The sequence below is a fragment of the Puma concolor genome, chromosome C1 (genome assembly GCF_028749965.1).
Source record: "Puma concolor isolate L17-30 chromosome C1, mPumCon1.1.hap2, whole genome shotgun sequence".
NCBI classification, from domain to species: domain Eukaryota; kingdom Metazoa; phylum Chordata; class Mammalia; order Carnivora; family Felidae; genus Puma; species Puma concolor.
The window spans coordinates 76,484,287-76,628,465 of record NC_141674.1 but is presented as its reverse complement, the minus strand read 5'-3'; the positions used below and the strand labels follow the sequence as shown (position 1 = coordinate 76,628,465).

Sequence of the window (144,179 nt, the reverse complement as noted above, 5' to 3'; positions counted from 1 at the left end):
AGTCTGTCATTTAGAATAGAAGGAGAGATAAAGGTCTTCCCAAACAAACAAAAACTGAAGGAATTTGTCACCACTAAACCAGCCCTACAAGAGATCCTAAGGGGGACCCTGTGAGACAAAGTACCAGAGACATCACTACAAGCATAAAACATACAGACATCACAATGACTCTAAACCCATACCTTTCTATAATAACACTGAATGTAAATGGATTAAATGCGCCAACCAAAAGACATAGGGTATCAGAATGGATAAAAAAACAAGACCCATCTATTTGCTGTCTACAAGAGACTCATTTTAGACCTGAGGACACCTTTAGATTGAGAGTGAGGGGATGGAGATCTATTTATCATGCGACTGGAAGCCAAAAGAAAGCTGGAGTAGCCATCCTTATATCAGACAAACTAGACTTTAAATTAAAGGCTGTAACAAGAGATGAAGAAGGACATTATATAATAGTGACAGGGTCTATCCATCAGGAAGAGCTAACAATTATAAATGTCTATGCGCCGAATACCGGAGCGCCCAAATATATAAAACAATTACTCATAAACATAAGCAACCTTATTGAGAAGAATGTGGTAATTGCAGGGGACTTTAACACCCCACTTACAGAAATGGATAGATCAATTAGACACACGGTCAATAAAGAAACAATGGCCCTGAATGAGACATTGGATCAGATGGACTTGACAGATATATTTAGAACTCTGCATCCCAAAGCAACAGAATATACTTTCTTCTCGAGTGCACATGGAACATTCTCCAAGATAGATCATACACTGGGTCACAAAACAGCCCTTCATAAGTTTACAAGAATTGAAATCATACCATGCATACTTTCAGACCACAATGCTATGAAGCTTGAAATCAACCACAGAAAAAAGTCTGGAAAACCTCCAAAAGCATGGAGGTTAAAGAACACCCTACTAACGAATGAGTGGGTCAACCAGGCAATTAGAGAAGAAATTAAAAAATATATGGAAACAAATGAAAATGAAAATACAACAATCCAAACGCTTTGGGACGCAGCGAAGGCAGTCCTGAGAGGAAAATACATTGCAATCCAGGCCTATCTCAAGAAACAAGAAAAATCCCAAATACAAAATCTAACAGCACACCTAAAGGAAATAGAAGCAGAACAGCAAAGGCAGCCTAAACCCAGCAGAAGAAGAGAAATAATAAAGATCAGAGCAGAAATAAACAATATAGAATCTAAAAAAACTGTAGAGCAGATCAACGAAACCAAGAGTTGGTTTTTTGAAAAAATAAACAAAATTGACAAACCTCTAGCCAGGCTTCTCAAAAAGAAAAGGGAGATGACCCAAATAGATAAAATCATGAATGAAAATGGAATGATTACAACCAATCCCTCAGAGATACAAACAATTATCAGGGAATACTATGAAAAATTATATGCCAACAAATTGGACAACCTGGAAGAAATGGACAAATTCCTGAACACCCACACTCTTCCAAAACTCAATCAGGAGGAAATAGAAAGCTTGAACAGACCCATCACCAGCGAAGAAATTGAATCGGTTATCAAAAATCTCCCAACAAATAAGAGTCCAGGACCAGATGGCTTCCCAGGGGAGTTCTACCAGACGTTTAAAGCAGAGATAATACCTATCCTTCTCAAGCTATTCCAAGAAATAGAAAGGGAAGGAAAACTTCCAGACTCATTCTATGAAGCCAGTATTACTTTGATTCCTAAACCAGACAGAGACCCAGTAAAAAAAGAGAACTACAGGCCAATATCCCTGATGAATATGGATGCAAAAATTCTCAATAAGATACTAGCAAATCGAATTCAACGGCATATAAAAAGAATTATTCACCATGATCAAGTGGGATTCATTCCTGGGATGCAGGGCTGGTTCAACATTCGCAAATCAATCAACGTGATACATCACATTAACAAAAAAAAAGAGAAAAACCATATGATCCTGTCAATCGATGCAGAAAAGGCCTTCGACAAAATCCAGCACCCTTTCTTAATAAAAACTCTTGAGAAAGTCGGGATAGAAGGAACATACTTAAAGATCATAAAAGCCAGTTATGAAAAGCCCACAGCTAACATCATCCTCAACGGGGAAAAACTGAGAGCTTTTTCCCTGAGATCAGGAACACGACAGGGATGCCCACTCTCACCGCTGTTGTTTAACATAGTGCTGGAAGTTCTAGCATCAGCAATCAGACAACAAAAGGAAATCAAAGGCATCAAAATTGGCAAAGATGAAGTCAAGCTTTCGCTCTTTGCAGATGACATGATATTATACATGGAAAATCCGATAGACTCCACCAAAAGTCTGCTAGAACTGATACATGAATTCAGCAAAGTTGCAGGATACAAAATCAATGTACAGAAATCAGTTGCATTCTTATACACTAACAATGAAGCAACAGAAAGACAAATAAAGAAACTGATCCCATTCACAATTGCACCAAGAAGCATAAAATACCTAGGAATAAATCTAACCAAAGATGTAAAGGATCTGTATGCTGAAAACTATAGAAAGCTTATGAAGGTAATTGAAGAAGATTTAAAGAAATGGAAAGACATTCCCTGCTCATGGATTGGAAGAATAAATATTATCAAAATGTCAATACTACCCAAAGCTATCTACACATTCAATGCAATCCCAATCAAAATTGCACCAGCATTCTTCTCGAAACTAGAACAAGCAATCCTAAAATTCATATGGAACCACAAAAGGCCCCGAATAGCCAAAGTAATTTTGAAGAAGAAGACCAAAGCAGGAGGCATCACAATCCCAGACTTTAGCCTCTACTACAAAGCTGTCATCATCAAGACAGCATGGTATTGGCAGAAAAACAGACACATAGACCAATGGAATAGAATAGAAACCCCAGAACTAGACCCACAAACGTATGGCCAACTAATCTTTGACAAAGCAGGAAAGAACATCCAATGGAAAAAAGACAGTCTCTTTAACAAATGGTGCTGGGAGAACTGGACAGCAACATGCAGAAGGTTGAAACTAGACCACTTTCTCACACCATTCACAAAAATAAACTCAAAATGGATAAAGGACCTGAATGTGAGACAGGAAACCATCAAAACCTTAGAGGAGAAAGCAGGAAAAGACCTCTCTGACCTCAGCCGTAGCAATCTCTTACTCGACACATCCCCAAAGGCAAGGGAATTAAAAGCAAAAGTGAATTACTGGGACCTTATGAAGATAAAAAGCTTCTGCACAGCAAAGGAAACAACCAACAAAACTAAAAGGCAACCAACGGAATGGGAAAAGATATTTGCAAATGACATATCGGACAAAGGGCTAGTATCCAAAATCTATAAAGAGCTCACCAAACTCCACACCCGAAAAGCAAATAACCCAGTGAAGAAATGGGCAGAAAACATGAATAGACACTTCTCTAAAGAAGACATCCGGATGGCCAACAGGCACATGAAAAGATGTTCAGCGTCGCTCCTTATCAGGGAAATACAAATCAGAACCACACTCAGGTATCACCTCACGCCAGTCAGAGTGGCCAAAATGAACAAATCAGGAGACTATAGATGCTGGAGAGGATGTGGAGAAACGGGAACCCTCTTGCACTGTTGGTGGGAATGCAAATTGGTGCAGCCGCTCTGGAAAGCAGTGTGGAGGTTCCTCAGAAAATTAAAAATAGACCTACCCTATGACCCAGCAATAGCACTGCTAGGAATTTATCCAAGGGACACAGGAGTACTGATGCATAGGGGCACTTGTACCCCAATGTTCATAGCAGCACTCTCAACAATAGCCAAATTATGGAAAGAGCCTAAATGTCCATCAACTGATGAATGGATAAAGAAATTGTGGTTTATATACACAATGGAGTACTACGTGGCAATGAGAAAAAATGAAATATGGCCTTTTGTAGCAACGTGGATGGAACTGGAGAGTGTGATGCTAAGTGAAATAAGCCATACAGAGAAAGACAGATACCATATGGTTTCACTCTTATGTGGATCCTGAGAAACTTAAGAGAAACCCATGGGGGAGGGGAACAAAAAAAAAAAAAAGAGGTTAGAGTGGGAGAGAGCCAAAGCATAAGAGACTGTTGAGAACTGAGAACAAACTAAGGGTTGATGGGGGGTGGGAGGGAGGAGAGGGTGGGTGATGGGTACTGAGGAGGGCACCTTTTGGGATGAGCACTGGGTGTTGTATGGAAACCAATTTGACAATAAATTTCATATAAAAAAAAAAAAAAAAAAAAAATATAACAGCAAAAGAGTGGCCAAAGGTAATCTATGGCAGTCTACACTGGGAAAAGAGAGAACTTTATTATTTTTTTTTAAGTTTAATTATTTATTTTGAGGGGTGAGGGGCAGAGAGAGAGGAAGAGAGAATCCCAATCAGGCTCTGTGCTGCCAACATAGAGCCCGACATGGGACTCCAACCCACAAACAATGAGATCATGACTTGAGCCAAGATCAAGAGTCAGATGCTTAACCAACTGAGCCACCCAGGTCCCCCAGAAAAGAGATTGGATGATTGGAGAATGAAAATCTTGAGAAGTTTGAAGGAACAGTTGTAACTGATCATAAGTGAACAAGCAAACTGGAAAGAATGGTTGGTCTGGTCAGGGAGTAAGATTATGATTTTATGGTTTCAGAGATGGGACAGTTCTGGATGATGAAAAAGCCTAGAATATGGCCATGGGAGTGGCTGAAGATGAACACAGAGGATGGTCATTGGAGATGAAAGGTGAGTTTATACCAGTATAGGGACCCAATTAAAATGTTGCTTCTGTAAATTCATCATCTCCCAACTCCAAAATAATGTAGGCTCTTCTGTACTCTTTCCCAAGGCGTTTCAATTATTCCTCTTATTCCACTGTGTTCTACTTAGCATGGTCTCTTGTTTACCCTCTACTTGACTGTGAGCCCTTCAAGGAGAAGTGTCAGATTGTATTTTTCCCATCCACCACAGTATATAAGGTCAGTAAGCAAACAATGCTGAATGAATAATTAGTAAACTGTTTCAATATGACTTCTTATCATAGGCCTCTTTCTCTAATTCTTGGCATATTTCACTGTTTTATCTATAAATAAAGATAACTATGCATTGTATTTGTGTATTCATAGCTCTTTTTCAATGATAAAATAGATCTTTTTTCTAAATAAATTATTTGCTAAGGTTTTAGATAGGGAACAATGATCATTATTTTTCCCTTCAATAATATTCCTTTATCACTTTTCCTCACATCAGAGCCATGCCAAGGGCTTGGCTACCGTAGAAATGAAATCTTCAGATAGATCCTCCCTTGATATAGAATTATTATTTCATCCCATGAATGATTTGTTATTAGTTGCCTACCATATTTCAGGCAGGTTTGTAACAAGGCTCTAGAGATAGAATGGTGAACAAGATGATTACTCCCCTCAGTAAGACCTATAGACAGGGGAGGAAGCAGGTTGATGGCCCAGGAATGGCTCTATCAGTCAGGATATGTTGCAGGGCGCCTGGATGGCTCAGTCAGTTAAGCATTTGACTCGACTTTGTTTCAGGTCATGATCTCATGGTTCATGGGTTCAAGCCCTGCATCGGGCTCTGCACTGACAGCATAGAACCTGCTTGAGATTCTCTCCCTCTCTCTGCAACCGCCCCCAACAAAACCTCCCCCTCATCAAAATAAATACACACACTTAAAAAAAAAAAGATATGCTGCAGTAACCAACAATCCCAGAAATCTCAATGGCTAAAAGACAACAAAGGTATATATATCCCATAGCAATGTCTATTGTATGTTTTGGCAGCTCTCCATGCCAGATGTCCTCCACACAGTGATTCATCATTGCACCTCCATTAGCAACACATGCTTTCAGAATTTCCATGGCAGAGGAAAACAGGAGAACTTGAGCACAGGGTAACTACATAAATTCTGCTCACAAATCAACCAAATCAAACCATATGGCCACACCTCACTTCAAGAGGGTGAGAAGGTACAGTCCTCTCAGACATTCAGAAATAAAGAAACATACTACTGACCAGTGGAAATACAACCATCACAATAGCAATGCAGAAGGACAGATGCTATGGTATAGTATACTTGGTTATTATAAGAGTACATGGGAGGGGCCTCAAAGAATCAAGGAAGGTTTAATGGAGGACATAACATTTAAGCTAAGAGGCAGAAGATAAGTAAGAATCTAATAAGTTAAATAGACAGTACAGGAAGGCAGAAACAACTTTATATAAAGAAAGCATGGGGGGCACCTGGAGGGCTCAGTCAGTTGCGAGTCCGACTTAGGCTCAGGTCAAGATCTCATGGTTTGTGGGTTTGAGCCCGGGGCAGGCTCTGTGATGACAGCTCAGAGCCTGGAGCCTGATTTAGATTCTGTCTCTCTCTCTCTCTCTCTCTCTCTCTCTCTCTCTCTCTGCCCCTCCCCCCCTTGCTCACTCTCTCTCTCAAAAATAAAACATTAAAAAAATTTTTTTAATATAAAATTAAATAAAATAAAGAAAGCATGGGAAGTCTACCCCCTTGCCTGGTCCTGCTAGTCCCACAAAAATTGCAGCCAATGACATGAATGTAAATGGTGAGGTAAGAACAACCAGGGTTGGAGGAATCAGTAATGAGCCTAGGCACGCACACACAAACACATACACATAGACAATGGAATATTATTCAGCCATAAAAAAGATACCTTGCCATTTGCAATGACATGGATGGAGGGTGTAATGCTAAATGAAGTAAGTCAGAGGGAAAAAAATACCATATGATTTCACTCATATGTGGAATCGAAGAAACAAATAAAGGGGAAAAAAAAGAGAAACCAAAAAGCAGACTCAACTACAGAGGCCAAACAGATGGTCACCAGAGGGGAGGTGGGTTAGGGATGGGGGACCTTGGTGAAGGAGAGTAAGAGTACATGTATCCTGATGAGCACCGAGTACAGAATTGTTAAATCACTTCTTATACATCTGAAACTAATGTAACACTGTATGTTTATGGAATCAAAAAAAAGTTTTTGAAGTGGAGTGGTGGTAAGGATGCCACTGGACTTTTGATGGTAACGCCTTCCCCCACTACCCTCTAGAGACAATCACACCATGATGTGCAGAGGAATCCCAAAGTTACAGAACAAAACTCCATGGAGTCCACTGATAGGGAAGTAGCTTTGTCCCTAGCAACTGGGTCCACGACAGAGAAATAACAAGCTGATCATAGATCCCCAACATATTTCTCCTAGTATCCCTGCCCTCAAAGCACCTGCTCTACTGTACTACTCTGCCAGCATGAAATGGTTACTGTAAGGATCCAATGGCTTGAAGCTCATAGTTGCTTAGCACATAATAAGACCTCGATTAAGTCGGCTCTGCCTCTGTGGCCCACACCGAATTAGGTGCTCTTCTTAAGCTACATACTTTCAAACCTCCCCGGCTGGTAAGAATGATCATCTCCAGGGGCGCCTGGGTGGCGCAGTCGGTTAAGCGTCCAACTTCAGCCAGGTCGCGATCTCGCAGTCCGTGGGTTCGAGCCCCGCGTCAGGCTCTGGGCTGATGGCTCAGAGCCTGGAGCCTGTTTCCGATTCTGTGTCTCCCTCTGCCCCTCCCCCGTTCATGCTCTGTCTCTCTGTGTCCCAAAAATAAATAAACGTTGGAAAAAAAAATTTTTTAAAAAAGAATGATCATCTCCATTTTACAGATGGGAAAATTGTGAATGACGGTATGATCTCCAAGGATACAAGCCAATAGTGGCAGGAACAAAGAATTAATGCTAGGACTGTCTTAATTTAAATGCTGATTAAATGGTATTTTAATTACTATCAACAGAAGTAAAACTGCCAAGTTCATTTAGAATGAGGATACTACATTTGACCAAAATTTTCTTCATACAGGTATATACATATGAAGCATTAAGCAAGTATAAACCATTTGCCAATCCTAAAGCCTAATCAACACTGTCTGTACTGATGGTGACCCTCTGGCATAGACATCAAAGAGACATGGCTAAAGTCTTCCAGTTTAAAGTGCCCTTCTCATAATTCTATGACCCCTCCAAATTTTCATAGTTGGCTGGAAGCAACTCAACTCTCAGAATCACATCTCTCTCACTCATCTGAACACACTTGTTAGTGCAGATTAGAACTTCTTAAAGATTAATTCTTAAAGCATTCTCAAGCTTCTTTTCCAACAAAGGAAACATCAATTATAGGCTCACACATAAACTTTGCCCCTTTCTTGAATACTTGCTGCCCTTTATAAATCTTAGATTTCTTCCCCTTGAGTATTCGTTCAAAGGAGAGATTTTATTGCCTCCAGGGGTTGTTAAACTGATTGCAATACTGCCTATTTAGAGCAGTTCAGTGGGAATTACGCTGGTTCAATGCTGTCAGACCTAGAATATAGCTGTCAAATAGCATTACAAGTAAAACACCCTTGATAAGAAATAATGACCAAATGTCAATCTGTTTTTCACTACCCTTACTACAGACTTCTCCTGCCACACACACACACAAAGCAATGTTTTACACGTTATAGTAATAGCACATTTCTGATATATCAGTTAAAATTCTATCAGTGTTTTCAAGGACAAAAAGATAGTTCCAAATGCAGTCTGAGTTCAAAAATTGACTGAAGCATGCTTTTTCCTTGTAATGAAGTATCTGGCAATCTGTTTCAAAATGCACCAACTTTATTAATGCAAGTAAATATGATGTGTCTTAAGCTATTTTTATATGTCACCTGTACTTCAATTTAAAATTTTTAAGTTTCGGGGCGCCTGGGTGGCGCAGTCAGTTAAGCGTCCGACTTCAGCCAGGTCACGATCTCGCGGTCCGGGAGTTCGAGCCCCGCATCAGGCTCTGGGCTGATGGCTCAGAGCCTGGAGCCTGTTTCCAATTCTGTGTCTCCCTCTCTCTCTGCCCCTCCGCCGTTCATGCTCTGTCTCTCTCTGTCCCAAAAATAAATAAACGTTGAAAAAAAAATTTAAAAAAAATAAAATAAAATTTTTAAGTTTCATCATTCATTCATTCATTCATTCATTCATTCATTCCACTAACATTTGTTGAGCTTCTAGGAGTTTGGCATTGTGCTGGATGATTGTCAGGGTACAGACATAAAGTTCCTTGCAAGCCACTTTAACGGATCTAGATTTAATCCTGTGGGCAACAGCAGACTAAATGAAAAACTTTAAGCATGATGATGAGATTTGATCTTTAGAAAGACTCATTTGGCTATAGGGTCATTCTCTTTCCTCTCTGTTCTTTGTCTTCATAGCATGGGTTATAATTCATAATCACATAAAGGTTTTTACCCATCTTCTCACTAAATTATAAACCCATGAAATCCGGGATCATGTCTACTTTTGTTCATTGTTATATACACAGAGCCCAGTACAGTTACGGGTATAGAAACCATCTGGTAATTACTTGCAAGATAAAGTGAATAAACAAATTTATTGTGAGGGGTGGACACTGTATTTTAAGAGATCAGTAAGACTATCAGGTTTCTGTAGTGTAGTGGTTATCACATTCACCTAAAAGATTAGTAAGACTGTTGTAGTTTATAGACAGTTCATGAGAACCTAAAATAAGGCAGTGATATTATGGCAAAATAGGACGTGAATATATATTTAATTTAGTACATATTTAGATGACAGAGAAATGTACCTAGAGTAACTCAGAAATTTCTAATTTGGACCTAATGCATATTGCTATGTTTATATCAAAAAAAGAAATATATAGGAGTAAACATTTATGGACTATGCCCTGATGAAATATTTCTAAATTTTAGGTGTTATGGAAGATGGAGTAGATGCAAATAGACACAGTATGTAACCCTGTAAAAAGGGGTTGTTACATCATTTTAAAAGGATTTTTTTTAATATTTATTTTTGAGTGAGACAGACAGAACATGAGTTGAGGAGAAGCAGAGAGAGAGGGCCCCAATGCGGGGCTCTAACTCACGGACTGTGAGATCATGACCTGAGCAGAAGTCGGACGCTTAACCAACTGAGCCACCCAGGCGGCCCTAAAAGGATTTTTAAAGTATAAATAACTTAAGGATTTAATTAGTGATTTAATCCATTTAATCAATTAATGATCCAGAATCACAATGATCAGCAACAATTAATCTTCCCCCCTTTGATCCTCACCCCCACTTCCATCCTCTCTTGATAATTTTCCATCAAGGAAAATTACTTTGATTCTGAAAGAATGGAGTATCAGTTCACTAATAAATTGTGTCAAATAATTTCCTCAACTGAAAAGGGTTACTATGTCCTTTTAATTAAAGAATATCACAATGTCCTAGATCTCAGAAACATACTAGATTTGGTTTCCCAAACATTTTTCACCTTCCCCTTCATCCATTCTTTACTATACATGTCATTCAACAGCTCAGAAACCTTTAATGGATCCCCCACTGAAGCTAAAATTACATTCCAATTCAACAGCTTTGCAATCCCAGCTTTGAATCCTACCTGCCTTTCTAATTTATCTCACATACATGACCAATGTCACCCTAAGAGCCAGTTTGGGATTCCTTTTCCCCCTGATATGAGAAAATTGGTCTCGTTACACTATGATCCTGTCAAAGGATCATAGACAAAAGACAAAAGTCTTTGACCGAAGAACAGATTGGTTGCTGTTTCAACCAGCCCTGTTTCTGAAGGGTCTCTGCTATTTCTAAAAAACAAATGTATTCTTCTAAACAAGACGATATTTCCATTACTGAAAAATATTACCATGATTAACTTTACGTGTCAGTTTGAGGGATATAATTACCAACAACAGCAAAAAGCACAACAGGCTCCAGAGAAAATTCTAAAAAAAGTGTTCTGTAAATAACCTAAGGATGGAGTGCCTGGGTGGCCCAGTACCTGGAATGTCTAACTCTTCATCTCAGGTTTTAATCTCAGGGTCGTGAGTTCAAGCCCTGTGTGGGGCATAGAGCCTACTATTAAAAAAAATAAATAACATAAAGGTACCATTAGAACAGGTGTCTTCATTTCCAAGATGACCATTTTGAAGGGACTCCTACTTATAAGTACCAAAGGTTCTTTGACAGCTGCTGAAACATTGGTTTCTTTTCTTCAGAGTTCCCATTGGATTCTTAAAGTCTTTATTTCTTATGAAGATTTTATTAAATGTAGATGGTTGGCTCCAGTTTCACATTCTTCTTTTTCTCATTTCAATTAATATTTACATTATTTAAGGTACTTTAAATCGTTAAGACACAAATAACAAAATCAATATATTAAGCAAAAGATTTTGATGTGTTCAATCTTCTCTATTAACAAATCAGAATGAACAAAAATTACGAGTCTTAGATTTTTCACCAGAATGTTAACAAATAAATTTGTTGTCACAGCTAAATTGTCCCAAGTTAAAACTCTAAAATTAAATACTCCTAACTTTTTTGTTTTATTATTTTTTAATTTTTTTTTAATATTTATTTTTTTGAGAGAGAGAGAGAGAGAGACACAGAGCGTGAGTGGGGGAGAGGAAGAGAGAGAGGGAGACACAGAACCCGAAGCAGGCTCCAGGCTCTGAGCTGTCAGCACAGAGCCTGACATGGGGCTCAAACCAACAAACTGCGAGATCATGACCTGAGCCGAAGTCGGACCCTTAACCGACTGAGGCATCTAGGCACCCCTGTTTTATTACTTTTAATCCCAAGACCAGAATGCTTCCAAATAGGAAAAAATGTTTTAGTATTTATTTTTGACACAGACAGAGAGTGTAAGCAGGGAGAGGGACAGACAGAGAGGGAGACACAGAATCTGAAGCAGTCTCCAGGCTCTGAGCTGTCAGCACAGAGCCCAACGTGGGGCTAAAGCTCATGAACTACAAGATGATGGCCTGAACCAAAGTTGGAGGCTTAACTGACAGCCACCCAGGTGCCCCAAGAAAAATATTTTTAACTGCAAAATAAGGTATAAAATAGAAAAGATTTTGCTGTATGTTAATGGAAATGCTATTCTCTTGAAGAAAAAATGTATCTTAGGCTCAGTCATGTTTCCTAGGCTCTCTTGAACATTGTACAGAACAGAATAAAAAGAATACAGAGCTGAAATAAAGAGGGCATGAGACATAAAAATTGCAAAGGTTTTAAAAATAAAAGGTTTTAAGGATTCCTGGGTGGCTCAGTCGGTTGAGCAACAGACTCTTGGTTTCAGCTCAGGTCATGATCTCCCAGTTAATGGGATCGAGCCCCACCTCGGGCTCTACGCTGATAGCTTGGAGCCTGCTTGGGATTTTCCCTCTCCTTCTCCTTCTCCTTCTGTCCCGTCCCCGCTCACACACTCTCAAAACAAAGTGTGTCTTCTCTTTCCTGTGAAAACCCTGATACACTAATATAGAGATTTGTATATCAGTCCTCCATATTTCTTAACATCTATGTTAAACTTTAAAAAAGATAGAAAGTATATTTTATTTTTCAGGCAGAGAACGTGCAAGTGGGGGAAGGGCAAAGATAGAGAGGGAGACAGAGGGTCAGAAACAGGCTCTGGGCTGACAGAAGAGAGCATGATGTGGGGCTCAAACTCATGAACTACGATATCATGACCTGAGCCGAAGTCAGACGCTTGACCAACTGAGCCACCCAGGCACCCCCTCTTTCTTAATGCTTACCTCAAGACTTCTTTGTCCTAATCTTCTAATTCATTAATTCATTTTTTGGCTATCCATTATGCTAGTCAATCAATTTACTGAATTCTTCTTTTTGACAATTATAATTTCGCACCCAGTATTTGCACTTTGTTTTTCTCAACTTGTTACAGCTATGTAGCTTGGCTACACTCCATATCTATTTGAGAGTATTTGTTATGCTTATTTTAAACTCTTATCCTGTGGGTTTCATTAATTCCACTTTATGTGGCAGAGGTTTATTTTTTTTTCTGTCATCGTAGTTTCACTCCTTGAGTATTTTCTTCAAGCAGTTCATGTTCCCCTGGAGCCAACTCACTGGTTGACACTGTGCACCTTCAAGAGAGGAGCTAAATCCCAAGCCCCAACTCATTCCCCTTCTTGTGAGAACAAGGATGGGAAAAGTGTCTTCCACTGGACAGTGTCTGGCATTAAAATCTAGGTTTGGCCACTTCCCGTTGGTGTTTGTTGTAGCAGATAAGCATGCCTCACATGAACCCCCACCCTGGTCTTTTCATTATCTAGACCTGGTAGTTTGGGTGGGTGTGGAGCAACAGAGACTCCTGGTGTTTGTTATCTGCTCCCATCGCCTGCCTGCCTCAAATACAACTCTCATGTTACTTCCCTACTCTACCAGGAGCTGATCTGGTGATGCAATTTTTTTTTTTTTAATGTTTATTTTTGAGAGAGAGAGAGAGAGAACACGGGCACACACGCAAGCACAGGGAAGGGACAGAGACAGAGAGGGATAGAAGATCAGAAGTGTGCTGTGCTGACAGCAGAGAGCCCAGTGTGGGGCTTGAACACAGGAACTGTCAGCTGGAACTCACAAACCATGAGATCATGATCTAAGCTGAAGTCAGACACTTAACCAACTAAGCCACCCAAGTGCCCCAAGCAATGCCATTTTCTTTTGATGACAGGGAAGGTCATGACCTACTCAGGGCCATGGAGAGGAATTAAAAATGGCACAATTGAAAAGTTGTCCTCTGCCTATTCCCTGTCCTTGCCACAGAGCCTCCCTCTGCCCTGAGCCACCACTGCCTTCTTATAAAGGGGCTAAACCACATTCTCTCTCCCCAGTGATTTCTCACAGTTTTATGTTGTTCTCTCAGATCCAACAATTCTCTTCATACTCTATCATAGCTTCCGTGTTGAGTTCAGGAGACAAATAGCTCATGTTACCTCACCACTACTTTTTCTTAATTATAAAGTGTAATCTCTTAACGAGAGAGAGAGAGAGAGAGAGAGAGAGAGAGAGAGAGAGAGAGAGAGAGAAAGCATATAACCATTGGATTCATGTACCACATTATCCAGAGCCACTGGCCTTACAGGTCAGGTCATGAAATTACAGTTCAGGAGTTCAAGCCTTGCATTGGGCTCCATGCTGACAGTATGGAGCCTGCCTGGGACTCTCTTACCCTCTCTCTCTCTCTCTGCACCTCCCTCGCTCATGTGCACGCTCTCTAAATAAATAAATAAGCTTTAAAAAGAATTTAAAAAATGCAAATGAAGGGATTCCACTTCCATTTATATAGAAAGATGGAAAGAGCCTTACAACTACGTGAAAAGAAAAATCCATGGGAATTCAAGCTGGTGCAGCCACTCTGGAAAACAGTGTGGTGGTTCCTCAAAAAATTAAAAATAGAACGACCCTATGACCCAGCAACTAGATATTTATCCAAGGGATACAGGTGTGCTGTTTCGAAGGGATATATGCACCCCAATGTTTATAGCAGTGCTATCAACAATAGCCAAAGTATGGAAAGAGCCCAAATGTCCATCGATGGATGAATGGATAAAGAAGATGTGGTATATATATACAATGGAGTATTACTCGGCAATCAAAAAAAAATGAAATCTTGCCATTTACAACTATGTGGATGGAACTGGAGGGTATTATGCTAAGTGAAATTGGTCAGTCAGAGAAAGACAAATATCTTTATTTGTCTTTAAGAGACAATATCTTTATTTGACTTTAAGAGACAAAACCGATATACATAAGGGAAGGGAAGCAAAACTAATATAAAAACAGGGAGGCAAAACATAAGAGACTCTTAAATATGGAGAACAAACAGAGCGTTACTGGAGGGGTCGTGGGGGGGAATGGGCTAAATGGGAAGGGGCATTAAGGAATCTACTCCTGAAATCTTTGTTGTACTATATGCTAATTTGGATGTAAATTTAAAAAATAAAATTAAAACTAAATAAAAGAGAAAGAAAATAGATTCAATATTCTGAAAAAAAAAAAAGAAAAATCCAGATAAAGTCCAAAATCCTAACTTTTCTTGAACATACCAGAGCTAAAAATCACATGGCAACCAAGTAGCCCGAAATTTAAGGAAAGACAGGCCTTTCTAAGGAGATAAAAATACAAATGCTGACTCACTTGTGGCAAAGCATAGGAGAGAACCAAGGCACCATACAAGAATGTAATAAGTCAAGTAAAATTTTCAACAAATTGTTAGACTGAGCATAAATTAGTATCAGAGTGTAGAATTACTGATCTCTGCAGAAACAAAGGCAGTTCATACCACTCTTCTCCTCTGTCATCTATCGTGTGCATACATGTTAAGGTCAGGACAGAAGGCCAGAAAAAGCTTCCTTCAGTGATGCAGGCTATGACACAGGCATGTACACTTATACACACAAACACAGGTACACAATTCTAAGCACATTATGTTCAAATTGCTAAAAAAAAAAATTAGATGGCAAGGGAAAGCTGGAGAAAAAACACACAAAACATACTAAGGAAAAGAGACATGAATTACAGCAGACTGTTTGTCATAAACTATACAATCCAGAAGACAATAGAATGACATCCTTAAAATACTAAAAAGGGAAAAAAAAAAAAACAAGACAAAACACCCTCTACCCAGTGAAAACATCTTTCTAACAAAAGCTGAGAGAATTTGTTACCAGCAAACATACAATATAAAAAATGTTTTGGGGCGCCTGGGTGGCGCAGTCGGTTAGGCGTCCGACTTCAGCCAGGTCACGATCTCGCGGTACGTGAGTTCGAGCCCCGCGTCGGGCTCTGGGCTGGTGGCTCAGAGCCTGGAGCCTGTTTCCGATTCTGTGTCTCCCTCTCTCTCTGCCCCTCCCCCGTTCATGCTCTGTCTCTCTCTGTCCCAAAAATAAATAAACGTTGAAAAAAAAAAAAAATTAAAAAAAAAAAAAAAATGTTTTTAACAACTTCTTTAGTAATAAGGAATAAGAGATCAGACTTGAATCTATACAATGAAATTACATCTCCAGAAATGATTAAAGATAAATGTAAAATAGATTTCTCTCATTTTAATGGCTCTAAAAGATAATTGTCTAAAGTTAAAATAGTACCAATGAATTGAAGGTTAATCACAATATACGTAAAAGTAAAATATAGGATAAGACACACAAGACTGAAGGAAAGAGGGACAGATTAGGAGTATGTTTTTTAAGTTTCTCATGCAATAGGTGAAGCAGAATATTATTGAAGGTAGACTATAATTACTTAAATGTGTGCAGTGTAAACACCTGGACAGCTACGAAGTCTTTAAAAGAAGCAGAAGTAGTAAGTCTAATGATGGGGACAGAGTGGAATTTTTTTTATAAAACTCAATGCAAAGGCAGACAGCAAAGATAATAGGACAAAAAAAATCCACCAGCAGGGGCACCTGGGTGGCTCAGTCAGCTAAGTGTCTGACTTCAGCTCAGGTCATCATCCCACGGTTCGTGGGTTTGAGCCCTGCATCAGGCTCTGTGCTGACAGCTCAGAGCCTGGAGTCTGCTTCAGATCCTGTGTCTCCCTCTTTCTCTGCTCCTCCCCAGCTTGCACTCTTTCTCTCAAAAATAAACAAACATTAAAAAAAAATTCCACCAGCAAAATGGTATGTATAATTCTAACCAATTATTAGGTAAATACACCATTTAAAAAACAGAGATAATCAAATAGTATTAAAAAGCAAAACCTGGGGTACCTGGGTGGCTTAATAGGTTAAGCATCCAACTCTTGGTTTCAACTCAGGTCATGATCTCACTGTTTGTGAGACTAACCTCCCACATTGAGCTCCACACTGACACCACAGAGCCTGCTTGGGATTCCCTCTCTCCCTTTCTCTCTGCCCCACCCCCCAAATAAACAAACTTAAAAAACATAATAATGAACTTAAAAAAAAAGGCAAAACCTAACTGCATCAGTCTACAAGGACTCCCTTTAAACCTAAAAATGCAAACAGATTAAAAGTATCAGATGAAACCATATATGTCTTGTAAAACAATGATTAAAAGAAGGCTGCAGATGCAGGGACTATACAAAGACCAGATAGGCTAGAGTGCACATGATATATTACAAGAAATAAACAAGGACATTGCATGATAAAGGGTCAATTTACTAAGAAAAAAACAGTCCTAAATGTTTACATACCTAACATGTAAGCCTCAAAACATATAACCCAAAACTGATAAAGGTGAAAGGACAGATACAGCCACAATTATTGAGGGTGACTTCAGTACTACTGACTCAATAGTAATTTAAAGGACAAAAAAAGAAACCCAGTAAGGATACATGAGACATGAATAACACTATTAACCAACTTGACATAATTAATATCCAACAGCAGAATACACATTCTTTTAAGTACACATAGATCATTCACCAAGAAATAAATGAGGCTATAAATCACATCCCCCAAATTTAAAATAATTGGAATGACAAAGTATGTTCACTGACAGTGTCAGAATTAAATTAGAACTCAAAACCAGAAATATATCCAAAAACTTCCCCTACATATTGGAAATTAAATAATGCACTTCCAAATAACCCCCTGGTCAAAGAAAAAGTCAAATAAATAGTTAGAAAACATTTTTAATTAAATGAAAATAAAAACACAACATAAGCTAAATTTGTACAATGCAGTTACAACAATGCATTAAAAGGTATGGCATTAAATGCTTTTATTAAGGGGAAAAAATGGGTCTCAAATCAATGATCTAAGTTTCCATCTTAAGAAACAAAAAGTACAAGTTAAACCCAAAAGCACAAAAGAAGAGCAAAAAAAAAAATCAATAAATGTGAAAACAGAAAATAAGAAAAAGGAGTCAAAAAGCTAGTTTTTTGGAAAGATCAATAAAATTGTAACACTCCAGCCAGACTGATTCAGAAAAAATAAGAGAAGATCCCAATTACCAATGTCAGAAACAAGAGACATCACTACAGTTCATACAGTCATAGGATAATAAGTAAATATTACCAACATTCTTATGGCCACTTGACAAAAAAAGATGAAATAGAGTCCTTAAAAGACACAAACTACCAAAGCTTACTCAAAAAGAAATAATTTGAATTTTCCTACATCTACCAAAGAAAAATAAATTTGCAGTTAAAATTTCCTACAAAGAAAACCATAGGCCCAGATGGCTTTACTGGCAAAATTTCTCAGACTTTTAAGAAACAAACAGTGTCAAAAATATCTATTCTACAAACTCTTCCAAAAAATAGAAGAGAAATGAGCATTTCCAGTCTCATTTTTAAGCTACACATAACCCTGATAACCAAATCAAAGACATTACAACAAACCATTATCTTTCATGAACATAGACACAAAGATCTTCACTAAACATTAGCTAATTAAATGCAGCAGTTCATTTGTAAGAATTATATAGCATGACCAAGTTAAGTTTATCCCAGGAATTCAAGACTACCTAAACATTTGAAAACATCAATGTAATTCATATCAAAAGACTGAAGAAGAAATTGTTACGGTTATCTCAAGAGCAACAGAAAAAACTTCCAATCAAATTCAACATCCGTTCACCATAAAATCCCTCGGCAAACCAGAAACATAAGAGAAATGCCTCACTCCATAAAGGGCTTCTACAAAACACCTGTGGCTTACGTCATCCACAATGTTAAAGACTAAATGTTTTCAGCAGTGCACCTGGAGGTCCCGTGGATCTGTCTCTTGCTTCCACAGTGCTTGGGCACAGCAGTCCCGGGGACCCCGTCTTCCAGCGTCCCACCACCCCGCAACCCCCTCTCCAGTCCCAACCTTGGGAACCATCGTGGGCCCCCTGTGCCTCCCGGACCGGCCCACCCCGTGTTTTGCGCTCGGCTCCTCACAGCGGATCAAGCACGAGCCCCCCCGGCAGGTCGGAAAGCCTCCCCTCGAGGGGCCGCCACCCAGCCGCCCACCGCCTGGTCAACACGCAGCCGCGGGCTCGCGCACCCACCTCTCTCCCGCTTCTCTTTCCGCCGCCAGGAGGTGGCTCCGGAGCGCGGCCCGCTTCTCGAGAGCCGGTGGAGGTGAAGCCAGAAGGCCTCTCCTGAACAGGCAGAGCCACGGCGGCGGCCGGCCTCTTCCGGGACGAGCAGAGGCACAGGCCGTCCCAAGAAGAGCGGGGGGAAAGCCCTGGACGCCACGCAAACCACCAGGGACCTGGAGCGGACCCTGAACCCCGCCCTTTATCTGCGCGCCCCGTTCCAACCGCGCAGGCGCCCATCTCCGGGGCCTCCTGCAGAACCGCCGCGGGGTCAGCAGGTGAAGCTCATCCAGAAGATGGAGACCACCTGACTCACCTGGGAGGCCGGCGGCCCCGGGCCGGGCTGGGCGGGCACCGCTGCCAAGCGCCCGGCCTCCGGCACCACGAGGAGCCTCCGGAGCCCGGCAGGCTTTGAGGGGCCCCTCTGGCACCCCGGCCCTGGTGTCAGGGCCTCTGGCTGAGGCTCTCCCTGCGGCCCCTAGGCAGGTTTTTGACCACCGCGGAGCCCTCGCCCAGGCCTGGACCAGGTGGAAACAGTAAAGTTTTTTGGCAGTAAAAAAAAAATATATTTTTTTTAAAGAATGAAATAAACTACTATCATATACCATACACAAAAATTAACTCAAAATGGATTAAAGATTCGAACATAAAGCCCAAACCCATAAAACTTAGAAGAAAAATAGGTAACCTCTTTGACATCATTCTGGGCCATGATTTTTTGGATTTAAACCAAAAGCAAAATTAACAAAAGCAAAAATAAGAACGAGGGACTACATCAAACCAAAAAGCTTCTGCACAGCAAAGGAAACCATCAACAAAATAAAAAGGCAACCTACCAAGAGAAAAATATTTGCTAATCATATAAAATATGATTTATCAGCAAAAAAAAATTTTCTGATAAAAGGTTAATATCCAAAATATATTTCAAAATGCATAGAATTCAATAGCAAAAACCCCCGAACAATCCATTTTTTTTAAATGGTCAGAAGATTTGAATAGACATTTTTCCAAAGAAGATATACAGAGGGCTGACAGGTACACGAAAAAGTACTCAACATCATTAATCAGGGATATGCAAATCAAAATGATAATATCACTTCACACTTGTTAGAATGGCTATTATCAAAAAGACAAGAAATATCAAATGTTGGCAAGGATGTGGCGAAGGGGAACTTTGGGCACTGTTGGTGGGAATGTAAATTGGTGCAGCCACTATAAAAAACAACATGGAAGTTCCTCAAAAAATTAAAAGTAGAACTACCATGACCCAGCAATTCCACTTCTGAATATTTATCCAAAGGAAATGAAATCACTAACTTGAAAGATATCTGCACCCCCATGTTCATTGCAGCATTATTTACAATAGCCAAGACATGGAAACAACCTAAGGGTCCATCAATGGATAAGTGAAAAAATGTGAAATAAATATATACAATGGAGTATTATCCAGCCATAAAAAAGAAGGTAATTCTTCTATTTGGGACAAGATGGATGGACCTTGAGGGCATTATGCTAAGTGAAATAACCCAAAGACAAATACTGTATGATTTCACTTACTGTGGAATCTAAAACCAAAAAATAAATAAGTAAATAAATAAATAAAACAAGCTCACAAGTACAGACAGCAGATTCGTGGTTGTCAGAGATGGGGGGGTGGGTAGGCAAAATATATAAGGGGGTGAAAAATTACAAGCTTCTAGTTATAAAGTAAATAAATCATGAGAATGTGATTTAAGCATGGTAACTATAGTTGATAATACTATATTGCATATTTGAAAGTTACTAAAAAAGTTTTACTTTTTTACTGACTTTTACAAGTCCGTTCAGCTCTCTGTCTTAATTTCCTCATGGATAAAATGAGGTTTTTAAACTACAATTTCCCTAAATCCTTTACAAGTGTATGATTTCAGTTGTATCATGTTGTTTTTTTTTTTTTTTTTAATGTTTATCTACTTATTTTGAGAGAGAGAGAGAACGTCCAAGGGGCATAGAGAGAGAGGGAGGGAGAAAGAATCCCAAGCAGTCTCTGCTCTGTCAGCAGAAAGCCCGATGCAAGGCTCAATCTCAGGAACTGTGAACTGAAATCAAGAGTCGGACACTTAACTGAGCCAACCAGGTGCCCCTCCAATTGTATCAAATTCTTCATTCTGCATTAAAGGGAATAGACATATATTTTTTAATGTTTATTTATTTTTGAGAGAGAGAGAGAGAGAGCACACAAGCAGGGGAGGGACAGAGAGAGAGGGAGACATAGAATCTGAAGCAGGCTCCAGGCTCTGTGCTGACAGCTCAGAGCTCGAACTCACAAACCATGAGATCATGACCTGAGCTGAAGTTGACCACTTAACTGACTGAGCCACCCAGATGCCCCTAAAATAGACATATATTTAGTGAGAATCCAGTTGTTTGTTCCATGAGCATTTACCAAAGCAGTGCACAAAGACAAATAAAGACACATTTCACCATAGGGGGATTCACAAGACAGACCTAAGTGTTGTGAGTAGCACTGAACCTGGGGTTTACCTCAAAGGAATAAAATTTGGGAGCCTATTCTGTGAGCATAGGTTCTGTTCCCAAATTTAATTATAATACATAGTGTACCACTCTTAGTGAAATTAGACAAATACAAATTGGACAACTAGCCTATATTTACCTTGTCCAGAGGTATGAGAATGTAGATATAATGCACAATTATAACAGAAATAGCACCATTCTTCCAAGCATGGAGAGTAGGGATCAAGGAGGATTTATGACATGTTTTTGGACAGGATCAAATAGTCACCCTGTCCTTGGTACTCAACTCCCACATTTAGAGCTTTCTTCCTTTAGCTACAGCATTAAACACCTATTAAAATGCAATTGATCTTGAGACGGGCTGCAGTCACTTATGTCTTCATATGAATGAGTTTAGTCAGTTCTTTCTCCTAAAAGAAGGAAGAGAAGAAAGCATGAAGACAAAGGTCCCCCCTCCAACTAGAGGGGAAAGGCAAGGCAGGAAGATAATTGTAAAAGTGCTCTACTCTTTTCCCATTCGTAACTCATTTAAATAATGTTTAATTAAGTTAGGTGATTATAACTACAAATAAGCAGAGTTAGGAACAAGCATTGGGACCCACTGTAACCACACACCTTACAAGAGAAGCAGGTGCACATGGGAACACTGGAGAGCAGCCACATGACAGGAGGGTTCAGCCAGCCACAGTCACCAAATGGCATGCGGTTTGGTCAAGAGCTTCCATTGTACTTCACAGCTTGCTTAGGGTTGGGTCTGTCTACCATTATCAAAATGTACCTCTGCGGATTCAGAATTCAGTGGAGCACTAAACCCAAATAAGTAAAAGTCATCATCCTGTTGAGCCACATGCTATGGAAGTACGTTCACTGTGTGCTAAGTGGTAGGCACTGTCAGTTGCTTTATATATTTATAATCTTTGGTTTGCAGCACAGCACAATCCTATGATGGAGGGGTTGTTATTCCATTCTATTATGAGGAAACCGGGGCATAGACAGGTTAAGTAATTTTCCCAAAGACCAAACAGCTATGAAGAGACAGAACCAGGATTCAAAACCATGTCCGATGACTCCAAAGCCTAAGCTCCTAGTTATTATATTTTGCTGAATTTTGTATGCGTTACTGTGAAATATTGCCAACGACATTTATGGACCGCTCATCTGTTTAAACTGTTGTGGAGCACTAAAGGTCAGACCCTGTGCTGTGCGTGGGGAATACAGACATGAGCACAGTCCTATTCCTGAGGAAATATGAATCTAGTAAAGAATACAGTCAGATCACCTGGGTTCAAATGCTAACTCGACTTCTAAGTATGTAAACTTCAGGGAAGTTAGTGAATGTCTTTCAACTTCAGATGTCCTGCATGTGAAATAGGATAAGAGCTCCTACCACACAGGGTTGTTGGGCGGAACTATGAGACAAATACATTAATAGCATAGTGCCAAGAAAACACAGTGGACACACAGTAAACATTAGCTAATATGATGTTGCTGATGCTGTGAACAAGCAGGGCTCATAGGAGGTAATCACAAAGCATGCTAACACTGGTCCTTTAAAATTTATGCAGAAGGGACTCTCTAAAATTAATAATAATAATAATAATAATAATAATAATAAAGGGCGCCTGGTTGGCTCAGTCACTCGAGCATCAAGTCTCAATTTCAGTTCAGGTCACGATCCCAGGGTCACGGGTTCGAGCCCACCTTGGGCTTCACACTGAGCATGGAGCCTGCTTGAGATTCTCTCTCTCTCTCCCTCTCTGCCCCTCCCCTGCTTGCACACACTCTCTCTCTCTCAAAAATAAAAATAAAAAACATTTTTTAAAAAATTCTCTTTTTCTCTGGGCGCCTGGGTGGCTCAGTCGGTTAAGCGTCCGACTTCACTTCAGGGCACGATCTCACAGTCCGTGAGTTCGAGCCCCGCGTCGGGCTCTGGGCTGATGGCTCAGAGCCTGGAGCCTGCTTCCGATTCTGTGTCTCCCTCTCTCTCTGCCCCTCCCCTGTTCATGCTCTGTCTCTCTCTGTCTCAAAAATAAATAAAACGGTAAAAAAAAATTTTTTTTTTTTTTAAATTCTTTTTCTCTGTTCCTGCCCCCTGTTCACACACTTCTCTCTAAAATAAAAATAAATACAGGGACGCCTGGAAGGCTCAGTCGGTTTAACATCTGACTTCGGCTCAGGTCATGATCTCATGGTTCACAAGTTCGAGCCCCGCGACGGGCTCTGTGCTGACAGCTCAGAGCCTGCAGCCTGTTTCAGATTCTGTGTGTCCCTCTCTCTGCCCCTCCCCCACTCACACTCTGTCTCTGTCTCTCTCAAAAATAAACATTAAAAGAAAATTTTTTTTAAGATTCCTAGGTAATAAAAAGATTACTCAGATCACTTTATGGCATAAAAACAGTCTGAATTCAGAAATCAGAATGTCCAGTCCTTAAAAGTACGAAGCTGGTTTAATGGTAAGTCAGTAAATTGTCTCTGGGAGGGGGTTGCTGAAGACTGACAGTGTTTATAGAAAGACAGGCCTCATCCTCTGCCTCTTCCCAGACCATGTGCCTCCCAGTGCTCAGGATTCCTCCTCTCCCAGCTGTAATCACTAGGTTTCTCACCCTGCCAGAGGCGGTATGGAGGAGAGGTAAAGAGGGACCAGGAAGTTCTTGTTTTGACAGATTCTCTTTGGGGCCAGTTTCTTGCATTTGGAAAATTCTTTGCTTTGGGTGTTTAAAGATGATGCTTTCCAACAATTTCCTGAATTGTTCAAAGCCTCCTCTGCAAAAGACTTTTTTTAGTAATATTTGACTACATTTCTTCCTTTGTCAAAGGTAATGCATTTTACTCCGGCTGGCCACCTTCTTTGTCTCCAGCTGTCCTGGAGGGGAGCCTTCAGGTAGCAATCATGGGGAGGACTGAAAATGACCCGGCTGGTTCAGTCTCTCACATGATTCACCCAGACTCTGGGGGGGGGGGCCTCCTTGTTCCCACGGTCAGAGCAGCCGGCTGACCTGTCTTTGCCTTCTGCCATTTCCAGGCAAGACTCAAAAAGGACTCGTGTTTCCCTCACTGCCAGAGACACACTATCTCCATGTAGTCCCTGTGAGCCCCTTCCTTGGCTCAAGTTGAAGGTAGAAGCACCCTCCCTGCCCCTCGTGGTAGGGGTGGGGGACTCCCAGCACAACTCTTTCAAAAGAAATTCTCCTCATCAAACCTTTACTGGTCTCTACTCTCTTGATCCTTCAATGTCCACAATGTAAGTGTTTTTGGTGGTGGTGGTTTTTGTTCGTTTTTTTCGGAATCAGGAAACTCATGGAAATGTCCATCTTTGGATGATATCTCAGATATTTTGTACTTATTGCATCTTGGCACCTCCATCAAAACTTCCAATTTAAAATTCTGTTACATTATTTTTTGTTATTGTCATCAAAATATAAAGCAACTATCACACAGTAGGGTAATTGCTATAATACAAATAGAAACAAAGTGCCACAGGAAAATAGAGGACAGATAAACAAATCTTATCCAGGATTGGGAGAAGTCAGACACAGAAGGCTTCACGGAGGCAATGACATAGAAGTCCAGCCTTCGGGGACCCACTTCTTCACTTAACGAATTGTTGAGTTCCTATTATATTCTAAACAGTCTTCTGGGTGCTGGGGATCTATAAGTGACCAACAAAGATCCCTGCTCTCACAGAGCTTATATGCTACCTAGCAGGATAGGAGAACAGACAACAAACATAATAGATAAACTACCTAACTTGATAAAAAGAAATGAATTCTATGAGGGGAAAAAGAAAAAGTAGGGCAGGAAAAAGAAGCTGATGAAACAGAAAAGAGGAAGGACACGCCAAGGGGGAAAACAGTATGAACAAGGGCCTGGAGGTGTCAGGGGCACGACACAGTCAAAGAACTGAAGACAGTGTGACGTGACCCAGGTATGGAACCACATTGAAAGCATGAATGCCCGCCAGTCCCTGCTGGAGGCTCATCCCCGAACAGCCACTTGGCACTGAGCTGCACGCTGTCCCTATCTTACCCCGGGACCCCATAAACCTTTTGTACTTATTCCCATGGACAATGTCCGACATCTGGAAAGAGAAGTACAAGTTTAAAAACTGGGGATAACAACCCTGTTTTTTAAGAGAAGTTTTATTAAAAATCCCATTATGACATTGAAGTGAAAAGGTTGTGGTGCCTATTCAACAAAATGATCAGGTACCTCTTCCGTAGCTCACCTGTGCCAGACACAGCAACATACAGGTAGATGTGGTCCTTGTGTGTGTAACAAAGCAGACCACAGAGAAGCAAGCCTGGGAGCACAGCCCCGGGGCCCAGAGTGACCTGCACGCTGTAGGTCAGCAGTAGGCCCCACTGTTCTGTGACCAGCGATGACATCACCTGCTGGAAGACAGCAGAGCAGAGCCCTAGGAACAAAAATGAGAAGCTTCTGTGCCCCTGCTTCACAGTCTAGACAGTAGGTGGAGGCTGGGAGGTAAAATGACAGAGAGTGGAAAGCACCAGGAGGGACGGCAGTGGTAAGATAGGTCAAAAGGCAAAGAAGTACGAGTTACCCTTGTAAATGTGGCTTCATTTCCCACCCTTATCCCAAGTCAACCTGACTTGAGGAAACCCAGACAATAGCAGCAACAAGGACTGTGGACTGTACTCACCATGACTATAACTGTAATAGTAAAGGTATCTCAAGAATGCGGCTCTGGCGGGCCTAATTTCTTTTCTTTAAATACCAACGGTAGTCTCCAGGATAGAGTCAGCCCTCACGCTAAAAATCCGCAATTCCAGTCCAACGCCAAGCCTTCTACTGAAATAGCATCAGGCCATCACCAGTAAATAAGTTCTTAACTCCTTTTCTTTAAAAGAAGTTGATACATTCAGCTTGGAGGCACGCTTGCCCAAAGTTAGCCTTCAGATCCGAATGCTGTACCCAAAGACAGAAATTTTGGAATCAAATTATGTTCTCCAACTTTTAAAAAGGGGATATGGTATCGTTAACAAAAAAGATACAAGTTGCGGGAAGGGGTGGGGAGCAACGTTTCTTCTGAAGTTGTGGCCGGAATCTCCTTTGAAAAGTGGGACTCTGCTGCCCCCTGCCTTCCACTATAAAAACTGCAGAAGATAAAACAGGAAATCACTAACTTATTGAAGGACAGTATCTTTTTGTCACACACACACACACACACACACACACGCACACACACACACGTGCATATACCCCCTAAAAACTTAAGAGCTCCAAAAGCATCCTCTGTGATCTCAACCCCATTATTATCTAAACACTGGTCCCCTAGACACAGTGACAAACACATTGAGACCCCGCATGAATCTGCCCGTCTGTGCTCTTCCTGGAATAATCCTCTGACTTCAGCCATCATGTCCATGCTAAAGGGGAATCGCCAACTCTTACCACCCAAGCTTTACTCATACCTGGATATCCAACAATGCCTTCCAACTCCAAATGACCAAAACCAAACGGCATTTTCCCTCACAAACAAGCCGCTACGAGGACTTCCTTCAGTGAGCTTCATTTCTTTTAACGGCACTATTCGCTAGTCACTCAAGTCAAAAACTAGTATTGCTTCTTTGACTCCCCTCTCACTGGCCCCCTACTGAATCAAATGAATTGCAGGTACTCCCCCCACCCCCCACCCACCCCTCCACCACATTAACAGCTTCCAAACCCACTGCCTCCACTCCATTGTCAGCCTGGGTTAGGTGCTCATTGGGTCCCGGCTATTCCTGTCTGGAGTGTTACACTACCCTTCCAACTGCAATCCCCAGCTCACGCCAGCCTTTCCTCACTCCAGTACATCTTAAAATTGCTGGCAGATTTATCTCCCCGAAGTCCTGCTCTGCTCGTGTCACTCTACCGTCTCCCTCTTGCCTCAGAATAAAACCCATAACCCTTTACCCTGGCAGTCAAGACTTTCCACGATCCGTACCGTCTGCCGCCAACCGCTGCTACCATGTCCACGTGCCTTACGCTGCAGCCCCATGGACGCAAACGCTGCTCCCCGGAGACAGCCGGTGGCTTTCTTCTGCCTTGCTCCTGATACTTCTTCCTTGCCTGCTTTTCCTCCACCACCTCCACTATCTGTAGTTCTTTCCGTCCAAATCATTTGCATCTTTCAAGCCCTAGGTCGAACGCCACTTTTTCCACAAAGCTTTCCCTAATTCCTTCAGCCGGAGCAAATCTTTGTCTAAAGTCCAATCATATTCCATCTGTTCCTTTCTTCCTTTCAAATGAGCAAATATGTATAGAGTTCCTCTCGTATAGGAATATACTAGGCCTTTGCACACTGGGGCAAACAAAAAGACACGACCACACCCCCTTGTGTCTTACAGTCTAGTATTTACCACTTGCCAACTTGTGTTCTCTTTCTGAGAACATGAACACATGAGTAAGGCATCAGTGTTTCAGTGTTCCATCTTTTATGCCTCTCTCACATAGTCTCTAGCAGAGTGCATTGTATGTGTTATTCAGTAAGTATTTGAATAAGTTAATAAAAGTATTAAATGGTCCTAGATGGCTGAATTTCAGAGTCATTAGTCACTTCCCAAGTTCAAGTAATTGATTAACCCTAAGTTTGAGAGTCTAACAACTTTTATGGATTCCCTGACTTAAAAATTATTCATTGTGTAGGGGTGCCTGGGTGGCTCGGTTGGTTAAGTGCTGACTTCAGCTCAGGTCATTATCTCACGGTTTGTGAGTTCGAGCCCCGCATCGGGCTCTGTGCTGACAGCTCAGAGCCTGGAGCCTGCTTTGGATTCTGTGTCTCCTTCTCTCTCTGCCCCTCCCCCACTTGTGCTCTGTCTCTATCAAAAATAAATAAATGTAAAAAAAAATTTTTTTAAATAAAATAAAAATTATTCATCATGTATACCCTACTCATAACAGATTGAAGTCACAAGCTTTGGAATCAGAGGGAACTAGACATGAACTACAGATCTGCTCTGTCCCTGTTTAGCTGAGTGAACTGGGGTGTGATGGGCCCAGGGGCATTACTTAACCGCTCTGAGCTTCAGCATCCTTATCTGTGGTTGGGTGAGGATTGAGTACTAGGATAAATGCAAGGCAAATAGCACAATCTCTGATGTGTCCATGGCTGGCAAATTGAGGTTATTATTACTGTTATTTACCACTACTGCTTTCCTCTAAATCAAAGCATAGCAAAACTGTTCCCCAGAGCTTGTTGGAAAACTGACTCAACCATCTTTGCCAACACTTTTCTTCCTTGCCATCTCCCACTACAGACAGCTAGGGATGGCCGTGACCCAGTTCTGGCCAAAGAGAGATAAGCAGAAGCCTGATGGAGAACTTCCAGGAAAATACTGGCTTTCCCAATAACACAGACAGATATGCTCGGGGACTGCCTGCCCCTCCACCCCTTCTTCCTGCCTTAAATGTAGATATATTACTTGGGGCTGTAGCAGCATCTTGAGATGATGAGGGAAGGCCAGAAGAAGCAAGATGCTGACTCAGATGACACTGAGCAGCTGTACCAACATCAGCAGTTAAATCTGACCCCAAAATCCATGGTAGGTAGTGGATTTCCCTGCCCTTTGACTTTGGTCTTGGCCACATGTCTTGCTTTAATCAATGACATGTTTGAGAACATAACAAAAGCAGAAGTTTGAAATATGCTAGCATGATTGGGCTTGCCTTTTTGCACATCTGCTTTTCATCATGAACATGATTCAGGCAGTCACTGATCTAAAGAAAGTGAGAATTTGGAACAGACCTGATCAAATCTGCAGTTTGATCTCAAACCTTGCCAAGCCCAACTAAGATCATCAGCCCAATCCCAGCAAAACTGCAGGTGCACGATTGAGAAAAAACAAACAAATATACATATATAGCTATATGCCACTGAGATTATGCAGCATTAATATAAAAATGGCCAAAACTGTATCTCCAAAACTCTGTAAGAAACAGGTGCACAAGTTTCCCTGCTTTGGATCTCTCTAAAAAGTGGTTTCCAACTGGAAGCGATTTTGCCCTTAGGCAAACATGTCTAGAGACATTTCTGGTTGTCTTAAATTGGGGAGGGGAATTACTGGCATCTAGTGGGCAGAGGCCAGGGATGCTGCTAAACATCCTGCAGTTCACAGAACCGACCCCAACAACGAGTTATCCTGTCCAAAATGACAATGATGTCAAAGTTGAGAAATTTTGTCCTAATACAATATGATATAAATAGGAGTATCTGGGTGGCTATCGGTTGAACGGCTGACTTCAGCTCAGGTTCTGATCTCATGGTTTGAGTTCAAGCCCCACATTGGGCTCACTGCTGTCAGTGCAAAGCCTGCTTCGGATGCTCTATCCCCCACCCCTCCCCCACTCATACTCTCTCTCAACAAATAAACATTAAAAATGAAAAATAATGTTTTTTTAAAATATAAGACAAATAAGGATGAGATATTTGTTTCCCATTTTGCCACATACCTCTGCTCAGCCATTTATCACATCGATTGATTGATTGATTAATTAGGTCAGTAAGTATTTACTGAGTGCCCACCACCATTCTATGCACCAAGGATCCAGTGCTGAATTAAAAGAAAATATTCCTGTTCTCACAGGGCTTCTATTCTAGTAAAGGAGACCAGTGATAAACAGATAAATACAATGATTTTAGATGGGGTGGGTAGTAAAAGAGTAATACAGCATAGAGAATGACTACGTGGGAAGTCATGTCTGAGAAAGTTGCACTTTAATGTAGCTGAATGATGGAAGAGACCCAGCCACACAGCAGTTTGGGAAAAGAACATTCTGGGCACACAGACAGAAGCAAGTATAATGTACGAGAGGAGCAGAAAGAAGGCCGCTCTACCTGTGGCATAACGAGGAAAGTAGGAGATAAGGTCAAAAGATATTTGCAGGATCACATATGGTAATCTTGGTATGGTACCAACTGTAGACTCAAGTGAAGTTTTTAGAGATGTCATGCAGAGAGGGACGTCAGCGTCTGGCAGAGACCACATGCAGTGCAAGCAAATATTCATGAACACATATGAGACACTCCTTAGTGCATGTGGAAAGCTGGAGTGGGGAGGGTGGGAAACTTTACAGGAAAACTAAGAATAAATTAGTGAGCAGATTTGAACTATTTTTGTTACTATGTCCCATCAGCACCTACAGAGACAGCTGACTGATCCTAATCAAATGTAGGGATACATTTGTAACTAGAGGAGAAAGAAAGCTATTCAACACTTTTTTTTCCCCCACTCAAAATCTTGTGCTTTCTTGGAATGTTGCCTCTCTAGGCTCCTGGCAGGAGACCAGGAAAAGGTTTGTTAGGAAGACACCCGTTGAAAACCAGCATTGCCTCATTACTTCCTAATGATAATCCCACCACAGTTGACCCCAAATTTCCCCCTCTGGTGTTCTAGAACATGGAAAAAGCTATAAAGCAGAATTTAGGCTCTCTGAATCAGAAGGGAGAGCCCGGCAGCCTACAGGCCATGATCCCACTGTGCCATGTATCTACAGGAGGTTTCCAGGCCCCACATAATTTTGACCTGAATGAGCAGGTCATTCCTGGATCGTAACTGTCCCTTAACCATCTGTAAGACTCCAAAGGACAAGGATCCTGTCTGTTTTGTTCATAACTGTATCCTCAGCTCCTAGTGTCTGGCACATAGTAAGCCCTCAATAAATATTAGGTGAATAAATAATGATTCATGAAAATAAAGTCTCACAGGCTTGGAACAATCAAAGAGATAACACAAAGCAAAATAAAATAATTAGACACATCTATTTTTTTCTTAAAGGTCTGTCATTTTATAGATATATACTTCCAAGAGAAAAATAACTATAACATCCATTCATCCACTCAGTTCATTTTTTGGGCATCTAACATGTGCCATCCACTGTGCTAGAAGCTGGAGGTAGGAAAAAAAGAGGAAGATACAGACCTTTCTGGAAGCAAAGGCCTATATGGCATAAAGTGGAGAAAGAAACACCTACAGCACATTTTACTGGTGAAGAGAGGGGAAAAAAGTCAAGAAAGCCCAGAAATACTTCCTAAAACAGTTCAATCGAAGGCAGCTTTTTTTTTTAATCCTAATATTATCAAGCAGATCATTTAGAGTTCAAATTCCACACCCAACTGCTTTTAATATATGTAGACTAGTGGTTTTCAACTGAGGGAGATTTTGCCTCTCAGGGACATTTGCCAATGTCTAGAAACATTCTAGAAGAATTAGGAAGAGCCATGCAAATAAATACACGAGTACAGCTGACCCTTGAACAACACAGGGATTAGGACTGCCAATCCCGGGGTACCTGGGTGGCTCAGTCAGTTGAGCGTCCGACTTCGGCTCAGGTCACGATCTCGCAGTCCGTGAGTTCGAGCCCCGCGTTGGGCTCTGGGCTGATGGCTCAGAGCCTGGAGCCTGCTTTAGATTCTGTGTCTCCCTCTCTCTCTGCCCCTCCCCTGTTCATGCTCTATCTCTCTCTGTCTCAAAAATAAATAAAAGTTAAAAAAAAAAAAAAAAAAAAAGGACTGCCAATCCCCCATGCAGTCAAAACTCTGCATAACTTTTGATGCCCCCCCAAATTAACTATGATAGCCTATGGCTGACCAGTCAATTAACACAAATTGACACAGTCAACTAACATGTATGTTGTATGTTATATTATATACTGTATTCTTATAGTAAAGTAAGCTACAGAAAAAAAAATGTTGACAAAGTAATAGGGAAAATACATTCACAATACTGTAAAAAGTCTGTAAGTGGACCCGCACAATTCAAACCCGTGTTGTTCAAGTTCAGCTGTGTACCATTTAGGCAAGTTTTTTCTAATGCAATTAAAATCATAAGAATCATTTAATTGCTGCCTCAACGGTAGGTCAACAAAGTACAAATAGTAATACAATCAATTTTTGTGATGGCTATGAATAAAAACCTTAACTCTGATGCACAAAGGTGTATATTAATCAGTCATATTCTTAGCATTGCAGATCAGATGCAGGGTCTCAGCAACACACTGCCTCATTAGAATTCCAAATTGAAGAATGGCGTACTTACATAGGAATTTGGTTTCTTTTATAGTTTTTAGCTCTAGGATAGAAAAGGCTTAGCCCATTCCCTTTCAGTTTAAAATTACAGTCATATGTTCAGCATCCTTTAGCTGGATACGTTTGTTCCCTATAGGAAGTTTATAACTTGTAAAAGGAGTTTTATGCAGAATACAAATTGGGAGTATTACATGACGACCTCTTGAGGACACTGAGTTGTGCAAACAACATCACTTTATCTGACGTAGCAGCTTGGGATTGGTCTATCTGCCCACCCTTGGGCTGTCTGGAATTATAGATCAGGGACATCACTGTCATACCCCAGCTGCTGCAGAAAGCTACTGGAAGAAAGGAGATTTATGAGTATTTTGGTTGTACTGAACCAAGGATACAGGAGCTATACAACAGGGAGCCTGGTGGCTCTAAATTGTAGGCATTATGCAAAAAGAAAATGCAGACTTTGGTGTCAAGGGAGTCCTCCAGGAGCAATAGGACATCTTTGTAAAATCTCTAAAGAATAAATTTAACAGTTATTAAAGAACACCACCCTGTTGTTGCAGACACTGAACTTTATATGACAAGAAGAGATATGAGGGATTTTCAGGAAAACATCTGTCATTTAACAGTGATAGTGACCTCGGCACTGACAAGCAATTCAAATCCCAGTTGAGGAGAGTTATTTACCTCTTTACAATGGCTGAGTTTGGAGCTCTTATATCAGCAGGTTATTTAATATCCTGGTCAGTTAAGCACCTCTGATGCTGAAGGAGAAAGTTGTTTGGGATAACCATGATTATTAGTTCTGTATATGAGACACTCATGAATTACTTCCCTTCAATTATATTAAATTATCAAGTGATTTTGTTAATTTTGACCAAAGGCCTGTGCAAACCTAAGGAGAAGCGTAGATGTAATCTTCAAAACACATCATGAAAGATCAAAACTATGTTAAAATGAATGTGGAAAAAAAAAAAAAACCCGAAATTTCTGTATTAATTTTGCCATGGACTTACCCAGCCAGTACTTCCACTTCTCTTTTATCTCTACCTAAAAATAACTAAGTGCGCAGTGATATTTAGGTAACAATAAGAACAATAAAACTTCAATGCTGAGAGCTAACTAAGCGCTCCAGACAACGGTAGGTGTTTTACTTATACTCATGCGATTTTTACAACAGTCATGAAGGTAACAAACATTGCCTTCATTTTATGGATGAGAAAACAGAAGCTTTTTTTCATTTAAATGTTTTTCCCTGAAATGGACAAATGGACTGAACTAGAAAATGATACAGTGGGGGTAAGGGGAGGGCAACAGCAGGAGAGGAAGATCTATTGAATTCCAGGGCTAATAAGCTGTGTTACACTACGCTGCCACAAGAAATGACATTTTTATTTGTGTCAGACACATGAATATTAAAACCCATCACTTGAAAGAGAAAGCATTAATACTCTAAGTTGATCATTGAGCTCCCCTGGCCCCCATACCCATATATCCAGTTGCTTGCTTGATATCACCGTATCAGTGCCCTACAGGCAATGCCAACTAAACATGCCCCCACATTGACTTACCTAAAACCTGACATTCCTGTTTCTCTTACCTCAAGGAACAGTGTCAACAACTACGGAGTTGCAACGAGAAATGGAATAGAAAGAAATACACAAAAACTGCTAATGGTACTATTACTTGGATGGTCGTATTCTAGGTGTTTTTTATTTTATTCTTTATACTTCCCTGGGTTTTCCAGATTCTTCTTAAACATTTACATTATAAATGTGACACACAATTACATCCTTGTTTAAAAATCAAAGGAAGAAAACAGAAATAAGCAGTTAAAAAAACACATCACATTCCCAGTGCAACTTCCCTCCTCACATGTAAACACTATGTATCATTTCCCACTTTTCTTCTATGTAAATATATTAGTTTTATTTTTATGCATTTCTCTACAAATATATAGTTTGGAACTTATATAGTTCCTCCAAGTAAAATTCTAATGCATATATTATAACTCTTTTTTTCTTTTGAGCAATATATCTTGATGTCAAAACATACAGATCTCTCTTACTGTTTCCAATGGCCAGAGTATTCGATTGTCGTAACAATCGACCTTTACCACGTTTTATCCATTCCCTTATTGCTGAATATTTAGGTTCCCAATCTCTCATCATTACAAATAAGGCTGCAAAGACCATTCTTTTAGATACACTGTTTCAGCATTTCTTAGACACACTCTCCCCACCCCCCACCCCCATTTTATCATCTCTCAGGCTAGAATGCATCTTACAGTCGATGGCATCTTACCATTGCTATCAGCCAGGTGGTATTTGTTGTGTTAAAAACCCTTCCTGACACCTTCTGGTAAAAGCAAAAAAGTTATTAGCCTCAATACATTTTAGATAAGGTGAAATGTTATCTTGGAACTCAAGCACATTTCAGACATTTGTGATTTCAGGCAAATGAAGAGCTATTTATAGGCTGGATGGCTGGATCAAATAGTACGTGCATTTTAAATTTTGCTAGTTACTTCCCAATTGCCCTCCAAATAAGATGAAACAGTTTATGCAGCCATCAATCATATGAAAAAGGGACTTTTTTTTTCACCAATAGTGGCTATTGTTAGGTCTCTGAATGTCTATTAACATAATGGTTGATAAATTGGATCTCTTTATTGATTGACCTAATCTTTGGTCTCTTGTACATATTGCAAACATTTTCTCCCTTTCAACCACTCTTCTTTCAACTTGAGTGTCTTTCACCCTATGGTAGTTGATGTACCATATTTGTCAATATTTTCCCCTATGTCTGCGGGAAGTTGTAACTTACTGAGAAAAAATTGTGTCCAAAATTACAAAGAAGTTTCTTAGATTTTAATACATGTGGAGGGGGTTTTACCTTTATCTCTTTAATCCACTTAAAATTTACTTTTGTGCATAGTGTGACTTAGGTAGGTCTTTTCCCAGTGTAACTATTCTGTCTCCAAATCATTCATAGGCTACTTTATCTTTTACCCATGATTCAAAATTATACCTTTATCTGTACTATATCTACATAATATTCACGGTTTCTTCAATGTTTTACTTATCTACTCATATTTGATACATTGTTTTGTTATGCATTTCTGGTAAGAAACATAAGCTAAATATTTTTCTTGCATATGAACTTCTCAATCAGTTTAAGATTGAGGTGTTACTGCTAGTAGCACCCTAATATCCATTATCCCCTTTCCCCAAATAGAACCTCTGCTTTTTAGCTGGAAAGATGGCCACGTAGAATAAATACAATTCCCTGCCTTCTTGGCAGGTACGTTCCCATGACTGTTGTAAGCAATGGAAATAACGTAGAAACTAAGTGCCATCTTCTGGTACCTCTTCCTAATGAGAAGTTGTGTCACTTTCTTCTCTTCTTCCTCTCCACTGACTGAAATACACACAGGAAGACTGGAGATTAGGTGTTTTGAAGATGGTGGACTATACAGGGAGCCTCAGTTTCTGATACCTGGAAGGGTACCACCAACCCTGCATTACTTACCTGAACTTTTATATGAAAGACTTCAATCCTAAGTGGCTGTTATTCTTTTTTATTTTTTTTTAAAAATTTTTATTTTTGAGAGGCAGAGAGAGACAGAGCATGAGCAGGGATGGGAGAGAGAGAGGGAGATACAGAATCCAAAGCAGGCTCCAGGCTCTGAGCTGTCAAGCCCAACGCGGGGCTGGAACCCATGAACGAACTGAAGTTGGCTGCTTAAGCGACTGAGCCACCCAGGCACCCCAATTGCTATTATTTTTAACTTTCTCTTACAGGCGACATTAATTCTAAGTAACAAAATCCTATTGGAATTTTAATTAATTTGATGAATTTGTTTGAGGATAATTAACATGTGGACAATGTTAACTTTTTACAAACAGGAATATAGAATGCTTACTATTTATTCAGGCATTTTATGCCCTTTATTAAAATGTGTAGTTTTCCTCATATAGATCTTATACTTTTCCCATTAAGGTTTATACCTAGATAATAGTTCAGATTTTTATTGCAAATAAGGGTTTTTTTTAACATCTTATTTTATTTTTTGAGAAACAGAAAGAGACAGATCGCAAGCAGGGGAGGGGCAGAGAGAGGAGATACAGAATTTGAAGCAGACTCCAGACTCTGAGCTGTCAGCACAGAGCCCAACACGGGGCTCAAACCCACAAACGCAAGATCATGAGCTGAGCCGCAGTTGGCAGCTCAACCCACTAAGCCACCGAGGCACCCCACAAATAAGGTTTTTCAAAATTACATTTCAAATTGGCCATACTAGTCTATAGAAAGCTACAGGTTTTTATATGTTGACTATTAAATGAAAGTACATGATTTGTAAGTTTTTCAATTAATCTTCTTCAATTAATCCACTATCTCCACATCACATTGCCTGAAATAATGACTGTGTTCTCTCTCCCTGGTATTTCTATTTCTTGTCAGTAAGTGATTATACAGCCAGTAGGCTTGATCCTGTCTCAAATGTGGATGTTTGATGAAGGCTTCTGTTGATGTCCTCAGCCAAGTTAAAAAGTTTTCTATTCCTAGCCTGACAAGATTTAAATCTGGATTGAGCGCTAAATTTCAGGAAATGTTTTTCCAGCATCTGTTGAGATTATGTGACTTTTTCTCATTTCATCTGCCTTTTTTTTTTTAAGTTACAATAATAGACTTCCTAATGTATTGAGTTACATTAATAGATGATGCTCTATGCTTTGGATAAACCCTACTTTGCCATGACACATTTTCTTGGATTTAATTTGCTAATGTTTTTTCAATGATTCTATTTTCTCCTAAGTGAGATTGGTCTATAGTTATCTTTGCTGGACATTATGGAGTAAGCGTTCTGCCAGTCTCAGAGACCAAATCGAGAGGTATTTCAGATTTCTGTATAATCTGGAAAGGCTTAAAGAAATTCTTCCTTAAAGTTTTGTATGGTTTTGTTTCATTTTAAATGCAAGCATTTGGAGGACCATGTGTTCTGACTAGATTTTATTAATTGATTGCTATCCATACTTTCTAGTTTATTGAACTGTGATAGCAGGACAGAGCCTGTACATAATTTCTTGTGGCCTGCTTCATGGTCATTTCTCACAGTATTTGAAAAGAAGTTCTCTGTAACTATTGAAGTTTCTGAATTATATAGTTCAAAACCTGTATCCTCAATTTTAAACTCTTCAGTCAGTAATTTCTAAAAGAGTTGTGTTCAAATACCTCGTTCTAATTGCAAATTTGTCAGTTTCTCAACAGTTTTTCATTATAATTTGAAATCATGTTGTTGTGCATAGTTTTATGAGTTAATTTCTGAATCCTTCCATGTTCTTGATTTTTTTTAATGTCTTTATTGTGCCCTCTCTCTTAAAATGACAGTTTAGCTCAAGATAGAATTCTAAATTCAAAGTAATTTTCCCACACAACTTTAATGTTTATTTTCGAGAGGGGGGAGGAGCAGAGAAAGAGGGAGACACAGAATCTGAAGCAGGCTCCAGGCTCCGTACTGTCAGCACAGAGCCCAATGCAGGGCCTGAACTCACAAACTGCAAAATCATGACCTGAGCCAAAGTCGGAGGCTTAACCAGTTGAGCCACCCAGGACCCCATTCCCACACAATTTTAAAAATTAACAGTTGTCTTCTAGCACGCCAACATACAGATGACAAATCTGAGACCAATGTGATCCTTTCCCTTTACAGGTATATTGTTTCTCTTTAGAAATTTTGAGATTGTTCTCATAATCCTAGGATTATACAAATTTAGTCGGAGTATGTTTTAAGTGTTCATCTCCTTTTTAATTATTTTTCCTCAGTACTTAGAACTTTTTATATGGCCAGTCTTTTATCAGAAAAACATTTTTTTCCTATTATTTCTTTTCTTTACTTTTTCTGTTATCGACTTCTGAACCTCCTATACATATACATATATTGAATCATTCAAAAGTATTTACTGAGCATTTCATGCACCTGGTACTGTGATAACATGCAGGATTTTCAATGCTAAACTTCCTACACATATGGCTCCAGACCTCATGAAGTTTCATTTTATCTTTTTTAAACATTTATTTATTTTGAGAGAGACAGCACACATGCAAGTGAAGGAGGGGCAGAGAGAGGGAGAGAGAATCCCAAGCAGGCTCCTTGCTGTCAGCACAAAGCCCAGTGTAGAACTTGACCCCAGGAACTGTGACATCATGGCCTGAGCCGAAATCAAGAGTCAGACACTCAACCGTGTGAGACCCACAGGCGCCCCCATGAAATTTCATTTTAAATGGATGGTGTTTATCTGAATCTTCTACATCTCAACTTTTCTCATTATTTCCACCTATTTGACCTATTCTTAATGAGTCTGGAAGTATCCCTCAGCTTAAAATTCTAGCTCAGTAATTTGATTTTCAGCCATGTTTATTCAACTACTTGGCCTAAAACAGATTTTTATTTCAGCAGTTATTTTTTATTTCCAAGATATTTCTTTCTCATAGCAGTTTGCATTTTTTTATTATTTTTTTTTATTTTTTTTTTTAGTTTGCATTTTTTTAAACTAGTGCAATAACCTCTGAAATTTCTTTGGAGAGTATAATGATATGTAACACTGTATCTAAGAATTATATAGAAAACTTACACTTATTGCTATTTTTACATATACTACTAAATTTGCTTTAGTATGTACTAAAATATTTTAAAGTTTTGTTTTCCCTGAATTGTATCCTCAGGATTATTTCTGCTTATTAAGTATACTACCTATTTTTCATGTTGCTTTCTTCCTTAAACGTCTGTTGCTTCTGTGTTGTCTATTATTGACAAATGAGAAACAAGGGGTCAGCAAACTTTTCTGTAAAGGGCCAGTTAATAGTATTTTAGGCTTTTAAGGCCGTATTAGATGTCTGTCACATACTATTGTTTCCACAGCCCTTTAAAAATGTAAAATCCACACAACAACAGGCAGTAGGAGGCTTACAGATGGTAGTCTGTGAAACTACTAGATTTTTCAGTTTTAATACCTGGAGTTTTGGGGCGCCTGGGTGGCGCAGTCGGTTAAGCGTCCGACTTCAGCCAGGTCATGATCTCGCGGTCCGTGAGTTCGAGCCCCGCGTCGGGCTCTGGGCTGGTGGCTCAGAGCCTGGAGCCTGTTTCCGATTCTGTGTCTCCCTCTCTCTCTGCTCCTCACCCGTTCATGCTCTGTCTCTCTCTGTCCCCAAAATAAATAAACGTTGAAAAAAAAAAAATTTAATACCTGGAGTTTATTCTCTCCACTTGAGTGAAATACCCTGGCAGATTTTGATTACAAGTAACCTGGCATTTTAATTGTATGAGAGAGGAGGGAGGGGCTTCAGTAAGAAAATGGGAAATGGACAGCCACCAGGTTTTTCTGTTTGCCTGTTTTCTAAGTATGAGGAATCAGAGCTCTTTGTGGGATCCACAAAACACCTAGGGCACTACCACACTTTGATGGCTGCTGTATATATGCTCTGGGAGTCTACTACGTCAGAAGTTACACTCTGATGGGCAAACAGCAAGCTGTGCTATGACTTTATCTTGGAAGAATATCATAGACTAAGACTTCTGAGCCAGGGACTAGCATAACTATTCAAGTCCTTTAATAACATGGCTTACCATGCTACAGCCAGCCACTCTCACAGCTACCTCTAAAACATGGAGGCACTTCCTTAATTTCATCTCGATGTGACTGTGCCTCTCTGTTTCACCAAGATCTGGTTCCTTCTTTTATATCTTGTAGAAATGCTTCGCAGCAACCTTGTTGTCTTTCCATTGTGGTTATGAATTTACTGTTATTACTTGCATTTTTTATCATTGTCTGTTCTGTAATTTTAATAGAACTTCAGAAGATAATGACTTGATTCCAGTATGCCATTTTAATCTGGACCTCTCCCCAAATTCATAAATTATATTCCTCTAATAACTAAGCAGCTTATAGTTGTTCCCTTACACACTCTTAGTCACCAAGAAAGCCATCTCTTATCACCATCAACTCTGCCTCACCCCTACCTCTAACACAGTCTTTTAAAAAAATTTTTTTCTAAGGCAATCCCTATCAAAATAATGCCAGCATTCTTCACAGAGCTAGAACAAACAATCCTAAATTTGTATGGAGTCAAAAAAAAAAGAAAAAGAAAAAAAACCCCGAATAGCCAAAGCAGTCTTCAAAAAGAAAACCAAAGCAGGAGGCATCACAATCCCAGACTTCAAGCTATACTACAAAGCTGTAATCATCAAGACAGTATGGTACTGGCACAAAAACAGACACTCAGATCAATGGAACAGAATAGAGAACCCAGAAAAGGACCCACAAACGTATGGCCAACTAATCTTTGACAAAGCAGGAAACAATATCCAATGGAATAAAGACCGTCTCTTCAGCAAATGGTGCTGGGAAAACTGGACAGCGACATGCAGAAAGATGAACCTGGACCATACACAGGTTCTTATACCATACACAAAAATAAACTCAAAATGGATGAAAGACCTAAATATAAGACAGGAAGCCATCAAAATCCTAGAGGAGAAAGCAGGCAAAAACCTCTTTCACTGCAGCTGCAACAACTTCTTACTCAACACATCTCCGGAGGCAAGGGAAACAAAAGCAAAACTGAACTATTGGGACCTCATCAAAATAAAAAGTCTGCACAGCAAATGAAACAATCGGAAAAACTAAAAGGCAGCCAACGGAATGGGAAAAGATATTTGCAAATGACAGATAAAGGATTAGTATCTAAAATGTATAAAGAACTTATCAAACTCAAGACCCAAAAAATCCAGTGAAGAAACAGGCAAAAGACATGAAGACACTTCTTCAAAGAAGACATCCAGATGGCCAACCAACACATGAAAAAATGTTCAACATCACTCATCATCAGGAAAATACAAATCAAAACCACAATGAGATACCACCTCACACCTGTCAGAATGGCTAACATTAACAACTCAGGAAACAACAGATGCCGAGGATGTGGAGAGAAAGAGGAACCCTCGTGCACTGCCAGTGGGAATGCAAACTGATGCAGCCACGCTGGAAAACAGCATGGAGGTTCCTCAAAAAATTAAAAATAGAGGGGCGACTGGGTGGCTCAGTCAGTTGAGCATCTGACTTCAGCTCAGGTCATGATCTCACGGTGTGTGAGTTCAAGCCCCGCGTTGAGCTCTGTGCTGACAGCTCAGAGCCTGGAGCCTGCTTCAGACTCTGTGTCCCCCTCTCTCTCCATCCCACCCCTACTTGTGCTCTGTCTCTTTCAAAAATGAATAAACATAAAAAAAAAAATTAAAAATAGAACTACCCTACAACCCAGCAACTGCACTACAAGGTGTTTATCCAAAGGATACAGGTGAGCTGTTTGGAAGGGGCACTTGCAGCCCAATGTTTATAGCAGAGCTATTGACAATAGTCAAAGTATGGAAAGAACCCAAATGTCCATCAATGGATGAATGGATAAAGATGTGGTATATATATGTATGTGGTATATGTATATATATACAATGGAGTATTTCTCGGCCAATCAAAAGGAATGAAATCGTGCCATGTGCAACAATGTGGATGGAACCAGAGTGTATTATGCTAAGCAAAATTAGTAAGAGAAAGACAAATATCATATGACTCACTCATATAAGGAATTTAAGATACAAAACAGATGAACATAAGGGAAGGAAAGCAAAAATAATATAAAAACAGGGAGGGGGCAAAACATAAGAGACTCTTAAATACGGAGAACAAACAGGATTGCTGGAGGGGTTGTGGGAGGGAGAATGAGCTAAATGGGTAGGGGGCATTAAGGAATCTATTCCTGAAATCATTGTTGCACTGTATGCTAATTTGGATGTAAATTAAAAAATAAATTTAAAAAATAAATAATAAACATTTGAAAATAATAATTAAAAAAATTTTTTTTAATTTAAGAAAAATTAGGAAAATCAGATGGGGAAAGGAAGGCAGAAAGAGACTACCATAACTGCTTCTGAGGAGGTCCAAATTGATGGCAGCAGGGACTGAATTAACCACACCCAAGGGTCTGCCCTCCAGCCTTGCAGTCCCCCTTATTTTATTTGCGTATCAAATAGAGAAGTTATCAGGGTAAGGACTATCTACCAAATAAAGTCACATTGTTAATTTATAATATGAACTATTAACTGTCACATGAGCTAAAATACTTCTGGCCGGCATGACTACTCCATTTTCTGTCCATCAGCAGAACTACAAGGGATTCCAAATGTCAATCAAAAGTTTGTTGGGGGGGCGCCTGGGTGGCGCAGTCGGTTAAGCGTCCGACTTCAACCAGGTCACGATCTCACGGTCCGTGAGTTCGAGCCCCGCGTCGGGCTCTGGGCTGATGGCTCAGAGCCTGGAGCCTGTTTCCGATTCTGTGTCTCCCTCTCTCTCTGCCCCTCGCCCGTTCATGCTCTGTCTCTCTCTGTCCCAAAAATAAATAAACGTTGAAAAAAAAAAAAAAGTTTGTTGGGGGACCTGGGTAGCTCAGTAGGTTAGGCATCTAGCTCTTGATTTCATGGGATCAAGCCCCGAGTTGGGCTCTGTGCTTACCGTGTGGAGACTGCTTAGGATTCTCTCCCACTCTTTCTGCCCCTTCCCCACTTGTGCGCTCACCCATGCTCTCTCAAAATAAATGTTTCTTTTGAAAAGTTTGTCAATGGGGTGCCTGGGTGGCTCAGTCGGTTAAGTGTCTGACTTCGACTCAGGTCATGATCTCCTGGTCTGTGAGTTCGAGTCCCGCCTGGAGCTCTGTGGTGACAGCTCAGAGCCTGGAGCCTGCTTCCAATTCTGTCTCCTTCTCTGCCTCTCCCCCACTAACAGTCTCTCTCTCAAAAATAATTAAACATTAACAAATATTTTTTTTAAAAATAGTTTGTCATTAAAGCCTCTGAAATGTACACTCAAAAATGGTTGAAAGTGGTAAGTTTTAAGTTTTGTGCATTTTAAACACATATAAAGTTTGTATTCACAGTAAGGACAATTTGGTAGGCAAAGTAAATGTCAAATAATATAAGCCTGATAATCAGATAACCTGATACTATGTTATCTCTAAATAAGAACAACCTTGCCAATAAAAAGTGAATTCTCAGATACTTTTTAACATGCATAACCAACATTTGCCTTTGTAGTTCTTTTTTCTGTATGTCCATGATTTTTGGTACACAAATTTCTGCAGATATTTTATTTTCACCTCATTCTTCGGATTAATGCTTTTTTTTAAGATATATTACATAATATACTATTATAAAATATAATACATATATTTGAAAATATAAGTATATTTTATAATAAGCTATAGTATTACAAAATATAAATATAACATCTAGATGTTATAACACAGATTGTAGTTAAATCTTGGCAATTCTAGGATCCACTGCCTCCTGATGCAGGATCATAAATTCAAAAGTTTACAGGCACAGACAGTTAATATAAATAAGTTAAGACTGACATACAAGGTTGGAGAAGCAGGCAAGGTACAAAACATACAGAACCACAGATGTCACACTAAAAGGATCTCTGGATGTTACACTGACATGTATAAAAAGCCACTGAAGGATTTCAAGTAGGGGAATGATGCAACAGAGAGCTGCTTGTTATATGGAAAAACTGTTAGTCCTACTATTAGAATTTTTTTTTTCCTACTATTAGAATTTCATGGGGGCACCTGGGTGGCTCAATTGGTTAAGCATCTGACTTTGGCTTCGTTGGTTCGTGAGTTTGAGCCCCGCATCGGGCTGTCTGCTGTCAGCACAAAGCCCGCTTAGGATCCTGTGTCTCCCTCTGCCTTTCCCTTGCTCACTCATTTTCTCTCTCTCTCTCAAAAATAAACATTAAAAAAAAAAAACAAAAAAACCTTCACATACTTGTAAGAATTACATAATCCAATGGGAGAAAAAAACAAAAACAAGAACAAGACCCAGTTTTCTCACTCCTAGAGATTTGAAACAGGCCATTCTAATGCTTTTGTAAAATATTATAGAGAGAGGTGCCTGCGTGGCTCAGTCCATTAAGTGCTGGACTCTTGGTTTTGGTTCAGGTCATGATCTCACACGGTTCGTGGGGTCAAGCCCCACATTCAGCTCCACCTGACAGCACTGAGCCTGCTTGGGATTCTCTCTCTCCCCCTCCCTGTGCCCCTCCCCCACTTATGCTCTCTCGTTCAAAATAAATTTTTAAAAATGAATTTTTTTAAACAGAAGACAACCGTGGCTGGAGAGAAGAATAGCATGATATAAAGCAGGAATGCTAGGCCAGGCCTGATTGCTGTAAGGAGTTTAAATTGTACAGATACAAAAAGAAGCAGGAGACTAGTATTACCTGAATTCTATTTTTAGAAAATTACACTTGTGTGTGGAAAACTGAATCTAGCAGGGCAAGAGTAGAAACGAGATTAGTTAATCAACTATTTTAATAATCCAGGTAAGAGATGATGGGGACTTGAACTGGGAATGGTAGTAGCAGATGTCGAAGCAGACAGATAAAATTTGGAAGTAGAAAACTCAGACTTTCCAGTAGCCCGGAGGTAGGAGGTGATAAAAAGGGAAGAATATAGGACGATCCCTAGGCATCTGGCTTAACCAACTGTGTAAATCATATATAAATTTCTTTGGCTATTGTAATTACATGCTTTCTTTTTCTTTAATGTTTATTTATTTTCAGAGAGAGCATGTGCATTCACATGAGTGGGGGAGGGCATCTCACATACTATGAGATCATGACCTGAGCTAAAATCAAGAGTCCAACACTTAAACAACTGAGCCACCCAGGCGCCCCACGTTTTGTTTTTTAATAAACACACAAGTAATACTTGGATAACAGAAGTTGAAAGTTAAAGATATCATACAAATCCTTATCAGAAAAGTATTGAAAATATAAACTTTAAGGATCACAAAAATTAATCTGCCAGCAAATTAAATTGCCTAACTACAGGGGTGCCTGAGTGGCTCAGTCGGTTAAGGTCCCACTTCAGCTCAGGTCATGATCTTGCGATCCAGGAGTTCAAGCCCCACATTGGGCTCTGTGCTAACAGCTCAGAGCCTGGAGCCTGCTTCAGATTCTGTGTCCCCCCCTCTCTCTGCCCTTCTCCCACTCACATTCTGTCTCTGTCTCAAAAATAAACATTAAAAACATTTAAAAAATGAAATAAATTGCCTAACTACAAATTATCTAACAGGATATACATAAATTTGAATTTCTAAATTAAGTACAATTAACAAAATATACTTTATTAATAATACTTTGCAAATAAGCTAGTCTGAATGAAGGTTTTTGTATGTTTCCCACAAGTATTGCTACCCACATGTTCTTTCTCTCTTACTCTACAACATTTATAGGTGACCTGGCTGGCTCAGTAGGTGGAGCAGGCTACTCTTGACCTCAGGGATCGAGCCCTACACTGGGTGTAGAGATTACTTTAAAATCTTTAAAAAACAAATAAAACTGGGGCACCTGGGTAGCTCAGTTGGTTAAGTGTCTAACTGTTGATTTTGGCACAGGTCCTGATGTCGTGGTTTGTGGGATTGAGCCCCGAGTCGGATTCTTCACTGACAGTATGGTATATGCTTGAGATTCTCTCTCCCTTTATGCCCTTCCTGCACACACATGCACACTCTCTAAATAAATAAACATTTTTAAAAATTAATAAAATTAAATTTAAATTAAAATAAAACAAAACATTTACTTAGAAGTTGTTATACAGATTCTTGTTATTCAGGATTCTTTCCAAATGTTTAAAACCTCAAATTGCTAGGGACATTCTTTTTTTAAAAAAACACCCACTTCGTGCCAAGAGAACCCACTAATTATACCTCAAAGGGATCTGTTCTCTTTTTACCTTACCCTTCCACAAGTATTTTTAAATAAAGTAGAAACTAAATAAATGAGAAACAGAAGGTCGATCAAGTCCTATTATCCTTAAAATTTTAACTCCTGAGCGCAAAAGCTTTCTTAAGCCTATTTAGGTAAATACAGACTCTTAGATAGGATCCCAATTTTCTCCAGTCGTATTTGGCTCTAAATCCCTGTAAATGGATACAAATGACTTAAAGCTTAAAGATAAGCAAATCTACCCCACAACACAGCCTCCAAAAATGTAATTTTAAAAGTTTTGTTGTATGCAAAAAAGTGAAATTCTACAAATGCCTATATATTCACACACTCAATGCCTTAAGATTACTTAATATTCCTATATATTCATCCATTCAATGCCTCAGTATTTTGAGAAGCTATTTTATTTCATTTGAGTTCCCCTCCAGAGTAAAGATTCAAAGAAATAAGAGCACTATTTTTCAGTGACATAGATGGTCATTTGAAAATAGGCCATCTGGGGGCAGCTGGGTGGCTCCAACCGGGGGCAGTCGGTTGAGCTTCCAACTTCGGCTCAGGTTATGAGTTCGAGCCCCACGTGGGCTCTGTGCTGACAGCTCAGAGCCTGGAACCTGATTCAGATTCTGTGTCTCCCTCTCTCTCTGCTCCTCCCCTGCCCTCACTCTGTCTCTTAAAATAAATAAACATTAAAAAAAAAAAAAGTTAAAGAAAATAGACCATCTGTCAGTCTCATCTCTTTTTCAGTATGTAAGCTGAAAGAAGTTTTTTTAAACTATAAAAAGTTTTTTTTAAAAAGGAGAGAAATATTCAGGAAAGAAATACTTGTTTTTTAGAAAAGTGATTATTTTGCTTCTTGGTTCTTCAGCTACAAACAGACATGACAAAAGAACTAACACAACTATAAAAAATTATTTGTATTCAAATGTATTTTCAAGATTTCAAGATCTGACATAGGCACAAAGAAAAGAAAGGAATTAAAACAAGTATAAACAAGTCAGTTATGGACTGACCTCAACTTGAAATATGTTAAAAAATATTTTAGTAGTACTTTTAAAATGATGGAAGTAAATTTCTTCAACTCTTCTCAATCATCTCGAAATATCCGTGAGCTAAACTCCCACATTAAGGCAAAATCTCATTTTAAATACTAATTTAATTGATGAATCATTTCATTTAAAATTGCTAATCCAGGGAAAGAGTTTTTGTAAAAAACGTTTTATTGCTACAAAGGGAAACATGGTCACAAAAAGCCTTTAAGCGTATCTTAACGCAAATTACTATTCAATGTCCAATGCAGTAAAAAAATACACAGTCAGAGCACAAAATACTTGCCCAATTTATCTCTTCTAGGGTAAGTATTGAAAACATTAATGCACACTTGAATATATACTCCCAACAGCAGCATTTAAGTTCAAATGATTAGAATAGATATACTAACAATACACATCTGTTATCCTTAACACCAATTAAAGTAATAAAAATTAAGCTTAAAAATTATACAAACAATTTATCTAATCTAAGTTGGTAACTATAAAAACTAAACTAAAATAGTCTTACCCTCATTTTATTAAACAAATGCCAAACATTTAGAAATTATATAAAACAAATCTGAATGTGTGGAATGCATGCAACATGGGTGTTAACTCTCATATTTTAAACTATTAAAATTCTTACCCTTTTCCACATTACGAGAGAAATTTAAAGCTTCTTTTAAATCTGACTAATACCCTCTATTTAATTTTCTTCAGGTTGGTCAACAGGGAAGTCAACAGGCTTTTCCTTTGCTGCTTCTTCCTCTACTTCCTCTCCTTCCCCCACTCCTCCCTCCCCCACTGCTTCTCCCTCCCCGGCTGCCTCTCCTTCCCCCACTGCCTCCTGGTCCCCTGCTTCCTCTGTGTCTCCCACTCCCTCCACTCCTCCTCCTTCTCCCACTTCCTCTGCTTCCTCCACTTCTTCTACTTCCTCTACTTCCCCCACTTCCTCCACTTCCTCCTCCTCCTCCTCCTCTTCTTCAATAGGTTCATCAATCTTTTCTTCCTCCTCCTCATCTCCTTCTATTTGTTGATCTTGAGAATGATCTTGAATTTCAAAAGGATTCTCACCCTAAAAACATGAGGAAAAACAGCTTTTAAAATCAGCATATTCATTTTTGTTACCAGTGCAATTTTTATTTGCTGTAACATCAAAAATAAATACAATCTGAAGCTTTTTAATTTACGACAAATCATGACATATTTGTTCAGTACCTATTTCATACCAAAGTGGATAAATAAATTACTGAAGTCATTTCTTTATATTCCATAAACTGGAACGCTTAAAGGCCCATTTTCGTAACCTAATTTCTAAAATCATATGCATATGACAAAAGCAAATATGTGGGTTCTGGTAGAAACAGATAAGAGATTTATGTCCTACTTAATTACACCAGGATTCAATGTACTTCTGTGGTAGGATCTCTGAAAACAGGTTAAGAGTGGAAAAGCTTTGGGGCATCTGGGTGGCTCAGTCGCTTAAGCGTCTGACTTCGGCTCAGGTCATGATCTCACAGTTCATGGGTTCAAGCCCCCACGTCAGGCTCTGTGCTGACAGCTCAGAGCCTGGAGCCTGCTTCGGATTCTGTGTCTCCCTCTCTCTCTGCCCCTCCCCTGCTCATGCTCTCTCTCTCTATCAAAAATAAGTAAACATTCAAAAAAATTTTTAAAGAAAAAAAGTGGAAAAGCTCTGAAACAGTCACTGTAGGAAGCACATTACATCGGTTGGTAATGCGCAAAATTACTGTGAACTGCAGCGAAAATCTGGCAAACACAGCAATGGTACAATTCCATGATACTTGCAGTGAGACAGTCTAACCACAGAGGGCATAGTGCTGGGAATTGGTAAGTGGTGGAAGAATGAGTGAGGACTTTTGGAATGGCAGCACTGCATTGTTGGAAGGACTGTCCATGAGTATCCAGGCAAGGGGGTGAAGGTAGAAACAGTTGAAGAAACGGGATAAATTGATGAACTGATTATATCTTCATAGGACAAAGATTTAAAAAGATATTCTGTCAGACTGAGAGCACTTAAAAGCAGTTTTTAAGACATGACCAGAGCTGACCATGGGCAGAGGATGTTCTGGGGAATAACATCAGGGAACACAGCAGACAGGAAAGCTGAACAAAGGGATACCATTGAGTAACGCGACACCAGTGCTTCTTGAATTTTAATATGTTTCTGAATCAATTGGGATCTTGCTCAAATGCAACTCTCCATTTCTAATGAACTCCCAGGAAATACCAATATTGCTGGTCCATGGATCACATTCATAGTAAAAAATTCTAGAAGAGTTCTCCTTAGTTTAGGTACTTTCTACATAATATGCACATGTGGTAAGCTAAGGAAGCCTACTGCTGTCTAGCTGAACCAGTTAACAGAAGCTGGGGAGATAAAAGTTTATCTAATTTGGAAGTGAAATACAGGGAGCACCTGGGTGACTGAGTCAGTTAAGCGACTGATTCTTGGTTTCGGCTCAGGTCATGATCTCAGTTAGTGGATTTGAGCCCCATTATCAGGCTCCACAGCTGGCAACTCGGAGCCTGCTTGGGATGCTCTCTCCCTCTCCGCCCCTCCCCCACTCACACCAGCTCTCTCTCTCTCTCAAAATAAAATAAACTTAAGGTCCACAGTAACTACACATGTTAAGACATATCCCTCAAGTCCTCCTTTGTTTAAAAATCAAGAATAAAGCTAACATTATGATCTACTATCAGACTCCTGAATTTCTCTCAAATGATCCACGGTGAGAAAGAAATGAGATAGGAATGACTTATTGTTGCCTCTCCCAACAAATCCCAACAATTAGGAAAAACAATGTTTTTACCTATATGCAAGATATTAAGTAAAAGTCTTCCTAATGTTGCACTATATTTAAATATCAGTTACTATGTCACCATTTGATTATAAAGATACAATGTAACCTAAAAAGGTTTTGCCCTAAAGTCTTACCTTAACGAAACGTTCATACCGCGCCTTCACTATTGGATTATTTAAAATGCTTGTAGCAGTCAAGACACTCTCTCTTTTTATTTGTTCTTTATAAGCCTATGAAAAATAGAACACAGTGAGGTACCCGAAAACCATGCCATGAAAATATTTCTATAATTAAAACAACATTGTATGCTCAAATTGCTACATTTAAATTATTTCTCTCCTGGCAAATTAAGCTATAAAGCAACAACTACTGTGACCACAATCTAAACCATCCATGATTAACATAATGAAGATTCAATAAGCCAATCAGACTCATTCACTCAGTTACTACATATGACACATCTAGGTCTACTAAACAGTTACTCTCCTTTCTACTATACATGCACTTTCCCCCACCCTAACTATTCTAACTACTAATTTTCATGCTATCAAAAGAGAAAGAACAATTTTTCATACTGCTAGAATAGTCTTCCTCTGGGCTGTAGTTAGTCTAAGACTGTATTATACAAAGGAGGACAGGTTAATATGAAATGTCTAGTTGCCAGGGCGCCTGGGTGGCTCAGTCAGTTAAGCATCCGACTTCAGCTCAGGTCATGATCTTGTGTTCCATGAGTTCAAGCCCCGCATCGGGCTCTGTGCTGACACTTCAGAGCCTGGAGCCTGCTTCAGATTCTGTGTCTTCCTCTCTCTCTGCCCCTCCCCCAATCACGCTCTGTCTCTGTCTCTCAAAAATGAATAAATGTTAAAAAAAAAAAAAATGTCTGGGGGCGCCTGGGTGGCTCAGTTGGTTAAGTGGCCGACTTCGGCTCAGGTCTTGATCTCGTGGTTCGTGAGTTCAAGCCCCACGTCAGGCTCTGTGCTGACAGCTCAGAGCCTGGAGCCTGTTTTAGATTCTGTGTCTCCCTCTCTCTGACCCTCCCCTGTTCATGCTCTGTCTCTCCCTGTCTCAAAAATAAATAAAACGTTAAAAAAAAAAAATGTCTAGTTGCCAAAAAAGTGTCAAAGGAATGCCAAAAGAGAAGAGAAAGGACGAAGATTTTTAAAAGATTATATGTGCTCAAAGTGACTAACCAAGTCTAAGTTAAATGAAAATCACATCAATACAAAATATGAATTTAAGACTCAGGTGTGCTCTATTTAAAACTTAAGCCTTTAATATTTGAATTTTTAAGTTTGCTTCTCAAACAAGCTAGTTTCTCACAATATAAACATTTATTTGAAATAAACTGGACTAAATAAAACCAACCAATTTAGAAGCAGAAATATGCCAATCAAAAAGAAAACAGTACATTTTTCCTAGAATATTTTAGTAAATTCTACTCAAAAATGTAACAATAGATAGTAACTGGTAATGCTAGTTTTTTTTTATTTTTCCCAGCCATCAGAAAAATGTAGGTTATGATTAAATCTTTCCGTTTTGTTCTAAAACACAAACTCTCTCATAAAACTGTTTTGAACCAACTTAAAAAAGTGTTAATGAAAAAAACAGTTCAATAGCTATGATTTCCTGAATGCTTACACTATGTGTCAGGCACTATTTTAAGTGTCTTTTCTATTGTAACTAACTTAATCTTTAAACAGTCATGCAAGAGCAGAATGATTATCTATCCCCATTTTACAAGTAAGGAAACTTGGACAAAGAAAAGCTAATTTACTTGCTTAACACATCATGTACTGGACCAGGATTCAACCCAGGACTTCTTGCTCCAGAGCCCAATCTTAACCACCATGCTTAACTACTAGGCTACACTGCCTCTCTAGTTATCTTTACAGTTTTTCACACATAAGATTAATAGGACTGTATGTAAGCAGGTAGGTGTGAAACAACAGCCTTAAAGGACAATAAAGGATTAATGAACACTTCAATGACTTCATCAAGACAGGTCAAAACTTACCTGCTTCCCTTTGATATGATCAGGAGATTTTAAGTGCTGCTGCACTGAACTATGCAAAGCAGGGATATACACACTGCATGCACTGCAGTGAACAGTCTCCACTTTCATCATGTGATCATCTGCAGTAACACCTACAAAAGAAAGCCAATTATTAATAAGTAATGATTCATATATTATTTTTGACAAAATGAGTTTTTATTATTTCGTTTCTATGGTTATTCATACCCCCTTCTTCCAAAAAGAAGATCAAGATATGTAGGTTATGTTGAGTTTTTCTACTAGGTTTCATAAATCTGCATATATAGATTAAAACTATGGATAACAGATTAAAATTATAAAGTAGAATTACATTATATTTCCTTGCGTATTCTACAATCCTGCTCTGAGTCCCAGGGGTCTGTCCCCCAAATATATAATATAAAAGAAGACAAATGTTGATTTTTGTACTAAAAAAAAGAATTTCCATAATAATGAATATGGGTAGGCAAGGATAGGGAAAAAGAGGTCAAAATTGGGATTCACAAAAAACAAAATATATGTTGGACCTTGAAAACTGTGATCAAGATTTATTACAAGTGAAGTTATAATGTATGCAAGGGAAAGGTGAGAGAAAATGGCACTTTGTGGGAGTTCCAAGTAATTCAATATAGCTGGGGCACTGAGAATAAAGAAGGGACAAAAGAGACAAAAAGAGCAGGGCCTATATCATGGAGAACTCTGCATGCCAGGCATAGGAATTTGAAGTTTATCCTATAGAGGATGGAGACCCAGTTAAACTTCTTGAAGTACTATAATCATGTAGTAGACTTAAGAGATAAGACTGAAAGTAAGGGTACTAGTTAGGAAAATAATATAACTGCCAAGAGAACGATAAAGACTTGAACAGATGCAATATTTAAAGAGGTAAAGAAGCAGACTTGGAAGATATTTAAAAGACAGAACCAGTAAGATACAATGTTATAGATATAATAAAGTAAAATTACTTAGGACTAACTTTATACTTATGGCTTAGATGGTGGGGCTACCTTCCAAGGAAAATGAAAGACCAGTCTTCTGAGTTTTTGTTTTCTTAATGGGGTGGAATAAGCCCAAAAAGCACACAAAATTTTTTTGATACATTCTTTTTGTAAGACTGCTGAAGAGAAAGGCCAATAAGCATCTCGATGTTCAAGAGAAGAGTTCAGAAGATAGATCTGTGTTAGAGACAGAAGTATGTAAGTAATCAACACAGAGGAGATAGTTTAAGCTCTGAGATTAGATGAATCATAAGGAAGGAATATAAAAAGAGAAGATCATGGAACTGAAAACAGAATACTGGGAAATATCAACTTCTAAAAGCTTCACAGAGAGGGGCACCTGGGTGCCTCAGTTGGTTGAGCATCTGATTTTTGATTTCAGCTCAGTTCATGATCTCAGTTCAAGCCAAGTCAGACTCGCTGTGGAAAGCACAGAGCCTGCTGGGGATTCCCTCTTCGCCCCTCCCCTGCTTGCTCTCTCTCTCTCTCAAAAATAAATAAATTCTTAAAAAAATAATAAAAATAAAATAAAATAAAATAAAATAAAATAAAATAATAAAATAAATAAAATAAAATAAATTTTTTTAAAAGATGTAGTTTTTTTTTCTTTTTTAAAGATGAAAGCATAGGCTTCAGGGACAGAATCAAGAGGAATAAAAAGACAGAAAAACAGAAGAGTTCACTATTTGAGCAAAAGTCCTTAAAGAGATGAGAAGTGAGAAGACAGAATGTAAGAATTCACTTCCACCTAGAGGAAAAGCTGATCTTTCTTGTAAAACTGAAGTGAGAAACATAATGGTAGGTAGTGATAAATTTGTAAACATGAGAAGAGGAAAAGGAGGTCACCTCTGATGACCTACTCACGGCTACCACATATGACTCGATCACACTAGTGGGCAGCATCTACACTGAAATAGATTATGGTAAGTAAAATATATGTGTTAATTTCTAATACACTTTGTTTAAATACTTACCTTCCATAACATCTTTTTCAATTATTTTAACTACTTCTGTTTGATTATTTGTCTGCTGTTTACGAATAGATGTTTTCTTGAATTTATTCACCATACATTCCTATAAAACAAAATAGGAAGAAACACAAAAAGTTTTCACTGAGCTTAGCATCAAACTCAGCCTATGGAAGATAACATCTGTTATATAAGAACTAATATCTGCCCTCAAGGAGTTTATAGTTCAGTTGAAAAAGACTATCATTAAATACAAATACAAATAAATTACTGGGATACTTACAAAAAATATTCACTTTCAAAGTGTATTTTAGGCATAAAGAACAAGAGAAATCAAACAGAGCTGGAAGAGTTAAGAGAGGTCTTCTCAGGGCAGGTACATTAAAGTCCTAAATGACAGGAACCAGTTAAGGAATGAAATGAACAGAAAGAAATTTCTGTAAAGGTACACAATTCTGCATGGATGGGGAAGAATGAATGATCACTGTATTTCTAACCTCCTAACAATTCCATGTCTTTTGCCCAAAGTAACTATATGGACAATCAGCAGTCCAGCTCTAGCCTCTTCCATAAACATCCCTGGCCCCAACTATCCTCACCTTTTCCAAACCCCCCTGCCTACACCCTCACTCCTGGCCCTCCGATTTAACTGTGTCATCTGTGTATAAATGAGTGTGTTCTTTCCAATTACTGTGAGTTCACTAAGGGTGGTATCTGTGTCTTCAGTCCTTGCATAACACCTTTTGTTAAATAGTCAAGAAAAACTGTTGAACTAGTGACCACACACTGATAATAGAAAGGACACTAAACAGACATCAGCTCTCTAGCTCTGAATTCAGACTGCCACTTAACTGGAAGAGTCACTACACTGCTCTGAGCATGATCTTTCATGATAAAAAAGAACTGTGATGACGCTCAAATGAAATAATGAATGAAAGTACCCAGCACAACACTAGGTACACAGCAGACTCTCAACTTAGGATAGCTGATTCTGCATCAATAATCAGGTGTTAGAGGAATTCTTTTTCCTGACACCTCTGCCATAAACTACTGTAAAAACATAACATATTCTCTCAAATTACAAATCTAAAATCTTTACAGAGGAATTCACATCTAGTTTAAAAAAAAAAAAAAACTCTCTAAGTGACTCTTAAAAACTGAGAACTGAGGGTTGATGGGGGTGGGAAGGAGGATAGGGTAGGTGATGGGCATTGAAGAGGGCATCTTTTGGGATGAGCACTGGGTGTTGTTTGGAAACCAATTTGACAATAAATTTCATATATTAAAAAAAACTCTCTAAGTAAGTAGTCAATTAAATTTTTAGAAACTTGGAAGAGAGATGGGAAACTGAAAAACTAAGAAATTAAAATACAAATAAAGTGCCTCTTGATTTAAAAACAGCTACTTACATGCAAAAACTCCATAACTACTTTATCAAATTTGGTTTGTTTCTGAATATGATCCAATGTTTCCTGGTGTGAAGAACTTTCCAGATGTAGCTCAATATCTTTTTCTTCAAACGTTCGGAATTTACAAAATGAACATGTGAATGCCATTCTATAAAGAAAAAAAAGTTTTCCTTAAATATTGCCTTATTTACTGAGAGTTCATAAGACCATGCCAATAAAACTAATTTTACCAAAATAAATGATTTCCTTTATACCATCTTATGGTTGATCTAAATTTAGCTGAAGTCAGAAAAAACAGTATTTCTTTAAATATTTGGCCAACACTGCTATTATATACCACTTTGCAAATAATGGAATCAGTGGATCTATTTAATCTAGTCCTAAGCTATCCACTTCAAGTTTAGAATTATAAAGCCAAAGCAAACTTCCAAAAATACCAAGTTCTGAAGTTCCACTACTTATTTTTATACTCTGTTCCACTCTCAAGCTTGCAGTCCACCAAGGCAATAACCAACAAAGCCAGGTGAACATCAGACAACCATAATTCACTCCTTTGGAGCTGTTGGGTGACCAAAAACCCTACCTTCTAAGGACCACTTCAGGATGACTGACAAGCCTAGATAAATTTAGAAGCTCAGAAGCCACTCCAATATGAATTTCCCTCTTTTCTCCTATAAAGTGTTCCTATCTTATGTATTCTTTTTATTTCCTTTTCATTGAATTATAACAATAGTTTCTTCATTGGTTTGTCTCTACTCTCCATTTTCCAATTAATTCTTTTTTTTCTTAATGTTTGGTTTTTTTTTTTTTTTAATTTTTTTTTTTCAACGTTTATTTATTTTTGGGACAGAGAGAGACAGAGCATGAACCGGGGAGGGGCAGAGAGAGAGGGAGACACAGAATCGGAAACAGGCTCCAGGTTCCGAGCCATCAGCCCAGAGCCCGACGCGGGGCTCGAACTCCCGGACCGCGAGATCGTGACCTGGCTGAAGTCGGACGCTTAACCGACTGCGCCACCCAGGCGCCCCAATGTTTGTTTATTTTTGAGAGAGAGAGAGCGAGTGCACACAAAAGCCAGGGAGGGGCAGACAGACGGAGACACAGAATCTGAAGCAAGCTCCAGGCTCTGAACTGTCAGCACAGAGCCCAATGCGGGGCTCAAACTCACCAACCGCGAGATCATGACCTGAGCTGAAGTCAGATGCTTAACCAACTGAGCCACCCAGGTGCCCCTCTAATTAATTCCTTATATCAATATTATATTAATTTTCCTAGTTAAAACTTCGGGATCTGGAGCCTACTGCTGGGTTTATATCAGAGCCCCCTTGTGAGACACTGGGCAAATTACTTGACTTCTCTGGATCACAGTTTTCTTATCTTAATGCAATGAGAACCCTTATAGAAGTATCATTGAGGATGGAAAAAAAAAAAGTATATAAAGCCCTTAGAACAGTTCCCACCACACAGTAATAATTCAATTAATTAGTTACTTCCTAAAAGAGACAACAGCACTTTACTGGCTTCACTGACTTAAGCATCATAAAACAAAGTCAAAACACTTTTAGCTGCCCTTAAAAAAAGTTTTTAATCTCTCGTATATCTTGTTGGCTTTACCCACTAAATACTTTTATTTTTTTTTTAGGTTATTTATTTTGAGAGAGAGAGAACACAAGTGAGCACAAGAAAGGAAGGGCAGAGAGAGAGGGAAGGAAAATCCCAAGCAGGCTCCACACTGTCAACACAGAGCCTAAAGTGGGACTTGATCTCACAAACCGTGAGATCATGACCTGAGCCAAAATCAGGAGTCAGACATTTAACCAACTGAGCCACCCAGGTGCCCCCCTACTAAATATTTATAAAGAAAAATTTTTTAAGGTTTATTTACCTTTGAGAGAGATGGAGAGACAGAGGGGCAGAGAAAGAGGGACACACAGAATCCGAAGCAGGCTCCAGGCTCTGAGCTGCCAGCACAGAGACCGATGCGGGGCTCCAACTCACAAACCAAGAGATCACAACCTAAGCCGAGGGTGGACACTCAACCAACTGGGCCACCCAGGCACCCCATCCCCCTACTGAATGCTTTTAACAGTATCTGGCACACAGTATGTCTTCATTAAATGTTCAAATTAAATCACACTTGCCAACCCCCACTAGAGCCCTGTTCAATCTACACAGCTTTCCATATCCAGAATATGAATGAAAGGTCCCTGTTTCCTTGCTGTAACCTCGAGCCATGCCCTCTACCAGGGCTGCCTAACAGCTCCTACCATTTATTTTATTTATCCTACCATTCCCAAGTCAGTTCAAATACTGCCTCCATCCATTTCCCTGATTTTCCTGCACTCCTACTGAGAAGTCACCTCCTGTAAGATCACTTTGTACTTCTCTTCTGGCACTCTTCCCTTTATACTATTGTTTGTTTATAGCTCTCACACCCCTGTCCCCTCCCCCCGGCTCCCTCTACTCTATTATACTGAAAGCATTCAAATATCCAAAAAGAATGTATCGCAAGAATAGTTATTTATTGTCAGTCTCTTATCTTCCTAACTCAAAGCAAAACTGCTCTGATAAATTATAATAATTTTAGACTATTGTAAAGGATTCTTATTCTAAAATGACAACTTAATTGAACTGACATACTTTAGCTATATGAGATTTATATTTATAGCTAAATGAAAGTTCAGTTCTTTCATTTTCTCCAATTCACACATGTATATTAACACAGATATATCATATCCAAAGCTTTAGTTTTTTTAAACTTTTTTTTAATGTTTATTTTTGACAGAGAGAGGGAGCACATGCGCGTGTGCACGTGTGCAGCGGAGGGTCAGAAAGAAGGGAAACAGAGGATCTGAGGCGGGCTGTGCACTGACAGCACAGAAGCCTAATTAATGTGGGGCTCAAACCCACAGCGAGATCAAGACCTGAGCCAAGGTCAGACATTTAACCGAGGCACCCAGGCGCCCCCAAAGCTATAATTTTTAAAGGGGAAAGTATTCAGGGGTAAATAGCAAAATTAATCTCATAATGTAAAATCAGCTTCAGATTCCTATACACCTGAAACAAAGAGTTCATTTCACTGTTTTCACTAATCCCGTCACCCATCAAAAGAAGGAATTCTATCCACAGTGGCAGGGATACCGTCAAGAAACAAAACTACCTGCCTCTTAACACTAGAACTTCTTTTCATGGGTTAATTCTTAAGAAGCTTAATCCTATTGTTTCTCAGGTGGCAACAAATTAGGAGTAACATATCAGAAAGAGCACAGGAAAAGGTTATTAAAGCTGGACAGAGATTACAGAAGTACAGCTTAAACAAAAGGGGTTTGAACTGCACAGGTGCCTTATACACAGATTTTTTATAGTATAGTTCTGTAAATGTATTTTCTCTTCGTTAGGAAAACCAAGTGGCTCGGTTGGTTAGGCGTCTTGACTCTTGATTCTGGCTCAGGTCATGATCTCACAGTTCTTGAGCTCCAGCCCCAGGTCTGGCTCTACAATGACAGCACAGAGACTGCTTGGGATTCTCTCTCTCTCTCTCTCTCTCTCTCTCTCTCTCTGCCCCTTCCCCTTCCCCGCTCACGTGTGCTCTCTCTCTCTCAAAATAAATAAACTTTAAAAAATATATATTTTTTCTTTTCCCTAGCTTACTTTATTATAAGAATACAGTATATAATACAAATAACATACAGAATATGTTTATCAACTGTTTAAGTTCTCAGTAAGGCTTCCAGTCATCAGGTGGCTATAAGAAGTGTTGGAGGAATCCAAAGTTACAGATTTGTAACTCTGGAGAATTAGCACCCAGAACCCCCATGTGGTTTATGGGCCAAATGCAATACCTATCTCACTAAAATCAAAGACAGTCTAAGCAAACAAAAAAATCTGGGAATTCAGATGCAACTGAATTTTCTTTTACCACATTTTACATAAATAAAATCAATGTATATGTTACAACCAAATAGTAACAAAGAATATCCTGTTTAATATGAAAGAAAACGGACAACGTAAACATATCTCCATGGAAAGGTCTGCAGATGCTGCTCTTAAAATATTATTTTCTGAACTAAGATAAAGTTTTAGACATATAGAAAATTCACTTACATGTAATATTTCATTCCCCTCATGCTACACAAATTAACTTTTCAAGATTTTATTTTCCTAGCATAAGCAGCAATTTCAGAGAAAGATGACGAAAGAAGGATCAAATACTGTCCTTTTGAGAAATTTTCTTAGACGTTTTCATGCACAACTTTACACGTTATATATATATTTTTTTTCTATTTTGCCTGCATTTTCTCCATGTTACTACAGGCTTTATAGCCTTCATTTTCAACAATGGCCTAAGACCCCATAGAGGGATGTGTCAAAATTTACACATACTTGACTACTCTCTGTCGCTGATATTTGTTTCATGTCTGGAGCTATTATAAATAATGCTGTAAAGGGCAGCTTTTTAGATTAAACTTTTCTACTTTTACATTATCTTCCTGGAGAGATCATGGACTATAAAAAAATTCAAGACATTTTTAAGGACTGTTAAACTGCTTCCCAGTAGTTAAAACCATATTATTTGGTTACCAGCAATTATAAGTATGTGCTTTGATTGTATCCATGTTAGTAAATCAATGTTTCTTTTCTCCTAATAAAATGCCATGCTATTATTTAAATTCCCAGTTTATCTTACAATGAGTTTCAGCGTTTCCCCTAAAACTATGAACTAGCTATTGTTCCTTCACCCAATCATATATTAGGCATCTTGTTTTTACTTTTTAAAAAATACTGGTTGGGTGATGTTTACCTTAGATATTAATCATTCTTGTGTTTATAATATTTTCCAAGTCTGTCTGTTTTCAAGGTGTAAAGTTTTATTGAAACTAATGTGGTCATTATTTCCTTTGTAATTTAATCTACCACTTTTAAGCCTAGAAAAAACACTTCTGCAGCAATTAAAATATTCTATTTTATTTTCCTGTTATTTTCCATTTTGTAGGTTCTTTAATCCAATGGATTCATCTTCACTGGTGTAAGAAGAGGATCTAAACTATTTTTCTTATTGTTCAGTTGTTCAAGCAACCCCCCCCTTTTAAGCAATTCTCCTTTTGTTTGCAACATTTGTATTATATATTACATTCTTACATATAACACATGTATTTAGAGGTTAATAATCCTATTATACTAATAGCCTTTTTTTAGTGCCACATATTTTTAACTATTACAGCTTTCAAATGTTTCGATTATCTAGAAAAGCTAGTACCTACTCATCTACTCTTCTTTTACAGAATCTTCTTTGGAATCAAGATTGACGACACTTGTTACATTTCTACTATTTAGTTTTTCTATCCAAGAATATCACTATGTCTCCATGTAGTCAAATCTCAAGACTCTGTGGTTTTCTTCATGTCATGACACATATTTCTTTTTTAAGAATACTGTATTTCTAGGTATTTTTTATTTTTAAATTACCATTAGGGATGGAACTCTTGTTTCTTATTTTTCTCAGTGTGACTGCACATAAATACCAAGAATCAAAAATATTCCTATATATCTTTGATCAAGCCTTTTCATTTGACCCCATGAATTTTCTCACATTCCAACTGATGTATTTGCATTTCCTAGGAAACTGTTTTTTAATAAGACCAATTTTCAGACTCTACTAAGCACAAACCTGTATCCATCTCCATATTTCTCACTGTTTTTTTCTCTTCTGCGCCTTTGTTTTTCTCGCCGAGCCTCAATACGTCGCTTTTCTTCTTCTTCATTTTTAGGATCAGTTTTTGCTAGGATATCAACAAGAGTCAAAATTAAATATCATTTTTCCATCCTCCCTTTTCAGTTCCCACTTCATAAAGCATTAAACATGCAAGGTATATTTGGTGATCACAATCTAAATTGAACTCACCAGAAAAATCAGTTTGAGATTAACCAGCATTTCTTAAACTTCATTCATTTGAATATCATTACCATGGCTTCAGTGTTTTGTTTTTTTTTTTTTTTAATTTTTTAAATGTTTGTTTATTTTTGAGAGAGAGAGAGAGAGAGAAACAGAGACAGAGCCCAAGATGGGGAAGGGCAGAGAGAGAAAGATGAAGACACAGAATCTGAAGCAGGTTCCAGGCTCCGAGCTGTCAGCACAGAGCCCGACATGGGGCTTGAACCCAAGAGCCATTAGACCATGACCTGAGCCGAAGTCGGACGCTTAACCGACTGAGCCACCCAGGCACCCCTATGGCTTCAGTGCTTTTAAGTAAGTTTCTCATGTTCATGACAAACTGCAGAGTAATTACAACTGTAGAAATTAGATCCTTTGAATCACCTAGTGTAGTCACTAATCACTCATAAACATCAAAATTACCCAGAGACACTTTTTAAAAATGCACATGCCCTGGTCTACCCCTCTTCCCTAAATCCTTATTTAGGATGGAGTCAAATCATCTGTATGTTTTAAAAGGCTTCTCACATGATTTTGATTCAAAGTTTTGCTTTGGATATTACATTTATTTTTAGAAGGTACTGTTGAGGATGTAGTATTATCATATTACACAGAATCCCCTTTATGAGGACAAAGGGAAGAAATTTTTCATGGTTTTTGGTACCAGGAAAAGGTGTATTTCTTCTGGAAATTTAATTTGCTTTTAATCTGGTGGACTGACAATTAGAGACAGTCACATTTTCCATCTGTACATTGTTAAAAAACTGAGAGGCAAACTGAAAATGAAATTAAGAAAACCATTTCATTCATATTAGCATCAACAAAACTAAATAGGAATAAATTTAACAAAGGAAATGTAAAACTTACACAGTACTTAAAAACTACAAAACAGGGGTCCCCGGCTGACTCAGTTGGAAGAACATGAGACTCTTGATCTCAGAGTTGTGAGTTTGAGCCCCATGTTGTGTGTAGAGATTATATAAATAAGAAGATAGGTAGGTAGACATATAGGATGAACTTACAAAAAAAAAAAAAAAAAAACCACCACAAAACATTGTTGAAAAGAGGTTAAAGAAGATGGAAATAAATGGTTCAGAGATTAGAAGACTTAACGTTGTTAAGATGGTTGTACTCCCCAAACTGATCTACAGATTTAATGCAATCCCTATCAGAATTCTAACTGATTTCATTACAAACATTGACAAGTTGATTCTAAAGCTCATAAGGAAGGGATCTAAAGTAGTGACAACAATCCTAAAAAGAAATACAAAATAGAAAGACTCACCCTTCATGATTTCCAAACTTACTACAAAGCTACGATAATCAAGATACTGTGTTACTGGCACAAGGACAGACCTATAGATTAGCAGAACAGAATTGGGAGTCCAGAAATAAACTCATAAAACTTTGGTCAACTGGTTTTTAGCAAGGATGCCGAAATTATTCTGTTGGGAGAGAACAGTCTTTGCAACAAATGGTGCTGGGCAACTGGACAGCCACATGCAAATGCTAAAATACAAGACCTAAATGCAAGAACTATAGCTAGAAAACTCTTCCAAGAAAACATAGGAGTATATCTTTATGACTTTGGAATTTGGCAAGGAATTCTTAGATATACACCCAAAAGAACTGGGCAGCCAAAGAAAAATAGATAAATTAGACTTTATCAAAATTAAAAGCTTTTGTGCTTCCACACCCCTCCTCCCCCAACCTTTCTTTTAATGGAGGAAAGACGAAGAATATGGCAGATCTTACTCTAGACTCTCAATGTCTTCTATAACTTACCTGGACCTAATATTCAGCAAAATAGTGACTGTTGAGAATGAATTTGGGAAAATACAAAGACACAATTAGATGGTCAGAGTTTAGATTGTCTAAGCAGAATTAGGGACTTAGAAACTATTTCTGGTCTTCCAGAGAACACACATTCCTAGTTATTCAGTATTTTTATCTTAAGGACATGTCTATGTCTAGTTCTTTTTCTCTTAAGTAAGTAATGCACTGCACCATCAGCGCAGAGCCTGACGCAGGGCTTGAACTCACAAACCATGAGATCATGACCTGAACCGAAATTAAGAGATGCTTAACCAACTGAGCCACACAGGTGCCCCACATAATATTTATTATTTGAATTTGCTTTTGTTGTCACATGTACAATAAAACAAGGTGTTATTTTGTCATTGAAACTTTTTGAAATTAAATTGTATACTATTTTACCTTGTAAATTTTTACTTTTGATGTGTCATGTCTGTGATTTATATTGTTTATATCTGTCACTGAAGTTGGCATTTCCTGATTTTAAACTTTTATAGAAATATTTTGAAGTAGCTTTGGCAGTTTGACCTCTTGTTTCTAAAGTGCTTTCAGGGGCGACTGGGTGGCTCAGTCGGTTAAGCGTCTGACTTCAGCTCAGGTCACGATCTCACGGTCTGTGAGTTCGAGCCCCACGTCGGGCTCTGGGCTGATGGCTCAGAGCCTGGAGCCTGTTTCCGTTTCTGTGTCTCCCTCTCTCTCTGCCCCTCCCCCATTCATGCTCTGTCTCTGTCTCAAAAATAAATAAACGTTAAAAAAAAAAATTAAAGGGGCGCCTGGGTGGCGCAGTCGGTTAAGCGTCCGACATTCAGCCAGGTCACGATCTCGCGGTCCGTGAGTTCGAGCCCCGCGTCAGGCTCTGGGCTGATGGCTCGGAGCCTAGAGCCTGTTTCCGATTCTGTGTCTCCCTCTCTCTCTGCCCCTCCCCGGTTCATGCTCTGTCTCTCTCTGTCCCAAAAATAAATAAACGTTGAAAAAAAAAATTAAAAAAAAAAATTAAAAAAAATAATAAAGTGCTTTCAAAGAGATCATTTTTAATAAATACTAGTTAAGGGGCATCTGGGTGGCTCAGTCAAATGAGCATCTGACCCTTGGTTTTGGCCCAGGGCATGGTCCCAGGGTCGTGGGATCAAGCCGCACATCAGGCTCTGAGCTGAGCATGGAGCCTGCTTGGGGTATTCATTCTTTCTTTCCTTTCTTTTTCCTTCCTTCTTCCTATCTATCGATATTTTTTCCCTCTCTCTCTCTGCCTCGCCCTCCCTCTCCCACTGCCCCTCTCCCCCACACACATGCTCTCTCTCACAAGAAAACAACAAAAACTAGGTGAGTAAATAAGCTAAATCCTTTTTTCAACATTGCATATATTATAATTTTCTTAAAGCAAAAGTTTATTAAAATTCATCATCAATGATCAAAACAAACAGAATTAAATCAGAGTACCTGACAATAGCCTGACAGTATTTAATTTTATCCTTTTTGTTCTTATTGTCTAAGTTTTAAATTTTTGTTTCATGTAAAGGTTGACTGGGTTTTTTTTGTTTTGTTTTATTTTTGAAATATGAAATTTATTGTCAAATTGGTTTGCAAACAACACCCAGTGATCATCCCAACAGGTGCCCTCCTCAATGCCCATCACCCACTTTCCCCTCCCTCCCACTCCCCCATCAATAAAGGTTGAATGTTTAAGTCTGTGTTTTTATCTCTATAAGTTAGAGATGGCTAGAATATATAAAGAATATTTTCAACTCAATAAAAAGACAAATAGCCCAACTAATAAGTGAGCAGAACATCTAAACGTGCATTTTTCCAAGAAAGGTATATGAAGAGCCAATAAGCACGAGAAAAAATGCCCACCCATTAGTTATTAGGGAAATGTAAATCAAGACCACAATGAGATACCATTGCATACTACCTGGATGGTTTGAATCAAATAGATAACAAGCCATAGCAAGGATATAGAAAAATCAGAACTCTCATCTACTGCTAGTGGGAATGTAAAATGGTGCAGATGCTTTGGAAAACAGGTGGTTCCTCAAATGATTACACTATATGATCCAGCACTTCTCCTAGATATATATCTAAGAGAAATGAAAACACATGCTCACACAAAAACTTATACACAGGTGTTTACAGCACTATTCATAGTCCCCAAAAGGTAGATACAACCCAAATACCCATCAGTGAATGAATAAAGAAAATTTGATTTGTTCATATAGTGGAATATTTCCAGCCATAAAATGGAATGAAGTACTAATACCTGCTGTAACTTGAATGAACCCTGAAAAGACTATGCTAAGTGAAAGAAGCCCATTACAGAAGTCCACATTTTATACAATTTTTTTTTTCATATGTAAGTTTAGAATACAGGTATCTATAAAGATAGAAAGTAAGTTAGTAGTTGCTCTGGTCTGTGGGGTTTGTTGGGGGTAATGCCTAAAGGGTACCAGGTCTCTGAGAGGAGATGAAAATGTTCTCAAATAGATTAGTGATATTTGCACATATCTGTGAATACACTAAAAACCAATGATTGGAACACTTTAAATGGATGAATTATAAGGTGTGTGAATTATATCTCAATAAAGCTTTTTTTATTAAAAAAAAGTTCAGAGCCAAATTACTGTTACTTATCTATGCTGTTTTATTTTATTTTTTAACTTTGTAACATATCTCTACACGAAATCAAGTATACTTGACTAAACTACATGACAGTCAAGGATGTACCTAAATAAAAGCTAACAAAAGGTCTTCTTCAGACTTCTTTGTGAAAACACATAACAGCAAAATAATATACACCAAATATTTTGTCTATTTTTACATGTACACTGAATTACTTTTTGTTTTTTTATATTTATTTTTGCCTTGATGACTGAGAAGTGTTGAGTCTTTCCAAGTAAGGTGAAGTATAAGTCTTTCTATTTTGTTTCACTTTTTTAGGACTGTTTTCACTATTTTAGATCCCTTGCAACTCCTTATGAGCTTTAGAATCAACTTGTCAATTTTTGCAAAGAAGTCAGGTGGAATTCTAACAGGGATTGTGCTAATAAATCTGTAGATCAGTTTGGGGAATATAACCATCTTAACATTAAATCTTATGATCTTTGAACCATTTATTTAGTTTTTCCATTTATTTAGATCTTCTTAAACTTCTTTCAACAATGTTTTGTAGGTTTTGAATACTGTTTTAAGTTTTATACTACTTTTGCTAAATTTACCTATTTAGTCTTCTTGATGCTAATATGAATGAAATGGTTTTCTTCATTTCATTTTCAGATTGGCTCTCAATTTTTTAACAATGTACAGATGGAAAATGTGACTGTCTCTAAGAGTCGTCAGTCCACAAAATTAAAAGCAAATTAAATTTCCAGAAGAAACACACCTTTTCCATGAACCAAGAACCATGAAAAATGTCTTCCCTTTGTCCTCATAAAGGGGATTCTGTATAATGTAAGAATACTACATCCTCAGCAGTACCTTCCAACAACAAATATAACACCCAAGACAAAACTTTGAATCAAAATCATGTGAGAAGCCTTTTAACACATATAGATGATCTGACTCCATCCTAAATAAGGACTCAGGGAAGAGGGGTGGACCAGGGCATGTGCATTTTTAAAAAGTGTCTCTGGGTAATTTTGATGTTTATGAGTGATTAGTGACTACACTATGTGATTCAATGGATCTAATTTCTACAGTTGAAACTACTATGCAGTTTGTCATATGAACATGAAAAAATTATCTAAAGCATTAAATTTTTTAAAAACTAGAAGTACCATAAGCCATAGCAATTATGTTTTCTCACTTACTGGGTGATTTGCTGAGGCTCATCTTCTCCACAGGCTTTGCTAGCTTGGGTTTCTTGATAAAGGTTCCACCAGGCTTATTAAATGGTTGCATCATTTTTCTCTTTATTCCTCTTGCAGCAGCAACTGTCACATTGGTGGGTTTGTTTTGATAGTCAACAACAATTCCAGGTCTATGAATGCTTCCAAAATCACTCATATGCTGCAAATTTGTGAAATCAAGAAATATTAGCATAATATCTAAAGATAAAGTATGAATTCACACAAATTTTACCTGTTATCTATCTAATAATTTTCACCTGAAAATTACCCAGAACTGAACTAAATTTTACATGTCCGCTCTGAATAAACACATGGAAAACCTTTGTAAATTATTACATGAACTCAAATCCAGTGAATTAGTATTTTTATTTCCAGTAAAACAAATATGGATATTTCCTACCTATTTTTTTAATGTTTACAATTCAAAATTGAGATCATAAACAGCAAATGTGCCTGTCAGATTATTACCACTTGTACAACTCTCTGACAACTCCTCTTCAGAGTTCCTAATTGATGTTTTCCCATGAAAAGACCTAAAAAGACATCTTTATTTCACTAAAACCTGGCTTAAAACTAAGATGCATAAAGAAGACCATATATGAAGTTTGAAGTAAAAAAGATCCAGAAATCATTTAGGATTTCTCCCTGTTGAAAAAGGGAATGAGAAGGCGAGATGGAACATTAGTATGAAATAGGAGAGTTAAAGCATAACCATGCATCAACTTCCAGGACACACTTCAGATAAAGAATTACATCTGACGTTCCATTCACATTCTTACCTAGAGAAACATATTCTGACCCAGAAGCCCAAGAAGCAAAAGTTTACAGACGAAGAGTCATGCAACCAAACGACTCTTGTGTCCCTTTCTCTTCTCTTATCGTTAACAAAATCCACTACACCAAGAGGCTACATGTCCATAGAAATTTATTCTGCTAACCTTACTTTTAGAAGATAAAGACTGAGGAGTAATCTGAAGAGAAGGATCCAATGGGAATTGTACAAGTGAAGATTAAAAAAGAAAAGTCCTGTTGGTTCATCTACTTCATTAACAGGAGGAAAGAAAGAAAAGTCCATTCAGACTAGAATGGTGAACACAAAGTACAGGAATACCTGTTTTTCTATTGTGAAAACAAAATTGATATTTGAAGTCTCATTAAGAAAAAAATCATTTGCCTAAAGTAATATACAGCATGAAAAATGTTAAGTGTTTTCCAAATTTTCAAACTGGAATCGATTTTCAATTTCAAAACCCAAAGCCTACTAACCCCAACAATTTTCAATTAACCTATAGTCATTAATTATGGTGGAAGAGCAACGTATCAGTTGCTTACATTTATATATATGCTTAGGAATCCCTATCTAACCTAGTAAACTTGAATAGTTTAGTGTTTCCAGGTAACTTATAGAGTCACATTAGAAATATCTTCATTAATTATCCATTAAAGGTGCAATGCATTTTACATCAGTAAAGGGTAACTGTTATCAATGCAAAATTTCTACACAAAAAGGACAAACTACACTGATGTACCAAAAGCCAATGAAGAGACAAAAACATGTGCCCTACTACATTTTTTATCAGAAGTACTTTCCTCTGCAAAGAGACTATTAAGAGTAACTGACTTAATTAAACCATTTCTTACATTAAGGCAAAAATACAATATCTTTCATATGACCAAACTATATAACTCCACAATCTACATACACTTACTAGTAAAATTTCATGTCAGTCAAGTTACCTAAGAACATAAGTCATTCTCTTTATACTATGTCCTGAAATAAAACACTTGAAGACTGGTATATTTATTCATGTAAGCAATAATTTACAAAAGATTACTTCCTAGGAAGGAGCCAGAGACATGTCTGTACAAGTAGGAGCTTATTTCTCAATAGTAAAAACTAGTGACACAAGGGAAAACGAAACACCCAGCAACAGGACATATTGCAAGAGAGTAAGTTAGTAATTATATTGACCACAAATCATTCTACAACCTATTAGACATATCAACTTCTTCACCATGTAAACATAGCTAAGCTACCCTCATCTATTATTACCGACTTTTAGTCCCTTGTGTTATATGTGAAATATGGAGCTCTGAAGAAATTCTATGTGCTAGAGTTAGCAGCAAAGTATAAACATTTTATCATACATTGCACCTTTAACCTACTCAAAAACTCCAAAGGGTTGGTTACCTTTTACAATAATCCAAGAACTGTCCCACCAGCAAAACTGCTAGTGTTTTACAAGGAAAAATGCAACTCCTTTTAACCCCTTTTAGACCAAAACCTAATATCCTCACCTTTTTAATAAAGGGAGATTTGGCAAAACTATGAACAATCATCTCACACTGCCACTTGTTTTCTGAAGTGCTGGAAAAACTTTTACAGGCAACCTAAAAATTATGCTTATGATTCAGCTTTGCTTCAAAATACACTGGGATGAACAGTGTTTATTCTAGTTGAAAACCGTGGTCTTGAAAGGGTTTAAAAGAGTGACTAGTGAAAAGAATCTGAAAAGATTCTGTTGTACTTACTCCTCGGCCTCGGCCTCTGCCTGTTGATGGTCCTCCAAAAGCATCATAGTTTCTGCTTCCAAACGTACTTTCAGGATAAGCAGGCGTTCCTCTCCCCCGAGAGCCTACAGGTGCAGGCTTCATATGGGGTGAAGAAAAACTGCTGTAGGAAGAGTAATTCTCTCTTCCTCTGTCCTCCATAAACCCAGGCCTCAATTTTGAACGGGAGTAAGGTGCTTCCCAGCTAGACCCGCCCTGGTTTCTACCTCCGAAAGAGTCAAGGCTATTCCGGTAGGAGCTCTCAAATCGACCACCATAACTACCTCCGAAGCGGCTTTGTTCGGGTTCATTAAAACCATAGCCAGATCTGTACAGATCTCGCCCACCCAGAGAAGACCTGGAGTCGTAAGACTCATAAGGTCCAAACCTGGAAAAGTTGCACAGTGAGGGAAAAAACAAAAGTAAGCTTACTAATGTTAGACAATTCAAAAGACAAATTATCAGATGACATTTATCAACTAAAATTCATTTATACCATACTGGTTTGCACAGTTCTACTTTTATTCACACCCTGATTAGGGCTGGGCAGTTCAACATGAGACCAGATAGAAAGCTATCTGAGTCAGTTTTTAAATATGAATTGAGTTAAGTAAACCTTAGCTTAAAAATCTGCTTTGTGGCAGCTTTTCTATTTTATTAAAAAGATTTGTCTGTCAGTATTTAAGCCCAGCCCTAGTCTTGGAAAAAGTCATTTGCTAAAGTTCACAAACTACTCAAACTTTCTTTGAATCCATCCCTAGTACTGGAAAATACCAAATATTTACAATATTTTGGCTTTCAATAGGGACATAAATTGAAGACTATACCAATATAGGCTATTTGTGACACAGAAGAGATCCTTTTTGCACCCCTAATAATCTATGTAACAAAACTGCTTGTGTCTGTAGCAGTCAAAATTTGGAGAATTATCTCTGCTTACAAAATTTGATATCCTGCCCAACTTTGGGTAAGGTCAATAATCAATCCTCAGTCACTTTCTACTTGTAGACTAGCAAATCTAACAAATCTAGAAGAATAAGCACATAAAATAGAACATAAAAGTAAAAGACCACGAACATATATCCTCTGCATATGAATTTTCAAGGCAGATGAGAAAGAGTACATTTTATATCTTCAATTATTTAAAAAATTATTTCCTGGTAGGAAATTATCACATAAAACTACTCTAAAAAAGGGAGCACACCGTCTCCTCAAGGTTTTAATAGAATCAACAGAAGAAACAAATCATCTTACTTCTCACAAATCCAAAGCATGGATTACAAAAGTTGCTTCATAGCTTACAACATAGTTTTATAAAGGCCCACAATTACACATGAGATAAACGATAACATCTACATAGTTTATCCACATCACATTTACAATGCAATAGGGCAGTAACGGATATATTAAAACAGTTAAATGTGTTACATTACTTCAATTATTTACAGATCACTAAATAGAATGTACTATTTATTTCTGAATCCTGGTAACCGTATAAAAATTATTCCTCTTTCCAGCTCTTTTTAAAACATCTATCACATAAGCAAAATTGTTGTATCTGTTCATTTTCTTGATTTTCCTCTACTATTAAACCATAGTGGCACACTTGAAGCAGAAAGAAGGAAAGTAAAGCATCATTCAGTCCATCCTTAAGGAATCCGGATCCTTCATTTTATGAAGAAGGAGGATAGTTTCAAATGTTACCTAACTAGTTATACTTAGTAGAAATATCTGTGCCTTAAAAGGTATACACTCTTTGCCTGAAATGTGGTCAACCCTACGGCCTGAGTAGTTCAACTAGTGTTAAGCTTTACACAGTATCAACAGTAAAATATAAAAACAATCTAAACTCTAGTGCATTAAAATAAGCAAAGGTATAGTATTCATGGCTTTAATACAATGCTCCTAGCTTAGAGCACAAGTGTTTTTGGTCTAAGTAGTATCTGCCAATAAATAACCTAGATATGGACTTAAAGAACATTTTATTATTACAATTTGCTCCTACAACTTACTCTAAAATTAAAATTAAAAGAATAACTACCTTAAATGTTTCTCAGAAAACTGAATGTTGCTAGACTGGTTCAGTTAAACCCATTCCAGTCAAAGACTGCTTTGCTGCTTTATAGAACACCCCACATCAGAAAAGACACTTTTAAAAATCATAAAGAAAAAGGTTCACAGATAATATTTCCAATAACATTTTTATATCATTTGTTCAGAACATTCTGACTGATGAGGAGTTAAAAGTAAAGGAAGTAAAAAAAAAAAAAAGAGTTCACTACTAAAAGACAGAAAAGCTTACTCTATTATAGTGAAATGAAAATAGCTACTTGAAGTTTTCCTAAAATAATGTCTGCCAGTAATCCTGAGGTAATTTTTATAAACATTAATTAACACCTCTAAACATTTAAAGTGATTATTCAATACCAAATAGTGAAATTCAAGCATCATAACATGCCTAAGGAATACTTAAATTAAAATATCCAGAATCTTATAGTCATCTAATCATTTGGCCAAGTGATTAAGCAATTTACCTGCTACCCCCACCACCACCACTGTGATTGTCCATGCCATATGACTGGTTTAGGTAGGAGTCCATGGATCTTTGACCCCCATAGGATCCATGGCCATAGTCACGGTCCATCCCTATAAAGAGTTTAAAAAGAAAAAAATTAAATGATGCTCACCTTTACTGGCACTCAAAAGAAGAATTTTTAGATAAATATCCTTGAATGTCAGACCTCCATAAGATCCGGGGCCATAATCACGATCCATTCCTAAAACAGAGTCAGTAACAAAAGGTCAGTAAGATATACCATCCTCTTCAGGAATCTTTGCATAAAACACAAGATATTCCTATCAATGATCTGAGATAATAATTCATCATTAACATTTAAGCTAAACTCACAGTAGACGTGGAAGGAAAAAACCTCACAAATGATAATCTACTGAATAATCAGATTTGCTAATAAAACCTATTTTTCAAAAAAACATTATCAACTAAGAAAGTTCTATATTAGAATTATTTTTAATTTAATCAACATCTATTTGACTAGGGTGCTACTTTAAGGTTCTGTATTAGCTTATTCCATAGTACATAATTAATAATAATTCCTACTCTCAAAAAAAAATCATTTATTAATGTCAAGAAGAAAAACTTTGTTCTAAGTATACTTTTTTGCATCTAGCTGCTCTCAAAAGATCTAAAAACTCAGAAGCAGCCACATTTTCAATTAGCCTAATTTAAATTTGTTCATATACTAACCGAAATAGACATTTTTAAAAAGTAAAAATCATGGAGTAGGGGACCAACCTGTGGTATTACACCTATAAATAACAACTCAACAAATATTTAAATCCTCAAATACTCTGAATAGGGAATGAATGTGAACTCTAGCAATACAAAACACACACAAAACAAATTCTAATACATTAAGGGTACTAAGTATGTCTTATTACACTGCCAATTCCATCTATATCCCAACCTAAGATGTAAAAAATACAACGAAAGAGGTAATAAAATAAATTTACTATGATTATAAAAATGGTATTTTTAAATCATTTAGAATGTGTCTTATAAAGTCCTTTAAAATCCTTTATTGTCACCCTCCTCAAATTTTATACACTAATAAATACAACAATATACAAAGAGCAAATACCTTAATTTACATTTTTTAAAACACTAAATTTTAATTACAACCACTTAAATATTTCTGGTCCTAATAATAATGACAACAGCAACAACTTCACAAAAATATCACTCAGAATCTTGAGACTTTAAAGCTGGAAGCAACCTAAATGATAAAATTCAATCTTCTTGCTTTATAGATTAGGGAACTACAGTCCAAAGAGATGACATTATTTTCTCAAAGTTCAATATGTATCCACCCTTCTAGCTTTATGCTGTTGCTTCTATGTGAAACACTCCCAGCTAACACCCCAAATATCTGCTTCTTAAAATATTCTCACTTTTAAGGGTGCCTGGGTGGCTCAGTCAGTTAAGTGACCGACTTCGGCTCAGGTTATGATCTCACGGTTTGTGGGTTCGAGCCCAGTGTCGAGCTCTGTGCTAAACACTTGCTCTGAGCCTGGGACCTGCTTCAGATTCTGTGTCTCCTTCGCTCTCTGCCCCTCCCCCGCTTGTGCTCTGTCTCACTCTGTCTCTCAAATATAAATAAATATAATAAAAAACAATTTTTTTAAAATCTTCTCATCTTTTAAAAGTCCATTTCAAATACTAACCCTTTTAAGATCAAATTTAATGATACCATCTCAGTTGATTATCATCTCTTTCTTCTAAATACCTAAAAGTCTATAGCTCTTATACGGTGCTTAGGATACTCTCTCTGCCTTATGTTCTGCTATTTGTGGCCTCATCCTAAATGTACACTCATCTTGTGGGCAGGGTCTGATTTCTACTAATTTTGTACATGCCCCAGAACCACTGTTCTCAAAGAATAGTCTCTTCACCACTGCGAGTTGCTAGGACCTTTTCAGGGATCCACAAGATCAAACTATTTTCATAAATAACACTACAACATTATTTGCCTTTTTCACAGTGCTGACATTTGCACTGAAGATGCAAAAGCACTGGTGGGTAAAACTGCAGGTCCCTCACCACAAATCAAGGTAATGGCACCAAAGGATATTAGCAGTCATTGTAGTCCTTAATACTGCACACTTGCAGTAAAAAAATAATAAAAAGAGCCATCTGTACTTAAAAATGTCCTTGATGAAACAGTTAAGAATTATCAATTTTATTAAACCATGACTTTTCAGTACAATTTCTTTCTGGTAGTGTCTGTAGCACAAAAAGCAATTTTGCTGCATACCAAAGTATCAAGGTTTTTGCCAGGAAAAGCCATTGTGCAAGTGCTTGGTTGTGAAATGAAATTAGCCACTTTTACAAAGAATACTATTTTTACTAGACAGACAGAGCATTTGGCATTTTCTCAAAAACGAACAAAGTAAAACTGTCACTTAAAGGAAAACAACTAACAGCATTTGCTGCCAATGATAAAACTTGAGCTTTTCAGTGAAATTTAGAATTATATAAAACTTGTAAGTACCAATAAGCATAACAGAACACAGTAAGTTTATTAATACATTTTTCATACTAAGACTTCAAATGGGGCGCATTATTTACATTTATAGCTCATCTAAATTCCAACTGTCCACATTCAAGTGTGCAGTCACATGCAGCTCATGGCTACCATATTAGACAACACAATTCTAGATTAATAAAATAGTCATTTATCTTTTTTTTTTTTTTTTGAGAGAGAGAGAGAGCACAAGTGGGGGAGAAGGGTATTGGGGTGGGGGGAGAATTTTAAGTGGGCTCCATGCTCAGCAGAGAGCCCAATGTCAATTATCTGTCTTTAGAGTTGGTAATTTATTCTTATATTATCTCAGATAGAGGGCAATTTTCAAATTAAAATAAAAATTTCAAAATAAAAAGCCTTCCTCTAAACCTCATATTAAAAAATACTCTTAGAGCTAAGTTCAGTTAGATAAACAAAGCAAAAAGTTTCATATTGTTATTTCTGTGAGTTTCAATTTTGAGCTCGCAGAGGCTGCCTTCAAATATTAAATCTTTTAGTTTTTTATTCTGTGTTTTTATTTCACTATGCAGTCATAAATTACTACTATTTATTGAACACCCACCTTATGCCAGGCACTGTAGAGTACACAAAAATTAAGAAAACTACATAGCAATGATTTTGGCTTATTATTCATAGTATGGTTACTATTCAGTTAATTAAAAAGGAAAAAAGGAAAAGTCTTTATACTGTATGTAATCAGTATGATTATAGGGATATAGATTCTATAAGATGACTGCTTCTGTATAAACAACATTCTTCCAGGTTACCAAATGAACTTTTCAGAAATCACTTTAAAAATAAAACTGGAACAGGGAGCCTGGGTGGTTCAGTCGGTTGAGCCTCCGACTTCAGCTAAGGTCATGATCTCGCGGTCCATGAATTCGAGCCCCATGTCAGGCTCTGTGCTGACAGCTCAAAGCCTGGAGTCTGCTTCAGATTCTACGTCTCCCTCTGTCTCTGCACCTCCCCCGCTCGCACTCTGTCTCTCTCTCTCTCTCAAAAATAAACATCAAAATATTTTTTAAATAAATAAATAAAACTAGAAGAATATAACATGTCTTTATTATTATTACCGACCTCATGTTTTAAATCAAATCTATTCTATTGCTTTGATCACTCTATAAGTTCAACAAATGTTAAAACTCAGTTACAATTAAATCATAAGGAAGGAGCTGAGGAGTAACAGGAAAAAACAACTGACTTATCAAAATAATTAACAAGCTGTGTCACACCAACTCTTGAAATAGGACCTCTGTTCACCACCTCCACACTACTAGCATTTTGATACAGGCCACCAGCATCTCAAATCTACGTTACTACAACAGCCTCCTAACTAGTTTTCCTGCTTTCACTTTTGCTTCCTTTCTGTTTATTCTGAAGAAAACAGCCAGAATAAATCTGTTAAAATGTGAATTTAAATCATGTTCAGGGTACTTGGCTGGCTCAGCTGGAAAAGCATGCCAACTTTTGATCTCGGGGTCGTGAGTTCAAGCCCCACACTGGCTGTGGAGATTACTTAAATAAATAAACTTAAATAAATAAAGTTCAATGCTCAGTAACTTCCAATGGCTTCCCATTTTGCCTGAAGTAAAAGCCAAACCCTTAAATAATCCGTAAGGCCCTATACCAGTGGCTTTGAACCAAGGACAATTTTGCCTTCCAGAGGACATCTGACAATCTCTGAAAGCACTTTTGGTTTTCACAACCAAAGGGCAGGTGCTGTTCACATCCAGTGCACAGAGGCCAAAGATGTCGCTGAACAGTCTACAATGCACAAGACATCCCCCCACAAAGAATTATCTAGTCCAAAATGTCAATACTTGTAGGGCACCTGGGTGGCTCACTTGGTTCAGTGTCCGACTCTTGATTTTGGCTCAGGTCATGATCTCACGGTTTGTGGGATTGAGCCCCACATCAGGCTCTGTGCTGACAGCGTGGAGCCTGCTTGGGATTCTCTCCCTCTTTCTCTGCCCCTTTCCCAGCTCATGCTCGCTCACTCGCTTGCTCTCAAAATAAATAAATAAACATTAAAAAAGAAGGCAACTGCTATATCTGACAAATTCTGCCCTGTATGATTTACCTATCACTTCTTAACTTCATCATCTACCATTCCTCCCATTATCGCTCCACTCTAGGTATACTAGACCCTCAGCTGTTCCTAGAACACAGTATGCACACACCCATTTTTGCACCTGCTGCTCCCTCTGCCGGGAACGCTCTTTCTCTGTATCTGCACTGCTCAATCCCTCCACTCTTTCAGGTCTTTATTTTCTATTGTCTCTTAGATATAAACAAGTTATCTTTGATTTTCAATGCCTCTGGCTACACCTCACCACTCTAACTCTGTCTTAAGACTGCTCAGCAAAAATCATCAGCTCTAGTCAAAACATTCTTAAGTCTCTCTGAAGCACAAGGTACTCAGCTGTACCTTTATTCCTGCTTTCCTCTATCTCGAATGCTCTCCTTTTTTTCTCTGCTGTTTATATAAAGTTATTGTGAGGCAGGAAGGAAACATGGAATCATTGAAAATACAACTTCCTTCCAAGAAATGGTGTGGAGGAAATTTGGTACTTGACATATTTTCCAGTACCTTCTACTTCATTTCAATCGCTGGAAAAGACAATGCTAACAATGAATTGTATTGTTGGCTTCATTTGGCTTCATATTTGCTAAAGCCTACAGCATTCTCCCTTTAGATAGCCATGGCTTGCATCCGCACCTTCTCAAATCTGTGCTCAAAGATCACCTTAGCAAGTCCTTCCCCAACAGAGACACAGAGACACACACACACACACACCACCACCACCACCACCGCCAACATCCTCTGTGGCCTTTTTCTTCTAAGCAATTGTTACCATCTAATATACAATATGTGTTACTTCTTTATCTTGCTTATTCTCCAATTCATCCCACTAGATTGTACTCCCTACAAGGGCAAGAATATTTTCCATTTTGCTCATTGCTATATTGCCAGTTCCGAGAATAGTATCTAATACACAGCAGTCACTCAAGAAATATTTGTTAAATGAATAAAGTCAAATTACATCTCTGAAATTAAGTTCCTCATTATGAAGTGTAGATAACCTAGACCTCAAAGTGTTGTCAAATAATGATCTTTAACCAGCAATGCATTCCAAAGTCATTCACAGCACTTTTTCATCACATGCACAACCAGGGATCCCTTATTTAAAACTAAGATTCAAGAGGACTAGAGTATGACCTAAACAGATAAACTTTGGAAAAGCTCCCCAGGGGGATCTAACAATCACCCTCAGATGAAAACCACTGTTGGAACTAAAATTAAGAGAAAAAATAAAGTTCACAACATTGGTAAAACATTAATCCAAAAGGATATATGCACCCCATGTTCGTTGCAGCTTTATTTATATAATAGGAGAGGTATGGAAACAACTTAAGTGTCCACTAAAGGATGAACGGATAAAAAAGATGGGGTACACATATACAAGGAACAGGACTCAGCCATAAAAAGGAATGAAATCTTGCCATTTGCAACAACATGGATAGACCCTGAGGGCATTATGCTAAGTGAAATAAGTTACAAAGCAAGACAAATACTGTTACGTGGAATCTAAACAAAACAAAACAAAACAAAAAAGCCAAGCTCATCGATACAGAGAACAGGTTAGTGGTTTCTAGAGGGGAGAGAGTGCAGGTGGGCAAAGGGAATCAAAAGGTACAAAAGTCCAGTTATAAAAAAATAAGTCATGAGGGGAAAAAATAAGTCACAGGATATAATGTATAACATGATGACTTAACTGTTAAGAGATTAAATCTTAAAAGTTCTCATTATAAGAAAAAAATTTAATTATATATGGTGATGGATGGTAACTAGAATTATTGCAGTAATCATTTTCCCAATGTCTACAGTGAATCATCATGCTGTACCCCTGAAATTAATGTAATGTTGTATGTCAATTATACTTCAATAAAAAATAAAGTGCATCTCTTAAACAAAAAGTCATCACTGTGATAGAAATTGCTAAAGTTCTTTTTGCATCACTGTACACTAAGAAAATAAACTTCTGGCCTGGTATGACTCTACATGTCAAAGTCCTACATTTAGACATTAAATCCAAATCTCTGGTAAACACTACTAGAAATTGAAGCCTTTTATCATTCCAAATGTCTCTCTTTGGTGAACATATTAGTCCTACTCACTCCAGTTTAAAATCTTGGACTCCTTTTTATTCATCCTTCTCAATTTTCTACTCATTACTAGTCAGTCAGCCTGCAAGTTCTGTTAATTTTCTCTAGAAACATCTTACTATTTTCAAAATTACTACTGTCTTCTCCCAAGTTCAGGATCTTTAAATCCTAACACCTAAATTTATTAAATGGCTTTTTAGCTTATTTTCCAGTTTTTTCTTTTCTTTTCCTTTTTTAAGATTTTATTTTTAAGAAATCTCTACATCCAGCATGGGGCTTGAACTTACAACCCCAAGAGCAAGAGTCACACACTCTTCCAACTGAGCCAGCCAGGCACTCCTAAGTTTCCAGTTTTCAATCTACCTAAATGTGGATACAAATTAAAGTTCCTCTGGTAGTTTTATTATGACATTCTCCTGTTCAAAACTGTGTTCTTCAAGGGCAACTAGCTGGATCAGTTAGTACAGCATGCAACTCTTGATCTTGGGGTTGTAAGTGTGAGCCCCAGGTTGGGTATAGTGATTACTCAAAAATACATTAAGAAAACAACAACAACAATCACAACAACAGCCAGAGGCACGTGGATAGCTCAGTCAGTGAAGCATCCAACTCTTGATTTCAGCTCAGGTCACAATCTCAGTTTGTGAGATCAAGCCCTGCATCCAGCTCTGGGCTGACAATTCAGAACCTGCTTGGGATTCTCTCTCTCCCTCTCTCTCTGCCCTTCTCCTGCTCATGCTCTCTCTCTCAAAATAAATAAACTTTAAAAAAAGGTATTCTTCAGCACTCAATATATACTACTTCCTACACATTGAGCTTTTTTAGCCCACATCAAATACAAAGTTTCTCTAAATTCTTAAAGATGATACACAGAAATTAATTGGACAGCAATTATTCTCATAAAATGGCACATAGTTTTATTTAGTACACCTGCTTCAGTTTTATTTTGTGAATATATTATATTCTGTACACAGCTGAATTTTCCTTTTCTCTGGCAATCAATATGTGTACTTCCACTCTATGGGGGTCCTTTTTTACCTCACTGAATTCTTCCACATTCTTTTTTGTGTTATCATCCTGTCTGGCAGAACTTTAATAACTATCAAAATAACATCCAACTGTACTCTGCCTACCTCTTATGATTTTATCTAGCTCTATAGTCACAACTCTAACGTCATGCTTAAGTCAATGAACAATCAGGCTTAGGGACTCCTGGGTGGCTCAGTCGGTTGGGTGTCCAACTTCAGCTCAGGTCAAGATATCACAGTTCATGGGTTTGAGTCCCACAATGGGCTCTGTGCTGACAGCTCGGAGCCTGGAGCCTGCTTCATATTCCGTGTCTCCCTCTCTCTCTGCCCCTCCCCTGCTCATACTCTATCTCCCTCTCTCAAAAAGTAAACATTAAAAAAAATATTTAAAAAAATAAAGTAAACAATCAGGCTTCTTCATGTGCTCCTCTAGACAGCTCTTTATATACAAACACATTTAGACACTAAAACAAATGACCTCAAAAACAAGGTCAAAATGTATTACAATAAAAGCGATATAAAACCAAGACAATAATCCACTTAATCTACATTATTCAATACCAAAGCTTCTCAGTCAGCAAAAAGAACTCGACTAGTTTCTTGTAACTCATCACTCAGAATGTAGTCAAGGCCTTTTGGAATAAATTAAAGGAATCATAATTCAAACACAACAAAAGAGTCAAACTATACTGAATAGCCCTGACTTTTTCTGATTCCCAAATTCCTTAATTAAAAAACTATACATAGTGTGACAACATTAACACTGAGCAGTGATACATGAAGAGACAAAACAATGACTGAAACAAGGTAGAACTGGCTTTTTACATTGTTACTTTATGTGCATGTAGAGAAAAACTGAAATGCATTCCTTTAACGTTATTTAAGAGAAAACAAAAGAGGATACTCACCATTAAAGCCCTGATAAGTATTTCTGCAAGCAGAGTGTGTATAATCTATGAAGACACATTTAACAGAAAGAAATTAGTGCAATATTAGCAAAAATCTGAAATTACATACTTATCTATTCAAATCAAACAGAATTTCTTAAAATGCCATTAACTCTATTATCTACAAAAATGGAGTGTAAATAATTACAAACATTTAATATGGGAAAACATGTATCTCTCTTCATTATCTCCCCAAGAGGCAAATCATCCAAATTACTAAAATGTAAAAATTCGCTTTAACACCTGATATACAATAATTGCCAAAAAAGGGAATCCACTACTGATTTATACAGGGAAACAAAAGGAAGGCAGATAGATTAAATTATGTATCAAAAATTGCAAAAAGGGCCATGTGAGAATTGACTGCATGTAATATGTAACTGTTTCAAAGTTAATATATTTATTTTACCTACTCGCTCTCTAAAGTTTTCAAGATCTTATTTGAGAATGCATATACACAAACATATATGTTTGCCTTCACTGTATCTATCCAGGATGTGACATCACCAAAAACCATATTGGCAATTTCCGTTAAAACGGATTTGGCAATTGTTAAGTCCTTTAATTAATTTTACTAATAAATACTAAAAGAAAGAAAGCTGATACAGTGATCCCTTGAATGCAACAGAATCCAGCTACACTGCATAGGATTAGATTCAGATGTATTGTTAGTCAAATTCCACTCCCAAATATAGCAGTAAAGGAGAAAAGGAAGCAAGAGAGAGGAGGAGTGTTTACTCACTGACACTGTTTATAATTTTATTACTAACGCTGGAATTGTAGGCACATGGTGACAATAAAAAGTAAGCAAACTAAGTTTTATTGTTTTTCAACTCTCTACAGAAAATGGATTCCCTTGGGGGGGGGGGTGGAACCACTCCCATTGTTCCCTCCCCCCACCTGGGTAGCTTCTGCTGTACCCTGAGTGTTGGTACTATCATCAAACTTTGGTATGAAAACATAGCAATATATTTTTAACTTTCATTCCCAGCTTCGCTACTTCAAATAAACACAGTTTTAAGGTATCTGTATCAAAATGAGTCAAAGTCCAACCAAAACAAACAAAAACACCAGAGTGTGCTACTCTTAACAGCTGGACTTCCTATTTCAAACTAATTGAAAAGGCTCCACCAAAGCGTTATCCCAGGGGCGCCTGGGTGGCTTAGCTGCTTAAGAGCCCTACTCTTGATTTCCGCTCAGGTCACGATGTCAGGCTTCGTGAGATCAAGCCCCACATCTGGCGCTGCACCGACAGCTTGGGATTTTCTCTCTCTCTCTCAAAATAAATAAATAAACTTTTTAAAACATGGGTTCTTTCAGCCCCCTTTCATATACTTAGATTTGGCAGCTTTAATTCTTTTTGGCATGAAATCAAATCAAAGATCAAAAGATCGTTTAGTCAGACTCACGCTGAGATCACAGTACGTTCAATGTTTAATATAATTGTTTCGGTTGGGTGAGGGGCTTACAACTGGTTAGCGAGCCGGTTTTAATTAGACACGTCTGGTTACTCAGGATTAAGACCACTTTAATCACTGAAACCCTTTTCCACGTCTCCCTAACCGACTCATTTTATCTTGACACCAATTCCTATAAAAGTTGGGCAAGATTTGAAGACAAGGTGAAAACCAAATTAATTTCACTCTGGGAGCCTGTGAAAATGGTTTCAAGAACTAGCGTGAGAGACAGCTGAAAGGTATTGCTGGAATACGGTTTACTTAAACGTTAAGTCCAACGCAGGCGGCTGGGCACGGAGCTGAATTTGAAGGGCATGTGATGCCGTGCCAGAATTCTAACTTAAGTCCCATCCATACACAATCCAGAGGAAAAAAATGCTTAGGTTCACGCAGCTATTTGAAATTAGGGATTAACGACCAGGTAATTTTGGTGGATAAACAGCCCAGTTTGCTAACCAGTAATAGCTTAGGTTTCCATTCGGCACAGAGATCTACCTATACTTGTCACTTACGGACGCCCTTTAAACTCGTCTTCAAACTAAGACGAGAAACATCACCGTGAACAAGCCTCTGGAAATTGTATCTGTTAAGAAGCAACCTGGTTGGGGATCTACTACACGGACGAGCTGGGTCGCCGCCCTGTGAGGCTAACGCGACGCGAGGCCGGGGAGGCCCCACCCGCCCCTCTGCCCGAGACCGGGGAGTTGGGAGGCGTCGGGGCAATTTCCATGCACCGGGGCCGGGGCGAGTCCGGAGCGCGAGTCCGGGGCCCGAGACCGGAGGCCGTGGCGCTCTGGGCGCGCCCTTCCCCTCACCGAGGCCGGCACGGAACTCCCAGGTCCCCGGCGGCAGCGGGCGCCGGGCGGGCGCGACAAGGCGCGCGGGTTCCCACATAGGCCGATTCCGGGCACTGGGCCCGCGGCGGGCGGGCGGCCTCCGGGCCCGCAGAACAAAGCCCACACGGCCATCTTGAGACCGTAAACAGACCCCCGGGGCGGCCACCCCGCCTCCCGCCCGCCGTGGCGACCAGCCAGAGGCGCCGCTTACCGTCTTCGAAGTCCATGGCGGAGGCTCGGGGCTCACAGCCTCGGCGACGCTGGGCTGAGCTGTGGCAGGCGGCGAGCGCCCGCGACCCGCGGTTCCACACCACCCGTCCTCGCTACCAACAGCGGCGCTACCGGCCCGGGAGCCGCAGGCCACAGCGAGGCTGAGGGGCGGGGCCGGCCGGCGCTGCCAGCCGCCGCAGCGCGGCCTGCGATTGGCTGGCGCGGGCTGGTGGGCGGGCCCTCGAGTGGGGGCGGGAAGGAGGCCCGCTGTCGCGCTGCCGAGTGCTGACCCTCTGGGAGCGGCTGAGGAGGAAGGAAGGTAGAAAGAGGAGCGTCGAAGACTGACTAGGGTCACGGGAAAGCGAACTGGGTGTTCGGGAAATTCTGGCTGCGGCCCGCCATGTTTGATCCTGGCAAGAGCGAAAGGATCTAGTTGGAATACCTCCCTCCTGCCCAAACTAATAAACCACGTGCCGACCTTTTGCTTTTTATTGGCTGGGGATGACTGTACCGAAAATGTTAACGTGTTTTTGGACTTTTTGCTGTGGAGACGCTGAAGTCCCAGACGATTTTTACTCTGTGAGTAGAGAACAGATTGCAAAATAGGAAATAATTGTGGAAATGATCCAAAACAAGCTATTACCAGTTTCTGAATTTTAAGGTCCAAAATGAAAGTGCTGTAAAAGTTCAAAACCAGGGATGATTTGTGGCAGAAGTCCTCCAGAACCTGACGAATGACCATGCACAAATATCCACACACCTTGGCGTTGTATTATCACTACTTTGTAAGTAGTGTTGGGGAAGTGGGCAAAATTATTCATCCCACAGGTCAATATGGAAAAAGACAACTATTCATTCTGACCCTGGAGGAGCTTGAACTCCAGGTTTGATTTTTTTTTTTTTTTTTTTTTTTTTTTCTGTTAGTAGAGGAAATAGTGTCAACAACGAGTTGATCGCAGGATAGGAAACCATGAATCAAAACCATTTGCTCTTCTTTGAGGTCCAACCAGTTTCTGGAACCAGTTCCAAGAAGGCAGCTTGTGGAAATAGGGCTGGGGGAAAAACTCACAGATATACTATGTGTATTACCATAGCCCCAAACCTGGACAGGGCATTGTTTCTTCTTCATCACTTTCCTTCTCCACCCTTATTGATTCACCCATTCTCCACCCTTGTTTTCTTTTTTTCCCCCATCCTATACATGTTTCCTAGTCACCTGAGCTGAACATGTTGAAAACTGAACTCATAATTTCCCTCCTCAAACCTGCTCATCCTCCTTTATTCTTTCATCTCTGTTAGTGGTGTCGTGAGCAACCACCCACTAATCCTAGCCGGAAGCCTGCCCGATTCATCTAGTCAAGGCACAGCCCTCTCCCACTCTCTCACGCCAGTTCATACTGGTCTTTCATCTGCTTATTACCTCTTAAAGTTTCTTAAACTTGTTCCCTTCTCTCCATTCCCACCGCACTACCTGCAGTACCTAACTACTCTCATTCTCTCTCTCCCAAACTGTTGCTGTATCTTCCTAAATAATTTCTCTGCCCTTTGGCCTTGATTTCTCAGGCTTCTCAGGGCTGCGGTGTTCTAAACACTAATCCAAACATCTCATCATGCGTCTCTATCATGGATTAGATCAAGGCAAAGCTACGTAACCTAGAGCACGTGCGTCCGGATCTGGCCACTGCCTGACCTGCCATCTTCCTACATTTCTCCCTCCTCCTCTCTCCTACACTCTCTCCCTTTTGTGGATCAATTTTAAGCCGCTTCCCAAATCATCCCTATGCTTCTTCATGCCACTAAACTTTTACTTATGCTTTTGTCTCTGCTTGTGATACCACCCAGTTAACCCTACCCATTCTCAAAACATAGCTCAGGATTTACTTCCTCTAAGAAACACACCCACATCCCATCCCGGTACCCTAGGCCAGTACTTCTCAAATATTAACGTGTATATGATTCGCCTAGCAATCTCATTAAAACTCACATGCACACTCAGTCAGACTGGGTTGGAGCCAGAGTCTGCATTCCTCACAGGTTTCCAGAAGATGCTGCTGCTGCTGCTGCTGCTGCTGCTGCTGCTGTTGCTGCTGCTGAAACCATACTTGGAGTAGCAAGGCCCTGAGCTAACCTGTTACCACACTATCTCCCCTGCAGTAAATACTCTGTTTGGCTTTATGTCTACCCACATTCGAAGCCCTTTGAGATTAGAATCAAGACTTCTTTGTATCCTAAGTGCTGAGCACATATATTTGCTAAGTAAAACTGAACTCTCTTGACTTTTTTTTTTTAAGGGTAGACTTAATATTTTATTGCCACTTATATAATCAGATGGCAATTGGGTATACAGTCTTCATACTTGATCTTTCCTTTTGGTAAATAAAAAAATTTACAAGTTTTCAACAGCCAATGGCTGGTTATGTTTTCAGAAAACATAATTAGATTAATTCATTAATGGTAGCTTCAAGTTTTTCCTTACTAGCTCCAGAAAGTTCACCCACCTTTTGTCCTTTTTTAAAAAACTGGAAGGTTGGCATGCATTTGACCTCACGCTCTGAAGCAACATCCCAACAGTCATCCACATCTGCTTCAAGGAACGCCATGTTGGAATACTTGTCAGAGAAGGAATGAAAGAAAGGCTTAATCGTTTTGCAAGGCCCACACCACATGGCTGAAAAGTCAACTACTACAAGTTTTTCCCCTGCACTGTTCAAGGCTTCCTGAAAAGCATACTTGCTCTCAATCTGCTTCACCATTTTGGCGGTTAGGGTCTGACAAGCGGCTGTGAGGACCATGTAAGTGGATCCTAAGTACTGGACAGAGCTCTCTCTTAACATTTTTAACTTTTTATTTTTCTTGGTATCATGGCAAAGGAATGGTTTGTAACCCGTGGTACTCAGGCATGAGTGTAAGGAAATACGTATTGGGTCACACACACACACACACACACACACACACACACGCCCTTCTTTCTCTCCTAAAAGAGAAAATTACCAATCATGGAACTCCTAACTCAAGAAGAAAACTGGCCTCAGCACAAATGCCTGGAGAGCCAGAATACATAGATATCTTCTCCCTTTCCTTCCTCTTTCCCAAGGCAGAAGCAGGTGGCCATACCTAGATACCCCACAATACCTGAGAGGCCTTGCAATACCTGAGAGTCCCTCAAGCCATCCCTTAATTCCTTTACCAAACAAATATTGATTGAGCACCAACTATGTGCCAAACATGGTTTTCTTCCTTCACTGTCATCTCTTTCCAGTCCCCCAGAAACTGGCCAGGCAACCGGGCCTGTTCCCACTCGTTTAGGCTTAGATTTTTACCCTGAGGGGCCAAGGTTTTGTACAAAGTCTTAGACTATTTCATTCTCCATTTATTTTGCAGTAGGTGGCAGGTTAGTAAATGCCAGAACAGCTAAGCCTGTTGGAAAACAGAAGAGAATATGTTTTATTAAGTGCAGAGGTTAAAAGGATGATGTGCTGATGCCAAGAGAAGTCTGCAGGGAGAAGGAGGAAATGGGGAGCTACATCTAAGACCTGATCCTGAGGGAGCCGTCAAAGAAGCCCTACCATTGCCCTCCCCAGAACCTGAGAAGAGCGAGGTGCATGGGCTCCCTGAGGACCCAGGGACCTCTGTTCCTCATCTCCTGACCCTCCGCATACATACCTTCTGCTCCAACAACACAGGACCATCTGCTGTTCCCCAAACAAGCTGTGTATTTTCACAAGCTTTTGCTCACCCTGTTCTCTCTGCTTCTATTGTGTTTCCTTTCCTCCTCTGCCATTCTTCAAGGTTCAATATTCATGTCGCCTCTTTTTAAACCTCTCCCTAAGCTCTTAGTCAGAATCCCCTTCCCTCTGTGTCACCTTAATAGTGGTTAGCACAGTTGGATTCTTGTTGTAGTAAATTATTTACTTGTATTCCTTGTCTAGCTCTTTGTTCATACTCTTTGGGAATGGAGACCCTTCTCTGTACCCCTTTTATATGGCCTATAGGTAGCACAGTGGCGCTGTATGTTAAGGGGGAAAAGCAAAATCACCACTGAAGAAAAGACTGCATCTGACTGAAAGTGAGTGCCCAGAGCTTCCTCTGCACAAAACCACAGCATCCGACAATTATTTTGGAGAATAAGTGACAGTAGGGTTACAAAGGGGAGTTCTGATTTCACAATGCCTTCCCAATTGGCTCCAAATAATTCTTCTTCTCCATGTTCTTTAGGGAATTCATAAATACTTAGAGAGGGAGGTCAAGTACTAAAAATGACTGTCTTAAGGCAGAGCAGCCAAACTTAACATAAGCAAAGTAATTCCTACTGAGGGTTCTGAGGACTTATCAAAGGAGAGCTGGTTACAGAACCACAGCAATAGAAATCGGCTGAAAACAGCTGGTGTTAACAGCACTGAATGGATGTATTTTATACATATGAGAAGATGTCTCTCCAATTTTAATTTACAACTTGAAAAAGACACAGGTGTCTCTAAAAGCTAAAAGAAATAGCAATTAAAATAATAATTAGCTTTTATTAAGCCCTATATATTAATAAATGTTCCAAAGAACTTTACATGTATTAACTCCTTTTATCTGCTTAAGAGTCCTATGATATAAGGGCACCTGGGTGGCTCAGTTGGTTAAGCATCTGACTTTGGCTCAGGTCATGATCTTGAGGCTCATGGATTTGAGCCCTACATCAGACTCTACGCTGACACCTTGGAGCCTGGAGCCTGCTTCAGATTCTGTGTCTCCCTCTCTCTCTGCTCCTTCCCACTTACGTGCACGCACATGTTCTCTCTCTCTCCCTGTCTCTCTCTCTCTCTCTCTCTCTCTCTCGAAAATAAATAAACATTTTTTAAATTAAAAAAAAAAAAAAAAAGAATCCTATGATGTAGGTAGTGCTATTGCCCCTACTTTACTGCTAAGGAAACTGAGACCCATAAAGGTAAAGTTACTTGCCCAAGGGCACACTGTTAAAAAAAAAAAAAAAAAAAAGAATAGAGCCAAGATTCAAACCCAAGCAGCCTGGCTCCAGAGCCCATATGTGCATCTCTTTCATTCTGAAGTGCCTACTGTGCTCTACCGAGCAGCTCTTGCCTGCCAAGGATTTTGATGGACTCTTTATATGCTTTACTTGTATCCTCACAATAAGATAGGTTATATCCTTTCTGCATGAGGTAAATTAAAGAGAAAGTTAGGTTACTTGTCCAAGACTGCACAATGAGAAATTACTGGTTCCATACACATGACAAATATTATATAATCATGGTCTATTGCTGTTTGGAGCCAACCTTGGAGACTCAATATCATCACCAAAGTTCTCAGGTTAAAAAAAAAAAAAAAAAAAAGAGAGGGGCGCCTGGGTAGCTCAGTCGGTTGAGCATCCAACTTCAGCTCAGGTCATGATCTCGAGGTCTGTGAGCTCAAGCCCCGTGTCAGGCTCTGTGCTGACAGCTCAAAGCCTCGAGCCTGCTTTGAATTCTGTGTCTCCCTGTCTCTCTGCCCCTCCCCCACTCATGCTCTGTCTGTCTCTCTCTCTCTGTCCAAAATAAACATTAAAAAAAAAGGAGAGAGATTTTGCCAATCTCCCAATCTTGCATAATTGTACTAATGCAGTCAAAGAGAGTTATGTAGGAAAAGAAGTGATCATGAATGCTTTGGAGATTCCCCACCTCATCCTGTGCTTTTAGGCCTTCCTCAGATTAGAAAAACTCAATTAGTTTCATGTGCATTCCCTTCCCCAAAAAGCAAGGTGAAATTCCAAACACAGAAGTGCTTTCCTTAGGTATAAATTATATAAAGTATACATTTCTAGAAAATGAGGTTTATTCTCTATTAGGGTCTCGGTTAAACCTCTGAATTATCGCCTCTCATTTCATCTTCTTAATGTGTTTAGTCCATCATAAATTTTAATCTTCTAAGTAAATTGAGAGCAAGCTGTCTGTGACATCTGTCAACCCCACTGATTGCCAGAATTGATTTGGTAGATCTGCCCTGCTGGAAAGGTGTACCCTTTCTTCCTGGCTCTGCCACATGTGTCTCTCCCAAAGCTGCACGCTTCATTGAAGAGGATGGTTTTCCTAGAGAGGGGAGGACAAGGATCCACAAGGAGTCAAGTTCTCCTGTGGGACTATCCAGGCCTTGGATAGTAGGGTCTCTGCCACTAGACAATGAGACACTTGAAGGTGGAGATCTCATCTTTGTGTCTCCAGCCTGCTAGAACCATGCCTGGCACATGGTAGACTCTAAAGTGTCTGTTGAATGAATAAGAAGGAAACAGACCCATAGTCAGCTTCTGTATCTAAATAGCTTCAATTCTACGTTAGGGAAACAAATGTAAATAAAAATACAAACATACAAAATTCAAACATGCACGCATACAATCTAACCCCCATCTTGAGAGTCAACCCAACACATAAGAGTTTACAAACAGAAAAAGGGCACAGTCCTAGGAGACCCAGTAGAGGGCACCACACACCAAATATAGTCAAGGTTTGGCTACAGAAATAGAGCACGTGTCTATCTAGTTCCTGCTGGTCTAAGGTGTTGTGAAAGGACACGGAGCAGAAAATATTCCTATGGGCCTGTGCTCTAAAAGTACCTGAATTTCTATTTTGGTTCAATTGTGGATATAAATTTCCCTGTTTGCCTCATTTCAGTAGATTTTGTTTTTAGAGATGATCTTTTAAAGCACGGAACAATGGAAAACACTGTAGTGGTAAATTTGAAAAACAAGATACAAAATTGTATGTAAAATCTGATAATAGCAATACCAATAATTTTTTTTTATTTTTTATTAAATTTTTTTTTCAACGTTTTTATTTATTTATGGGACAGACAGAGACAGAGCATGAACAGGGGAGGGGCAGAGAGAGAGGGAGACACAGAATCGGAAACAGGCTCCAGGCTCCGAGCCATCAGCCCAGAGCCCGACGCGGGGCTCGAACTCACGGACCGCGAGATCGTGACCTGGCTGAAGTCGGACGCTTAACCGACTGCGCCACCCAGGCGCCCCAACCAATAATTTTTTTAAAAGACAAAGCATAAAGATAAGATGGAAAGAAAAATTGTAAAACATGAACTGTGATTCTTTTTCGTGATGACTTTTTATGTACTCACAGGCATCCATACTTAGTCTTCTATATTCTCCAAATTTCTTTCGCACTTTTATAATGTAATACATATATAATATGTGTATATATATATATATATATATACACACACAATATATATATATGTAATATATATTATTTGATATGTAATATATATATATATATATATTTGATACAAAACAAAATGTAACATGTATTAACAATTAGTTCTCCTTAGCCAAATGTTGTATTTCATTCTCTTTGTAGATATTGTTGGGAACAGAGGAAGGAGCCTCTCTCTATTGGTCATTTAAGTCAGTGGTTCTCAAGTCTGGCTCTACTCTAGAATCATTCAGGCACTTTTAATAAATGCCAGTATTAGGCTTCACTTTGGAGATTCTTATTTAATGATAAACCTAAAACTGTTACCAGTGCTGATTTTCGAGACACTTGCAAGACAAGGTATTGGAATAAGTTCTCTTCTGTTTCAGTAACTTGTACTTATTGAGAAAATGTCAAGTCTAAAAAAGGAACTTTAGAGATTGAATAACCACACATTAACCAATTGATCCATGTGTGGGAAATGGTGTAACAACTACACTCTGAATTGGGGCTAGTATAGACACTTGTACATCTTACAGCTCTAAAAGCTGGCTTGGTTCCAGTATTCCCCGTAACTACCTTGCAGCCCTTGGGAGGTAATTAACTAATGACAGTAAAGGGCTTTTAAACTGAAACATGCTGTATAAATGCTAAACACAGGAAACACACAGAGGATTTCCACTGACTGCCAATACTTTTGAACCAGAGAGTTGATGCATCTTTCAGCCAATTTCCCCTTTGCAACTAAAATCTTCCTAATCCTAAATAAATAAATAAATAAATAAAAATAAAATCTCCCTAATCCTTATTTCAAGGGAAACAAAAGGAGTTTTTTCTTAAATGTCTTTCCCACCAATCAAAGACCCAAGATTACCCCTTTACTTTCTCAGAAGTAAGTTTCTGCCTCAACAAAACGTTGCATGGTAGTGTGGTTTGTGTGAATGGCTGGTTGGATTGGATCACTGAAGGTAGGCTCTACACAAAAGGAGTCATATTAAGTGGTCTAATATGAGTCCTGGCACCACCCTTCACATCATCTTTGTTTTTAAAGCAAAAGATTTGTGCAAATGGTAATAAATGAAATACTATAAAAGGACTTCCGGTGAAAAGCAACAGTATTTCCTCTTCTCCTTGTTTAACTCTGTTCCCCTGTAGAGATGAAAACTCTGGTTTCATCTTGTGGTAGGTTCCCCTCCCTAAGGAGAGAGAAAAAAAAGGGAGAGAAAACTTCAAGGTAACCTGGCTATGCACCTACATGATACCATCCCTCATGACCTTGTAAACTGAGACTGCTTAATCAAACTACATGTTTGTGTGTGTTACCATATATGGGAGACAAAGAAATAGAAAATAGATTTAAAAAACTATGCCATGTGACGTTCAGTGCTCAATTCTTCAAGTACAAACCCAACTGAGCAGTACCGGCAGGAATAAAGTTGCTTCCTGGAAATTAAAAAGCCTCAGTGTCATGACTGTGTAAGAATCCTGCTACAATCTGAGGTGAGATCATTTGGTGTTTCCTTTCACTGCACTCTGTATCTCTCTTCTTAGATTACCAACGTCAGTCAATATCAATTGATTGCACAGTATGAAAATGAGCATGTATCTCATAGTACCCTTCTCTTCCTAATATTTAATGGCAATGACGGTTTTTTATTTCCTCTATTAGAACTAATCACTTATGTTTCTAAATAAAGACTCAAATTGCTATTTCTTTTTAATAGAGTATCTGTGCATTTCTTCCTCTATAAAATGAAGGCATTGGCCCCTTCCCATTGCTCTACTTCTCCTCTCCCTTTCATTTTCATCAGCAGCCCTGTACCACCAACAGAATTCTTACTGTTTACATTCTTCGCTGCAACCATAAAAAAGTCTTTTCTACTTTGCCTATAGGTTGACTTTAGAAGTTAAAAAGACTATATACTTTTTTCCAAAGAGTACAGTGTGAGTGAGAGAGCAGGTAACTTTACATTAGAGAAAACCTGGCCAACACAACCTCAGCCAGGTTATCAAGTTCAACAAGAGTGTTAATTCGATATGTCATGTTGATAGCATGTGCCCTTGGTTTGATGTGACAAAATGGCACTTGACCTTTGTGGTCTTCCCTGAAAAACCCATAACCCCAATCTAATCATAAGAAAAACATTAGACAAATCTCAAATGATGGACATTCTAGACCTGTGCTCCTCAAACCTATCAAGGTCTTCAAAAACAAGGAAAGTATGAGAAACTATTACAGCCAAGAGGAGCCAAACGAGACAGGATGACTAAATGTAATGGAAATAGAAGACATTAGGGAAAAACTAAAGAAATCTGATAAAGTATGAACTTTAGTTAATGACAATGTATCAATATTCATTCATTCATTATAGCAAATGGCTAATACTTGCATAAGATGTTAATAATAGTTGATCTGTCTACTGTATTTACATTTTTCTATAAATCAAAAACTTGTTAAAAATAAATTTTATTAAAATACAAAATGATGGAAACAAGTCAATATGCCACATATACTTTATTATTTATATAGACATTATTCAATATCAATATGCTAGGATGACATTTTCCATGAACCCAGTGTTATAACCCCTGGGTCTCTCAAATGAGGCTATTTCTAGTATCAAGGTCAAATTGATTGCCTTTTCTCTGCACTCTTTTCACTGCTTATATTCATGCCCGAATGTAGTTTGCTTCATGTGTGGTCTGTGACTCTGTTGTTCAGAATTTGCTTTTTCTCAAATTTCTAATTGTCATTTTATCTTGTATATTCTAGCCTGTGGCACTTTCTCTTTAATTCAACCATTAATCCTTCCCTTTCACTTTTTATCTTTCAGACATTTTTTGAAATCTCCACTCCATTGGCTTCCACCCTTTCCCCTCACACACTTTTTTCCCCATGTTTGTTTACTCTTATTCCAGTGGAGTCTTAGCAAGGAGGTTAAGTGCACATAGGCTCATGCTCCTGTCTTGAAAAAGAAGCTTACTTTGCCTTTCATAAGGCAAAGTAGGGTTTCATACTCAGTCCTGACGCAGAGTGAGCCAGCTAAGATCTGGCTCAAAGAAAGGAAAGTAGTTTCTTCTCTGAGAAAACACCCAATGGCAGATGTTGCCCGTGCTGTGGAAGGGTCCAGGAGGGCCCTGGGGCCCTGGCTGCAGTGGCTTCCACAGAGGCTTGGGCAGCTGCAGCTGTCACCTTGGTCAAGGCCAGGCCGAAGACAGAGAGTAGAATCTGGTCACCAAGATGGGGTCACCTGAACAAGGACATGAAGATCAAATCCCTGGAAGAGTTCTGTCCCTCTCCTTGCCCATCAAGGAAACTGAGATCATTGACTTTTTCCTCGGGGCATCCCTCAAGGATAAGGTTTTGAAGATTATGCCTGTGCAAAAGCAGATCCATGCTGGCCAGGGGATCAGGTTCAAGGCATTTGTTGCCAACAGAGTTTACAATAGAGATGTTGGTCTGGGTGTTAAGTGCTCCAAGGAGGTAGCGTCTACCATCCATGGAGTCATCATCCTGGCCAAGCTTTCCATCATTTCCATGTAGCAAGGCTACTGGGGGAAACACTCAGCAAGCCCCCACAGTGTCCCATGCAAGCTGGCCGGACGCTGTGGCTCTGTGCCGATGTGCCTTATCCCTGCCCCCAGAGGCACTAGCATTGTCTCAGCCAAGAAACTACTGATGACGGCCAGTACTGACGACTGCTGCACTTTGGCTGCACTGGGCAACTTCGCCAAGGCCCCTTTTGATGCCATTTCCAAGACCTACAGCTAACTCACCACTGACCTCCAGAAAGAGACCGTGTTCACCAAGTCTCCCTATCAGGATTCACTGACTATCTATAAAGGCCCACACCAGAGTTTCATGGAGAGGACCCAGGCTCCAGCTCTGACCACCACATGGTTTTATACAAGAAAAATGAAGTGAATTAAAGGCTGCGAAAGAAAGAAAGAAAGAAAGAAAGAAAGAAAGAAAGAAAGAAAGAAAGAAAAAAAAATGAAAGAAAGGGAAAGAGAGGAAGGAAGGAAGGAAGGAAGGAAGGAAGGAAGGAAGGGAAAGAGAAAGAAAGAAAGAAAGAAAGAAAGAAAGAAAGAAAGAAAGAGAAAGAGAGGAAGGAAGGAAGGAAGGAAGGAAGGAAGGAAGGAAGGAAGGGAAAGAAAGAAAGAAAGAAAGAAAGAAAGAAAGAAAGAAAGAAAGAAAGAAAGAGAAAGAGAGGAAGGAAGGAAGGAAGAGAAAGAAAAAGAAGAAAAGAAAGAAAGAAAGAAAGAAAGAAAGAAAGAAAGAAAAAGAAAGAAAGAAAGAAAAAGTATATGGAGTAGTACTCTGACCAATATGTAGTCCTTAAGGGAAAACAAGCAGTGCATTTGATCAATCAGTGGCCTTCCTATTACCAGATACTTCTGGAAGCACATTCTAACCAATCAGTCCTCATACTTGTTTTCAAAGAAACACATGAGTATAGGAAAATGAGTTGTTTATTTTTTTATTTTTTTAATGTTTATTTATTTTTGAGAGAGAGAGAGAGAGAGAGTACAAGGAGGGAAGGGGCAGAGAGAGAGAGGGGGACAGAGGAAGCAGTGTCCGCGCAGACAGCACAGAGCCCAATATGGGGCTCGAATATGCAAACCGCATGATTGTGATCTGAGCCGAAGTCCATCATTTAACCAACTGACTTACCCAAGTGTCCCAGAAAATGAGACGTTTTAAAAAAGAAGGTGACTGGGCACACCTGGGAGGTACAGACAGCTGAATGTCCACCTCCAGCTCAGGTCATGATCTCACAGTTTGTGGGTTCAAGCCCCGCATTGGGCTCTCTGCTGTCAGCGTGGAGCCCACTTCAGATTCTCTGTCTCCCTCTCTCTCTGCCCCTCCCCTGTGAGCTCTCTCTCCCTCAAAAATAAACTTTTTTTTTTCTAAAGGCAGGTGCCTGGATCTTTTTACACAGACTCCTACAAAAAGCACATGCTGTTTTGCCTTGTCTTGGATGAAGCAAGTGTAAACAGTACCAAAGAATTACAGAAGAGAGTCCTAGCGGTCAAGTCTTAAAAGGCATTTGAAGATCATCTAGCTCTAATCCAAATGTTTGACTTTTCAGATGAGGTCAAGGGGGTACTTCTCCAAGGTCACTTAACTAACAGGTGGAACCAATAAGACTAGAAAATGAGTAAGGTTAACCCAAGGAGCTTTCTGACACACACCTCATGCTGAGTCTTGAAGAGCTGTTTTCCACTTGCTTCTCTACAATTTCCTCCCCTCCAACCACATCCTTTCAGGAACTCTAAAAAGAGGTCTGGAGAGAAGGGCAGGATGGAGTAGGAGGATAAGAGGGCTATAGCTGAGAAGGGGGTCTGTCTCATTTTTTTTTCCAGGGATCTACTTGCCCTGGCTGGGATCGGTGGACAAAATTAGTAACTCTGGGGATTCACCCTTCTTCCTTCTCTCATTCTCTTACTCCAAACCTGCCTGGGAGAGGTAGAACGCAGATGGCATGGTTTGGCTCTACCTGTTTGACAAAATAAGTGTTCTGGCCCTAGAAATTGATGATGCTCTTACAGAAGGTAGCAATGTCCTATGTACATAGGACACCATTCTCCCAAAAGTTGTTTTACGACCTAAATATTCCCACTGACACAAATCATTAAAGGAAGAAAGGTCATAATTTTATGACGTTGAGTTCAGTAATTAATACAAGCAAGACAAAGGCATTTTTCCCCCATACCGTTTAATTTCTTTATTGTTTTTTGCTTCAGGAAACTGAAGAAGAGAAAAAAAAATGTTCACAGTACACTTTACTTAATTTCTAAAGCTCAGAGTAACAAGGAAGAGGTCCTACTACATGTCCTACAATTGTCCTCTGTAACCCTACTCAGACATTTCCCCCCAAGACAACCATTAGAATACCTGTGGAGGATATAACTACAGAATCTAATAACAAAGCCACATTCAATCACCAAAAATCATGGTGCTAATGTGCCAATGTGCAATACCATGTTGAAAACGTAGCACCCCTTCCTAGATGTCAGCTCTGTGATGCACGGAGATCTCACCTCTGCATGCCTCCACTAATTCTCATTAATTTTTCTGGAAATGAAGAAGGATAGTTGTGACTCAGCAACTTTTCTTATTTATGAGGGACAACCTTCGTCTCCCTTAGCAACTTCTCTCTAGCCTTCCAGATTCATGTCTTTTGAGCTGTACCTTGCCAGAGAGTGAGAAGGTTCGATACTAGAATTTTCTAATTTTTTACTTAAGAATATTGGCAAGTGTGGGTTCAGTTTTGTTAATGTTTATCTACTTTTGAGAGAAAGAGAGACAGAGCGTGAGTAGGGGAGGGGCAGAGAGACAGGGAGACACAGAATCTGAAGCAGGCTCCAGGCTCTGAGCTGTCAGCACAGAGCCCAACACGGGGCTTGAACCCACGAACCGCGAGATCATGACCTGAGCTGAAAGAAGTTGGACGCTCAACGATCTGAGCCACCCAGGCACCCCTGCAAGTGTGCGTTTTAAAAATGAAGTGTCTACATTGAAAAAATGTATTGTGAGGCTGAAATTAAATATTCAAAAATCTCAAAAAGATCCACCCTCAAACCCAACAAATGCCTATTTAAGGATGATAAGACAGCCATATAAAAGCTATTTGAAAACAAAAATATATGGTTGAGATATAATAGCTGGTTATTATAGGTCTATTAATGGTATAAAACATGCTATTTAATATGGGTTAAATATTGGTGTTGAGAAATATGGGGAGGTATGTTGGGAAATCAGAGTACAGATTGGATGGTAAATAATCTTAGGGTGCAACAATTTAGTTACATTGCTAAGTTAACTGTATGATTGACATATAATACATATCTTTTAATGCACCAAAGAAAACTCACAGAATGAGTAAAGTGTGGCTGGCAGTTGAAGCATATAGGCACTTTTATAGCTGGGGTTTGATCCTAGCTCTGCTTTCAGTTCAGTGAACTTGAAAAGTTTCTTTATCTATAAAGCAGAAATAACAATGGCAACCAATTCATAGAGTCATTATTGTAAGGATTAAGTGAAAGAATCCATTTAGCACAGTGCCTGACACATAGTAAGCACTCGATATTTGCTTTTATTATTACTCTTGGCAGACTTTTACAGATTACTCATTTAGGGAAAAAGTATTCTGGTATAAATGATCAGCAGAGATCTGATGTATTCCTTTTTCTCTACATTGCCCAATTAAGTTACTTTAAAAGGGAAAAGAAGCTTAAGATGACATATAAATTTCAGAGTCACTGCATGAGGGTACATATAGATAGCAAATTCTGTTATCCAAGGCAATAAGAAAAAGGGGTGTTTTGATTAATCCAATATTCTAATTAACACACAGTTGACAATTTCCAAGGAATTGAAATATTGTATGCACTCAGAGCAAAAACTACTCTAACCACTATTTAATCTCTCTCTCTCTCTCTCTCTCTCAATCTTTGATGTTGCAAAAGAATAAATCATGGACTTTATTAAAATTTAAATATTTTGCTCTTTGGAAAACACCATTAGAAAAGAAAAAGGCAAGCCACCGATTGGGAAAAAAATACCTGCAATGCCCACATCTGACAAAGGAGTTGTATCTAGAATAAATAAGAAGTAATAAGCAATAAGAAAATAACCTAATTTTTGCAAATGGGCAACATATTTCAACAGGTGCCTCATAAAGATATACAAATGGCCAAAAGCTTATGAAAAGATGCTCAACACTATTTGTCACCAGGAAAATACAAATTAAAGTGATGAAGATGATGTGCTATTGTGCATCGAATACAATGGCTCTAATTAGAAAGACTAAGTCAAATATTGAAAAAATACAGAGTAGCTGGAACTTTGCCACACTGCTGGTAGGAATGTAAACAACTCCTCTGGAAAACAGTTTGGCAGTTTCTTATAAAGTTCATACTCAATAGAAACAAAAACATATGTCTACATAATGACTTCTGCACAGATTTTCATAGCAACTTTATTCATAATAGCTGCAAATTGGAAACAGTCCACGTTTTCGTCAGCAATTGAATGGATACAGTGTGGCATACCCATACGATGGAATAGTACTTGGCAATACAAAGAAAGGACCTACTGACGTAGTCGATTATGTGGATGAATTTCAAAAACATTATGTCAAGTAGAAGAAGCCAGACTCAAAAAAGCACATACTATATAATTCCAGTTATGTGAAATTATAGAAAATGTAAACTAATCTATAGTGATAGAAAAGAAAACAACAGTTACTTGGGGCCAGGAGGGGGTGACTGTTAAGGAGCACGAGGAAATTGTCGAGGTGAGGGAACTGTAGACCTTAAGTGTGGTATCGGTTACATGGGTGTGTACTTTTGTCAGAACTCATGGAACTATATACACTTTTAATGGGTTCAGTTTATTTGTTTAAACAATATTTCAATTAAGTTAATTTTTTAAAAGGAATAATACAGTTAATCTTTTTTAATAATACAGTCTAGCTTTAAAAAAATAGTCAGAGAACTGCTAAAATGTCATTGCAGAAGTAGTTTCAATAGCAAAGAAAAGGAACCAATCTAAGTATTCACTAATAGATACACAGTAATCAGTTATGATGAGTCTATATTACTAAATACGGTGCAACCATTAAAAAGACTGAAGTAGTTCTATATGTTTGATATAGATGTTTATGACCTATAGTGGAAAGCTAGGCTACACAACACTATGTATAGTATGATAAATACTCATTTGCAAAAATATATTCTATGTACGTGTGTATATTTATATACATGAAAACTTCCAAAGGATCTATACTAGTTTTACAGACTTTATTTACCTTGAGGGCTAATCATGGGATGAGACATTTACAAAAGGATTTTTCACTTTCCCCTTTTTCAACATTGAATCTTTACAGGAAGCCAATTTTACATGTATAATCGGCAGAAACAGTAGTGATATTTCCAAACGGGTAAAACGAAAGGCAGTTGGAACCTTCCAGGAACCTTCCAGGTATCATTATGAACACCAATCTTTTTGTCCTCTCCAAGTGGGGAAATGTTGAATAACAGAGACTTCTAATTAACTAGATACCAATAAGGATGGATTTACTGTATGTTGCGAAGGAAAACATTCTGCTCCATTCTTCCACCAATAGGCTGAAGAGTCATTGAATTCGTGGAAGGGAAAATATGAGATCAAACCTGGCAAGGTGGGAGTTTTCCATCCTAATCACTTGACCTATCTCTCCAAGAGAATCAGTCAATGTCTTCTAGTCTGGGCAACAAACTGAGAGCACCTGCCTATACCACACCTTATGATGACACTCTCTGAGGGTAAAACTGATAAAGGTCAGAGTACTACAGCACAGCTTTTTCTGCAGATCCTTGGAATCTTCCTGAGAAAATGAAAATTTTGATACCCCTAAATGCTCAGACAGAACATTCAAGAGTCCCCTTTTAAAAAAAAAAATTCTTTTTAATCTTTATTTATTTTTGAGAGAGAGGGAGAGACAGAGCTCAAGCAGGGGAGGGGCAGAGAAAGAGGGAGACACAGAATCTGAAGCAGGCTCCAGGCTCTGAGCTGTCAGCACAGAAGTCAACGCAAGGCTCGAACTCATGAACCGCAAGATCATGACCTGAGCTGAAGTTGGACATTTAACCCACTGAGCCACCCAGGCGCCCCCGAGAGTCCCCTTATGTAACCGGCAATGTCAGGGCAATCCCAAGAAATACAGATCAGAGTAGCATTGTTCTCAGAAGAGACTTTCAAAATACTGTCGTCTACATGTGTCTTCTCAACTCTGCAATTAAATATTCACTTACTGCTTCCCATAGTTCCCCAAGTCTAGACACTATAATTATCATGACAATTTCTCCAATGTCCTAATTAACAGAGAACGAAAAGCCTGGGAGAAGAAAACAAGGACCCCAGGACTTCGATTCAGCAGTCAGATCTGCCAATGCCAATGAGGGAATTAGCCAAATATAGAGGAGAATGATTCATCTCTTTCTTCACTTCCCTATCTCCCCTTGTTTGCCCTTCCTGTATGCTTCTCAAAGGAACATATCAAAACTTTGCTTCTACTTTTCCTGGTCCCCTAGTTAATCTTCCTGGCCCATGAGGCCCTGCGCAGGCCCATCTCAGTCAGCAGAATTCAGTAGGTAGTCTGCTGGACCAAGACATTAGAGCTTGCAGTGTGTTTGGAGAGCTTTGTTTCTATGAATACATTTTGAATGTTGCCTATACGCTTCAGTATATTTTTGCATGACAATTCGAATGTGAGCAACCTGAGCCTCCTCAAGCAGGGCCCAGGGTTCCCATCCAGGAGACCTGCTGAGAAGGACCTCAGTAGGCTGTTCTCCCTACCTTTTCTCCTGTGCTTTAAGGAGGGTCCCAGTGAGTTCAGCCACAAGGCCACTGCACTTATCAGTACCACACCCTCATTCAGCTACCTCAGCAGTGAGTCAAGGAGTTCCAGGGGTGCCCAGATGCTGCTCTGCCCAAGGTCAGGGCCACTTTTCATACAACGGGCCTGATACTTACGGCATCTACAGGATGTTTACTTATGAGCCAGAATTCCCCCACAGTTTAGTTCTGTGGGCTGAACCTCCCAGCCCTTCTGGGGAACTCACACTCGGTATCATGTGACTTCTGCCTATTCACTGTCACCTCTCTCTTTTCAACTCTGAAATTTTAATTTCCTGTTTGCTTTTCTGCTGGTCTTTAAAGAAATTTGGAGAGGTTAATGGCAAAAAGGGAAGCATTGAGGGGGGCCTGGCTAGCTCAGTTGGTGGAGCGTGTGACTCTTGATTTTGGAATTGGGAGCTTGAGCCCCACATTGGGTGTAGAGATTACTTAAAAATAAAATATCTTGGGGCACCTGGGTGGCTCAGTCGGTTGAGTGTCCGACTTCTGCTCAGGTTGCCATCTCTTGGTTAGTGAGTTTGAGCCACACATCAGCTCGCTGCTGTCAGCATGGAGCCTGCTTCGGATCCTCTGTCCCCCTCCCTCTCTACCCCTCCCCTGCTCATGCTCTCTGTCTCAAAATTAAATTAAATTAAAATATTTTTTAAAAGAGAGGGGGAACTTCAGTAAAGGGGAGGAGAGGCTCTGAAGATATAGAAGAAGGTTCTCTGTTCTCTGCCACTCGTTTTACAGATACACACACACACACACACACACACACACACACACACCTGCTCACAAGCACACGTATACCAAGCACCCAGAGCCTTGTGAGACCCTGAGGACCAGGACTGTGGCTAGCTAACACTGGACACCCCTTAACTCACAGTGGTAGAGGATTTCTGCCCACCTGCCCCCAGCACTCCCCACTCCTTATTTCCTGTCAACTGTTCTCTTTCTACAAGAACCATTAACCTTTCTGAGAAGCCAAAATGGCTCACAATGTCTTCAGGTTATCTCTTTCTGGTAACAATGCCATGAGTATAATATTTAACAATTTACAAAGCCCTTTCACCTATATACACTATCCTGTTTAAGTTTCACCACAATCTTGTGAAATAGGTTAAATTATTACCCCCTATTTACAGAAAAGGAAATCTGAGTGTCAATCTGGTTGAGCAAAGCAGGCATATGACGGCACTGGGTCTTGGTCTAAATGTAAGTCCCAGAAACTGTGTTATCTGACACCTGCTTCTAGCGTAAACTGCCCCGTCCACAGCCCCCTGGATCAGGAAAGTCAGATCAGGCTGATGTCTGTGCATCAGTGATCACTGAGTGGACTAGAGGTGGACACCTAGCCTGAGGCAGCCTGTCCATCAGCTGGCTAATGGCTCATGAGGATGCCTGGGGCAAAGAGCTCTACCCCAAAGGAACAATGTGATTAAGCCCAGTCATTTGGACTAGCTCTTTTTGGCATTTAGATTGAAGAATTGGCCCATTAATAAGTAGAGGAAAATAGGGCATACATATCTTAGAAGAAAGGCAGAGAGATCACAAGAGGGAGAAGGCACATACCATGGGAGAGACAAAGGGGGAAGCCAGTCCCTCATGCTGCCTTGACCCCTGATCAGCTTTCTGGTTCCAGTTTTATTACTGTGATAAATCTTCTTTCCTAGGCGGGCTCAATGTTTCTCTGCTCCTTGAAACCAACGGAGACTTTCCACTTTCCACCTTGCAGCGTTCTTTGCTGACTTAGCCCAAAGCACTAGCCCCTGTCAGGTACCTGAAAGGAAAAGTGGGGCAAATGGGTCTCTCAAACCTCGGTAGGAGAGGTGGATGGTCTTATTTCCAGATTTTCTGCTCCTCTCCTTTCCCTCTGCCCACAAGGCAACCAGCTAGTCAGGTCAATAAACACAGTTCATTGCAGTCTCCCCAGTTCAACTGGTGAGACTAACAACACACAGAACACACCCCTGAATCCAGGTGGCTAGTCTGGTTCTTTGAAGACCAACTTCACAAAGATCAAAACTTCTGAATCAGAGAAAGTCAACTACGATAAGGTAAACATGTAGTTTTGATTTACAACTCTGAGCTGTGTGCCAAGGGGAAAGATTCTTATAAACAAAAGGGCAGGGGGTTTTTTCATTAAGAAAAATGCTTTTGAAATTATACTGCAGAGCAGTGTGATTGCTTTAGAAAATCTGTTCTGTAAATTCTTCCCTATAACTAAAAGATGTAGCATTTGGAGGAAGGGAGGTGTCCGGAGGAATTTTCTACCCCAAGGAAAGACTTTCTTTGGGAGAATATATTTCCACTCATCTAGATCTCACAAAAGGGAAGATAATCTGATCTACTACCCAACACTATTCTTTATACTCTTGCCTTTTTTTTCCTCTCTCTTCAATTTTTCCTTTTCTATTTTTCCTTCAGCTATAACTTTTTGCAAAGTTAATGTGCATCATTTTTATTGTGTTCAGACTTTGGAGAGGAGCCACTCCCTAAATACTTCTTACCTGTTTTAACACGAAGCACTCGAATACAAGTGCCCAGGTGTTTAAAATCAGTGAATTTCAGAAGGCAGCTGGCTCTGCCATCCAGAATCCAGGTGTCTAAACACCATGTGATCAGCCTGAATTTCTGGCAGTACCTAGAACTTCCCAACCAGGTATATCCTGACATGAAGCAGAATGTAGAAAATATCTACAAGCCTTCAAAGCTAAGGTAGAAATGTCCAAGCCCCTATTTTTTGTTACCAGGGAGAAAGGGCAGTGGGTAAATCAGTTAGGGATGTGTTTATGTAGCAAATAAGAACAACAGGGGGGAAACCACCTAAAACACTAAAGAAGGGAAGAGTCAGTAGCCTCTCAAACAGTGAAGTCAGGGCATAAATAGGGCCTTTCTTTACAATTCAACATCCTTAGCAAGTGTCTTTCCTGCTCTGATCACAAGGTGGCTATTGCACTTCTAGTTCAGGTGAATCTGTCCCTTTAAAAAAGTTCTTTCCTGGGGTGCCTGGGTGGCTCAGTCAGTTAAGCCTCTGACTTGGCTCAGGATCTGATCTCAGGGGGTTCCTGGGCGTTCCTGGGTTTGAGCCCCACATCTGGCTCTGTGCTGGCAGCTCAGAGCCTGGAATCTGCTTCAGATTCTGTGTCTCTGTCTCTCTCGGCCCCTCCCCCACTCTCTCTCTCTCTCTCTCTCTCTCTCTATCTCTCTCTCTCTCTCAAAAATAAATAAACATTAAAAAAAAAAATTTCTTCCCTTAGGGCACCTGACTAGATCATGTGACTCTTGATCTTGGGGTTGTAAATTTGAGCCCATGTTGGGGAGATTACTTAAAAGTAAAGATTACTTAAACATAAAATCTTGAAAGAAAGAAAGAAAGAAAGAAAGAAAGAAAGAAAGAAAGAAAGAAAGAAAGAAAAGAAAAGAAAAGAAAAGAAAAGAAAAGAAAAGAAAAGAAAAGAAAAAGGAATTAAAAAGTTCTTCCTAAAAGCTTACCCAGTAATTTCTGCTTATTGGCTAGAACTGGCCCACATAACCAAACATTCCAGCAAGGGAGTCTGGGTGAATAAATAAATTCATTTTCTGGCTTGTATAGCAGAGGGCAACAGGAAAAAGGCTTTCAGTAAGCCAACCACCAGTGTCTGCCACAGAAGGAATAGTAGAGGAAAGGAAGTGCCCTAAAGTTACCCACTGAGATGGGAAGTTCTTAGAGTTACTCCCACAGATGAATGTCCCTTTCTAGACAAGACTGTGTAAATAGCTCTTGGTTACTGCCCAATGTTCTATCTGAACAACTTGTGTATGATCAGGCAGAGAAAAGATGCCTTCTGAGAAAGTCTATGGGGAGAAAAGTACTATCTGAACTGGAGATGGTCCGACTGGAAAAAGTTTTGCATGCCTCTGCTTGGCTAACTGCTACCTGATTCATCGTTCTAGTAAGTATAGCAATTCCTCCAGAAGCCCACCTTGATTTCTTATACTGAATGATATGCTTTCGCTATGCCCCCAGGTAACCTTGAAGTCATCTCTCATAACATCTCTCTCTCTCTCTCTCTCATTTGTAAGGCTGGTTTAATGTCTTCTTTTCCCACTAGACGTGAAAGTTCTAAGAGGATAGAATCCATATCTGTCATTTTCACTGATACTCCCCAAGCACTTAGCACAACATCTGGCATATGATAGATGCTCAGTAAATTTTTATTAAATGGAATTAAACTGATCTGGCTCTCCTACTGTGTTGTGCTCCTTTGTAAGTTGTCGCATTTATAATGACATAGTTATTTGTGTGATTATCTTTTTAAGTAAACTCTATCTCCAACTCATAACTGAGGGCTCGAACTCATAACCCTGAGATCAATGCTCTACCAACTGAGCCAGCCAGCCCCCCCATGTGATTATTTGTTTAAAATCTGTTTCCCCACTAACCTATTAGCCCTTTGAGAACAAGGAGTAAGTCAATTTGATTCACTGATGTATCTCCAGCCTCTTTCATATTGCCTGGTATATAGGTAGGGGTATATATATGTTCCATGAATACCTGTTGAATGAATGAATGAATGAATGAATGATTACTTTAGTAAAGATGTGCACCCTCTCTGACCCTCAGTTTCCTAATCTGTAATAACGACTTGCAAGTTATCATGATTAAGTACCTGGCATGTGTAGAACTCAAAAATATTAATTCCTTTCCTCCCCATTGTGACCACAGACTGAATCTCCAGGGTTTGCCATAAGGATGAAAGAAAAGAGAACAGGGAATTCAAGGAATTTATCTGGGATTTGGAACAAGGAACTTTAATCTGTGACAGGAGGAAGGGGGTGTGACAGTCTGCTAGGGCTGTCTACCATGGACTGGGTTGGCTTAAAGACAGAAATTTATTCCCTTACAGTTCCAGAGGCTAGAAGTCTAAGATCAAGGTGTCAGCAGCACTGATTTCGTTTGAGGCTTCTCTCCTTGGCTTGTAGATGGCTAAAAGTCTTCTCTCTGTGTCTTCACATGGTCTTCTCTCTGTGCACGTCTGTGTCCTAACCCCCCCTTCTTATAAGGACACCAGTCACATGGGATTAAGGTCCATCCCTGTGACCTCATTTAACCCAAATTACCACTTCAAAGACCCTACCTACACATAACAGTCCCATTCAGAGGTACTAGGGTTGGGGCTTCAACATATGAATTTGGGGAGGACACAATTCAGACCATAACAGGGAGCACTGGAAAATCTGTTGCTACTTCTCTCTCATTTCTAAAAATAGCTCATACACAATCCTCCAGTGGTGGTAAATAAGCTTTAAAATGCAGGCAACCTTCACCTTACTATGAATCGCTTCATTAAGTGGAATGCTCTCCAACTAACCGTGTGCAATCAGTGACACAGGTGGGAGATGAGTTGCAAGAATGAGAAATAAGTAAATTGGCTCACAGGTTGCTACTGGGAAGGGCAGAGGTAGGTAGCCCAAGGGATAATAATAAATAGAACTTATTAGACATTTACTATGTGTCATGCTAAGAATGAATGACATTAGTCCTCCTATTTATTCCTAACATTAACTCGATGCAGCAGATATATTACCATCATCCTCATTTTACAGTGGAGAAAGCTGAAACACAGAGTGATCGGGTCAGAGCAGAGATCTAAATCAAAGTTTGTCTGAGGCCAGAGCCCACGGTGCTGCTGTCTGGGGACAGTTTTCAACATGAGGACATAGGCAGCACAAGAACAGGAGTGTCAAAAAGAGGTACGAGGGCCGGAAAAAACAAACTTCTGCTCTACGATTTTCCAAAAATAAAAGTTATAATTGTGTGCATTAATTTCGACATGCATGCTGGAGGCTGCCGTGCAAGGAATAGAGCTGCCAAATGCCCTGGGATGTACCATCCCACCCCAACACACTAGCCCCGCTGTGTGGGTGCAACTCTTATCTAGGCAGGAAGGGCTGGACTCAGCCCTGGGTGTTCCCCATTCTGGACAGCCTGTGGAAACAGATCCTGTCCTTAAACTCCGCCATGACTCAGGGCTTTCTCTAGGGCATGGTTCTCCACCCCGCCAGACCTAATACTCCTTTCTTACAACAGATATTTTGTAACACTTCCTTTGCCATCATGGAATTAAATCCTTAGACAATAGAACCTACCCACACATAATTTCAGGGAAAAAAATAACACTACCTAGGGTGACCAACAGTCCTGGTTTACCTGGGACTGGAGAACTTACAGGGACAGTGGATTTTCAGCACTAATTCTTTATTATAATACATGGAAGAAATAAAGTAATTTAAAATGACATGTATTAGAAGCCTTTGCTTGGGGCACATTGCATTAGAATACCCACTGAAGTAGTCAGTTGACTTATCATGAATAAGTTAAGAAATAAGAATGCATTTTATGCCTCTCTGCTAACAAAAAAGTTGGATTTTAAGTCTTAGAAAGGTTTAATTTTAACTTAATGGCAAGAAGCATCAGGTCTCCTGTGTTACATATTTGCACATGACAGTGACAAATGCAGGCTGATACAGTTGTGTCATTCTGGTGACTCAAATGCCATGACCAGCACTGCAGCAGGTAGTGTGATTTTCTGCAATGGTGAACATTTCTTGATAAAGTTCCGAATAAAATAAGTATGATCTTCCCTTCATTTAGTTGGTGACTGAATTCCTAAACACTTGTCTGACGCCAATCAGTTCTCCAAATGACACCTGGTTATCCTGCAACTCTGACACTGACTGAAGTTAGCACAGACCTCACAGGTTAAGGGCTCAGTCCCACAACACCCACCCCCCCACCCCCGCCACCCTGAGATGCCAGTCACAAGCTGTAGGTCCCCAGGTTACCTGTACTTCTGTCTGAGTTGACAGCAAATCAGAGGTGCACCAGGAACCCCCTCCTTGGATTAGATCATTTTCCAGAACAGCTCACAGAACTCAGAGAAACACTTACTTATGTTTACTAGTTTATTATATAATGAAGGACATGATAAAGCATATCAATGAATAGCCAGCTGAAGAGATACACAAGGTAATGTATGTGGGAAAGGGTGTGGAGTTTCAGTGTCTTCTCATGGCACACCACTCCACATGGCGCCTCCATGGGTTCACCTGGAAGCTCCCCAAACCTTGTACTTCTGGAATTTTTATGGAGGCATCATCACATAGGCATGATCAATCATTAATTCAGTCTCTAGGCCCTCTTCCTTTACCAGAAGACAAGGAATGTAGCTGAAAGTTCCAAGCTCCTAGTCATGTGTGATCAGCCCCCATCCTAAAGCTATCCAGGAACCCACCAAGAGTCACCTCATTAGAACAAAAGACACTCCTATCACCTAAGAAATCCCACGGAATTTGGGAGTTCTGTGTGAGAAACCAAGGTCAAAGACCAAATATTAGAACAAAAGATGTTCCTAGTGCTTTTCCCAGTTAAGAGATTGCCTTGATTTGTTGGTATATTTGAGAATCAGGTGTAAAGAGGGACAATTCTTTGTTGTGTGAGACGTCTTACTTATTGAAACAGGTGTCTTCCTCCCCGGTCACCGCCTACTAAATGCTAGCTAAATTCAAGAGCCCAGTCTTGAATTTTCAAATAGCCCCAATTGAGATCCACTTCTCTAGGGTGCCATCATGGAGGTGAGGAAACCCCTGGTGCCAACAGAACTAAGGATTCACCTAGACTGGAGATAACAGCTACCTTGTGGGGTATTGTGATGAATTAAAATGAGATACTATGGAAATGCATAGCACAGTGCCTGGGCCATAGTAACCACTCAATGAATGGTAATCATCCCAGCTTTACTCTATTTCTTAAACATCCCAAACTTACTCCAGTCTGAGAGCCTTAGAATTTTTACTCCCTCTACTTGAAGTATTCTTTCCCAGTCCGGCTCCTAATCATTTACATCTTAGCTCAGAAGGTCATTTATCAGAGAACTTTTCATAGCCATCTATCTAAAGTAACAAACTTAAAAAATAAATAAATAAATAAATAAATAAATAAATAAATAAATAAATAAAGTAACAAACTTTATCCCTTCCTATACCCGATCACATTACCTTGTTTATTTCATTCACAGCAATGGTCACAATCTGAAATTACCAGGTTCACTTGTCTACTTGTTTATTGTCTCTTTCTTCCCAGGCACCTTGTCTGTCTCACTCACTGGTCGTCACCAGCCTCTAGAAGAGAACCAGGCACTGAGTAAGGTCCTCAGTAAACACTGACTCAATGAGTGACTAGTGTGATTGTTAAACCAACGCGTATGTGGCTTCAACTTAAAACTGATCTAGTTTATATGGACCTTAGAACTAGAAGGTCAACCATGAGATATTCCAGCCCAGCCTCTGGCATCTCCCCTTGCTACAGCTAAGGCAGGGAAAGGAGAACCTTTCATAGCATGGACAAGTTAAGACCAGCTGAGTCAGTTAAGCGTCTGACTTCAGCTTAGGTCATGATCTCATGGTTTATGAGTTCAAGCCCTGAATCAGGCTCTGTGCTTGTAGCACAGAGCCCGCTTCAGATCTTCTGTCACCCTCTCTCTTTGCCCCTCCCCTGTGCAAGTACATGCTCTTTCAAAAATAAATAAACATTAAAAAAAAAAAAGATGTGGGAGTAAATAACTCCTCACATACTTAGCCTCGAATACCAGGAACCTATGTCTTTTCATTCCCCAGAGGGACCTGAACAATTAATTTTTGAAGCAGTGAAACAGGAGGAGAGGTGGAGCCAAAGGCCAAGAAGTTGGTTACCTAGTCCGTGGCAGTCCAAAGAAGTGTTATTAAAAAGGTTAAAAAGGAAAATGCAGAGGCCAAAAATGCCCATCTGGAGGACCAGCCAAGTACCCATGCCTTCCTTGAAGCTAGAAGCTATGGAGGCTGTGTTTGTCTACCACGGGCATTGAGAAGCCCCTAGAGAATTCAAGTTTATAAATAAATAGACACTGGGCACTTTCTACATGCAAATCAAAGAATGGAAATTAAATGACCATTTCCAGGGGTGCCTGGTTGGCTTACTCAGATAAGCGTCCGACTTTGGCTCATGTCATGGTCTCTTGGTTCATGAGTTCAAGCCCCACATCGGGCTCTGTGCTGACAGCTCAGAGCCTGGAGCCTGCTTCGGATTCTGTGTCTCCCTCTCTCTCTGCCCCTCCCCCACTTGCACTGTGTGTGCCTCTCTCAAGAATAAATAAACATTAAAAAAATTTTGAGAGGGGCGCCTGGGTGGCGCAGTCGGTTAAGCGTCCGACTTCAGCCAGGTCACGATCTCGCGGTCCGTGAGTTCGAGCCCCGCGTCGGGCTCTGGGCTGATGGCTCAGAGCCTGGAGCCTGTTTCCGATTCTGTGTCTTCCTCTCTCTGCCCCTCCCCTGTTCATGCTCTGTCTCTCTCTGTCCCAAAAATAAATAAACGTTGAAAAAAAAAATTTTTTTTTGAGAAATGCCCATTTCCAGCTGCTCTTGTTCCTGAACTTTTCTCCGAGGAGATCGGAGGGTCCTGTTTTCTCATGATGATTGGATCTCTGGATCTTTGTAGACTCTGGGCGACCAAAGGCCTAATTCTTGAGGGAAAAGCCCAAAGAGGCTGCAGCGTGTCTTAACCCAACTTTGTTTTTATCTTTCCCCCATAAGGATTTAGATGCAGGGAATATCATTGTGGGAACAGACACTGGAAACAGCAAGAGGTTTGGAGTCAGGTGGACACAGGCTTGAAATCCACCCACCAATGATTACTAACTAAGACCTTAGATGATTTACATAACTTGCCTGTGCTTCAGTTTCCTGTTTTGTTTTTTTTTCAACGTTTTTTATTTATTTTTGGGACAGAGAGAGACAGAGCATGAACAGGGGAGGGGCAGAGAGAGAGGGAGACACAGAATCGGAAACAGGCTCCAGGCTCTGAGCCATCAGCCCAGAGCCCGACGCGGGGCTCGAACTCACGGACCGCGAGATCGTGACCTGGCTGAAGTCGCTTAACCGACTGCGCCACCCAGGCGCCCCCAGTTTCCTGTTTTTAAAATAAAGTCAATAATACTTTTGCTACAGGGTTCCTACATGGACAAAGTAAAATTGCAATATGCATAAAATGTTTGGTATACCTTTGGGGGGCTGCATGCCGAGTATTTATTTCCTCACCACTAAGGGGGAGGGGGACAACGACCTGAAACTGGGGGAGCATGATGAGGATTTGTGTAGAAAATAGAAAAGCAGAGACAAGAAGGAGGAGGCAAAAGTGACTAACGCAGGAAGAGGTCACAGCTGAGTTATCATGTAGGCTAAAATTACTTTAGTTCATAATCGGTAATAGGAGGCCCCAGTACACTTCAGTGATTCTGCTTAGGTTTTAGCTTCAGAAAACCTGGCTTCTTGTCCCAGCTCTGCTGCTTGCCAGGGAGCTGGGGCAAGCCATGTCACTTCTCAGGCTCCTTACAGGTAAAATGGGGTTATTAATACCTGGCTTATTGTGAAAATATACTGAGACACAGGATGGAAGGCACCTGACTCCCAGCAAGACTCATACTCTTAGTGGCTCTCCTTAACCAGTGAAGAGCTGCTGAGCCAGCACCTGACAGTACAAGAACAATGAACGTGAGCTTCACTTACTTATTAGCATTTCAGCGGGCATAGTCTAGATTATGCTGTGGTTACAAGTAACCCTAAAATTTCAGTGACTTAACTATGAAGATTTCTTTTTTTTTTTTTTTCCTTTAGTTTTTAAGTAGGCTCCCACCATGGGGCTTGAACTCATGACCCTGAGATCAAGAGTCACATGCTCTACAGACTGAGCCAGCAGGCACCCTGAAGATCTGTTTCTGATTCACCCTGCTTTCTAGCATGGTCAGCCGGGGGCTCTATGCCACACCACTGTCATCCTCACTCCAGGCCCAGGTTGACAGAGCAGCCACTAGCAGGAACAGTGCTGGTTGCCATGACAAGGAAAAGATAAGACGGTGAAGCATCCTGACTTTCAAAGCTTCCACTCACATTTCACTGGCCAAAGCAAGGCACATACCTTCGAGTGGGTGAGAAAGTACAACCCACCTATGTCAGGAAGGAAAGAGAATGAGAATATTTGTGAGCAGCCTTAATGACTACTGTAGTTAGGGAGCAGAGACCTCAGAGCGATTTAATTATCTCTTTTCCCAGAGACAGACTTGCCATGGATTAGCTTGTTGAGAACTGGCACGTTACCAAGGATATGTTTCTCTTCTCTTGATGAAAATAAATTATTAGCAAATAATCTTGCTGAGCTGTTGCGCTTTTTGCAATATTTTTGTGTTGCTATGCCCACCACTGGGTTTCAGTACACTAAATTAATTTCTGTAGGCTTCTTTATTGTAGTCGAGAAGATCTTCCTTTCTCCTGTGTCGTAAATGTGGACCTCCTTTATATGCTGCCTAATCACATTTTGAAACCCCAATTTCTGATGGCATCAGACGCATTGAACATTCTATCAAAAACCATGGATTTGAAATGGCCTGTGTTTGTATGTGTGTTTCCCACTAGAAGTTGGTTCTCTCGACCCAGAAATGCGGGAAAATAATGCTTCCTTCTCACTTCGTAAAATGCACGTGTTTTCCAGATCCTTCTTTTGTAGGAAGCCTTCCTAAAACTCAGGAGGTGTATTGGTTATCTACTGCTGCATAACAAATTAGCCCAATACTTAGTGGGGTAAAAGAACAATAAACATTAGTATTTCCCACAATTTCTGTGGGTCATAAATTCCAGCAGAGCTGGAAGTTTTGAGTCAAAGCCTGCTGTGAAGTTGCAGTTAAGATACCAGCCAGGGCTGCAGTCACCTGAAGACTTCTCAGAGGCTAAAGGTCTGCTTCCGAGACACAGCCAAAGAGCCACTTCCAAGTGACCTTCCAACAATCACTCACATGGCTGAAAAGTAAGTGTTCGCTGTTGACAGGAGGTCTCATTCCTCCCTACACGCGGCCTCTCCACAGAACTGTTTGGGGTCCTTTCCCCTGTGCAAGTGAGCCGAGAGAGGCAAAGACAGAGGCTGCAATGTTTTTCATGACTGAAACTCAGAGTCACACACTGTCACTTCCACAGCGTTCTAGCACACATTCAGCATAGGATACCACAGGAGGGCATTATACATGGTGTGAATACCAGGAGGCAAGGATTATTGGAGGCTGGCTTTCACAGGAAGTAATGCAAGAATTCTTTCAACTGACTCGAAGTCCACTCCAAATATAAAAAATAAAAACTACAAGATAAATTCTGTGAAGGCAAAGACTTTTTTCTTCTGTTTGTTGTGCTTACCTTTGGACATGACCTAACATAATCAATTCTCAATAAATATTGGTGTAATGAATAGATAAGATGAAAAATCAGGAAAGCTTTTTTTGAAAAGCTCTCAATAAAACATTATAAGTACTATATATTTTTAAGTTCCAAGTAAATACCAAATAAACATTGAGAATATAAGACAAAGTCCACTCCAAGTTGGTCCAAACTCATCAACTTTTAGTAGTAGCAGGATTTCATCAGGAAGGCAATGTAGCACAGTTTGTAGATTCTGGGTTAAAATCAGGAGAACTCAGCGATGCCTGGGTGGCTCTGTCGGTCAAGCCTCCAACTTCAGCTCAGGTCATGATCTCATGATTCGTGGGTTTGAGCCCCACGTTGGGCTCTGTGTTGACAGCTCAGAGCCTGGAGCCTACTTCAGATTCTGTGTCTCCCTCTCTCTCTGCCCCTCCCCTGCTCATGCTCTGTCTCTCTCTGTCTCTCAAAAATAAATAAATGTTAAAAATAAAAATTTAAAGAAATCAGGAGAACTCAGATGAGAACAAGCCATTTAACATCTGTGGGCCTCAATCCCCCTACCTACAACAGTAGAGGTTTGGACTACATGATATCAAAGGTACTTCCAGCAAGAACATTCTAACATTATTTGAATGTCACCATACATTTGAAACTAAGCTTATGAGAAAATATTTCTGATCAACTTTATTGATGAGACAGTTCTTCCATATGTGCTAGGTTTGAGGCTAATATGTGTACATAGGTCTGGGTTTGTTTAAGGTTTGCAGGGTGAATTATTAAGTCTATTTGTATAAAAATTCTAGAATTTCTTTCTGGGAAAGAATTTACTTTAATGGAAGTGAGAGTTTCGTTCAAAAACAATTTCTTAAAAATTAGATGTATGGGGCATGTGGGTGGCTCAGTCGGTGAAGTGTCCAACTCTTGCTTTCAGCTCAGGTCATGATCTCACAGCTTGTGGGTTTGAGCCCAGCATCGGGCTCTGTGCTGATAGAGCAGAGCCTGCTGGGGATTCTTTATGTCTCCCTCTCTCTCTGTTCCTCCCCCACTTGTGCTCTCTCTCTCTCTCAAAATAAAAAAAAAATAGCCTTAAAAAAAATTGGGACAGGTGATTGTAGAAACAGCCCCATGTCTACCTATCGAATTATCTAATTTCATAGCACCCATTTGCTCATGTCTGCTACCCAAGAGATGGGCTGAAAATAAAATGGGTGCATTAAAATTTGGGGCACCTGGGTGGCTCAGTCAGTTAGGTGCCCGACTCTTGATTTCAGCTCTGGTTAAGATCTCGTAGTTCGTGAGTCCACACTGACAGTGCAGAGTCTGATTGGGATTCTCTCTCTCTCTCCCTCTCTCTCTCTCTCAAAGTAAATAAATAAACTTGAAACAATTTAAAAAACAACAACAACAACAAAAAACAATGGATGCTTTAAACGCTGCAGCAGTTTCTTCACACGTCACCTAGAGCTGAACACAGTACTTCCAAGCGTGCTCTGACCAGAAAGGAAGAGAATGCAAACATTCCCTTATCTGGGGCTTCAGAATGTTAGAATTTTATTCAGGGGGTGTGCATTTCTGAACTCTTGATTCACAGTGAGTTGGCAATAATGAAAACTTCACCTGGACTTTTATTAAACCACATCTTCCCCTGGACTTTGTATTAAACATTCTCTTGTTGGAACCACCCCGTTGTTCTTAGTCTAGGTGTCCTCGGATCCTGCTTTATGCCATATATGCATCAGTGGTGTTTTGGTTAACATCCCCAAATTCCTCCTTCCCCTCCCTTCCATTCCATCTCCTGCTGGATCAACCATGAGCCACAGGAGCCCACTGGTCTAGTTCACACAAATCAGCCTCCACGGAGAGCCGGGTGGACGGTGGAGACTGGATCTGGAGGAACAAGGGCAAGATATTCAGCACAGGTGGTCTTTTCTGGGTCATTAATGAAAATGTGGGACATTCAGGACCATGAATGGAAGTCTTCTGCATAGCCGCTAGAAATTTTTCATTTGATAGTCATCTATTACACACAGACTCTCTGGTATAATAGAACAAGGAATATTCTTTTTTGTATATGTTAAAATTTTCATTTTAAGTAGACTCCACACCCAACGTGGGGCTTGAACTCACGACCCAGAGATCAAGAGTCACATGCTCCACCCACTGTGCCAGCCAGGCGCCCCTGACAAGGAACATTCTTAACATACTAATACCTCCTTCTAGTACTGTTCTTTTTTTTTCTTTAGTTTTATTAAGATATAATTCACATCATACAATTCACCCATTTAGTGTATAAATTGATGGATTTTGGTATATTCACAGAGTTACGCAACCATCACAACAATCGATTTTAGAACATTTTCATCTCCTCAAAAGAAACTCCATATCCATTCTCGTTCACCCTTCATTCCTCCTCAAACACCCCGAGCCCCTGGCAACCACTAATCTACTTTCTGTCTCTACAGATTTTGCCTATTCTGGAGATTTCACATAAATAGAATTATACAAAATATGGTCTTTTTGTGTTTGGCTTCCTTCACTAAGCATAATGTTCTCAAGGCTCATGCACATTACAGTGTATACCAGTGCTTCATTTATTTTTATTTTAATATTTATTTATTTTTGAGAGAGAGAGAGTGCAAGTGAGCAGGGGCAGAGAGAGAGAGGGGAGAAGGGGACGGAGGATCCAAAGCGGGCTCTGCTCTGACAGCAGAGAGCCCGCTTCAGGGCTCAAACTCACGAACTATGAGATCATGACCTGAGCTGAAGTTGGACACTTAACCGACTGAGCCACCCAGGCGCCCCCATTTCATTTTATTGCCAAGTGATACTTCACTGTATAGACAGACCACATTTTCTTTACCCACTCACCAGTTGATGGACATTTGGGTTGTTTGGGGCTTTTTGGCTGTGCTGTATAATACAGCTATGAATGTCCGTGTGCAAGTTTTTGTGTGCACACAATTTTCATTTTTCTCGGGTATATGCTCAGAAGAAGAATTGCTCTACTCACACAGGCCATATGGTAACTCTATGTTTAACCTTGTCAGGAACTGCCAGACTGTTTTCCAAGGGGGGCATACCATTTTACATTTCTACAAGCAGTGGGCGGCTTTTCCATTTCTCCACTCCCTTGCCAACACTTGGTACTTGTCATTTTCGTGACAGCCATAGGGTAAGTGAAGTAGTGTCTCCTTGTACTTGTGGTTTGCATTTCTCTGATTGGTGAAGATGCCAAGCATTTCCATGTGCTCATGTGCCACGGGCATGTCCTCTTTAAAGAAATGTCCATTCAGGTCTGCTGCCCGTTTTGGAAAATTAAGTTGTGTGATTTTTATTATTGAATTGTAGGGGTTCTTTATATATTTTAGATATGTCTCTTATTATATATACAGTTTGCAAAACTTATCTCCCATGGTGTGTGTGGGGTGTCATTTTACTTTGTTGACGATGTCCTTTGAAGCACTAAGCTTTTGGGGCGCCTGGGTGGCTCAGTCGGTTAGGCGTCCAACTTCAGCCCAGGTCACAATCTCGCGGTCCGTGAGTTCGAGCCCCGCGTCGGGCTCTGGGCTGATGGCTCAGAGCCTGGAGCCTACTTCCGATTCTGTGTCTCCCTCTCTCTCTGCCCCTCCCCCGTTCATACTCTGTCTCAAAAATAAATAAACGTTAAAAAAAAAAAAAAAGATTTATGAAGCACAAAGCTTTTAATTTTGGTGACGTCCAATTTATCTATTTTTTCTTTTGTTGCGTGTGCTTTTGGAGTGCTGTTTTGAGAGCTACTTTTTCTTAGCTTCCTGTTCAGGTTTAGAAAAATAGTTCTGATTTCCCTTTCCTGCTCCAAATGACTTAGAATAGTAGAAGCTAATATTTACTAAGCACTTACTATGTGCCAGGTTTTTAGCTAAGAGTTGAGACAGCTTGGGTAAACCAGCCCAGGGCCCCAGAGTTAGGGGGATTAATCCAATCCGATTCTGGAGCCCATACTTCACTGTCCTACTGAACGTGTATCTTCCTCATCTTGGCATTTGTTTCATTTTTGCAGGAGGAAAACAGTGTATCTGCTGTTAGTGTTGGACAAGTTACTCTGTCCACGTTCTTTGTTTCCTTCCCTTCCCTGAGGTGAGTCCTCCGCCCCACCCTTTCTAGAACTGTCAGAATCTACACAGTCTCCAACACACACACACACTTGTCCAAAAGGGCAAAACAACAGCCTCGTTCATGACACAGAATAAATACCAAGTCCCTGATGCCACAACTGAAGCTGCCCTATCCCAGAGGTGCTGAGTCTTTGGTCATGACAGTCTACGGACTGACAGGCAGGAGCAGCTCTGACACCCCTCGAAAGGGAATTCCGAGCTGGGGTTGCCCTGGAACTCACACCGAAAGCCCCAAATTTAAAACACTTTGCCTGTCAATTCAGTCAAGTCAAATCATGTGGGGCGATAAATGACAGAAGCTTGTCAGAGGAGTTTCTCAGTTCTTCCTTTGACTTGGACAATATTGACGTTTAAATTTCAACTTTAGTTTCTCTAAGTACATGAGGTCAGAATTATGTAACAGGAGCCCACAAGCTTCTTCCCCTCACCCTCTGCCCCCTTTCCCACTGTGTCCAGCTGCCTAACGCAGCCATTTGGAATTCCTTCAGAATGTCTCTCAGACTCAGCTTCCCTCTCTAGTTCATCCTTCTTGCCGCTGCACCTGCTCAGGTCCTTCTGATCTCTTGGGTGAACTAACTGGACTTATTTCATAGTCTCCTCTTCAATCCAATTGAGTTGAAACAAATGATCCCATCATGGTTATCTTCCTCAATCCATTATGATATCTTTAAGGTCAGAGACCAAAAAGAATTAATTTCCCTAGAACTAAGCTTGGATTCTGCCATCTCTAGGCATTTAATTAGCATTTGTGGAAGGATTGCTCAGTGCCAGAATGTGCCTACCACCTGCAATAACAATTAAATGTCACGTGAACCGGGTGTTCCAGGAACCCCTCTCCTGTCCTGCTGTCGTGTGCATGGACTTGGCTAGCATTCAAAGGGGGAGGTCAAGGCAAAGTAGGTATCTTGTCTCACACAACTCGGGAGGGGGGAGGTCATCTGCTGGCCTGTAAATTCCTCTCTATCTTAGTGATGGGAAAGAGTCTGGCCTGTGTCCCTCCTAGACCCATGTCTACCCAGGCCCACCAAGTGACCAGGAAGTTTGTTGTGTTTCCTAGATACAACCACACCTAATTTCCTGAGCCTAAACACCCTTGAACACCGACGAAGGAGTAACCCCAAAAGTTAGGTAAGCATTGAAAATCATTCCTAGTAGCACAGATAGTGATATCCCGTCTTAGTAACCTGCTCCCTGTGACCTTGTGGGGAAAGGTGGAGGTGAGCAGACAGGACAAGGGATCAATCACATCGAGCTTTCAGGAGCTACACCGAATGGATGTTCCAGTTGCTCTCTACTTCTCTCTCCCCAGGCCTCTGTCACCCTCCTCACATCCTGTCTCTAAGTTTCCTAGGTAGCATCCCCATCCCTTAGCCACGGAAAGCTGCCCCATTCCTCACAAGAGGAAGCCGTCCTAAGTTGTCGCTGTCTCTTCTTAAGTGCAAAAATTAATGCCTGGGACTTCAGCTGGATGTTAATGGAAGATTTCCTCTGCCCAGCCTGCTGCTTGCTCTCAAGTAGGAGGAACGTGGGCTGGTCCTGTAGTGGAACACAGTGTGCACGTTCAGTGCCTTTCCCTCTCAGGCCGTGAGGGCGGCCAGCAGAGGCCAGTTTCCTCCTGAATTACCTAAGGACAGATGTCCACCCCCCACCCCCCCACCCCGCGGTCAGTATTACTCATCTGCCAAAGAGAATGCAGGCCAGTAACACAGAGGCAAAGTACTTTTCAGCCATTAGCATGTTTTTCACCTAGCCCTATGATGAAAACTTTGGCATTATTGTGGTAAAGTCGTTTTTGTTTCCTTCCTGGATCCATGTCATTACAAAGGTCCCTGTAAGTTGAGAATGTTTGTTTACTTCCTATGATAGAATTTGTTGATCCCCACATCTCTCCCCAGATGGAGCGGGGGTGGGGAGGATCTTTGCTTATCCTACCACAGCAGTAAAGAAAAAACTTAGAAGTTTGCCTGTAGAAAGAATTAGCAAGATAATTGCAAAGGGGATGTTTATGGATTCAGAGCCTTGATCTATAAAGTGTCCTTAAGAAACTGGCATCTTCAATTTCAAAGGAAATGGTGAGATTCCTAACTCACATGTGTCCTTTTGCCCAGGGGCCAGACTCTCAACTTGTCCTCCTTGGCTTCCTGCTCACTATCTGTAAGATGAAAGGAACTGATCTAAGATTTCTAGCAGATTCTTAGAATTCAATGTAATTCAATTAACATCTACTGAGTATCTGCTATGTGCGGTTTTGGGTGGTGAAAATGCAACTTTGTATCATTCAGGTAGAAATTCCCAGGAATCCTATAACCTGCTTTGAGAAATTGTTCTAGAACAAAGGTGGACACAAACAGTATTATTTCTTTTGCCTCGTCAACCTAACAGCAAAGGAAGAAAACATTTTCCCAAAATGATTTACCCTAAAAACCCTGAGATCTACTGGGGATTCTTGAGATAGGTCACTGGGGTTTATGGTTTTCCAAATTCCTTCTGCTTTTTCCTTCAGGAGTGACTTCACTTAACCTTGACAGTGACAAAGAAACTTCTTCAAGGAAAAATAACTTTGAAAGGAAAAAAAAAAAAGGATTTGAATAATCATTCAGATCTTAACCATTCTTCCAACAGGAAATATGAGCATATTAATGGTACCAGAAAAATGTGTCAAAAGAGGCTCAACTGGAAAAAGGTAACTTTTTCTTAAACTCTTTCCAGTGATGGAAATTATTCATGGGAATCCAACAGGGAGAAATCTCTGAGGGTAAAACACTGCTATTTTACTGGTGGGTCTTTAGAAATACCCTAACTTTCCATCCATCCCCATTCTAAGAAATCAACTTCCATTGGAAAATTCCAGGCTCAGGCAAAAAAAGTCTACTTAATTTACATTATAATGTAAAACACTGTTTGCCAGACAACTTCCATCACTCATCAGCGTAGCACTGTTTCTCTCTCTTTTTTGTAATGATACGTTACCGAATGATTCTAAACTCGCAGACGCGAGACTATACTTTCACGCATCATTTTTATAGTTTGTTTACTAGAGAAGTTTCTATGAACATGTAGAGCACTGGAAACCATGAGGGAGAGAGGCAGTGTTGTCTCCTGGAGTGAAACTGGCCCTAAGTTTGCTTCTGCAAAGGCCATTTGTCACTGATGATCTATCTTTCTTCTCTTTCTTTGTGACCGGGAGAGGGAGGGTGGATTTGTGAGAAAGAGCCCCCTGAATGGCTTTCTAATCAATTAATTAATCAAGGAATTCTCAGATGCATTTGCCTTCCTACCTTGATTCTAATGTCAGATTCTAAATGAAATTTGCACCAGCACACATACAAACAGAGGCTTTAGATGTAAGAGTCACTCTGGAAGATATTCCCTTCCCACTTACCAAAAAAGGTAAGTTTTTTGTTTTTGGTTTTTGTTTTATTTATTTATTTACTTACTTATTTACTTTTGGTTTTTGCTTTGGTTTTACATCTCAGGACACGGTGTCACCTGCTATTTGCTGATCAAAACGTAAATCCAGTTGACATCCTTAATGTCTCTTTCCTACCTCCTCTATATCTCATCCATGCACTTGTCCTGCTGGTTCTGCTCCCGGCTCACCATCCAAGCCTTCCGCTGCTCTCGCTCTCCCCTGCTGCCATCTGGGTCTGAGCCGCCGACATCTCACATAAGGAGTGCCACTCTGGTTTCCTAAACTCTCTTCTCCTCCTGCTCTTGCTCCCCTAAAATTCATTTTATCCCTTGGTTTTCAGGTTGATCTTCAAGAGCTTCAATCTGACCCTGTTCCTCTTTGTCCCCTTGACATCTTCCAATGTCTTCCACTACCCTGAAATAAAACGAAACCTTCTGGCCTTGAAGGCTCTGTGTGATTTGGCCCACTTTGAACTTGCTGCGTAGTCCTCATCTCCTACTCACCACTCCTAGCCTCTCTCTACAAAACGGTATTTCTCGAACCCAAACATCAACCTCCTTCTCACCTCAGCATCTATGCAATTGCTGTTTTCTCTCTCTGGAGTTCTCTTTAGATTCTTCTCACTGGCCTTTCTTCCCCACAAGTGCTCCACGAACAAGCACCATAGGGATCACATGGGACCTTGTAAGAAATGCAGAAACTGGCACACAACCCCTCACCTACTAAATCATAACAGGCCTTATACAAGATCACCACGTGATTCCTATGCAAATTGTAGGTTGAGAAGATCTAGCTTAGGTCTCAGTGCAATTGTCACCTCCTCTGAAAGGCTTAACTGACCCTCAATCCAAATTAGCTTCCCAAATCAAAAAACCATGCATTTGATTTTTTTCCGATGGCCGTTAACTTTAGATGAAAGTACCTTATTTGTTAACTAATATATTTATTTTTTTCCCCACTAGAGTGTAAGCTCTATGAAAGCAGGAGGCATGTTTACATTGCCCACTACTGTTTTACCACCTAGCCTATGTCATCAATACATATTTGACAGATAAATGAATAATCACATATGACTTTAATCTTAATGATCAGAGAGACGGTGAAATAGAATAAGTTTTTGACCTGTATTTATCTGGCTTTATCTGACCTAATAACCAACCGGAAAAAAATATGAATCGAATCAATTGTTTTGGCATAAATCACCTGCTGTACTCCAGTGGAATTTAAGGAAGGAAGGAAGGAAGGAAGGGAGGAAAGAAGGAAGGAAGGAAGAAGGAAGGAAGGTAGGAAGGAAGGAAGGAAGTGGGGAGGGAGTGGGGAGAGAAAGATGGTTGGCCTTGGAAGATGTCAGGGTAATAAATGAAGTGACATTGCAAAGGATTCACAGGATAGGACTACAGAGATAAGTAAGAGATTATGGCAGGCTCCCCAACATGGTGTAAATTATGCTATTATTGGTATTTCTCACCTAGAGCTTGTAAAACATTGAAGATTGAAGCTTTATATTTTGTATTGTATTCCCAGGAATATGTCACTAACTAGTAGCCCTTAAGAAGGAGAAAGTATGTTAGCAATATGTGTGGGGTGAAAACCCTCAGTACTGTGTTTCTCCTTTATTCTCACAGAACTACCACACTCATAACACGTCTGACACCAGATGTGCAAAAATTTTTTTCCCCACATCAAGCAATTCTGTGACACCAGCTTGGCATCCTGCAAATGAACTCAATTCTGACATCTACCTGGAGATGGGATCAGATCAGGTTAAGGGCTCAGTCCCAAGAGACTGTCTCCCATTTCAGATGCCAATTTTAAGTAGTAGGTCTCCAGGTAACCCACAACTTCTGTTCAACTTGGCTAAAATCAGAGGTTCTCGGGGCACCTGGCTGGCTTAGTCAGTGAAGCATGTGACTCTTGATCTCAGGTTGTGAGTTCAAGCCCCACACTGGATGTAGAGATTACTTAAAAAAAAAAAAAAAAAAAAAAAAAAAAAGTCTTTTTTAAAAAAAATCAGAGGTTCCCATGACCTCCTCTCCTGTGGATTTGATTATTTGCTAGAACAGCTTATAGAACTCAAGGAAATACAGAGAGTTACCAGTTTATGAAAACATGATAAAGGATACCCATGAACAGCCAGATGAAGGTCTACATAGGATAAGGTTGGGAGGGTTCCAAAGGCTTCATCCTCCCAATATGCAGAGGTGTTCACCAACATGGAAACTTTCCAAACCCCATACTGTTGAGATTTTATGGACACTTCCTCATGATCAATTGTTAACTCCATTTCTATTGAGATCAAATTGGATAATTAAACATCAGGAGTTTGTGCTTTGCAAACAGGAGGGAATCAATACCTATGTGCTGAATGACTTAAGAAAAGAATGGTTCCCTTTCCTGATCTTTCGGGATGGGTAACTCCACAAACAAATATTAACCCTCTCCTCACCAAAGGTGGAGACTGTATGGTGAGAACAACAGCACAGTCCGAAGGGTGTGTGTTACAGCTCCTCGAGCAGACCGTCCTTCCCCATGGTGTACACAGAGCAAGGAGCAAGGCCTGCTTTAAGAGCGTAAGAGATGAGGGGCCTGGCTGGGTCATTCGGCAGAGCGTATGCCTCTTGGTCTTAGGGTTGTAAGTCTGAGCCCCATGTTGAGTGTAGGGATCGCTTAAAAATAAAGTCTTTAAAAAACAAAAAGAATGCAAGAGCCGTATACTCACACCACACCTGTTTGAATGCTCTATTGCCGAGATTTTTAATAATTTTATCTTTGTATTGGATTTTTACACTACATTGATGGGAGCATGTGTGCAAGTAAAGACAGGTATAATATGAGTATCTACTCTTCCTTGTTGTTCCATTTGCATGTGACATTCTTGATGTCCCATGAGTGCAGAATTACTATGGATCCCCATGATGTCGGGGAGTTCAGTGTTACTCAAGGCAGACACAAGGTAAGTGAGTTCCATCTATAATAGAGGGCGGCAGGCACAAAGAGCCCTGAGAGGACTTGCTTTCTGCTTGACCCAGAACTTGATTTGAATGCAGAAAGAAAGTAATGGTGCTCTAAATATAAATAACGTTGGGGTGCCTGGGTGGCTCAGTTGGTGAAGCATCTGACTTCAGTTCAGGTCACACGATCTCACAGTTCGTGAGTTCCAGCCCCGCGTGGGGCTCTGTGCTGACAGCTCGGAGCCTGGAGCCTGCTTTGGATTCTGTGTCTCCCTCTCTCTGTCCCTCCCCAGCTTGCGCTCTATTTCTGTCTCTCTCAAAAATAAATAAACATTAAAAAAAATTTTTAATGTAAATAATGTTAGTTATTTAACAAATGACGAAAGAATCCCATCATATCCTTATGCATGTACTTCCCTGAATTAGCCAACCATGTTTGCAAAATATGATAACATACAAAGAAAGGGAAAGATGGAAACTCAAAGTTCCTCCTCTTTTCAAGTTTTTACTTATTCCTCAGTAAACCAGAGGTAGAGTGTTGGTAGAATGTCATCATGTGGTGAAATAAAAACAGTTGAATTGGTTTTGTCTGGCACTTCCACTGTCCTGGTAGGAACCAAATCCACAAGCATGTGTGAGAAACAAAATATAGATTGTGTAACTTTACTATTCTGCACATAAGTTTAATAGTACTCTTATACTGGCATTTAAAACACATGTTGAGGGGTGCCTGGGTGGCTCAGTCGGTTGAGCGTCCAACTTCGGCTCAGGTCATGATCTCACGGTCCGTGAGTTCGAGCCCTGCGTCGGGCTCTGTGCTGACAGCTCAGAGCCTGGAGCCTGCTTCCGATTCTGTGTCTCCCTCTCTTTCTGGCCCTCCCCCGTTCATGCTCTGTCTCTCTCCATCTCAAAAATAAATAAACGTTAAAAAAAAAAAACAAAAACAAAAACACACGTTGAAGGGGTGGGGGGTAGGCAAAATGGGTGAAGGGGAGTGGGAGATAAAAAACAGCACAGGGAAGAGAGTCGGTGGTAGTGTAACAGCATTGCAAGGTGACAGATGGTAGCTACACCCGTGGTGAGCACAGCATAATGTATGGAGGAGCTGAATCACTGTGTTTTACACCTGAAACTAAGGTAACATGTGTCGACTACACTTCAATTTTAAAAAGTGGAAAAAAGGACATTACATAATATAAAGATGAATGCTAAATGTTATACCAATCTAAAATTTTAATTTTTACTTAGAATGACATTAAGTCACAAATGAAAAATACCATCACAAATCAACAGAATGAGGCAGAAAAGAGCAAACTTTCTACTTTATTTATTTTTTTATTAAATATTTATTTTTGAGAGAGAGAGAGCACAAGAGCAGGGTAGGGGCAGATTGAGAAGGACACAGAGGATCCAAAGTGGGCTCTGTGGGGCTTGAACTCACAAACTGTGAGATCATAATCTGAGCTGAAGTCTACGGCTTAACTGACTGAGACACCCAGGTGCCCCTAGCTAGCTAGCTAGCTATGTTTTAAGTAGGCTTTACTCCTAGCACAGAGCCCAACCCAGGGCTTGAAGTCACAACCTTGAAGTCAAGACATTGAGATCAAGACATCAAGAGTTGACATCAAGCTGACATTGAGCTGACATCAAGAGTTAGATGCTTAACCAACTGAGCCAGGTGCCCCGAAAACTTTCTTTCTTTCTTTTTTTAAAAATTTAATATTTATTTTTGTTTTTTAAAAATTTTTTTTTAACGTTTATTTATTTTTGAGACAGAGAGAGACAGAGCATGAACAGGGAAGGGTCAGAGAGAGGGAGACACAGGATCCGAAACAGGCTCCAGGCTCTGAGCTGTCAGCACAGAGCCCGACGCGGGGCTCGAACTCACGGACCTCGAGATCATGACCTGAGCCGAAGTCGGCCGCTTAACCAACTGAGCCACCCAGGCGCCCCTAACATTTATTTTTGAGAGATAGAGACAGAGTGTGAGCAGGGGAGGGGTAGAGAGAGGGGAAGACACAGAATCCAAAGCAGGCTCCAGGCTCTGAGCTGTCAGCACAGAGCCCCATGTGGGGCTTGAATTCACTAATGGTGAGATCATGACCTGAGCTGAAGTCAGACGCTTAATCGACTGAGCCACCCAGACACCCCGTCAAAAACTTTCTATTTTAAAAATGACTGCTTTTAGAGTGCCTGGGTGGTTCGGTTGGTTGAGCAAGTGGCTCTTGATTTTGGCCCAGGCCACAAGCTCGCAGTGGTGAGACTGGCCTCACGTCCGGCTCCACACTGAGCTGAGTGCAGAGCCTGTTTGAGATCCTCTCTCTATTTTTGCCCCTCTCCCCTGCTCACTCACCATCTCTCTCTCTAAAATAAAATAAGCATGAAAATGACTGCTTTTACAATAACCTCAAACTTGCTTCTAGCTAACAATCTGCAAGCTATCTCTCAAGAGGCTTTTCTTAAAGGAGACAAACCTTCCTCTCCACCCCCTAAAAGCACCACAAAACATTTCAAATGTACCGACTTGAGTACTTTCTCCATCTGGTGCCATTTCCCTTTGATATGAACATATACTCATTCACTAGACCTTCTCTGAGTGGAATAGCAGCTCAAAGCTTGAGAGGAGCGTGTGTTCTGTTCCCTCTGGGCTAAAGCAAGGCTCATCCAGACCAGAATGACCTGGCAACCACCGGTTAGACACGCGGATTTAAAGTTTAACTTTACACCGACAGTGCAGTGCAGTCCAGGGCAAGGTCCACAGAGATAGATCCTGACACCCTTACCTTTTAGTGTCTTCATGTCTCTGGGTCATTGAGAACTTTAGGTTTTGGCCTCCACAGGAAGACTTCAAAGAGATAATGCTGCTTCTGGCCTGTAGACCCCATGGCCTGTAGCCAGTTGGAAAACTGAAACTATTTACCCAACAGAGCTTCTCAAGCCCAAAGCCCTGGGAAGGGAAATACAAGAGGCAGAGGGTGCATTTCTGAATGCCCCTAGGAAGGTTGCACCATAGCTGGTAGAAAGCCTGGCCTGCCAAGTCAGAAGCTCTCTTCTTATCAGCCATGTGACCTCAGGCAAGCAACTCTCCATTGTCTAGGCCTCTCTCTCCTCATCTATAAAGTGGGAGCAATGAGGGGCACCTGGGTGGCTCAGTTGGTTGAGCGTCCGACTTCGGCTCAGGTCATGATCTCACGGTTTGTGGTTTGAGCCCCATGTTGGGCTCGGTGCTGACAGCTCAGAGCCTGGAACCTGCTTCGGATTCTCTGTCTCTCTCTCTCTGCCCCTCCCCAACTCATACTCTCTCTCTCTCTCAAAAATAAATAAACACTAAAAAAAAATTATAAAGTGGGAGCAATGATACTTTCACTGTCTGCTTCAGGAGGTTGTTGTGAAAAGTCAAATGGGATACGTTTATGGGAAAGTTCATTTTCAAATTAATGTTTTCAAATTAATATTTATTAAGCATTCACCATTGGTCAGGTTCTATTCTGGGTGTTAGAGATATATCCGGGAACAAAACCAGGCAAATACCGTGTAAAGTTTGTCATTTGTTCACCAGGGATAACAACTATAAAAAAAGTACAAGTAGGTGCATCTGGGTGGCTCAGTCGGTTAAGGGTCCGACTTTGGCTCAGGTCATGATCTCAAGGCTAGTGACTTCAAGCCCTGAGTCGGGCTCTGTGCCGACAGCTTGGAGCCTGGAGCCTGCTTCGGATTCTGTGTCTCCCTCTCTCTGCTCCTCCCTTGCTTGCACTCTGTCTCTCTCTCAAAAAAAAGAAAAAGAAAAAAGAAAAGAAAAAAGTATGAGTGGAGTAGCAACTTAAAGTAGGATCACGTGGCAGATCGTTACAGGCATGGCACCTGACAAGTCATACTGTTGAGTGTCCACATCCCCTTGTGATGGACTCTGCTATTCCTGACTTGTTCATCAGGAACCCAGGCCATTAGGAGCCCTGAAGCCTCCATTCTTGACTTTTTGAAGCATTCATGCTGGACTAGACTGTAAAAGAATGAGATTTCTCTGAAGAGATAGACTCTCTAACAGCAGCACTGAGGTCCAGGCAGGTGGGTAAGGCAACCCCACACCCTTTGGTCTCAGTCAGATGACTGCAGCTCTTGGATGACCCCAGTGACCCCAGCTGCCCCATGGAATTGTGAGAAATAATCAATCTGTGTGTTTTCTTTCTTTCTTTCTTTCTTTCTTTCTTTCTTTCTTTCTTTCTTTCTTTCTTTCTTTCTTTCTCTATTTATTTATCTATTTAGAGATAGAGAACATATGAGTGAGGGAAGAGTGGAGAGAAAGAATCCCAAGCAGGCTCTGCACTGCCAGCACAGAGCCTGTTGTGGGGCTCCATCCCACGAACCGTGAGATCGGGACCCCAGCTGAAATCAAGAGTTGGACACTTAACCAACTGAGCCACCCAGGTGCCCCTAAATCTGTTTTTTTAAGAGCAGGCCACAGAAGGCCTCTCTGATAAGGTGATGTGTAAACAGGAATGGAAGAAGGAAGTTGTTATGGATTGAATGTTTGTGTCTTCCCAAAATTCATGTGGGGAAGCCTTCTCCCCCACTGTGGCTATGTTTGAAGATGGGACTTCTAAGGAAGTAGCTAAAGTTAAATGAGGTTGTGAGCATGTGCCAAGGAAAGGCCAGGTAAAGACATAGCAAGCCAGGAAGACAATTCTCACTAGAAACCATATTGGCTGCAACCTTGATCTTGCACTTAAATCCTCCAGAACTGTGAGAAAATCCATTTCTGTTGTTGAAGCCACCCAGTCTGTGGTATTTTGTTATGGCAGCCCAAGCTGATAAGACAGGGCCATGTAGGTATGTTGGGGAGAGCACTGCAGCAAAAGGAGGGGCTGGTGCAAAGGTCCTGGAGTGCAGGCAAGCTGAATGCGGTAATGCTGGAGCACAGTAAAGAGGGCCAGATGAAGGATAAAGGGTCAGAGAGGGGAAGACGCATGCAAATCAGAGGGCTATTGAAAGACTTTGACTATTACTTGAAGTTTAAAGGAAAGTCTGCAGTTTGGAGGGACGGAGTGATATGTTTTCAGAGGACATGCATTTCTGTCATATTTGACTTTTATGTAACAATGAACATGTGCTAACTTTTGTAATCAGAAAAAAAGACTTCAGGACATTTAGAAGACTACATAAGAAAGAGCTAACAAGTACAAGCTGTGTCCTTTAATGCCAACATGTGGGTACAGGGGAAAGCAGGGAGGGGCAGCAAGAAATGAAAGGGTGGGGGAGACTGCAGCTGATGAGAAGGCCTTGACTTCTTTGAGGACTTGTCCTGTTCTTTGGGAGCTGCACCTCTGTGGGACGGTGCAGGGCAAACATGGGGGCAGACGGTGGGGCAAGAACAGAGAATAAAGTGTGGGCTGAATTCTTTTTTTAAATTTATTAGTTTTTTAAATGCTTATTTATTTTTGAGAGAGATCGAGCGTGAGAGGGAGAGGGGCACAGAGGGAGACAGAGGATCTGAAGTGGCCTCTGTGCCAACATCAGAGAGCCTAACGTGACACTTGGACTCAAACTGTGAGCCCGTGGCCTGAGAGAAAGTCAGACACTAAACTGACTGAGCCACCCAGGCGGCCTTTTTTTTTTTTTTTTTTTTATGTTTATTTTTGAAAGAGAGAGAGGAGGGGCAGAGAGAAGCAGGGGACAAAGGATCCAAAGTGGTCTCTGTGCTGACAGTATTGGTCCTGAGCCCACTTCAGGGCTTGAACAGGGCTTGAACGGGGCTCAAACTCAGGAACCGTAAGATCATGACCTGAGCTGAAGTCAGGTGCTCAACCAACTGAGCCACTCAGGTGCCCCTGAATTCTTTCTTGATAGAGATCAACTACATCTGATTTGCCCCAGAACTTAACACATTGCCCCGCTTCTATAGGGCAAGAGCTGGATTATTTCTTACAGAAACAGATGACCTGGCCTAAGCAGTTATTGTGTACCCCGCCCCCCATTCTCACCCCTATTCTTTGTTAGTATAGCCGAAGTTTAAAGGGGATCTTTAAATCCCTTTAGTGTAGTAGAGGGCGGATCTTTGGCATAATGAAAGGGTTAAAAGTCCACTGGATTAAGCCCTGCATACCTTGTGATTGGTTCCTAGTCTTTCAAATGTAAGAAATTGGGGCACCTGGGTGGCTCAGTGGTTGAGCTTCTGACTCTTGGTTTTGGCTCAGGCCATGATCTCTTGGTTCATGAGTTCAAGCCTGTGATGGGCTCTGCACTGACAGCCTGGAGCCTTCTCTCTCTCTGCCCCTCTCCCACGCTCTCTCTCAAAAATAAATAAATGTAACAAATTGAGCTGAATCTTCAAGTAAGGCTGAGATCTCACAGGTTCTCAGATAACACTTTACACCTCATCATCATGGGCTGGGACTAGCAGAGTTAAAAAAGCAACGGAAACACTGCCTTTTGTGTTTTCTTGTAAAACCTCCATTCACTTCGTTTTATTCTTTAGTTGGCAGAGGAGTAGATGAATAGACAAAGATGCTCAATGCAAGCCTGGACAGAGAGTACTTTTTAAATGAGCATTCTGTTTAAAGTGCAAATGTGCTTTGCTATCAGCAACAGATGCATTTTCTAAACATTACGTATAACCCGTTTCTTTTTCTGAGTTCCAGAGGCGCTAACTCTGATGAACAGAAGGAAAGATTCTTTGTGTTTTGTGAATGATCACCCCCTTAGTCATCTGTTCTGTAAATCTGGCATTTCATGGATCAGGTATTTTAAAAATCCTTTGAAGGAAGCATCGGCCAACTATTTCTGATGATAATTTTTTTAAATGTTTATTTATTTTTGAGAGAGACAGAGAGAGAGTGTGTGTGAATGGGGGAGGAGCAGACAGAGAGGGAGACAGAGAACTCAAAGTGGGCTCCAGGCTCTACGCTCTCAGCACAGAGCCTGACATAGGGCTTGAACACACAAACTATGAGATATTGACCTGAGCCAAAGTTGGACACATAACCAACTGAGCCACCCAGGAACCCTGTGATCATAATTTTTTATCTTCTTGAATAGATTATAAAAATTTGAACATGTTTAGCCCCAATGACCAGTCTTAATGAAAGTTTCAAGTTAATGAAAAAGAAATACAGAATGATGATCAGCACAGTGAAGGGTACTAGAATATGCCATCCTCAAATATGCCACTTTGGCATAAGGATAATTTTGAGCTGAAGGCAACTGAGAAGAAAAAGATACAAAAAAAGCTCTCTGCCCACCCCTATTTGCCTAAAAGTAGGATGTAAATTTGCAAAGGTGTCCCGTCTCTATTCTCTACCAGGAGGACAGAAGTTCACCACTGGAGATGACCCTAGACCTTATCAGCTCAGAGACAGCACCAGAGAAATCTACAAAACAATTTTTGCTAAAACTAGCCTTTATCTACCATTAATTTCCCCATATATTTGCTTTCCTACAATTTGTCACTCCTAGAAACTCGAAGCCCTTTTTTTTCTTAAGATTTCACTAACCATGTATTGTTCTTTTGCTAAAATGCTATGCAACCAACAAAACAAAGACAACCTACTGAATGGGAGATGATATTTGCAAATGACAGACATATCCAATAAGGGGTTAATATTCCAAAATATATAAAGAGCTCATACAACACACACCAAAGAAACCCAAATAATATAATTTAAAAATGAGCAGAAGACATGAGCATACATTTCTCTAAAGAAGACACACAGATGGCCAATAGACACATGAAAAGATGCTCTATATCACTCATTATCAGGGAAATGCAAATCAAAACCACAGTGAGATATCACCTCATACCTGTCAGAATGGCTAAAATAAAAAACTCAAGAAATGATAAGTATTGGAGAGGATGTGGAAAAAAAGGAACACTTGTACACTCTTGGTGGGAGCCAACTGTGGAAAACAATATGGAAGTTTCTCAAAAAATTAAAGATTACTGTATGATCCAGTAATTCCACTACTGGGTATTTACCCAAAGAATACGAAAACACTAATTTGAAAAGATATATGCACTCCTATGTTTATTGCAGCATTATTTACAACAGCCAAACTATGGAAGCAACCCACGTGTACATCAATAGATGAATGGATAAAGAAGTTGTGGCATGTATGTATGTGTGTGTGTGTGTGTGTGTGTGTATATATATATATATGGAATATTACTCAGCCATAAAAAAAGAATGAAACTTGCCATTTACAACAATGTGGATAGACCTAGAGGATATAATGCTAAGTGAAATAAGTCAGAGAGAAATAAGTACCATGTGATTTCAGTCATATGTGGAATTTAAGAAACAAAACAAATGAACAAAAGAGATACAGTGGGGCAGTTGATTGAGTGTCGAACTCTTGATCTCAACTAGGGTCTTGATCTTAGGGTTGTGGGTTCAAGCCCTGAGTTGGGTGCCATGCTGGGCATGGAGCCTACTTAAAAAAATAATAAAAAAACAAGGCTTTATATATAAAAGAAAAAAGAGAGAAAAAGGGGCAGCTGGCTGGCTCAGGTGGTAGAACATGCAACTCTTGATCTCTGGGTCATGAGTTCAAACACCACATTGGGTGTATAGCTTACGTTAAAACAACAACAACAACAACAACAACAACAACAACAAACCCACAAAAGATTCTAAAGTATAGAGAACTGATGGTTACCAGATGGGAGGGGAGTGGGGGGATGGGTGAAATAGGTGATGGGGATTAAGAGTATGCATATCATGATAAGTACTGAGCAACATATGGAATTGCTGAATTACTATACTGTACACCTGAAACTAACCTAACACTGTAGGTAGAATTGTAAAAAATGCTATACCACGCTTTGAATGACTCCTCTCTGGGTGCTCCCTTGTATATGCATCACGCACTTGTTAATAAACTTCTATTTGATTTCCTCTTGCTAATGTCTTTTGTCAGTCTAATTTACAGGGCTGGGTCTGTGAACCTAAGATGGGTAGAGGGAAAACAATTTTTTTTCCTCCCTTATATCAGCAACCAATTCCTTATCCTTATGTAACTAAAATAGTCAGCATTCCTTATTGAGGACCCAAAAAACTAGCTCAAGACACAGTCCTTTATTGCCGTTCTTCAGAAATTTGTTTTCCGGCCTTTGGCCAGATGGGTCACAGGGTCTGACCCAAGTTTAGAGAACTACTTAGAAACATTCATAACCAACCAAAGAGGGTTCCTAATGATACAGAGTCTGGTTACTCTGATTTGCTGAGCAAAATAAACAAGTGAGTAAATGTATGAAAAGCTGCTTGTAAGACATTAAGTACCCTGTGACTTGTCTTTGCTGGCTTTTGAAAGGAGAGAAAGACACAATTCGTTCATAATTGGTCAGTGTCCATTTTCCTAGCTCTACTATAATATTACATTATAGCATTATTTTCCAGATTTTTTTTTTTTTGCTTATGGATATATCCTCCAAATGTTTTAGAAACTTTATTAATGAAAACCATTAAAATGTATGAAGCCCTCAACATGCTTAATCCTGTTCTAGGTGCTTCATACGTGTTAACTTACTGAATCCACACAACGCCACGAAGGAAATACTATCATTAACACCATTTCACAGATGAGAAAGCAAAAGCACACCCATGTTAAGTGACTTGTCTGTTAGGTTGCAGGCTGGAACCCTGGCCACCACACTGCATTCCCTCAGTTCCAGTGACAAAGAGCAAGTGGCTGAACTATTGGCAGAAGACTCTATTTACAAACAGGGACTTACGTCTGAGGCCACGAATTAATTTAATTTCATACAACCAGGAAATCAACTAAGTTCTAGCAACTAAGAACTCAGTACGAGTAGTTAACTTACTACCTCTTGCAATCTTCCCCAAAGTGACTACACGGGGCCTGATTCATGGCAACCGAGCACACGTGTTATTTACCCCGTCTTCAGCTCCGGCTGGTGGAAGAACTGAGGCCATACTTAGAATGTGTCATTGGGCTAATTTTATTCTGTAAATAATAGAATAACTGTTGACAATATTTTAAAACATCTCCACCTATTTCCGCCTCCTCTGACCTCCTTCTTATTGCTCCATCTGCATACTTTCTTGGTCACTCCCGACCAAGAAAATTTTAGTCTAATCGAGATTAATTTTAGTCGTGGTGAACGACAAGATTTTTCTGCTTATATTGTCTGTGTATTACTTGTGTTATATTGTAAAAGTTCTACTCACTTTTACAAGGAGTCAGAGATACACGACACACATAAGTTTTTTTTCAAATGACAATTCACGTTTTGGTTAAAATTAACTCCGGGGGCGCCTGGGTGGCTCAGTCGGTTAAGCGTCCCACTTAGGCTCAGGTTACGATCTCATGGTTGGTGAGTTCGAGCCTGCATGGGGCTCTGTGTTGACAGCACAGAGCCTGCTTGGGATTCTCTCTCTCTCTCTCTCTCTCTCTCTCTCTCTCTCTGCCCCTACCCTGCTTATTTGGTCTCTCTCTCAAAATACCTAAGTCAACTTAAAAAAAAATTTACTCCCAGGAAACTGAGCTCACTTTAGGTAAGATATTAGAACAAATTACAATGGATAAGGAACAATCACAAAGGATAAGAAATGCCAAAAACAAACAACAACAACAACAACAACAACAACAAAACAATAAAAAAACCCAAATCAAAACATTCTGGAGGCTTTGAAATGTAAATCTGAAGCGGGATAGGTTACAAAGGTACCAGCAGGGGTGGGAATGTTAGTTTCCTCAACTTTATACATTCTTTCTTTCTTCTAAGCAGTTTCTTCCAGTAAAACTGGTTCTTTCTCCCCAGGGACCACAAATATCTGATTCTTGTCCTAGCCCAGATGGTGGAGTGCAGGGACCGTCAACAGAAGAAGAAAGAGATCCAGTAAAAATAAAGGTCAGGACAACGCAGGCGCCGGTGCCGCCCGGGTTGGTAACAGCTTGAGAATCTGTCTCAAATGCCATGCTGGAAAGAAAAGTCACATCTGCCTGGAGGGCCCAGCAAATGTTACAGTGTTTTCCTGCACCCACCTTTCTGGACCTGTTGAATGTCACTCTTCACCACATTCACTCTGCATCAAATAGTCCAGACAGAGCTTTCTCATTTCGGAGTAAACGACCATGAGTAAAGACGGTCATGCCTTGAACATTTAGTGAGGGGAAAATAATTACATTACCTTGGGTGGATTGCCTTTTCATGACTGTCAGACAGCCTACCAGAGGAAACAAGTCATAACGCTAAGGACAGATGCTGAGACACATCTAAAACTCCTATTACTAAAGAATGAAGAAAAGCCTTGGCTTGGGGCGGATTTATACAACCAGATGTCAACACAGCTTTCACAACCTCTTTCTGAATTGCTGACAGAGCACCAGACATCTGCCATGTCGTTTGGTGGGAGAGCGTGACTCTGGTTGTAGACACACTTGAGTCTGCGGCTAGTGTCTGCTACCTACAATGTGGAACCAGAGACAGGTTAGCTTGCCTGAATCTGTTTTCTCATCACTGGGGACAATGCTTTTCTCTTCCTGGTCTGGTGAGGATTGAACGAGATAAGCTAGGCGCATCCTCTGATTTAACAGTGCCCTGGTCTCCTGTTGGCTAGGTGGCCTCAGGCAGATTGTCTAACTCACAGTTCCCTCATCTGTCAAATGGGGATAATTCACACCACCCAGGTTTGCTGGAACAAGTCAGTCAGTCAGGTGCCCATCTAGTATACAGTCTGAGCTGCTATCGCTACTTATATTGCTCAATCCACGTTCAAAGGTGTTCTTTCACCTTCAGAAATGGAAACCTGAAACACATAATCCCCTAGATAATAGCAGTTACATAGAACTGATAAGTGGAAGGCATCATCTTGAATATGCATCAGCTACTTCTTGGGCAGGAATGAAAAAATGGACTTGGGCTAAATTGTTTGCCTAGTGTGATGATAAATTAATAGCAGGCTGTGTTTGCTCACCGTTTATCTCCAGGGAGCTCTGAGCACCATGCTGACATAATCTCCAAAACATCCTGGCGAAAAGGAGCTGATGAGTGATTGAATCACCATCTTCAAGACGATGAAGGATTGTCGTCTGGATGGTGACCAGCTGTTCCCACCACAACCAAAGCAGATAAAGAGCCGGCAGGCCTAAGTCATAGGAAAGATTGGGGTTAAACCCTGGGAGATACATCTTGAAGAGGTTTCCATCCAGGCAGTATTTCATTTCAAAGTACTGAATTATGTGGCTACTATTGAATTATAGCTTCCCACTGGCAAATTGAAAACACAGATTTCTCTACAGTATACACACAACTTGGCTTAACACCTGGGTGATTCCTTTGGGCGGGTCTTCACCTGAAATGACTCCAGCCAATTTCCATGCCAGGCTATTTGGCAGTTCCCCAGGGACATTCTGGAAAGGCTCAAATGAGCAGGTTATCCCACGGTTGAGTGAGCTTTAAGCAGCTAACCCAGACGCAGTCTGAAGGTGAAACAATGGAATGGGGTTGTTTAGCCACCTGGGCTTGTGAAGAGTGTCCATGGCCTGAACATGGACACATAGGTCATTAGAGCAGTTATAGGAACTTCAAAACTTCAGACTCCTCCACCATCTCTTCAAGCAGTCAACAACAGTAGGACTACACACTGCCTTCCTATGGTTGCCATAGTGATAGGAATGGTATGGTTGCCAGCAGGAGCAAAGGGGAAGCATGGAAGTTGGCATAAGCCACAAGCAGCAGCCCAACTCTGGTTTCCTCCCCAGTGAGAGCCCAGCAACGGGCTGAAGGGAGAGGCAGAGCCCAATGGTGGAAAAAACACTAGTCACCGGCACCAACCTCTTCCCAGCTCCTGATGATGGCCAGCCAACTTGTTTTTGATAGGTGTGCTACTTCGGACAATGCTTCTCAAGTTTTGACATGCCTATAAATCACCTGGATATTACTTTGTTAAAATATAGATTTTGATTCCATTGGTCTGGGTAAGGATCTGAGATTCAGCATTTCTGAGAAGCACCCTGCACAGCAACTTGAGCAGCAAAGTCTCTGGGACTTGCATGTATGAGAGCCCCCTAATGCACAGAGGCCTCCACAAGACAGAATTTACTCCTCCTTTATGTAATCCTGTTCTCTGAATTTGTCAGGCTCACCCAGTCTTCTGTTGCAGGCCCATGCTTGCTTTGTTTCCCTGGGTCTGCAGTCTACACGGGACTCCCTTCTAAAATCTGCAGTTTAACCAGACGCAATGGGGAAAGGGATGGCAGGCCCTTCCCTTAAAGGGCTCAATCCAGAAAGTGCACATTCCCTTTCCACTCCCACTCTTTTGGCTAGAATTTAGTCACATGGCCACAGCCAGCCCCAAGTAAGGTTGGGAAATATTTTATTTTGTACATATTTTATGCTGTGTTCCCGGTGTCCACTGAAAATTCCATACCAAGGAAGTGAAGGAGAGAATGCGTATTAGGGGACACTAACAGTCTTTTGTGACAGTTGGGGATAAAAATAATGGTAATGATGCAGTTTTGGGGGTGACGGCGGGGTTCGTAGCTGATGGCCAAGAAAGAATTCTTGAAGACGTCTTTGGTGCAAAAGGTGATTTTATTAAAGCACAGGGACAGGACCCGAGGGCAGGAAGAGCTGTAAGGCAAGGGTGGGGGTGGGGTGGGGGCTGGTGACCGGTTTAAGGAGTTGGGAGAGATAAAGTCTAGAGGGAGTTTCCAAAGAGGCTTTCACATGCTAAAGACTTACTGGAGGCCTATCTGTTGTCAAGCTAAGGTTGTTTTTCCCTCTAGCAAAGAATTAAGACAGTAGGGAGTTCCTGGACTTTAGGCCATTGACGGGATTGTCTTGTTCTTGTAAACTGGTAGAGACTCCTATTTATTTTTTTGTTCTTTCCTGTTTTTGGGTAGTGGCGAGTGTATGTATGGAATATCATACAAGGTGGGGGGGTGCTGTTAGCCTGTACTTTGCCCTCAGCTTGCCCCATGCTCCTCCATCAGTAACAGTAATCGTTATTGAGTACTTACTATCTGGCAGGCACAGCACCTTAAACGAATCACCTCATTTAGTCTTTACAAAAAGCACCGTTGGGAGGCAGTATTATTATTCCCATTTACAGATAAAGAAATTGAGGCTTAGAGAGGTTAAGTAGCCTGCTTCGGTCATACAGCTGAGGCAGAGTCAGGATTCAAATCCAGCCACTGTCAATCCAGAGCCTGGAACCTTAGTAGTAGGGAAAGGACTGATTATAGTAACAGCAGGTGGGGCTAGGCCATTTCAACCCTCAGAGGTGCGGGTGTGGGTCCTGAGTCTGAGACGAAACCCTGCAAAAAATTGACTGCAAAAAATCTTGTGCATTCCACGAGAAAGACTATGCTTACCTGCGACAATGTATACGTTGCTATTCTTTGGAGTTTGAAGATTTGTGAACCAAGGAGCTTATTATTCCCCTGATAGCTGCGACATGGTGGTCACCTCAGGCTATACCAGACTTGAAAGGCGATGGTCTGTGGCCCTGCTGTTGTCTCCCTGCCCACCAAGCCCCCCAAGCAGACACTATTCCGAATACCTGGTAGGGTTGTCCTGGGAGAGCCACAGCTGGCCAGGACCAGATGGGACCACTTCTTGTGTCAGTCACAAGTTAGAGGACATTTGAAAACTGTTTTCCAAAGTTCACCCCCTCCTTCTTCTTTCCATGAAAAGGGCTTTTTGTTAGTTCAGGCTTTGTTTGGGGATTCAGTCGATAAAGAGACCATTTTATTGTAATGAATTACTGGCCAAGTGGTGCCAGAAATCCTAGTGAGAGGCCAGCACTCTGGCTTTTATTCAGCAAGGTGAATGGAAACAGCTACTGGGCGTGGGTATCAAGGGCACTTTGGAGTTCACTGCCATCAGCAACTTCGGGTTTAGTTGCTGGTTGCCTCTGAGTTCAGAGGGGGCAGTCAGAGAAAGTGCTAGCAATAAAATGTAAGACTTTTCCCTTTATCTATGAAAAATGTCAAATGGGCAGGAACTGTGGGCCAGGACTTTTACAGAATGAACTCTTTCTACCTATTATTAAATTGCTAAATCTCCACTACAAAGACTGAGGTCCCTGTAACAATTTCAGCTCATTCTGAATCTCCAAAAAAGCCAGTTTTCTCCGTTGAGCCAACTGAAAGTGGGGGGAGGGGGGTCAAACAGGCACTAGTAAACCTCAAGACTTTGTGGGACTCACACAGACATGGAATATTTAAAGTTTCTTTAAATGAATTCTCTCCAAATGGTGCTCAAGGGGCTTAGGAAAAAGAAATGAAAATACTGGTAAGCCAAAAGTCGTACATTCTAACTTGTTTTTCTCCCATGTCTGGTACATGTGGTGGCAACGTAAATTTGTGAAGACACATGGACTGACAGTATATTTCATCATCTCATTTGTTGTTTTGTTGAGACTCCAAGACCCTGTATATTTAAAGTTTGCAAGATGAATCAGCATTTCTTGTGAAACCTCTCTTAAAATATTGCTACGTGCAAACAGTGGCAAAGAATGAGGCACTTAAATCAATGGACCATGAACTCTTCAGAGTTCAAGGAAATCATTAAGGGCTGATAAAGTCAATAGAAGTTTGGGTATGTTTGAAGGCATGTAACACCAATCAGTTCTAAGCGACTGAACCTCAAGTATTGATTAGGAAATGGGTACCCACAGGCCAGGGCCAGCTGTCAAGCTTGGGAGTGTCACACAGACTGGTTCCTACAGAAGACCTCTCTGCAGAGCACGGTGACCAGGGGGTGTCTTGCCATTTATGCCCTTCAAAATAACATACACTTGTTTTAAGAAAGGAAAGCAAGTTTCCTAGTTCATAAAGCAAGGATCGTTGAGATCTGGCCTGTTCACCTCACAAGCAAGATTATGAGGCATCCTTCTAAAAATGCTGTGCCCATAGTCTGCGGGTGGTATTACTATGCAGGGAGAATAGTGCCCTATGTGGCCGGTGGGAAGGAAACGTCTGTTTACAGGCAGAGTTGATGGGTACAAAACCTCCCTGAAGCTCCTCTTTAAGTGTTACCTCTCCCAGCCGTAATTCATTCACGTAGATTCTGCACACCTTCTAGATTACAATTATAGTTAATCATTTGTATAACTGGCATTATTAGTATTCTCTTCCTTTGCTAAAAAGCTGCAGTAGCCAGGGACTTTGACTCGTTCCAGCAGTGAATTCCCAGTTCCCTGGACTGGCTAGGCGCATAGTAGAGAAATCAAAGGTGCGTATATGGAAGACAAATGGCTTATATATCCCAAATTTGCCCTTGTCCTTTGATTTTCTGAACCTGGGATTTTATACACTTGTCTTTTAGGAAGAGAGAGAGTGGCTGGGATGCTGGAGATAGGGTCAGTTCCTAAGGCAGCCAGAGAGGACAAGACTTTCTCTATTAGTGGTAACACTTCCCAGAGTATTTATAAGTCTACAGCGAACAAAGATTCATCACCACTTGCAACGGGCCAGTTCTCTGAGACCAGTTTGGGGAGGAAAAGCAAGGATGTGAGTCCATATTTTCACATTCTCTGCAAAATCCTTCAATTCACGCTAAAGTGTGACAAGAGAATGTCCAGTTTCTTTTTAAGTTCATTTATTTTTAGTTATCTCTATATCCAAAGTGGGGCTTGAACTCACGACCTCGAGATCAAGAGTCACATGCTCTTCTGTCTGAGCCAGCCAGGCCCCTCCAGTATCTTACTAGATGAGTCCAGTCTTGTCTAGAGAGGACATTATTTTGTCATCAGGAATGTCAAACAGTCCTCTTCTCTTGAAAAAACACCCCTGTAGAAAGGCTAAGAAACACCTGCTGACCAATACTTAAACAGATGGCAGCGAATTTCTATACACTTTGTAGGTTAAAGAAGGAAAACCATCATCCAAAAAGTACATTCTGCCAGCATTTCCTTGGCATGACCCCTCCTAGGTGCAGACAAACACAGGAAATACAGCTTGTCACTGAAATCAATAGCGAAAGTCAGTTTTCCAATTTAATGAACTTTAAGTCCCGTTTTCCCCCACAACAGTGAAAAGGGCAAGAAATTAATGATCCTTGATTTTGTGTTATCGTCCAAATATTCATACATTGCAAAGTTTTTTTTTTTTTTCAAGATTAAAAATAATGTTTATTTATTTTGAGATTCAGGGGAGAGGGACATAGAGAGAGAGAGGGAGAGAGAATCCTAAGCAGCCTCTGTGCTGTCAGTGTGGAGCCCAATGTGGGCTTGACTCTAAGAACTGTGAGATCATGACCTGAGCTAAAATCAAGAGTCTGACGTTCAACCAACTGTGCCACCCAGGTGCTCCTGATATACTGAAAAGTATTAATCATTAAGCCATTATAATTTTTGTCCTGGTTGTAATTAATTTTTACAAAAATCATTTGCTATTCATTGGCAACCTTATAGTATTGGTAGAAAAATGTATCTCATAATCCAAACTCCAGACTATAGAAAAATAGCCATTAGTAAGAGGGATGTTATTTACTTTTCCTTGTTTTTTTTTTTTTTTAAATAATCCCCCCCCGCCCCACAAACTGAAAGTCTACACACCTTTATCGTGTTCCAGGCCTCCAAGAGTATAAAATCTATAAAATGGGATTCTCAGAAGCAGTAGCCCTAGCCCAGTATTATAAGAAGTGCTTATCTGAGGCACTTTAAATTAAAACAGGAAGGAAATCAATATTTCAGCAAATCTACATTTACAAGTTGGGACCCGATGTGTCTTTAAGTGGTCTGAGTTAAAGCAATATTGCACCGGTCAAGCAAAGTAAATCAAGACACCTCCCAAAAGGTGGTAGAGTAAGAAAAATGCCAATTTAATCATTTACTTTAGCAGGCAAGCAATTTGTAAACATTCAGTAGCGGCAGCATCCAAGTTACAAACAATTTAAAAAGAAACCAAGATTAGTGATTATAATCGTTCCTTCCCTTTCCCCAAAAGAAAAAAAGAAAAGAGAAAAGATCTGGAAAAGAATGCCTGAAAACACTACAAACATGGAACATTCAGTTATGTCTTCTATCAGCCTTCTATGCGTCCTCTCTGTGTTTTATTTTTAAAGATGTATCTACTCCTAAAATGCATTATCTTGCAATAACTTGTACGTGAGTGTTTGCAATCTAGGAAGTGGTTCCTGCACACGGATGTGCACGTATCACCTCAGTTCAGATCCCATTCGCGAAGGGAATATTTATGTCTTGATTCAATGCTTCTTTGACTTCGAGTGGCAGGGTGTCAAAAAGATGGTCTTCCACAACAAGCCCGCTTTTCTTGAGCAGGCGACACTGGCCCAGCTGGGCTGGCAGGCGGTCCAAGCAGTTGCCCTTCAGCTCCAGCTGAGTGAGCTGGGAGAGCTGACCAATCTTCTCGGGGAGGAAGGTGATGCAGTTTTGCCCCAGATTCAAAGTCCTCAACTTCACGCATTTGAACAACTGTTTTGGCAGAATGTCCACTTTGTTCCCGGTGATATGCAAATGCTGCAGGTTCTGAAGCAATCCTATTTCTATGGGAATCGCCGAAATGTTGTTGTAGCTCACGTCTAAGCATCTGAGTTTCTGTAAACTGAACACTGCCACCGGTAAGGATTCGAGCTTGTTGTTAGAGAAATAAAGTGACTCCAAGTTTTTGACGTGGGTGATGGAGGGAGGAATGGTGGCAATCTTATTATGCCATAATTTTAAACACGTCAGTCGTTTTAAATGCTGGAAACTGATGATCTCCTCAATTGTGCGTATGTTATTCGATTTTAAATCCAGTTCCTGCAAATTTGAGAGGCTGAAAATAGCATGGGGAATTCTCTCCAGCTCACAGTTCTGAAGTTCGAGCTCGGCGACATTCATCATTTTCTTAAGGCTGTTCAGTACCAAGAGTTTAGTGCCGTCATTGTGAATGACTAACTTTGTAAGATGCGGAGCCACATCTGTAATGTTGGAGGGAACTTTGGTCAAGTTACTCTTCACGTGGAGAATCTTAAGGTGCCGCAACTCTCGGAGAGATTCAAGTCCGATCATCTTATTGTTTTCAGAGTTCAAATTGCCTATCAAGTACAACTCTCGAAGGTTTTTGAGCAAATATACCCAGGCAGGAATTTCTGCCACATCGGTGAACTTCACGTGAAGGCATCTCAAGTGATCTCGGAGAAAGCTAAAAGCAGTCTGTTCCACTTTTGCAGGGCAGTGGCAGAGGTGAAGCTCTTGGAGGTTAGTCATCTGAGAAATCTTAGCGGGAATTTTAGCTTCCGGAATCAGTTCAAGTTTGAGCACATCCAGGTCTGTGAGGTCAAAGACAGCATCGGGCACGCCTGACAGCATAAACAGATGCAGCTCCTGCTTGTCCTGGGCGTTGCGGGACACGTGCTGCCTGAGTTTTTCAAACGTCCACTCGTGGTTCAAACTGATTTCCCTAAGTTTATTTTCACTGACTTCCGACAAGAACACACCAAAGCGCTTCGAATAGAGCTGGTCATATTGGTCTACCATGTGTAGAAGGAACGCAAAATCATTCTTGACATCTGGAATGTCACTGAAGCTGCTCTCTTCTCTGACTTTTTCAAAAGAATATTCCTTTAAAGGTATCCTGAATAACCAGAAGAGAGTGTAGAGGCAGATAAAACCATAAACACAAATAATGGAAATGTAACTGATGAGAAGCTTTTTCAGCATGTAAGCCATATTGTGGGTGCACTCAAATACCTCGTAACCAGTCAGGTGCTCCACTTTGGGCTTGCAGACGTGTTCAAAGCTGATTGCGTTGACAAAGTTTGCGGTATAGCAGAGGATAAAAATGAATTTGGCTGTTTTGATAAATGTTTGGACCACGTAGAGCTTATAGATCAAGTCACTGTCTTCCACATGAGCACGGAACTTCCTTACTTTCTCAAACAGGGCTTTGGCCTGCTCCCCATCTTTTTTATCAAGGATGGTCATGCTGGGGACTTCGATCACAGGCTTCTCGGCTGAAAATTTGAAGCCTGTTTTGTTGATCATCGGGGTACTGGCACTGGGGCTCCCTTCATCACTGCTGGTAGACACATGCTTTGGTAGAGTCTGGGCACCTGTTATTCTCTGCTTGTTTTCCTCTGAGTCTTCGCACGCTGTCTCAGACAACGCTTTAGTAGTCCACGGAGACTCAAAGCACTTTCCTAATATTGAAACAAAATGTTCTACTTTTGAGCATGTTTTTGGATATTTGAACCAAAAGTTGCTACTGACCATGAGAATAATAGTATGTATAAGAGCAAGGTATGGAAAGTACTTAGAATACCACGGAAGGGCCAGATGGTAACACATCTGATTAATAAATACGTATTGCTGAAAATCCAAGTTTGTTTTTCGGCCTGTTGGATCCTTCTTCTCTTTCTTTGTCTCCTGATTTGAAACTGTCGAATCTGTGTGAGGGTATGTGGCTCTGAGAGGTATGTCAGGTGTCACAGCAGATGTGCCAAAGGAAATGTCACTTGTCGTCCGCCCATCTTGGTCTTGGTCAGTGGCTGCTTCCATCTTGGGGAT

At 40.2% G+C, this 144,179-nt stretch overlaps 2 protein-coding genes, 1 long non-coding RNA gene and 3 pseudogenes across 8 annotated transcripts in view; 3 read left to right on the top strand and 3 right to left on the bottom strand.

The window, feature by feature from the left end:
• Positions 1–47,424: 47,424 nt before the first annotated feature.
• On the bottom strand, positions 47,425–84,107 carry ZNF326 (zinc finger protein 326). The gene is made up of 12 exons (XM_086715175.1): positions 82,832–84,107; positions 80,824–80,868; positions 72,360–72,395; positions 72,153–72,264; positions 69,601–70,006; positions 67,030–67,228; positions 61,151–61,262; positions 55,483–55,630; positions 54,080–54,179; positions 52,090–52,220; positions 50,210–50,305; positions 47,425–48,328 (listed from the first exon to the last, which is right to left on the bottom strand). The coding sequence occupies exons 1-12, from the start codon at positions 84,105–84,107 to the stop codon at positions 47,960–47,962; spliced, it is 3,030 nt and encodes a 1,009-aa protein (XP_086571301.1). The 3' UTR covers positions 47,425–47,959.
• A 1,580-nt stretch (positions 84,108–85,687) lies between these two features.
• Positions 85,688–86,174, bottom strand: LOC112848634 (thioredoxin pseudogene; annotated as a pseudogene).
• Positions 86,175–93,649: 7,475 nt separating this feature from the next.
• Positions 93,650–94,471, top strand: LOC112864245 (small ribosomal subunit protein uS5 pseudogene; annotated as a pseudogene).
• A 10,160-nt stretch (positions 94,472–104,631) lies between these two features.
• Positions 104,632–121,210, top strand: LOC112848455 (uncharacterized). 2 transcript variants are annotated; one of them, XR_015254215.1, is made up of 6 exons: positions 104,632–104,868; positions 116,236–116,360; positions 117,228–117,304; positions 118,400–118,470; positions 119,846–120,025; positions 121,095–121,210. It is a non-coding gene; the product is annotated as an uncharacterized LOC112848455 (long non-coding RNA). The 2 variants fall into 2 exon arrangements; XR_015254214.1 differs by lacking the exon at positions 116,236–116,360.
• LOC112848994 (small nucleolar RNA U3) lies at positions 120,338–120,568 on the top strand (annotated as a pseudogene).
• Positions 121,211–141,469: 20,259 nt separating the features above from the next.
• The window catches only part of LRRC8D (leucine rich repeat containing 8 VRAC subunit D), a 123,860-nt gene continuing 121,150 nt past the window's right edge, over positions 141,470–144,179 (bottom strand). For all 5 annotated transcript variants that reach the window (XM_086717484.1, XM_086717488.1, XM_086717486.1 and 2 more), the window contains one exon: positions 141,470–144,179. This exon is cut by the window's right edge and continues 236 nt beyond it. In XM_086717484.1, coding sequence (XP_086573610.1) covers positions 141,837–144,179 — 2,343 coding nt within the window. In that variant the 3' untranslated portion in view covers positions 141,470–141,836.

What these genes read in the sequence shown, in the direction of transcription:
- ZNF326 (XM_086715175.1), bottom strand. Translation starts at nt 84,107, where the DNA reads ATGGTCATTCGTCAGGTTCTGGAGGACTTCTGCCACAAATCATCCCTG. An exon ending in AAATATGGAGATGGATACAG is followed by an intron (nt 55,631 to 61,150) that starts GTTTGTGCTTAG and finishes TTTTCTTTATAG; the next exon opens with AATGGCATTCACATGTTCAT. An exon ending in TAGTTATGGAGTTTTTGCAT is followed by an intron (nt 54,180 to 55,482) that starts GTAAGTAGCTGT and finishes TTTGTTTTATAG; the next exon opens with GAATGTATGGTGAATAAATT.